This window comes from Carassius gibelio, chromosome A6 (assembly GCF_023724105.1).
Source record: "Carassius gibelio isolate Cgi1373 ecotype wild population from Czech Republic chromosome A6, carGib1.2-hapl.c, whole genome shotgun sequence".
NCBI classification, from domain to species: Eukaryota; Metazoa; Chordata; class Actinopteri; order Cypriniformes; family Cyprinidae; genus Carassius; species Carassius gibelio.
Window position 1 is genome coordinate 12,592,426 of NC_068376.1, and position 144,179 is coordinate 12,736,604.

Below are 144,179 nucleotides of genomic sequence, written 5' to 3' on the forward strand. Positions count from 1 at the left end.
TAATTTTTTTAGCGGGAAATATTACGGATGTGGATCCAATTTGTAATTGAGTGCAAAGATGCAAACGTGCTTAAATGGACAGTCCATCAAAGGCATTTAAAGTTCTACCTTGGCATCATAGTGTTTCTTTGAGTGCCCTCTAGCGTCTCAATTGGCTTGAATTCTATACCTGTTTTAGGTACTTGTGTTTTAATTTTTTTTGCGGGAAATATTACGGATGTGGATCCAATTTGTAATTGAGTGCAAAGATGCAAACGTGCTTAAATGGACAGTCCATCAAAGGCATTTAAAGTTCTACCTTGGCATCATAGTGTTTCTTTGAGTTCCCTATAAGGTCTCAAGTGGTTTGAATTCTAAATCTATTGCAACTTCTGGCATTTTTTAAAATGTTTTTAGGGGGAAATATTACATATTTGGATCCACTTTGTAACAGACAGTAAAGACACAAACTAGCAGTAGTTTTTATGGTCTGTGAAACAGCAAAAGTTAAGATTTTGAGTAATTTTGGTCTCCAAGAAATTGTATTAAAAGAAAAATTGTAATCAAGTTAACATAGATAGCTTGACAAGTGATTTGAATTCTAGGTATGTTGTATCTACTAGCGATTTCTGGGTTGCTTTTAGGCAGAAATATTACGGATGTGGATCCACTCTGTTATTGAGTGTAAAGACGAAAAGGTGCTTAAATGGACAGTCCATCAAAGGCATTTAAAGTTCTACCTTGGCATCATAGTGTTTCTTTGAGTTCCCTCTAAGGTCTCAAGTGGTTTGAATTCTAAATCTATTGCAACTTCTGGCATTTTTTAAATGTTTTTAGGGGGAAATATTACATATTTGGATCCACTTTGTAACAGACAGTAAAGACACAAACTAGCAGTAGTTTTTATGGTCTGCGAAACAATAAAAAATAAGATTTTGAGTAATTTTGGTCTCCAAGAAATTGTTTTAAAAGAAAAATCTTAATCAACTTAACATAGTATCACAAGTGGCTTGATTTCTAGGTCTGTTGAATCTACTAGCGATTTGTGGGTTGTTTTTAGGCGGAAATATTACAGATGTGGATCCACTTTGTAATTGTGTATGAAGATGCAAATGTGCCTAAATGGACAAAGTCCATCAAAGGCATTTAAAGTTCTACCTTGGCATCATAGTGTTTCTTTGAGTGCCCTCTAGGGTCTCAATTGGCTTGAATTCTATCCCTGTTTTAGGTACTGGCATTTTAATTTTTTTAGCGGGAAATATTACGGATGTGGATCCAATTTGTAATTGAGTGCAAAGATGCAAACGTGCTTAAATGGACAGTCCATCAAAGGCATTTAAAGTTCTACCTTGGCATCATAGTGTTTCTTTGAGTGCCCTCTAGCGTCTCAATTGGCTTGAATTCTATACCTGTTTTAGGTACTTGTGTTTTAATTTTTTTTGCGGGAAATATTACGGATGTGGATCCAATTTGTAATTGAGTGCAAAGATGCAAACGTGCTTAAATGGACAGTCCATCAAAGGCATTTAAAGTTCTACCTTGGCATCATAGTGTTTCTTTGAGTTCCCTATAAGGTCTCAAGTGGTTTGAATTCTAAATCTATTGCAACTTCTGGCATTTTTTAAAATGTTTTTAGGGGGAAATATTACATATTTGGATCCACTTTGTAACAGACAGTAAAGACACAAACTAGCAGTAGTTTTTATGGTCTGTGAAACAGCAAAAGTTAAGATTTTGAGTAATTTTGGTCTCCAAGAAATTGTATTAAAAGAAAAATTGTAATCAAGTTAACATAGATAGCTTGACAAGTGATTTGAATTCTAGGTATGTTGTATCTACTAGCGATTTCTGGGTTGCTTTTAGGCAGAAATATTACGGATGTGGATCCACTCTGTTATTGAGTGTAAAGACGAAAAGGTGCTTAAATGGACAGTCCATCAAAGGCATTTAAAGTTCTACCTTGGCATCATAGTGTTTCTTTGAGTTCCCTCTAAGGTCTCAAGTGGTTTGAATTCTAAATCTATTGCAACTTCTGGCATTTTTTAAATGTTTTTAGGGGGAAATATTACATATTTGGATCCACTTTGTAACAGACAGTAAAGACACAAACTAGCAGTAGTTTTTATGGTCTGCGAAACAATAAAAAATAAGATTTTGAGTAATTTTGGTCTCCAAGAAATTGTTTTAAAAGAAAAATCTTAATCAACTTAACATAGTATCACAAGTGGCTTGATTTCTAGGTCTGTTGAATCTACTAGCGATTTGTGGGTTGTTTTTAGGCGGAAATATTACAGATGTGGATCCACTTTGTAATTGTGTATGAAGATGCAAATGTGCCTAAATGGACAAAGTCCATCAAAGGCATTTAAAGTTCTACCTTGGCATCATAGTGTTTCTTTGAGTGCCCTCTAGGGTCTCAATTGGCTTGAATTCTATCCCTGTTTTAGGTACTGGCATTTTAATTTTTTTAGCGGGAAATATTACGGATGTGGATCCACTTTGTAACTGAGTGCAAAGATGCAAACGTGCTTAAATGGACAGTCCATCAAAGGTATTTAAAGTTCTACCTTGGCATCATAGTGTTTCTTTGAGTTCCCTCTAAGGTCTCAAGTGGTTTGAATTCTAAATCTGTTGCAAGTTCTGGCATTTTTTAAAAATATTTTTAGGGGGAATTATTACATTTGTGGATCCACTTTGTAACAGACAGTAAAGACACAATCTTGCAGTGTTTATTGTGATGTGTGAAGTGATATGAGTAAAAAATTTGAGTAGTTTTCCTCTCCAAGATATTTTATTAATATAAAAATTTAAATCAAGTTAACATAGCTAGGATCAGAAGTGTCTTTATTTCTAGGTGTATTGTATCTACTGGCGAATTGTGGATTGTTTTTAGGCGGAAATATTACAGATGTGGATCCACTTTGTAATTGTGTATAAAGACGCAAATGTGCTTAGATGGACAGTCCATCAAAGGCATTTAAAGTTCTACCTTGGCATCATAGTGTTTCCTTGAGTTCCCTCTAAGGTCTCAAGTGGTTTGAATTCTAAATCTATTGCAACTTCTGGCATTTTTTAAATGTTTTTAGCGGAAAAAATATTACATATGTGGATCCACTTTGTAACAGACAGTAAAGACACAAACTAGCAGTAGTTTTTATGGTCTGCGAAACAATAAAAAATAAGATTTTGAGTAATTTTGGTCTCCAAGAAATTGTTTTAAAAGAAAAATGTTAATCAAGTTAACATAGTGTCACAAGTGGCTTGATTTCTAGGTCTTTTGTATCTACTAGCGATTTGTGGGTTGTTTTTAGCTGGAAATATTACAGAAGTGGATCCACTTTGTAATTGTGTATAAAGACGCAAACGTGCTTGAATGGACAAAGTCCATCAAAGGCATTTAAAGGTCTACCTTGGCATCATAGTGTTTCTTTGAGTGCCCTCTAGGGTCTCAATTGTCTTGAATTTTAAATCTGTTTTAGTTGCTGGCCTTTTTATTTTTTTAGGCAGAAATATTACAGATGAGGATCCACTTTGTAATTGTGTATAAAGACGCAAACGTGCTTAAATAGACAGTCCATCAAAGGCATTTAAAGTTCTACCTTGGCATCATAGTGTTTCTTTGAGTGCCCTCTAGGGTCTCAATTGGCTTGAATTCTACACCTGTTTTAGGTACTGTCATTTTTATTTTTTTAGCGGGAAATATTACGGATGTGGATCCACTTTGTAACTGAGTGCAAAGATGCAAACGTGCTTAAATGGACAGTCCATCAAAGGCATTTAAAGTTCTACCTTGGCATCATAGTGTGTCTTTGAGTTCCCTCTAAGGTCTCAAGTGGTTTGAAATCTAAATCTATTGCAACTTCTGGCATTTTTTAAATGTTTTTAGGGGGAAATATTACATATTTGGATCCACTTTGTAACAGACAGTAAAGACACAAACTAGCAGTAGTTTTTATGGTCTGCGAAACAATAAAAAATAAGATTTTGAGTAATTTTGGTCTCCAAGAAATTGTTTTAAAAGAAAAATGTTAATCAAGTTAACATAGTGTCACAAGTGGCTTGATTTCTAGGTCTTTTGTATCTACTAGCGATTTGTGGGTTGTTTTTAGCTGGAAATATTACAGAAGTGGATCCACTTAGTAATTGTGTATGAAGACGCAAACGTGCTTGAATGGACAAAGTCCATCAAAGGCATTTAAAGGTCTACCTTGGCATCATAGTGTTTCTTTGAGTGCCCTCTAGGGTCTCAATTGTCTTGAATTTTAAATCTGTTTTAGTTGCTGGCCTTTTTATTTTTTTAGGCAGAAATATTACAGATGAGGATCCACTTTGTAATTGTGTATAAAGACGCAAACGTGCTTAAATAGACAGTCCATCAAAGGCATTTAAAGTTCTACCTTGGCATCATAGTGTTTCTTTGAGTGCCCTCTAGGGTCTCAATTGGCTTGAATTCTACACCTGTTTTAGGTACTGTCATTTTTATTTTTTTAGCGGGAAATATTACGGATGTGGATCCACTTTGTAATTGAGTGCAAAGATGCAAACGTGCTTAAATGGACAGTCCATCAAAGGCATTTAAAGTTCTACCTTGGCATCATAGTGTGTCTTTGAGTTCCCTCTAAGGTCTCAAGTGGTTTGAATTCTAAATCTATTGCAACTTCTGGCATTTTTTAAATGTTTTTAGGGGGAAATATTACATATTTGGATCCACTTTGTAACAGACAGTAAAGACACAATCTTGCAGTGTTTATTGTGATGTGTGAAGTGATATGAGTAAAAATTTTGAGTAGTTTTCCTCTCCAAGATATTTTATTAATATAAAAATTTAAATCAAGTTAACATAGCTAGGATCAGAAGTGTCTTTATTTCTAGGTGTATTGTATCTACTGGCGAATTGTGGATTGTTTTTAGGCGGAAATATTACAGATGTGGATCCACTTTGTAATTGTGTATAAAGACGCAAATGTGCTTAAATGGACAGTCCATCAAAGGCATTTAAAGTTCTACCTTGGCATCATAGTGTTTCCTTGAGTTCCCTCTAAGGTCTCAAGTGGTTTGAATTCTAAATCTATTGCAACTTCTGGCATTTTTTAAATGTTTTTAGCGGAAAAAATATTACATATGTGGATCCACTTTGTAACAGACAGTAAAGACACAAACTAGCAGTAGTTTTTATGGTCTGCGAAACAATAAAAAATAAGATTTTTAGTAATTTTGGTCTCCAAGAAATTGTTTTAAAAGAAAAATCTTAATCAACTTAACATAGTATCACAAGTGGCTTGATTTCTAGGTCTGTTGAATCTACTAGCGATTTGTGGGTTGTTTTTAGGCGGAAATATTACAGATGTGGATCCACTTTGTAATTGTGTATGAAGATGCAAATGTGCCTAAATGGACAAAGTCCATCAAAGGCATTTAAAGTTCTACCTTGGCATCATAGTGTTTCTTTGAGTGCCCTCTAGGGTCTCAATTGGCTTGAATTCTATCCCTGTTTTAGGTACTGGCATTTTAATTTTTTTAGCGGGAAATATTACGGATGTGGATCCAATTTGTAATTGAGTGCAAAGATGCAAACGTGCTTAAATGGACAGTCCATCAAAGGCATTTAAAGTTCTACCTTGGCATCATAGTGTTTCTTTGAGTGCCCTCTAGCGTCTCAATTGGCTTGAATTCTATACCTGTTTTAGGTACTTGTGTTTTAATTTTTTTTGCGGGAAATATTACGGATGTGGATCCAATTTGTAATTGAGTGCAAAGATGCAAACGTGCTTAAATGGACAGTCCATCAAAGGCATTTAAAGTTCTACCTTGGCATCATAGTGTTTCTTTGAGTTCCCTATAAGGTCTCAAGTGGTTTGAATTCTAAATCTATTGCAACTTCTGGCATTTTTTAAAATGTTTTTAGGGGGAAATATTACATATTTGGATCCACTTTGTAACAGACAGTAAAGACACGAACTAGCAGTAGTTTTTATGGTCTGTGAAACAGCAAAAGTTAAGATTTTGAGTAATTTTGGTCTCCAAGAAATTGTATTAAAAGAAAAATTGTAATCAAGTTAACATAGATAGCTTGACAAGTGATTTGAATTCTAGGTATGTTGTATCTACTAGCGATTTCTGGGTTGCTTTTAGGCAGAAATATTACGGATGTGGATCCACTCTGTTATTGAGTGTAAAGACGAAAAGGTGCTTAAATGGACAGTCCATCAAAGGCATTTAAAGTTCTACCTTGGCATCATAGTGTTTCCTTGAGTTCCCTCTAAGGTCTCAAGTGGTTTGAATTCTAAATCTATTGCAACTTCTGGCATTTTTTAAATGTTTTTAGCGGAAAAAATATTACATATGTGGATCCACTTTGTAACAGACAGTAAAGACACAAACTAGCAGTAGTTTTTATGGTCTGCGAAACAATAAAAAATAAGATTTTTAGTAATTTTGGTCTCCAAGAAATTGTTTTAAAAGAAAAATGTTAATCAAGTTAACATAGTGTCACAAGTGGCTTGATTTCTAGGTCTGTTGTATCTACTAGCGATTTGTGGGTTGTTTTTAGCTGGAAATATTACAGAAGTGGATCCACTTTGTAATTGTGTATAAAGACGCAAACGTGCTTGAATGGACAAAGTCCATCAAAGGCATTTAAAGGTCTACCTTGGCATCATAGTGTTTCTTTGAGTGCCCTCTAGGGTCTCAATTGTCTTGAATTTTAAATCTGTTTTAGTTGCTGGCCTTTTTATTTTTTTAGGCAGAAATATTACAGATGAGGATCCACTTTGTAATTGTGTATAAAGACGCAAACGTGCTTAAATAGACAGTCCATCAAAGGCATTTAAAGTTCTACCTTGGCATCATAGTGTTTCTTTGAGTGCCCTCTAGGGTCTCAATTGGCTTGAATTCTACACCTGTTTTAGGTACTGTCATTTTTATTTTTTTAGCGGGAAATATTACGGATGTGGATCCACTTTGTAATTGAGTGCAAAGATGCAAACGTGCTTAAATGGACAGTCCATCAAAGGCATTTAAAGTTCTACCTTGGCATCATAGTGTGTCTTTGTGTTCCCTCTAAGGTCTCAAGTGGTTTGAATTCTAAATCTATTGCAACTTCTGGCATTTTTTAAATGTTTTTAGGGGGAAATATTACATATTTGGATCCACTTTGTAACAGACAGTAAAGACACAAACTAGCAGTAGTTTTTATGGTCTGCGAAACAATAAAAAATAAGATTTTGAGTAATTTTGGTCTCCAAGAAATTGTTTTAAAAGAAAAATGTTAATCAAGTTAACATAGTGTCACAAGTGGCTTGATTTCTAGGTCTGTTGTATCTACTAGCGATTTGTGGGTTGTTTTTAGCTGGAAATATTACAGATGTCGATCCACTTTGTAATTGTGTATAAAGACGCAAACATGCTTAAATGGACAAAGTCCATCAAAGGCATTTAAAGGTTGGCATCATAGTGTTTCTTTGAGTGCCCTCTAGGGTCTCAATTGTCTTGAATTTTAAATCTGTTTTAGCTGCTGGCCTTTTTATTTTTTTAGGCAGAAATATTACAGATGTGGATCCACTTTGTAATTGTGTATAAAGACGCAAACGTGCTTAAATAGACAGTCCATCAAAGGCATTTAAAGTTCTACCTTGGCATCATAGTGTTTCTTTGAGTGCCCTCTAGGGTCTCAATTGGCTTGAATTCTACACCTGTTTTAGGTACTGTCATTTTTATTTTTTTAGCGGGAAATATTACGGATGTGGATCCACTTTGTAATTGAGTGCAAAGATGCAAACGTGCTTAAATGGACAGTCCATCAAAGGCATTAAAAGTTCTACCTTGGCATCATAGTGTGTCTTTGAGTTCCCTCTAAGGTCTCAAGTGGTTTGAATTCTAAATCTATTGCAACTTCTGGCATTTTTTAAATGTTTTTAGGGGGAAATATTACAGATGTGGATCCACTTTTTAAGAGACAGCAAAGACCCAAACTTGCAGTAGTTTTTATGGTCTGTGAAACAGTAAAAGTTAAGATTTTGAGTAACTTTGGTCTCCAAAATATTGTATTAAAAGAAAAATTGTAATCAAGTTAACATAGATAGCTCGAAAAGTGATTTGTTATTCTAGGTATGTTGTATCTACTAGCGATTTCTGGGTTGCTTTTAGGCGAAATATTACATATGTGGATCCACTTCACAGTAAAGACACAAACTAGCAGTAGTTTTTATGGTCTGCGAAACAATAAAAAATTTGATTTTGAGTAATATTGGTCTCCAAGAAATTGTTTTAAAAGAAAAATGTTAATCAAGTTAACATAGTGTCACAAGTGGCTTGATTTCTAGGTCTGTTGTATCTACTAGCGATTTGTGGGTTGTTTTTAGCTGGAAATATTACAGAAGTGGATCCACTTTGTAATTGTGTATAAAGACGCAAACGTGCTTGAATGGACAAAGTCCATCAAAGGCATTTAAAGGTCTACCTTGGCATCATAGTGTTTCTTTGAGTGCCCTCTAGGGTCTCAATTGTCTTGAATTTTAAATCTGTTTTAGCTGCTGGCCTTTTTATTTTTTTAGGCAGAAATATTACAGATGTGGATCCACTTTGTAATTGTGTATAAAAGACGCAAACGTGCTTAAATGGACAAAGTCCATCAAAGGCATTTAAAGTTCTACCTTGGCATCATAGTGGTTCTTTGAGTGCCCTCTAGGTTCTCAATTGGCTTGAATTCTATACCTGTTTTAGGTACTGGCGTTTTTATTTTTTTAGTGGGAAATATTACGCATGTTGATCCACTTTGTAATTGAGTGCAAAGATGCAAACGTGCTTAAATGGACAGTCCATCAAAGATATTTAAAGTTCTACCTTGGCATCATAGTGTTTCTTTGAGTTCCTTATAAGGTCTCAAGTGGTTTGAATTCTAAATCTATTGCAACTTCTGGCATTTTTTAAATGTTTTTAGGTGGAAATATTACGTATGTGGATCCACTCTGTTATTGAGTGAAAAGACGAAAATGTGCTTAAATGGACAGTCCATCAAAGGCATTTAAAGTTCTACCTTGGCATCATAGTGTTTCTTTGAGTGCCCTCTAGCGTCTCAATTGGCTTGAATTCTATACCTGTTTTAGGTACTGGTGTTTTAATTTTTTTAACAGGAAATATTATGGATGTGGATCCAATTTGTAATTGAGTGCAAATATGCAAACGTGCTTAAATGTACAGCGGCTTGTTGGGCCGAAAAAAAGCAGCCCTTCAGTTTGGCAAACACAGCCTCGGCTGTGTCTGACCACCTGAACGTAGTTCTGGGGGAGATCAAGGCAGTCAGAGGTGCGGCTTGTTGACTGAAGTTGCGAATAAAACGCCGGTAGAAGTTGGCAAACCCCAGAAACCTCTGTAGGGCCTTACGGGAATCTGGACTTGGCCACTCTACCACAGCCTTAACTTTCTCGGGATCCATGCGTATTCCCTCAGTCGACACGATATATCCAAGAAACGGAACAGACTATGCATGAAAAGGGCATTTCTCCGCCTTGACAAAAAGCCCATTCTCTAGCAACCTCTGAAGCACTCGTCAAACGTGCTGCAAGTGTTCCTGGAGAGAAGAGGAAAAAAATCAATATGTCGTCCAGATAGACATATATGAATTGATCGAGCATATCTCAAAGCACGTCGTTGACGAATGCCTGGAAGACTGCTGGGGAGTTGGACAGCCCAAAGGGCATGACCCCTAGGGGTGTTAAAAGCGGTCTTCCATACTTCCCCCTCCCTAATACGGACCAAATGATAAGCATTACGCAAGTCCAATTTCGTGAAGATTGACGCTCCCTGCAACCTCTCGAAGGCTTAAGACATCAAAGGCAAAGGGTATGTATTCTTTATTGTGATGTTGTTCAGTCCCCGGTAATCAATACAAGGTCACAGCGACCCCTCTTTCTTGCCCACAAAAAAGAACCCCGCCCCCGCTGGAGAAGAGGAAGGGCGGATGAACCCCGAAGCTAGAGAATCAGAAATATATTTCTCTTATAAACCTTTTTGCAGTAATAATGTATTCTAAATTCTTGTGGTCGGTCCATACTATAAAAGGAACCCTCGAGCCTTCTAACCAGTGGCGCCATTCTTCCAATGCCATCTTGATTTCCAACAATCCAAGAAACGGAACAGACTATGCATGAAAAGTGCATTTCTCCGCCTTGACAAAAAGCCCATTCTCTAGCAACCTCTGAAGCACTCGTCGAACGTGCTGCAAGTGTTCCTGGAGAGGAGGAAAAAATCAATATGTCGCCCAGATAGACATATATGAATTGATCGAGCATAACTCACAGCACATCGTTGACGGATGCCTGGAAGAGTGCTGGGGAGTTGGACAGCCGAAGGGCATGACCAAGTATTCAAAGTGCCTACTGGGGGTGTTAAAAGCGGTCTTCCCCCTCCCTAATACGGACCAAATGATAAGCATTACGTAAGTCCAATTTCGTGAAGATTGACGCTCCCTGCAACCTCTCGAAGGCTGAAGACATCAACGGCAAAGGGTATGTATTCTTTATCGTGATGTTGTTCAGTCCCCGGCAATCAATTCTGCAGACATTGTTCCTTCTGGTTTATGTGCATTGTAAATCACTGAATGTCTATAAAATGTTGTCTCCCAAAAACTATTTTTTTTGTCAAGTCGTAATGCATGAGTATTTCCCAGATTTAAAACAGCCTATACATCACGTTAATAAATGGATACTTTTCAGATGTCTGGACTCTGTTTGGGATTAAAAAAACAAACAAAGACATGTTTTTTTTTTTTTTTTTTTTGCGCTTTTTACAAAATAAATCGTTACAAAGCAACTTTACAGAAAATTATGTTTCTACAATATTTAGTAGTAGCTAGTAGTTTGTGCACATTTGACAGGATTTTAGAAAAAATACAAATAATAATAATAATACAAGACGTAGTCAGCTAGACGATGAACTATCAATATTATTAATTAAGTTATTATATGATTCAGTCACACATTTAGCAATAATTGTTAGTTCTGTTTGTTGATTCAAGGTAGCATCATCTGGGGTCCTCTGAGGGTCAGCATCATCTCTTCTCAGGTGTTCTGGATCCAGACTGGAGCTTGTTTAAATCCTAGTTACCACGGGATGTAAATCCCGTGGCGAAACATAGAAACAAAATACAGACATCATTAGCATAGCTGCTGATCCAACAAAGTAAAATTAGTTTAACCCAAGTTAATGAATAAAAATGCACCTTTGAACAGATGCAACTACACTCACAATTAAAAAGATACATTATTCGAATGCTTGGTGAAAGAGATGTGTTTTTAATCTAGATTTAAACAGAGAGAGTGTGTCTGAACCCCGAACATTATCAGGAAGGCTATTCCAGAGTTTTGGAGCCAAATGTGAGAAAGCTCTACCTCCTTTAGTGGACTTTGCTATCCTAGGAATGTCCAAAAGTCCAGCGTTTTGTGACCTTAGGGTGCGTGATGGGTTGTAACGTGGTAGAAGGCTAGTTAGGTACGCTGGAGCTAAACCATTTAGGGCCTTATAGGTAAGTAATGATAATTTGTAACTGATACGGAACTTAATAGGTAGCCAGTGCAGAGACTGTAAAATTGGGGTAATATGATCATATTTTCTTGACCTGGTAAGGACTCTAGCTGCTGCATTTTGGACTACCTGTAGCTTGTTTATTGACGAAGCAGGACAACCACCTAGAAGTGCATTACAATAGTCCAGTCTAGAGGTCATGAATGCATGAACTAGCTTTTCTGCATCAGAAACAGATAACATGTTTCGTAGCTTGGCAATGTTTCTAAGATGGAAGAATGCAGTTTTTGTAACATTGGAAATATGATTTTCAAAAGACAAATTGCTGTCTAATATAACACCCAGATTTCTGACTGTAGAGGAAGTAACAGTACATCCGTCTAGTTGCAGATTGTAATCTACAAGATTCTGTGTAGTGATTTTTGGTCCAATAATTAGTATCTCTGTCTTATCCGAATTTAATTGGAGAAAATTGTGTGTCATCCAATCTTTTACATTTTTAACACACTCTGTTAGCTTAGATAATTGGGAAGTTTCATCTGGTCTCGTTGAGATATATAGCTGAGTATCATCAGCATAACAGTGGAAGCTAATTCCGTATTTTCTAATAATATTACCAAGGGGCAACATATATATTGAAAATAGAAGGGGACCTAGGACGGATCCTTGTGGCACTCCATATTTTACTGATGATAAATGAGATGACTCCCCATTTAAGTAAACAAAATGGTAGCGATCGGACAGGTAGGATCTAAACCATCTTAGAGCCTGCCCTTGAATACCTGTATAGTTTTGTAATCGATCTATGAGTATGTCATGATCTATGGTGTCGAACGCAGCACTAAGATCAAGTAAGACTAGAAATGAGATGCAGCCTTGGTCTGACGCAAGGAGCAGGTCATTTGTAATTTTAACAAGTGCAGTTTCTGTGCTATGGTGGGGCCTAAAACCTGACTGAAATTCTTCATACATATCATTTTTATGCAGGAAGGTGCTCAATTGAGCAGACACAACTTTCTCTAAAATTTTAGACATAAATGGAAGATTTGAAATAGGCCTATAATTTGCCAGTACACTAGGATCTAGTTTTGGTTTCTTAATAAGAGGCTTGATAACCGCCAGCTTGAATGGTTTTGGGACGTGTCCTAAAGTTAACGACGAGTTTATGATATTGAGAAGCGGTTCTTCGGCTACAGGTAACAGCTCTTTCAGTAATTTAATGGGTACAGGATCTAATAAACATGTTGTTGGTTTAGATACAGTGATAAGTTTATTTAGCTCTTCCTGTCCTATGGTTGTAAAGCACTGCAGTTTATCTTTGGGTGCGATGGATGAAACTGAAGTGTTAGACGCTGTAGAATCTACATTCGCTATTGTATTTCTAATGTTATCTATTTTATCAGTGAAGAAATTCATGAAGTCATTACTGTTTAACATTGGTGGAATATTTGAATCAGGTGGCATCTGGTAATTTGTTAACTTAGCCACTGTGCTAAATAAAAACCTTGGATTGTTTTGGTTATTTTCAATGAGTTTGTGTATATGCTCTGCCCTAGCAGTTTTTAGAGCCTGTCTATAGCTGGACATACTGTTTTTCCATGCAGTTCTAAAAACTTCTAAGTTAGTTTTTCTCCATTTGCGTTCAAGACTACGAGTTAATTTCTTGAGAGAGTGAGTATTACTGTTATACCATGGTACAGTACGTTTTTCTCTAACTTTTTTCAATTTGATTGGGGCAACAGCTTCTAATGTATTAGAGAAAATAGTGCCCATGTTGTCAGTAATTTTGTCTAATTCGTGTGTATTTTTGGGTACAATTAGCAGTTGAGATAGATCAGGCAGGTTATTTGCGAATCTTTCTTTGGTGGCTGGAACAATAGTTCTGCCCAGACGGTAACGCTGCGACATATAGTTAATATCAGTTATACGCAGCATGCACGATACAAGGAAATGGTCTGTAATATCATCACTTTGAGGTACAATATCTATAGCAGTAAGATCGATTCCATGCGATATAATTAAATCTAGTGTATGATTAAAACGATGAGTGGGCCCGGTGACATTTTGCTTGACTCCAAAGGAGTTTATTAGGTCAGTAAACGCAAGTCCTAATGTATCATTTGCATTATCAACGTGAATATTAAAATCTCCCATGATTAGCGCCTTATCAACTGTAACTAGAAGGTCTGAGAGGAAATCCGCAAATTCTTTTAGGAATTCTGTATACGGCCCTGGTGGTCTATACACAGTAGCCAGAGCAAGAGATACATTAGATTTCTTTTGCATGTCTGACAGAGTAACATTTAGCAGAAGTATTTCAAAAGAGTTAAACCTGTATCCTGTTTTCTGGGTAACATTGAGAATATCACTATATATTGTTGCAACACCCCCGCCACGACCAGTCTGACGGGGCTCATGCTTATAACAGTAGTTTGGTGGAGTAGACTCATTTAGACCAAAATAATCATTTGGTTTTAGCCAGGTTTCAGTCAAGCAGAGTAAATCAATACTATTATCTGTGATCATTTCATTTACAATAACTGCTTTTGGTGCGAGTGATCTAATATTTATGAGCCCAAACTTTAAAAATTGTTTTTGTTCATTTACTTTACATTTTTCTGGTTTAATTACGATAAGATTTTTTCTAGATCCTACATTATATTTATATTTTGATCTCACTATTCGGGGAACAGACACAGTCTTAATGGTTCAATATATTGGTAATGATTTCTGTGATAATTTATATTTTACGTTTTAACAATGTCATGCCTAAATAATGTCTCAGGACAGTTACTTATTACTGCAATATATATTTATATTTGTATTGCCAAAACGACTGCAGCTTTACTGCATACAATTAAAACAGTGCAAAAATTAAATTATTACAAAAAAGCAGCATACATTAAGAACTAACGTTTTTATCTCTGGCAGACGCACGTCTCTTTTGGCCAGTTTCTTTGTTTTTCTCTCAGAAGATCCTCATGTCTCCTGAGAAAATAAACAATAGCATATTATATTGTATGTACTACTCTATACGCCATTGCAAAAATTGCGAAAGCCAAACCAAAGTAGGCATTTGTCCTAAAACAGACACTTTACCTAAACCTGCTCTGCAAGTTTGAAATGCTCATCAGACACTACATATGAAAGAGCAAGAGATTCACACCTTTATTTCAACCCCCACAAGCGATGCAGATCTACCCCCAAACCCCAACCCCCTCCAGCTGGACTGAATTCAGTCACACTACTGATTGCTTAGTGTAAAGTGGACATGCTCTATCTAAAAGAAGAAAAAAAAGGTGTAGTAACATAAACCAGTGAACCGCAGAACACACACATCTGTACTAATCATATATTATTTTATTATACATATATGGGTAGTTGACAAATGGCCAAGAGAATGTACTTTTTTTTGGAAAACAACTTTTTAAGAAAAAAAAAAAAAAAACATTTGTGGAGTATGAAAATAGCAGTGGTCACTCATTTTGTCAATGGCTTCACATATTTTGTTCACGTTTTCACTCAGCAGTACTGTAAATGTGTCCTATGGTGTGACATTTAAAAAGTACTAAGACATTATATTAAAAAACATTTTAAAAAACTTGAGACAGAATTGTTCACATTATTTTCTTAAAGTGATATTTATTTTACATGAAAGTACTAATTAGAATAATTTTCACCATGGATAGATGATGTTGATAAACTTTTCCCTACGAATGTCAATAAAACTTTTTCGCCAACCTTACAAAACTGTTTGAAATTGTACCTATCTAATAGGAGATATTATTGTAACTCCCCTAATGCCAAACTTTACTCCTTTTTTTTAAAGCTATTTTAAAATAAGTATATTTTACTGTTGTTTTATGTTTTTCACACCATAGGACAAAACGTCACACCAAAGGACAAAGATAGTAATTGAAGTGAAAGTGACGTGACATACAGCCAAGTATGGTGACCCATACTCAGAATTCATGCTCTGCATTTAACCCATCCAAAGTGCACACACACACAACATGAACACACCCGAAGCACCGGGCATCATTTATGCTGCGGCGCCCGGGGAGCAGTTTCGGGGGTTCAGTGCCTTGCCAAGGGCACCTAAGTCATGATATTGCCATGAAAATAAAATCCCTAAAAACATTGCATAACATTCATGAACAGGGCTGCCAACTCTCACGCATCTGGTGTTACACTCAGATTTGGCAACCCTGTTCATGAACACCGTTCCATCTAAAACATATTCTTTTTGTTTCATTAATACGTTTTTCTCTTTCTTCCTAGTGCTTTAATTTTGAATATATCCAATTCCCTGAGAACCTTCATTTCGTGATATCTGTTTGAAATAATGATAGAATATAGATGAATGGATCAACAGAGAAATTAATGTAATTATGTAATTAATTATGAACTCATGACCTACTGTGTTTTCCCTACAAATTTAACCACTTGTCAATTTCTTATAAAACACAATATAGATTATTATTCTGTAATAACAAGCTTATGTAACTATTGTTGAACCTGAACCTCACACAGGTCTATTCTGATACTGAATAATAAGCAGTAGATCACTGACAAGCTACACAATATCGCGTTCATTATACCAGATAAATCCCCTTCGAAAAAGAAAGCGATATTGCGTAGCTTGTCAACGATCTACGGCTCTGTCTATTAAATGTCTCTCCATTTGAAAGCAGGTGATGGTGATTTAGCGCTAATCACGGAACCAGACTAACTGACTAGATGCGCATGATCATATTGTTAGATATATCGCCCAGCTCTACACTAAGATGTATATGGAAACATTTCAGTTTGATTTACTTTCTCCGTCGTTCTCTTAGGATCACCTCCTTTCTCTTTGGATCCTTTTTAATTCACTCCCTATACTGTCTAATCCTTTCTTTTGCACTCATCTCTCCCTCAGTTCTTTCTGTTCTAAAAAAAGTTAAGTAGCATTATAAATAGTAGCACTGTATTTATGTACTTTATATTTGTTTATAGTTGTTACATCATACAGGAGTTATTTTAGTAACACTTCAGAACATTTTATGTAGTTTCCAAAAAACGGCAATGAACATTAAAATGTAACTCATTATTGAATTTAAAATCATCAAAACTGGTCAAAAAAGAATGAAAAGTATGTTAACAAACTTTATCTATTTGCTTTAATAGCTTCTTAAGGAGGTCTTGTCCTAATGTGTGACATCTGTGTCCTATGGTGTGACAGGCCAAAGTGTCACACCAAAGGACATTTGAGCTTTTGTGGCAGTTAATATCAATGCTAATACTAGCTGAATTGTCATTAGCAATTAGCATGATACATTTGCATAATATTACATAGTCATGCAGTTAAAAATACAAATTTGAATTAAAAACTGAAATTTAGGGGTGTCACACCAAAGGATGAAAAAACTTCAGTGGTCTGAAAACATTAATGTAAAAAACAAATGAATGTAAAACAAGAAAATGTTTAACCGTTTACAGTATTCTAAATGATGAAAATGTTAAATAAATGATTTTTTATCTACTGGGACGGTGAAAAAGCCACGTCACGTCAACTACCCATTATGAGTGTGTGTGTGTGTGTGTGTACGTGTATATATATATATATATACATATATATATATATATATATATACATACATACACACACACAAACACCCCGTCCCTTTGCCCCACCTGGCTGTAGTTTTGTGAAGGACTTTAACACTTGACGGTAATAAGCCTTTTGGTTGGCTACCTATTGTGTATACTGTATGTATATATATATATATATATATATATATATATATATATATATATATATATATATATATATATATATATGTGTGTGTGTGTGTGTGTGTGTGTGTGTGTGTGTGTGTGTGTAAAGGAATACATGAATACATTTCACATTTCAAACCATGAAAAAATAAGGGTATTTTTTACAAACTTTCCCAAATGTTGGAAATACAGTAGGTTAATTAGCATAGAAATAAATTAAATTTCAGGATGGTACTGCTTATGATACAGTTTTACATGAAATCTTTGCATACATATATACATTTATATATACATACAAACACATACATATATTTTTTTTTTCTCAAATTTATTAATTTTTTTATTTATTTTACAAATGGAATACAAATAGCATTTTATATAAGCAGAGTAACAATTTTGTAAGAGTTACATAATTTCTGACACAATTATCATATCACCACATTGCAATATGAGATTAAAATAATAAAAGTCAGAAATTCTCTGAGGCAGACATATATTTGAGGAGAAATAATTTGATTTCTGAGATGTGCATAGTCTCTCTGATGGTGGTGTCTCTGTTACGGACCAGCAGAAGGCCACCTTTTAGTGTGGTTTCACTAACCATCACTGTGAAAAGGACACCCATCTCATCATACCTGCAGAATAAATGCAATTTAATAAAATATATTTTTTAAAAGCTTTACTTAGTATTGCTCAGTAAGTGTGGACAGAGTTAGTTACTTTGCGTGTAAATTCTCCAGAGATAATGACATTGTGTCCATGTATCCAGGCCATGTGGAAATTCCAGCTTCAAGAAACTCTTGGAACAAACCATCACAAACCTTAAGAGAGACATTTGTCTTAGGGGGAATCCATCTCAAGTGGTACATTTATAGCAAAAATCACCAGATTACAGATTTTTACTTTAATTCAAAAGACTGCTAAAATGTTACATTTCATGGTCAATTTAAATGGAAAAGGTTCAAATGTCAGTCCTAAATTTTTTAAGGCTAAATTATGTTGTGACTGCAGAAACTAACATTTGAGACTTTTTTTTAGCTAATAAATGCAGTTCATTTTATTTGAAACATTATTATTTTAGATGTAATTATATTTTACAGTAGGAAATCATTTTTACAGCATAATTCTATTACAGAGGACTTATTAGTGTGAATTTAACTGTGTGAAAATCAACCCGAAAGGGGGAATAAAAAAAAAAAAAAAAGAGATATATGAATATTGTGTATTGTGCATCAGAATATTTTAGATCAGCCTTTCTTTTTCAATTTTCACTAATATTTGTATGCTAATAATTAGATTAACTGCCACGTTGAACTTGAAAATGTAGTACAGAATTTTTTTTTATAAACTATTGCATGCTTTCAGGTAAAACAATTCCTAAAATAACACAACAAAAACTTACTGAATACTGACTCTGAACTTTTGTATGGTTTTTATAACATTAAATAGAAATTTGAATAAAAATACTCTGTTCGTCCTTTGGTACCTGTCTAAGCTCAGAACTGGAGCCTCGTCCCATATCCAAGCCTACTTTCACAGGAGTTAAAGTGGGATGCAGCTTCAAAACCTGAACAAACATAGAAAACACTGGTCAGCAATATCTACTTCGACCCACCCTAGGTGGTTTGTGTTGTCAACATTGCCAAGACGATGCTGTTTTCTGTGGTGCAAAAGCAAATGCGCCTGGTTTACATCTAAAGGATGAGGATGTGAAGAGTGGTAAAAAAAAAAAAAAAAAAAATATATATATATATATATATATATATATATATATATATATATAAAAAAAACCTTTGAAACACCTTTATTTTTAAGAGTGTAGGTTGGATCCGTGGTATGGTTTCATTTTATTTATATATATATATTATATATATATTATATATATATATATATATATATATATATATATATATATATATATATATATATATATATATATATATATATATATATATAAATAAAATGAAACCATACCACGGATCCAACCTACACTCTTAAAAATAAAGGTGTTTCAAAGGTTTTTTCAAGCGATGCCATAAAAGAACAATTTTTGGTTCCACAAAGAACCATTAAGTCAAAGGTTCTTTAAAGAACCATCTCTTTCTTAACTTTTTCTAGACAATGAGCTGACAGACAAGACAGAGTAGGAAACGAAGAGTCTCAGCAATCGAAATCTTCATTCAAATTTTATTAAGAATTTGAAACGGCAAATACAGTTTTGAAGATTCTTAGTAGTGTGACGGATCATGCATGCTCCCATTTGCCTCAAGTTCAGGTGAAGAAGGAGTGAACATTGAATTAACATGAACATCCAATCCATGCTGAAAGATATACTACAACTTACTGAATCTTGTAATCACTAGATATCATCAGGAAACATGGTGATAGCTTTCACTGTTATGCTGATGATACTCAGCTCTATATTTCTTCGCGGCCTGGTGAAACGCCAATTTGAAAAACTAATGGAATGCATAGTTGATCTAAAAAACTGGATGATGAGTAATTTGTTACTGCTAAATTCTGAAAAAACAGGTGTTAATTATAGGACCTAAAAACTCTGCTTTTAATAACCTAGAACACTGTCTAAGACTTGATGGTTGCTCTGTCAATTCTTCGTCATCAGTTAGGAACCTAGGTGTGCTATTTGATCGCAATCTTTCCTTAGAAAGACACATTTCTAGCATTTGTAAAACTGCATTTTTCCATCTCAAAAATATATCTAAATTACGGCCTATGCTCTCAATGTCAAATGCAGAAATGTTAATCCATGCATTTATGACCTCAAGGTTAGATTATTGTAATGCTTTATTGGGTGGTTGTTCTGCACGCTTAGTAAACAAACTACAGCTAGTCCAAAATGCAGCAGCAAGAGTTCTTACTAGAACCAGACAGTATGACCAATTAGCCCGGTCCTGTCATTGCTGCACTGGCTCCCTATCAAACATCGTATAGATTTTAAAATATTGCTTATTACTTATAAAGCCCTGAATGGTTTAGCACCTCAATATTTGAATGAGCTCCTTTTAAATTATACTCCTCTACGTTCGCTACGTTCTCAAAACTCAGGCAATTACATAATACCTAGAATATCAAAATCTACTGCGGGCGGCAGATCCTTTTCCTATTTGGCGCCTAAACTCTGGAATAACCTACCTAACATTGTTCGGGAGGCAGACACACTCTTGCAGTTTAAATCTAGATTAAAGACCCATCTCTTTAACCTGTCATACACATAACATACTAATACGCTTTTAATATCCAAATCCGTTAAAGGATTTTTAGGCTGCATTAATTAGGTAAACCGGAACCGGAAACACTTCACATAACACCCTATGTACTTGCTACATCATTGGAAGAATGGCATCTACGCTAAAATTTGTCCGTTTCTCTCTTGTTCCGAGGTCACCGTGGCCACCAGATCCAGTCTGTGTCCAGATCAGAGGATCACTGCAGTCACCCGGATCCAGTACGTATCCAGACCAGATGGTGGATCAACACCTAGAAAGGACCTCTATTGCCCTGAAAGACAGTGGAGACCAGGACAACTAGACCCCCAGATACAGATCCCCTGTAAAGACCTTTTCCCAGAGGACCACCAGGACAAGACCACAGGAAACAGATGATTCTTCTGCACAATCTGACTTTGCTGCAACCTGGAATTGAACTACTGGTTTCGTCTGGTCAGAGGAGAACTGGCCCCCCAACTGAGCCTGGTTTCTCCCAAGGTTTTTTTCTCCATTCTGTCACCGATGGAGTTTCGGTTCCTTGCTGCTGTCGCCTCTGCCTTGCTTAGTTGGGGTCACTTCATCTACAGCGATATCGTTGACTTGATTGCAAATAAATGCACATACACTATTTAACTGAACAGAGATGACGTCACTGAATTCAATGATGAACTGCCTTTAACTATCATTTTGCAATATTGACACACTGTTTTCCTAATGAATGTTGTTCAGTTGCTTTGACGCAATGTATTTTGTTTAAAGCGCTATATAAATAAAGGTGACTTTGGCTAGGGATGCATCGATCCGATACTCAGGCATTTTCTGCGGATCGGGTATCAGTCAGACGAGACCGATCCAAATCCGATAATGTGCGTATACTATTCTGTGTTATTTTTGAGCTCCACGAAAGGCACAAAAACATTATAAAGCACCAAAACATTTTCATGGACATATTTCAAATGTTCTGAAGCTGATCCATAGTTCAATGTGAGGTACAGATTAATATTGAAGTCATTAAATTCAGTTCACATAAACTCGCATGTGTCGCATTCGGTTACTACAGTCAGGACCATGAAACTCTCTTCAAGAGCGCACAATAATCAAGGTTTAAAACTGTTAAAAGAAAAGGCTCATTAAACTAATGCACAGATTTAGTAGACTACGTATCAATATCTCTTGCCTTTGTAGTAGTGATGTCTGGCTCGCGAACAAATTTTTTATTTAACTGGTTCTTCTTAGTGAACCAATTGTACCAGTTCACCAAATAGGACTGAATCGCTTGAAACAGTTCGCGTATCCAGTAAGTAGTAATCCACAATTTATTTACTTTTAAGGTGGCCAACACTCCGAGTCGAAATAAACCAATATCACGGAGTAATTTATTTACTCAAACAGTAAACTGACTTAACTGTTGTGAAGAGAGAACTGAAGATAAACACGAGCCGAGCAGATTTCTCTGTGGACTCGGAGGGCTGCGCAGCCTGTGCATTTTGACTCTGTGTTGTTTCAAGCTCATCATTCTGTGCACAAGATGCGCATAAGAGCTCTGTTGCGCTCTATATTGGTGCTTTCAGTATTATATATTGTTTTGCGAAATCAAAGATTATTAATAGTCTTTCTTGTTCTGTCCTATCTATGATATGTTGCTGACTTTATTACTGTGCTATAGATTTAAAAGAAACGTCTTTTAGATTTCTATATAAATGTATTACTTGTTTTTTTTTTCAATAATGTATTTTACAACAATACAAAGAGCAATGAACATTACCAGATCTTAGACTTATTCACTTATATTTGTAAATAAAATATTTTAATAGATTTGTTAAAATTATTGTGCACCCATGATTTTTCAAGAATCCAGAGTATCTTTTGCAGCTGAATTATCTACCAACCTAGTTTGTAATGATATTTTTTTAATCATTTATGATTATATATTTTTTCATTTGTTATGTTTCATTAAAATGAAGTTGTATATATGCAGTAGATTGTGATTAACACAAAAGAATGATGATCAGGTCAACACAGAGAAGTACAGAAATTCTATATTGACACTATTTTCTCTAATACATTAGAAGCTGTTCCCCCGTCAAATTGAAAAAGGTTTGAGAAAAACGCACTGTGCCATGGTATAACATTAATACCCACTCTCTCAAGAAAGAAACTCGTAGTCTTGAGCGCAAATGGAGAAAAACTAACTTGGAAGTTTTTAGAATTGTGTAGAAAAACAGTATGTCCAGCTATAGACAGGCTCTAAAAACGGAAAATAACCAAAACAATTCAAGGTTTTTATTTAGCACAGTGGCTAGATTAAGAAATAACCAGACGCCACCCAATTTAAATATTCCATCAATTTTTAAAAGTAACGACTATGAATTTCTTTACTGATAAAATAGATAACATCAGAAATACAATAATAAAATTAAGATTATATAGTGTTTAATACTTCAGTTTCATCTATTGCACCCTGCATCTAAACCAACAAGTTTATCAGATCAGGTTTCAGGCCCCACCATAGCACAGAAACTGCACTTGTTAATATTACAAATGACTTGTTTCTTTCACAAAAGATCAAGGCTGCATCTCATTGCTAGTTTTACTTGATCTTAGTGGTGCATTTGACACCATAGATCATGACATACTCATAGATTGATTACAAAACTATACAGGTATTCAAGGCAGGCTATAATTTGGTTTAGATCCTGCCTGTCTGATTGCTAACACTTTGTTTATTTAAATGGAGGAGTCACCTCATTTATCACCAGTAAAATATGGAGTGCCACAAGACTCTTTTCAAGGTCATCTGCTACTTTCAATATATATGTTGATAGCGAAGTCCACTAAAAGGAGGTAGAGCTTTTTCATATTTGGCTTCCAAACTCTGGAATAGCCTTCCTGATAATGTTCGGGGTTCAGACACACTCTCTCTGTTTAAATCTAGATTAAAAACATCTATTTCGCCAAGAATTCAAATAATGCATCTCATAATTTGTGACTGCAGTTGTATCTGATCAAATGCTCATTATTATTCTTTACCTTGGGTTAAACTAATTAATTTAGTAACACTTTAGAATAGGTAACACCTATTAGTTTCTTATTAGTATGCATATTACTAGAATATTAGCCATGTATTAGTGCTAATTAAGAACATATTAATGCCTTATTTTACTTGACCTTATTCTACATTCCTAATCTTACCCAATACCTAAACCTAACAACTACCTTACTAACTTTTAATAAGAAGCAAATTAAGAACTTATTGAGAGAAATGTTGTAGTTAATAGTTAAGAAGTGTTAACTATTCTAAAGTGTTACCATTAATTTTACTTGGTTGGAACAGCAGCAACGCCAATTATGTCTCTATTTGTTTCTCTGTTTTGACACGGGTTACAAAAGCTTCAGTATGGATCCAGAACACCTGAGAAGAGATGATGCCAAACCCTCAGAGAACCTTAGATGACACTAACCCTGAAACAACACACAGAACTACCAAATATTGCTACAAGTGTGATTGCATCATATAATAATTGCGGTTAGAATATCTGAGGATTGAGAAAGCATCCAGTGCTCAATTAATAAGTTCTAATGGCTGCTTCGTTGCCAACAAGTGCGTAAGCGGTAGACCAATCACATCAGATTGCACCATCTGACCAATTGAGAACAGCGCAGGTTTGTGGTAAGGAAGGATTTAGAGGAACTAAATATTTCAAAAAAAAAAAAAAACAATAATAATAATAATCGTTTTGGACTGTTTGAGAAAAGAGGTGATTTATGTATTTTTTTTAAATATATTTAAGCATTTAACAGACACTTTTACTCAAAGCGACTTAGGCCGGGTTCACACCGCAATCTACAGCAGAGCAGAAGCAGCGCATATTTTTTTCGGTGCCTATGTTAACAGATGAGAGCGTTCACACCGCACACAGAGGCTGCGCGGCAGAGCGTTGCAGAAGCAGAGCAGAAGCAGCAGTGCCGCGATCGTTTCGCCGCTGGGCCTATTTTTGCTGCGCTGCTTACGCTCAGTTAAAGTGAAAGTACACATTTGATTGACAAAATAAATATGATTTCACACAAAAACTGCTCTAAATGCACAAAATAAGCAAATCTAGGGTGTTTTAACAAGAACTGGAGTATAATAGGAAGGAAAATTAATATAAAATAATATGTATAGAAGATAAAGTGACAATGATCATGGCAAAAATACACATGTACTGACACGAAAAAGTTATTTTGCCCAAAATTTGCATTAATGATATCTACTGTGTTTTTAGCAAATTACATTAAAAATGTATGATATTTAAATTCACATATTTTATATATATATATATATATATATATATATATATATACACAACACGTACTGCAAGGAAAACAAAGACAGCAAAACAAAGATGCAATGAAAGTTACAATTAACTTAATTAAAAAAGCTTCTTTTATTTAAATGTATTTTAAATGGAAACAAAGCAATGCGAACTTTCCCATTATAAAGTACTCTGTCCAAAATCCGCTGTTCAGTTGCGCGCTGCCTCCGCTGCCGGTGTGAAAGCAAAATAGGCGCGCGCTGCTTCAGCTCTGCCTACCTGCTGCTAACGCGCTGCTTTCGCTCTGCTGCAGCTTGCGGTGTGAACCCGGCCTTACAGTGCATTCAGGCAACAACACATTTTTATTTTCACTAGTATGTGTGTTCCCTGGGAATTGAACTCATGACCTTTTGCGCTGCTAACGCAATGCCACAGGGACACCATAGGCTATGCATATTATGTGAGAATGAAAGTGTTTTTTGACCTTGGATGCATGTAAACCTATTGCAGGAGACCTTCAAAACAAAGTTAGTAACCTTCAAAATGGCATAACAGGGGCACTTTAATACTAAAAATGGAAAGAAAAACATAAGCTTACCATCCTCTGATGAAGCTTTTGTTTGTTGTCGGGTTTCTTCAGCAATTGAAATGAGTTATATAGGTAAGCCAGCATCCCTCTATCCACATTTGCACTGATAGAGATGACATGAGGAACTACAGACTTTCTTCCATCTCTGCACTGAAAGTTACATGATCATAATGTTCTTCAACAGAGAGTTGTTAAATAATGATTTCTAGAAAAAAAGTGTATCTTGTGTACTACACTTTATGGCTTATATATATATTAGGGCTGGACAAGTGAAAGAATTATTATAGCTCACTGGCTCTGAATACACATACAGACAAATCATGGGACACAGGAAGGGATGCTACCAATCAAATTATTTAGGTTAAGCATCACTACCACCACCCAGATTTATTATGCCCTGTTAAGTGTTCTTTTTACTACCCCTAGGCATAGGGCGTAATAGCTACTATGAAAAAGGAATACTGCTGTAAAAAAGCACCTTATTTGTTTAAAGTGTTTGTAAACCAAAGTTATTGCACTTTTTTTCATAAAGCAGTACTTTTAAATTAGAAAAAAAATGCACAATACACTGCTTTTGAATGCCTTATTATTCTTCTGCATAACAATGTGATTAATCACAATCATGTGATTAAAAAAACTAATTATCGTTGCCCAGCACTAATGTATATATATATATTAGGGGTGTAACGATACGCATATTCGTATTGAACCGTTCGGTACGAGGCTTTCGGTTCGGTACGCGGTACGCATTATGTATACTGAACGGTTCGTTGACCTAATTAATTATATTTGAAAAAAAAAAAAAAAGAGAGAAATATAATGATATGCATTCAACATGGTAGCCCAATAACCCAAACGACGTAACAGGCAACGCCCCTGACACTCCCGAAGAAGAAAAAAACACCAACTTATATGTTTATGTTAGGCTACTCAGTCAGGCGCTCGCTCACTCAGTACGCGCTGAAGGCTCGTTGCAAAATGGCCAATGCGTTTAACAGACCAGAAATAGAAGATACTCCAATAACCAACAGGTCTGGTGTTTGGGTGCACTTTGGATTCCCAGTAAACTATAATGGTGATGGCAAGAGAGTGGTGGATAAAAAAAAAACAACGATGACGCATCTGCTACATGACAATAGGGTACACCAGCGAAAAAAAAAAAAAAACACCAGCGGGAATACTTGAAACATGTCAACTCATTTACGCCGACATCACCTTATTGTGTCAGTATCTGGGAAAAGACGAAAAAAAGGAGAAACATACACGCAACAAACTATCCCCACAGCATTTAGACCGACATTTCCAACTGATTCAAACAGGGCAAAAGACATCACCGTGGCGATCGGTAGGCTTCATTTACGTTATAGCCGCGGATATGAGACCTTACTATTTACCATTCATTCTGTCATCACAATTATAGCTTACAGGGAATCCAAAGTGCACTCAAATACCAGACCTGTTGGTTATTGGATGATCTTCTATTTCTGGTCTGTTAAATGCATTAGACATTTTGCAACGAACCTTCATCGCATACTGAGTGAGCGAGCGCCTTAGCGGCCGTTCACATTTCGTGCCTAAAAACGCGTGGAAAACGCTAGTCGCGCCGCTTTCTCCTCCTTTCCAAAGCGCTCAGGCAGAAGTGCTCATGAGGCGTCTGTCTTTGCTAAGCAACAAAGACGTGCTCTCTCCATGAGACGCGGAAATTTCAGCAAAGGATAAATGGATTTGCAGCTCTAAAAATCGCTTGTAGTAGCTCTGCTACTAAATTTATTTCAAAATTGCAATCCATATACAACTATGATCAGCTGTTCCTTCATCTTGGCTGAGCCTTTAACGTTGTTACAGAAAAGGAAGCTGATTGGTTAGTTCTTGTCACAAGATCCGCGGTGTGCTTGCGGCATTCTGAAAAGTTGAGATGTTTTACATTTTGCTGTATTTAAAACGTAACGAACCGTGACACCAGTGTATTGTATCGAACTGAACCGTGAATTTTGTGAACCGTTACACCCCTAATATATATATATATATATATATATATATATATATATATATATATATATATATATATATATATATATATACATATATATATACAGGTCCTTCTGAATAAATTAGCATATTGTGAAAAAGTTCATTATTTTCCATAATGTAATGATAAAATTTAAACTTTCATATATTTTAGATTCATTGCACACCAACTGAAATATTTCAGGTCTTTTATTGTTTTAATACTGATGATTTTGGCATACAGCTCATGAAAACCCAAAATTCCTATCTCAAAAAATTAGCATATTTCATCCAACCAATAAAAGAAAAGTGTTTTTCGTTATGCACTCAATACTTGGTCGGAAATCCTTTTGCAGAAATGACTGCTTCAATGCGGCGTGGCATGGAGGCAATCAGCCTGTGGCACTGCTGAGGTGTTATGGAGGCCCAGGATGCTTCGATTGCGCCCTTAAGCTCATCCAGAGTGTTGGGTCTTGCATCTCTCAACTTTCTCTTCATAATATCCCACAGATTCTCTATGGGGTTCAGGTCAGGAGAGTTGACAGGCCAATTGAGCACAGTAATACCATGGTTAGTAAACCATTTACCAGTGGTTTTGGCACTGTGAGCAGGTGCCAGGTCGTGCTGAAAAAAACGAAATCTTCATCTCCATAAAGCTTTTCAGCAGATGGAAGCATGAAGTGCTCCAAAATCTCCTGATAGCTAGCTGCATTGACCCTGCCCTTGATAAAACACAGAGGACCAACACCAGCAGCTGACATGGCACCTCAGACCATCACTGACTGTGGGTACTTGACACTGGACTTCAGGCATTTTGGCATTTCCTTCTCCCCAGTCTTCCTCCAGACTCTGGCACCTTGATTTCCGAATGATATGCAAAATTTGCTTTCATCCGAAAAAAGTACTTTGGACCACTGAGCAACAGTCCAGTGCTGCTTCTCTGTAGCCCATTTCCTGCACATGTCTGTGCACGGTGGCTCTGGATGTTTATACTCCAGACTCCAGTCCACTACTTCCGCAGGTCCCCCAAGGTCTGGAATCGGTCCTTCTCCACAATCTTCCTCAGGTTCCGGTCACCTCTTCTCGTTGTGCAGCGTTTTTTGCCTCACTTTTTCCTTCCCACAGACTTCCCACTGAGGTGACTTGATACAGCACTCTGGGAACAGCCTATTCGTTCAGAAATGTATTTCTGTGTCTTACCCTCTCGCTTGAGGGTGTCAATGATGGCCTTCTGGACAGCAGTCAGGTCGGCAGTCTTACCCATGATTGCGGTTTTGAGTAATGAACCAGGCTGGGAGTTTTTAAAAGCCTCAGGAATCTTTTGCAGGTGTTTAGAGTTAATTAGTTGATTCAGATGATTAGGTTAATAGCTTGTTTAGAGAACCTTTTCATGATAAGCTAATTTTTTTAGATATGAATTTTGGGTTTTCATGAGCTGTATGCCAAAATCATCAGTATTAAAACAATAAAAGACCTGAAATATTTCAGTTGGTGTGCAATGAATCTAAAATATATGAAAGTTTAATTTTTATCATTACATTATGGAAAATAATGAACCTTTTCACAATATGCTAATTTTTAGGGAAGGACCTGTATATATAACATTTTTGGGAGGGGAAGTTAGTAAAATTAATTTGAAAAACTAAATTACAACTTAAACACTGCTCTGACCTGTAGTTTTTTACAAGTTCCTTGGTGAGTCTTCAGCAGTAGGGTGTCCCCCAGGCTCCACAGTGTCTCCAGGGTCTCTGAGCCCCAGGGGAACTTATAGAGGACTTTAACACCATGAGATGTCCCTTCTTTCAGTTCCTCATCCCCCACATTGCACATTTCAAAGTCAGAAGGACCTAAAGCAAACTGCAAAAAGGTATTCATGAAAGTCCATCCTTGCACTAAAACCATGTTTCTTAAATATATTTTATGATTGTACAGTGGACGACCTATAAGGTTTTTAATCACCATTGATCTTAGGTATCCAGTTTATAAATCAGCTGTTCTAAAGTCCTATTACACATATACCCTCACTGCGGTTGATGTCGAGGGGCAGAAGGGCTATGAGAAATCCCTCCAGTGGACGAAGCCATGGCTGCACACCTGTGTTCACCTGCTGCCACTGGATGGAAGTCTAAAGCGACCCTCCCATCCATGCCATGCCATGCCAGATGACTTTGGCTCTCGCGGGACGAGCTTACGCCTCAGCTGTCCAGGCTAATTTAACACTACACTCCATGGCGGTGCTTCAAATGTACCAGAGCTAGCCAGTCATATCGGGTGCTGATGTGGAGATGAGTGTTTTTTTCGGTGAGCCTTTGATTCCTCTTAGAGAGGATCCTCTTCAGTGGTGGAAGACAAACCAGCAGCGATTTCCACTGCTGGTAAAAATCTACTTCTGTGCCCAGTGAAAGACTTTTCAGCACTGCTGGGGACATTAGTTCCCACACTCGCAACCGGCTGTCACCTGTTAATGCAGAGCGTCTTGTTTTTTTTTTGTTTTTTTTTATTAAACTCATTTCATGTGAAAGATTAGAGATTTTACGTTAATTTAATTATGATGCAGGAGATGTGTGTGATCTTCCGTAATATTTTGCATAATATTTGGCTACTGTTCTAATCGTAGCCTATCCTACTGTTAAAAACGAAAACCAAACAGCCTACTATCCATGTTTATTTGAGTTAATGTTCAATTACATTCATTTCAGTTAAGTCACCAAACATATTTTGATTTTTAAAAAGAATAGAAAAACACTTGTCTTTGCATTGCTGCACTTTTATTGAAAGGTTTTGGTTGTTTACTTGGGTAAGCATAAGCTAGGTAATTGTCAATAAAGTTTTTCTCACTTGTCATCCTGGCATAATGTTGCCTATCTTTTTTTTTTTTTTTTTTACAGTTAATGGGGTCATGAAATGAGAAACCAAATTTGCCTTGATCTTTTGGAATATAAGAGGTCTTTGTACCATTAAAACATCCTGCAAGTTTAATAGCTTAAGACGTCCTCCCCATTATAAACGAGCCATTTATTTAATCAAGCTCTAAATAGAGCTCGTTCTGGATCCATGGTTAGAAGTGACGTCACGGTGCGAAGTGACGTTCCAACCATTTGCATATGACTGCCTCCAGCACAAGACAACTACGCTCATTTTGGATCGTTGTCGCGCCGCGCGCCTCACAAGTGTTCAGTCGACAGACAACGAGTGGGTCTGTGTACAGGAAAATTACAATGCCACGCAGATGTGCTGTTCCTGGCTGTGGACAAACAACATCTTTGAATACCCTGCCGAAAGATCCTGACGTCAGGGAAAAATGGATGCAGTTTATTTTTTGCGGACGTCCCAGTCACGGCAGTGCTAATTTAAGTGTTTGTTCTATACATTTTAACGATGACCCAAGTGTCGTAGCAAAGGTATTATTTATGTAATCCTAACCTGTGTCATCATAATTGTATTTATAAGAAGCTTAAAAGCTTTATTGCCTAAAATGAAGCATTTATAGTCCATATTTTTTTATAATACTGCAATTACAATTGATAGAATAAAACTTTACATTGTATTTTCTAACGTTATAGAAACACAAACAGAGCAGTTCTCACCTATTTATGTAGAATTGTCATTTAAGGGTATTTACAATATTACTTTTAATCACTGGCTAATATAAACACATTTGTATAAGAGAATCTTGAAAATATGTCGCCTTTCTAGTAGGCCTACATGTAACAGACGATTAAAAATGTTGCCTTATCAATGCTGCATCTTCAAATATGGCCTGTGCATGCATTTTTGTCCGCGATACACCCTATCATTTCATTTAAATTAGGTAAATAATGTTAAGCTGTTAGCATATTAAGCTAAACAATAATTATGCAACAATAATCCGTTTTCAAGTGTCTCGGGTTACAATTTTTTTATTAATTCAAAATAGTTTCACTTTCCATGTGGACACGGGCTGATCCAGTCTTCATTGTTGTGGTGATGGTTCATTTTCCTCTGATTCCTCATCTGATTCCGGCTCAAACATATAAGGTTTTATCATTGCAAGAGCCATCGCTTCGAATGCATCACCCGCTACTAAACAGTTACGCTCAATCCACAAATTTTCCATCAAATGTCGTTAGCCAATCATAACAGTGGGCGTTAACACTGAACTCTTAAAGGGGAAACAACCCAAAAACAGACTGTTTGAATCAAAGGATGAGAAACGGTGGGAAAATGTCATAATTCACTACATTTTAAAAGTTTATTTTTTTTTACTATAGTAATACTATAATTGCACCTAGGGGACCATAATAATAAAATAAAAAAAACAGTGTCATGACCCCTTTAAAATAAAATAAAATGAAAAATACATTGCTGTGGACGTTGTTTACTTCATTAATGTGTTTTACTGTGTTAATGGAATAAGGATGCGAGTAGAATTTGTTATTCGGTTTCGGATTCGGCCGAATCTTAAACAGTGGATTCGGTATTCGGCCAAACCCCAAAAATCTGGATTCGGTGCATCCCTATTAATTACATCCTGACTGGTTTGGGATATCTTATGTATTTGTTACAAGCCCTTCTTAGTGCTCTGGGTGAATACCTTTTCATCCTTTGTGATAGGATGGCGTGATTGTACTGTCCCCGTAGCAGCTTAGCCTACGGCTTATGATGCAGTACAAGTTTCGTATTGAAAGGGAACGTACTCTGTTACTAATGTAACCTCAATTCCCTTAAATATGGAATGAGTACTGCGTACTTTGCCGTGCTATAGGCAAGGAACCTCATGTCGTAACTTCACTCTAATTAAATCAGTCTGCCTGGGTGAGACGGCCGCTTATATAGTCTGATGCCCCGCACGTTTTGGCGGGTTCGGGTGGGCTAGCTCACCATAGGCTTGCGCCGCTATTGGTTAGTTTACATCGAACTTCACAAACCAATGGTCATGTGATATTTCCTACTGACACATTACAGCAAAAGATATAAATAAATGGCTTAAAACCCTTTTTGGGGGTGAAAATACTAATGTGCCTAAGACTTTTGCACAGTACTGTATTTTAAAAACGACATTGTTGCTACTTTATAAAGAATGAGGATACAGTCATTCACAGAACTGATTAAAGACAGTGACAGACAGCACTTATTTTAACTAAATAACAGAGTGAGTGACAGAGATACAGTAGAAACATTATGTGTGGTTTTCTATTAAATAATGACCCAGATTGTGAAATACATTTATTAGCCTTAGATTAAGGGAAGCACAACTTGGGAAATGAGAGCATCCAAGGTGAAAGCTATGGATGTATTTTAAATATTTGTAATGTTCTTTAATATTATCCATATTTTTTTTTTTTTTTTTTTTTTGTGGTTCTTTTTTTTTTTTTAAAGTATCGGTTCAGTTACCGTTTAGGCGCCAGTACCGTTTTAAAAGTATTGAAAAGGCACTGGACACTACTTAAAAGTTATTATTTCTCACTCAATCATTTACCAATTGGGTGCTTTCTCTTCGTCCTCCACAAATTAAGCTATTGTAGGTAGTTCGGTAGCGAGACGTTTTAATAAATTATCGTTTGCGATTGACGACGCGATTGACAATTTTGTGATAAGTAGGCTTTACCAACTTTGTAACTCATTACACCCTGAACACTGAACATAGCAGACTTTTGTAGCGAATACAGGAAGCTATCAATCAAGAAGGTATCAGGATTAAGAGTTATTTTTCATTTTTAGTTTTTGATTAATCACTTGGATTAATCATTCATTTTGACAGCACTATAATGTTTATTGTAAATAGACAACCATACAAGGGCAATTGTTTCTAAGCCTGCCCTGGGTAAACCAATTTTCTTGTCCATTGCCCTCGCTGATTCCTGCAGCTAAGCTTGGATGTACATTACATTCCATTAAAGGTTATTGATGACATGCCTCTGAAATTTGACTTTTTGCACCATAACAATACTTTTAGGCAACTAGTCATCATATCTCTAGTCCTTTAATGTATTTGCATTGTACTATAGTGCGTTGATTTTTAATGGTCATATATGCGGCTGAAACAGGTAGCCTAGTGCATCCCAAATTTTTCACCATGAACATTTTAATATAACATTATATTCATGATGGCCTATAGCCTTTAGAAAAATGTTTTGGGGTGGGGTAGTGCACAGTAGGCCCCTGTGGCGCGGCCTAAGCTTTTGTTCTTAATGGCATTTTATTTCCTTACATTACTTTTACTTTTATAGTTTAAGTAATTTTTTAAACCAGTACTTTTACACTTTTACTTGATTAAAAAGCTTGAGCTGATACTTCAACTTCTAGAAAAGTCTTTTTAAACCCTAGTATATGTACTTCTACTTGAGTAATGAATGCCAATACTTTTGACACCACTGTTTATAATACAGTATAAGGGTATTCTTAAGGCATTATAATGAAAGCATAATGCATTATAAAAAAAAAATTGTATAATGTTATTTCAACTCATGAATAATCATAATTATAATACATCATAATAGTTACGTATTTGAATCTGGAAATAATAAATAATAAATCTGGAACTAATTTCAATTAATTGATTTGAGTTTAATACTCCACCTGAAAAAAAAATGCAATGTTTTATATGGTTACATTTTATTTTGATGGTTCCCTTAATCAATTGACTATAAGCAACTTTGCAACTACATGCCAACTAACTCTCAAGAGTATTAGTATGCTCAAGAATGGTAGAATCTAGTATGGTAGAATGTGTTTACACTTGCAAAGACAAGTTTATCTGTTGGTTGACCTTCAAAATAAAGTATAATTACATTAAATTACATAATTACAGTAGCAGACATACTAATACTCGATTGACCGATAGTTAACATGTAGTTGCAGACTTACTTATCAACAGCTGTCTAAAGGGTACCATCAAAATAATCAAACTGATATTACAATAAAATCAGTTCAAAGCAGATGTGTCATATTACACATTCATTTTATTTGTAATCAGATCTGTTTGAGGAAAAAAATTTGTTACTACTACTACTTATAAATGGTCTTTGACTGCTTTAAGGAGCATCAGAAAAATGGCAAGATATGAGACTTATAATACATTATAACTATGAGAAATATAATCCAATGTAAAAGTGGATGCATTGTGTTCATTGTGTTATAAATCATTATACTCTCAAAAACTACAACCACAAATAAGTAAATATTATAATATATTAAAACTGTTCTTATAAATATGCTCACGAGATGATAAAACATAATAGATTTTTTAAATAATGCATTATGCATTCATTATAATGTTTTAAGAATACCCTTATAATGTATTATAAATTGTAGCGTACCAGACAAATTAAAGGGTACATAACATACACAGTTTCACCTAAATCTCATGTTAATCTTGAGTACCTATAGAGTAGTACTGTATCCTTCATATATCCAAAAAGTCTTTAGTTTTATCATATTTATAAAAGAAAATAACAGCTTTTCGATTCTTTCCGGAAAAAGCAGAGTGTCACGGTTGGTAAACCGTGATCTCTGGGTTTTGCACTTTGTGGTGAAGTCTGTGTGTTTCACGTCTGCACTGATTAATTTGTGGGCGTCTCCGTTAATTGTCATCAGCAGCAGCTGTCACTCATTACTCTCTCCCTATATATTGGTTTGTCTCACGTCTTGTGTTTGTGAGAACGTTGTTTAATGTCGGTACCTCTGTCTTTTGCTTCTGTGTCGTTTGCGTTGGATGTCCGTGTCGTTCCCCGGAACCTCATCCATTCTCCACACTTTCACTCAGCATCAAGACTTACCTTCGGCTCTATTCCCCGCAGTTCCTGTGCCATCCTCTCCTGCAGCCTTCTCACCGTCACTGTCTTGTCTGGTTTCTGCTTGTCCTGTTGTCCCCGTTTCTGTCTTTCAGAAGGAGAACATGGTATTGCCAAACGTGCCTGCAGAGTATCTGGATCTGAAGGAGGTGTTCAGTAAGTCCCGTGCTGCTTCTCTTCCTCCGCATCGTCCCTACGACTGTGCCATAGATTTAGTGCCAGGTAAATCTCCGCCTAAAGGCAAGTTATACTCTCTTTCCATTGCTGAGAGGGAGGCCATGGAGAAATACATTTCTGATTCCTTAGGATCTGGGTTCATCCGTCCTTCCTCTTCTCCAGCAGGGGCGGGATTCATTTTTGTGGGTAAGAAGGATGTTTCTCTGCGACCTTGTATTGATTACCGAGAGCTGAACAACATTACGATAAAGAACACTTATCCATTACCACTCATGTCTTCAGCTTTTGAGAGGTTACAGGGCACATCCGTATTCACAAAATTGGATTTACGTAATGCTTATCATTTGGTCCGCATATGGAAGGGGGATGAATGGAAAACCGCCTTTAATACCCCCAGAGGGCACTTTGAATACTTGGTGATGCCGTTCAGGCTCTCCAACTCGCCAAGAGTTTTCCAAGCACTCGTGAATGACGTGGTGAGGGATATGGTAGATCAGTTTATATATGTCTACCTGGATGACACACTGATTTTTTCTTCATCTCTCCAGGAACACGTTCAAAACATCAGACGAGTGCTCCAGAGGTTACTTGAGAATGGGCTTTTTGTCAAGGCAGAGAAATGCATATTCCATGCACAGTCTGTCCCCTTCCTAGGGTTTATCGTCTCGTCCGAGGGAATACGTATGGACCCTGACAAGGTTAAGCCTGTGATAGATTGGCCATCTCCAGATTCCCGTAAGGCCCTACAGCGGTTTCTGGGGTTCACCAATTTCTATCGGCGTTTCATTCGCAATTTCAGCCAACTAGCCTCGTCTCTGACAGCTTTGACCTCTCCCAGTACTCCGTTCAGGTGGTCAGACGCAGCTGAGACTGCATTAACTAACCTCAAAAGCCGCTTCATTTCGGCTCCCATCCTTGTGGCCCCTGATCCCATACGGCAGTTCGTGGTGGAGGTCAACGCGTCAGAGGTGGGGGTAGGAGCAGTTTTGTCCCAGCGTGCTGTTTCAGACGATAAGGTACATCCTTGCGCGTTTTTTTTCCAATCAATTATCTCCTGCTGAACGCAATTATGACATTGGTAACAGAGAGTTGTTGGCCGTCAAATTAGCTTTAGAGGAGTGGCGTCACTGGCTGGAAGGCTCAGGGGTACCTTTCATTGTTTGGACCGATCATAAGAATTTAGAGTACATTAGAACTGCCAAAGGACTCAATTCCAGGCAGGCTCAGTGGGCACTTTTTTTTTCGGTCGCTTTGATTTTACTTTATCGTAACGCCCGGGTTCCAAAAATGTCAAACCCGATTCTTTATCACGTCTTTTTGATCCCTCCACCCACCCGGTGACTTCAGAGTGTATTTTACCTGAGCAATTAGTGGTCTCAGCACTCATATGGGAGGTCGAGTCAAAGGTCAAGACGGCCTTACAAGGGGTAACGCCTCCGCCCGGTTGTCCACCGAACCGTTTATTTGTGCCGGAGGAGTTAAGGTCCGAAGTCGTCCAGTGGGGTCATTGTTCTAGCGTGGCTAGTCACCCAGGGATAAGTCGAACTAATGGGTTGGTTAAACAATGATTCTGGTGGCCACGTATGGCTCGTGACATCCGCGATTTTGTTTTGGCGTGCTCAGTTTGCGCCAGTGGTAAGTCATCTAACCGACCTCCTGATGGGCTCTCCTTCAACCGCTGTCTGTCCCTTCGAAACCACCAGTCTTTCCCAGTCTGGAATCTGAAGTCGCGGTCCCCTCCGCTCACGCGTTTGTCCAAATGTGCCACCGCACCTGGACCAGAGCCCGCAAGACTCTGCTCCGGGTGAGGGAGTGCACTAAGGCCAAGGCCGATCGCCACCGGTCAACTCCCGTTTACGTCGTGGGTCAAAAAGTGTGGCTTTCTAGCAGTAACATTCCTCTGCGTTCCGTATCTAATAAATTAGCTCCCAAATTTATTGGCCCGTTTACTATCACCAAGATCATTATTCTGGTGACAGTCCACCTCAAACTACCTCCAGCGTACAGGAGGATACACCCCGCCTTTCATGTGTCCAAAATTAAACCCGTGTTTTATGCACGCATTAATTCGTCTACTCCGGTTCCCCCGCCGCCGCATCTCGTAGATGGTGAACCGACTTATTATGTTAATCATATTCTGGACTCGAGATGGAGGGGACGAGGATTCCAGTACCTGGTGGACTGGGAAGGTTACGGTCCGGAGGATAGGAGTTCTGGGTGGGGGGGGGGGTGGGGGGGTACTGTCACGGTTGGTAATCCATGATCTCTGGGTTTTGCACTTTGTGGTTTAGTCTATGTGTTTCGCGTCTGCAGATTAATTTGTGGGCGTCTCCGTTTATTGTCATCAGCAGCAGCAGCTGTCACTCATTACTCTCTCCTTATATATTGTCTCACGTCTTGTGTTTGTGAGAACGTTGTTTAATGTTGGTACCTCTGTATTTTGCTTCTGTGTTGTTTGCGTTGGATGTCCGTGTCTTTCCCCGGAACCTCATCCACTCTCCGCACTTTCACTCAGCATCAAGACTTACCTTCGGCTCTATTCCCCGCAGTTCCTGTGCCATCCTCTCCTGCTGCCTTCTCACCATCACCATAAATTGTTAACTTGCATTTGATTCCACTCCCTCCTTTACCCAGTCGTCACACCGAGCTCCTGGAGGCGTGCCGTGAGTGGAGCTATAATACTGATGTTTTATGTTGTTCCATTAACATATATTCACTTATGTGCTGATTTCCATCAAAATACAGAAATCTGATGCAGTTGTACTTACATGAATAGGGGCTTTTATCACAGGGACGGCTCAATGTTTTAATAGCAAACGATGTGCAAATCCAGCGTCGACTTGGGTCTTGTTTATAAAACATTCGTCACTCAAATGACCAGAACACACAAACGCACTTGATACACTCTGTTGCTGCCCTGGAAAAACAAACTGCCTCCACTGTTCATGTAACGCTGGGTTCTTGGGGAAGCTGAACACGGTAAACTTTTCCTCAAATCCCATGTAGCGCTGCCAACGATTTTGAAGCACATTGATGTGCGCGGTCACGCTCTCCTCTGGTCAATGTGTGAGCACGGGCATGATTTTCCGGGAGAAATGCTCATATAAGGACTTCCATTCTCGTCTACGTCTACATCATTAATAATAATAATAATAATAATAATACATTATATTTATAATGCACTTTTCATCAGAGATCTCAAAGTGCTACAGGGTTAAAACAAAAACAAAAAGATAAGCAGTTTTTTAATAATAATAATCTAAAAGGGACCAAAAGCTTTGCTAAAAAGAAATGTCTTGAGGCCTTTTTTAAAACAATCAGTAGATTGTGGAGCCCTCAAGGAGTCAGGGAGGCCATTCCACAGATGCGGGGCAGCAGTACAAAAGGCCCTGTCTCCCATTGTCCTCAGTCTGGTTCTGGGTATGTGGAGGAGGTTTGAGTGAGTGGAACGGAGGGAACGGGTTGTGGTTTGTGGGTTGATAAGTTCTTTTAGGTAGGAGGGGGCATGTCCATGGATGCATTGATGTGTGAGGAGTGAAACCTTGTACTCAATCCTGGTGGAGATGGGAAGCCAGTGGAGTGAGTGAAGAATGGGGGTAATGTGCTCATATTTCCGCACTCTCATCAGGATCCTAGCTGCAGAGTTTTGGATGTATTGAAGCCTCTGTAGACTCTTTCCAGGAATCCCAATGAGAAGTGCATTGCAGTAGTCCAGTCTGGAGGAGACAAAGGCATGAACCAGTTTTTCGGCATCTGAAAAGGTGAGAATGGGCCGGAGTTTGGAGATGTTACGGAGGTGGTAGAAAGAGGTCTTGCATAAGTGATTTATATGAGCTTCAAAAGTGAGTTGGGAGTCAATTTTTACACCAAGATTAGTTACTGTTGATGAGAGGGGAATGTTGGTGCCAGAAAAGGTGATACTGGTTATGGATGATGATTTGATTTGGTGAGGAGTGCCAATCAAGATGGCTTCGGTTTTGGAGCTATTTAGTTGAAGGAAGTTGTGCTCCATCCATACCTTTATCTCCTCCAGACAGGTGCTGAGTTTAGATGGGGGTGACTGTGAGGGTGTGGATTCAGCTGTGGCATGTACATAGAGCTGTATGTCATCGGCATAGCAGTGGAATGAGATTTTGTGACGGCTGATGATTTGGCCAAGGGGGGTGAGGTAGAGAATGAAGAGGATGGGGCCAAGGACTGACCCCTGAGGGACACCACAAGTAACTGTGTGTGGATATGATTTGGAGTGGCCCAGGGAGATGTATTCTGTCCGGTTTGTGAGGTATGATCTGAACCAACTGAGGGCAGTATCATTTAGTCCAGTAGTGAGGTGGAGCCGGTTTAAAAGAATACCATGGTCGACAGTATCAAATGCAGCAGAAAGGTCCAGGAGGATGAGGAGGGAAGGGGAGCCAGCATCAGATGATATGAGGAGGTCGTTTGTGACTCTAACGAGGGCAGTCTCTGTGCTGTGAGCAGAGCGGAAACCTGACTGGAATTTTTCAAAGAGGTTATTATATTTAAGGTGGTCCTGAAGGTGGCTGGCAACTGCTTTCTCAAGTACTTTTGATATGAAGGGGAGATTTGAGATGGGCCTATAGTTGGATAGGACTTCCGAATCAAGAGTGGGTTTTTTGAGCAGTGGTGTGATAATGGCATTTTTTAAGACAGGGGGAACGTGACCAGTTTTGAGGGAATGATTTATAACAGCAGTGATCAGGGGACTTAGGACGGTGATATGAGTTTTTACCAGGGAGGTTGGGAGAGGGTCCAGGGGACAGGTGGAGGATTTCATCTTCCTGATGATGTTCTGCACCTCTTCTGATGAAACCTCAGGAAAGCAGAGATCCAAGATCGAAAAAAAAAAAAAAACAGCCGAAACTTGTACTAACCTGGAAAGTAAGATTTTCGGCACAGAAATTCTCAGTCATTCTTCTAAATAATTTTTAAAACCTTTTACCATGTTTAGGGATTTTAAAATAATATAATAAAAAGAAAACCGATAGAATAAAAAAAAGAATAGAGCAAGCTAGTGTTAGAGATCTTTACACACAAACACACACACACACAATTGCTTAATAAATGAAAAGAAAATAGAATACAAAAAGAAAAGAAAGGTAGTTAGATTTTTTTTTAAAAGAATAGAATTAGAATAGTGAGTGTTAAAGTTAGAGGGTCAAATAAAGATTGAAGAGATGTGATTTAAGCCGATTCTTGAAGATGGCTAAGGACTCAGCTGCCCGGATTGAGTTGGGGAGGTCATTCCACCAGGAGGGAACATTTAATTTAAAAGTCTGTAAAGTGACTTTGTGCTTCTTTGGGATGGCACAATCAATGGGGGAGAGTCATTAGTAACCTAATGGGTTAGAGATTCTGACTCCCAATCGAAAGGTTGTGAGTCCGAGCCTCGGGCCAGCAGGAATTGTAGGTGGGGGGAGTGCATGTACAGTTCTCTTTCCACCTGCAATACCATGACTTTGGTGCCCTTGAGCAAGGCAATGAACCCCCAACTGCTCCCCGGGCGCCGCAGCATAAAAATGGCTGCCCACTGCTCCGGGTGTGTGTTCACAGTGTGTGTGTTATCACTGCTCTGTGTGTGTGCACTTCGGATGGGTTAAATGCAGAGCAAAAGTTCTGAGTATGGGTCACCATACTTGGCTGAATGTCACGTCACTTTCACTTTTCACTTTCAAGCAACGTTCACTTGCAGAACGCAAGCTTCTGGAGGGCACATAAGTCTGAAGTAACAAATTTAGGTAAATGGGTGCAGAGCCAATGGTAGTTTTGTAGGCAAACATCAATGCCTTGAATTTTATGCGAGCAGCTATTGGAAGCCAGTGCAAATTGATAAACAGAGGTGTGACGTGTATTTTTTTTGGCTTGTTAAAAATGAATCGTGCTGCCGCGTTCTGAATTCTGTCCAAATTGTAAAGGTTTGATAGAATTGGCTGGAAGACCGGCCAAGAGGGCATTGCAATAGTCCAGCCTGGACAGAACAAGAGCTTGAACAAGGAGTTGTGCAACATGTTCCGAAAGAAAGGGCTTGATCTTCTTGATGTTGAATAAAGCAAATCTGCAGGATCGGACAGTTTTAGCAATGTGGTCTGAGGAAGTCAGCTGATCATCAATCATAACTCCAAGGCTTCTAGCTGTTTTTGAAGGAGTTATGGTTGATGTGTCTAACTTGATGGTGAAATTGTGATGAAACGATGGGTTTGCTGGAATCACAAGCAGTTCTGTCTTGGCAAGGTTGAGTTGAAGGTGATGGTACATCATCCAGGAAGAAATGTCTGTTAGACAAGCTGAGATGCGAATAGCTACCGTTGTATCATCAGGATGGAATGAGAGGTAGAGTTGAGTGTCATCAGCGTATGAAAAGCCATGTTTCTGAATGACAGAACCTAATGATGCCATGTAGACAGAGAAGAGAACTGAGCCCTGAGGAGGTTGTTTTGTGTAAGAAATGTAGACACTTGGTTGAACACAGCTCGTTCAAGTGTTTTTGGAATGAAAGGAAGAAGGGAAGCTGGTCTGTAGTTCTCTAAAAGAGATGGGTTGAGGTTGGGTTTCTTAAGTAGTGGAGTTATACGTGCCTGTCTAAATGATGAGCAGAAAGTATCAGTAGCACTGTTAGCATCCAAAGATGCAAACAGTTTAAGGGAAGGAAGTGAAGATGAAACCACTGCATATAGCCGGGAGGGTGAAAGTGTGCGTAGGTTACGTCGAAAGATGACATTTGGAGGACCATGGTAGAAACCTGAGGAGCCAAATTCCTCAGAAAGGCAACATGATGTTGTAAATCAATTCCTAGTGCCACAAGTCAGAAGCAAGTCCACTTACCAACCAACTCTTTCCACAGAACAGCTTTCAACATTAACACCATTAGAACAATTATTGACAATTTAAATTCAGAGAAGAGATTGTCAAATTTGGGGCAAGTAATCAAGATTGATGGTCAAAGAGATCCACAGCCTGACCATAACATGTAAACCCATGAGAGTATACAAGATCTTTGGATTGACTTCCCCTGAAGTAGAAGAACCAGACTGAAATTCCTAAGGGGACCTTTTAACCTCTGGTCTCCACAGAACATCCTTATGTGAGTGAGTGAGTGAGTGAGTGAAGTGACATTCAGCCAAGTATGGTGACCCATACTCAGAATTTGTGCTCTGCATTTAACCCATCCGAAATGCACACACACAGAGCAGTGAACACACACACACACACTGTGAGCACACACCCGGAGCAGTGGGCAGCCATTTATGCTGCGGCTCCCGGGGAGCAGTTGGGGGTTCAATGCCTTGCTCAAGGGCACCTAAGTCGTGTTATTGAAGGTGGAGAGAGAGCTGTTTATGCACTACCCCCACCCACAATTCCGTCCGGCCCGAGACTAGAATTCACAACCCTTCGATTGGGAGTCCAACTCTCTAACCATTAGGCCACGACTTCCCCACTATGTCAGAGAATGGCACAGGAACTGTCTTTTATAGATGTAGATGCACCAAAATGAACTCAAAAAGACTTCTAAATGAATATCAGTCCAATGGTTAACTCCATATTCATTTATATGTAACCCACACATTTGACTATCATGTTTATAATCACTTATCGTGTATCAATCAATCACCTTTATTTATATAGTGCTTTAAACAAAATACATTGCGTCAAAGCACTGAACAATATTGGAAAAACAGTGTCTCAATAATGCAAAATGATAGTTAAAGGCAGTTCATCATTGAATTCAGTTATGTCATCTCTGTTGAGTTTAAATAGTGTCTGTGCATTTATTTGCAATCAAGTCAATGATATCGCTGTAGATGAAGTGACCCCAACTAAGCAAGCCAGAGGCGACAGCGGCAAGGAACCGAAACTCCATCGGTGACAGAATGGAGAAAAAAACCTTAGAAGAAACCAGGCTCAGTTGGGGGGCCAGTTCTCCTCTGACCAGGTGAAAACAGTAGTTCAATTCCAGGCTGCAGCAAAGTCAGATTGTGCAGAAGAATCATCTGTTTCCTGTGGTCTTGTCCTGGTGGTCCTCCGAGACAAGGTATTTACAGGGGATCTGTATCTGGGGCTCTAGTTGTCCTGGTCTCCTGTCTTTCTGGGCAGTAGAGGTCCTTTCTAGGTGCTGATCCACCATCTGGTCTGGATACGTACTGGATCCGGGCGACTGCAGTGACCCTCTGATCTTGATACAGACTGGATCTGGTGGCCACGGTGACCTCGGAACAAGAGAGAAACAGACAAATATTAGCGTAGATGCCATTCTTCTAATGATGTAGCAAGTACATAGGGTGTTATGTGAAGTGTTTCCGGTTCTGGTTTACCTAATTAATGCAGCCTAAAATTCCTTTAACTGATTTGGATATTAAAAGCATATTAGTATGTTATGTGTATGCCAGGTTAAAGAGATGGGTCTTTAATCTAGATTTAAACTGCAAGAGTGTGTCTGCCTCCCAAACAATGTTAGGTAGGTTATTCCAGAGTTTAGGCGCCAAATAGGAAAAGGATCTGCCGCCCGCAGTTGATTTTGATATTCTAGGTATTATCAAATTGCCTGAGTTTTGAGAACGTAGCGGACATAGAGGAGTATAATGTAAAAGGAGCTCATTCAAATTCTGAGGTGCTAAACCATTCAGGGCTTTATAAGTAATAAGCAATATTTTAAAATCTATACGATGTTTGATAGGGAGCCAGTGCAGTGTGGACAGGACCGGGCTAATATGGTCATACTTCCTGGTTCTAGTAAGAACTCTTGCTGCTGCATTTTGGACTAGCTGTAGTTTGTTTACTAAGCGTGCAGAACAACCACCCAATAAAGCATTACAATAATCTAACCTTGAAGTCATAAATGCATGGATTAACATTTCTGCATTTGACATTGAGAGCATAGGCCGTAATTTAGATATATTTTTGAGATGGAAAAATGCAGTTTTACAAATGCTAGAAACGTGGCTTTCTAAGGAAAGATTGCGATCAAGTAGCACACCTAGGTTCCTAACTGATGACGAAGAATTGACAGAGCAACCATCAAGTCTTAGACAGTGTTCTAGGTTATTACAAGCAGAGTTTTTAGGCCCTATAATTAACACCTCATTTTTTTCTGAATTTAGCAGTAAGAAATTACTTGTCATCCAATTTGTTATATCGACTATGCATTCCATTAGTGTGTATTCCCTGTGTGTTTCACCGGGCTGCGAGGAAATATATAGCTGAGTATCATCAGCATAACAGTGAAAGCTAGCACCATGTTTCCTGATGATATCTCCCAAGGGTAACATATAAAGCGTGAAGAGTAGCGGCCCTAGTACTGAGCCTTGAGGTACTCCATACTGCACTTGTGATCGATATGATACATCTTCATTCACTGCTACGAACTGATGGCGGTCATATAAGTATGATTTAAACCATGCTAATGCACTTCCACTGATGCCAACAAAGTGTTCAAGTCTATGCAAAAGAATGCTGTGGTCAATTGTGTCAAACGCAGCACTAAGATCCAATAAAACTAATATAGAGAGATACACCCACGATCAGATGATAAGAGCAGATCATTTGTAACTCTAAGGAGAGCAGTCTCAGTACTATGATAAGGTCTAAATCCTGACTGGAAATCCTCACATATACCATTTTTCTCTAAGAAGGAATATAATTGTGAGGATACCACCTTTTCTAGTATCTTGGACAGAAAAGGGAGATTCGAGATTGGTCTATAATTAACAAGTTCTTTGGGGTCAAGTTGTGGTTTTTTTATGAGAGGCTTAATAACAGCCAGTTTGAAGGTTTTGGGGACATATCCTAATGACAATGAGGAATTAATAATAGTCAGAAGAGGACCTATGACTTCTGGAAGCACCTCTTTTAGGAGCTTAGATGGTATAGGGTCTAACATACATGTTGTTGGTTTAGATGATTTAACAAGTTTATACAATTCTTCCTCTCCTATAGTAGAGAATGAGTGGAACTGTTCCTCAGGGGGTCTATAGTGCACTGTCTGATGTGATACTGTAGCTGACGGCTGAATGGTTGCAATTTTATCTCTAATAGTATTGATTTTAGAAGTAAAGTAGTTCATAAAGTCATTACTGTTGTGGTGTTGGGAAATGTCAACACTTGTTGAGGCTTTATTTTTCGTTTATTTAGTCACTGTATTGAATAAAAACCTGGGGTTATGTTTGTTTTCTTCTAAAAGAGAAGAAAAGTAATCAAATCTAGCAGTTTTTAATGCTTTTCTGTAGGATATGCTACTTTCCCGCCAAGCAATACGAAATACCTTTAGTTTTGTTTTCCTCCAGCTGCGCTCCATTTTTCGGGCTGCTCTCTTTAGAGTGCTAGTATGCTCATTATACCAAGTGTGTCAAACTGTTTTCCTTAACCTTCCTTAAGTGTAAAGGAGCAACTGTATTTAAAGTGCTAGAAAAGAGAGAGTCCATAGTTTCTGTTACATCATCAAGTTGTTCTGAGGTTTTGGATATGCTAAGGAATTTGGATACATCAGGAAGATAACTTAAAAAGCAGTCTTTTGTGGTAGAAGTAATGGTTCTGTGATACTTGTAACAAGAAGTAGAATTTACAATTTTTGCTATATGAAGTTTGCACAGAACATCATCACTTGGCTGAATAATTTCAACACTATCAACATCAATTCCATGTGACAGTATTAAATCTAGAGTATGATTTCGACAATGAGTAGGTCCTGAAACTTGTTGTCTAACACCAATAGAGTTCAGAATGTCTATAAATGCTGATCCCAATGCATCTTTTTCATTATCGACATGGATATTAAAATCACCAACTATTAAAACTTTATTAACTCGGATGTATATATATGAAAACTTTTGGAATTTGAAGATCAAGGTAAATTGTACTTAATTTGTGTACCGGGAAACATACAAGTATCTTCTGTTGCTTACGAAAGGCAGAACTAAATGGGAAAAAATTATATTTCAACAAAATAAGACAAATTTGGCCATCTTCATCGTGTTCAAAAGTTTTTACCCCCCCCCCCCCCCCCCCCCCCCAGCTCTTAATGCATCTTGTTTCCTTCTGGAGCATCAGTGAATGTTTGAATCTTTTTAAATGGTTATGTTTGAGTCCCTCAAATGCAGTGTTGTTTTTGGCAGCCCTTTTAGTTTTAGTCTTATGGACGAAAATGCTTTTTAGTTTTAGTCACATTTTAGTCACTTATAAACTTGATAGTTTTAGTCAAGTTTTAGTCGACGAAAATGCAAAAAGGTTTTAGTCAAGTTTTAGTCAATTTTAGTAAAAAACTAAAAAGTAGTCTTTAGCAAATTAATTTAGATTAAAAAGTATTGGAAATGGATTTAGGTTTGACAGGTTGTAACGAGTGTTGCAATTCATAAAACAACAGTTAACCTTAAAAGCTTTGCATAATAAACTAGACTTTCTCATTGATGGAGATGCAGTGCTGCCAAGCTGTACTTCAGGGTCACATTGGGCAGAAACCTATATTTCCAAGTAATTTTTCCATGAATTGATGCTCTTCTAAAATTTCAGCACATTGCCTATTTTCACCAGTAATCACAGTAATAAAAGAATGGTTTAAAGTTTAAACAGCAAAAAAAATTTGAGCTACTACAACATTACACACAGATAAAGTGGTAACAGTGGAATCACTGTTTTACTCCAAAAAAAAGCCAGGAATAAAAACATTCTTACTTTGGCAATTGTGGCTTTATTTGAGAAATTGCTAAAGTGCAATGAACAACGTGTCCAAAATATAAGCTATTGAGGAACACATACTTATGCTCTACAACTTGTGCTTCAACTTGTCTGCCAGTGCAACAACAAGATGCATATTATTTGTAAACACAAACATCATACAATCTTGTCTAATAAAAGTGACACAAACATTCAGGGATGCAAACACATGTATATGGTCAAAGAGAGAGTTATCGAAGCCCTCAACCCGCAGCAAATATCACAATTTTATATTTATATATGGATGTCAAGAGCTAAGAAGTGTATGTATTTATATAGCCTACACTACACACAAATAATATACAATTAAATTATGCTCATTTTAAATGTATTGTGTAGGCTAGGTATAAAAAATATAGGCTTTTAATAATCTTTCAGTGCGCAAAACCATGATAATATGAAACGCTTCAAAACAGAGCGCACAAAGCGCATATGCACATCGCGGGTGCAGAATGATGTGCTCAAAGCAACATGGAGTCACAGTGTGCTGCGCTGCTGAAGTGTGCATTTTAAAGTATGCCTTGATCTGCAGGCTGCAGCTGGGTGATTCTCCAAAACAGGCAGAAATTATATGCATTGTGAATGTCAGACTTATAATCATTTTCGTTTCGTCTCGTCAACGAAAACTCGGAAACGTCTCGTCATGTTTTAGTCACATTAGAGGCATTTTTAGCAAGTCATCGTCGCGTTATCATCATAAAAAAAAGGTGCGTCGACGAAATCATTTCGTTGTCGTCATCGTTGACGAAAACAACATTGCTCAAGTGTCCTCAGTGTGATAAGATGTATCTCAAAATCATAAAGTCACTGCTTGAAAGGGTTCAAATATGCAAAGATGCTGGAAAACTGAAGAATCTGCAGGACCTTAAAGATTTTTCTGAAGAACGCTGCTCAGTTTAACTGTTCAGAACAAACAAGGGACTCATGCACAAGCATCACAAAACAGAAAGCCGTAGATCGCTGACAAGCTACGCAATATCGCGTTCATTATTGAAGGCGATTCATCTGCGATAATGAACGCGATATTGCGTAGCTTGTCAGCGATCTACGGCTCTGTCTATTAAATGCCACTTCAAATATAAGCAGGTGATGGCGATTTTAGCGGTGATCACAAAAGCAGCTTTACTGATTAGATGCGGATGATCATATCATTAGATATATCACCCAGCCCTATTTTTAGGCTGCATTAATTAGGTAAACCAGAACCGGAAACACTTCCCATAACACCCTATTTACTTGCTACATCATTAGAAGAATGGACGCTAATATTTGTCTGTTTCTCTCTTATTCCGAGGTCACCGTAGCCACCAGATCCAGTCTGTATCCAGATCAGAGGGTCACTGCAGTCACCTGGATCCAGTATGTATCCAGACCAGATGGTGGATCAGCACCTAGAAAGGACCTCTACGGCCCTGAAAGACAGCGGAGATCAGGACAACTAGAGCCCCACATACAAATCCCCTGTAAAGACCTTGTCTCAGAGGACCACCAGGACAAGACCACAGATGAAACAGATGATTCTTCTGCACAATCTGACTTTGCTGCAGCCTGGAATTGAACTACTGGTTTCGCCTGGTCAGAGGAAAACTGGCCCCCCAACTGAGCCTGGTTTCTCCCAAGGTTTTTTTCTCCATTCTGTCACCGATGGAGTTTTGGTTCCTTGCCGCTGTCTCCTCTGGTTTGCTTAGTTGGGGTCACTTCATCTACAGCGATAACGTTGACTTGATTGCAAATAAATGCACAGACACTATTTAACTGAAGAGAGATGACATCACTGAATTCAATGATGAACTGCCTTTAACCATCATTTTGCATTATTGACACACTGTTTTCCTAATTGAATGTTGTTCAGTTGCTTTGACGCAATGTATTTTGTTTAAAGCGCTAAATAAATAAAGGTGACTTGACTTAAATCTGTTATTATTCTTGATTTTTCAAACTACAAACACTTTTTGCATTTTTGAATTATGCCTTGTGTGACCAGAAATTAAGTATTATTTGTTTCAGCTGTTTGATCGCCCTGTTGCCTCGCGCACATATTCACTGGAAACAGCAGTCGTTTACTAGACATTCAGCGTTAGCACTTTGACATATTGTTAATTATGATTTTTTTCCATCGATACTGAAACGCGTGAACTACACAGCCTATTTACCTCATGAATAATAGTTAAGCTTCAAATGGGCAACATCAAGAATATGGAAACGTTTGGATTTCTCCCGAATGAGAAAGCCCAACCTTACTGTGACAAGTGGGGCGGGGCTGAGAGATGGGGGAACGAGCGAGGCCGGTACAGTGATTGGGAAATCCGCGACACCTGCGCCCCACCGCCGGGTCTTGAGTCCCACAGTGGAGATGGAAGGATATAAAACTGTAGCGACGATAGTGAAGGATGAGAGAGGACCAGGCCTGGGTCTTATTTTATGTTTTGCTTTTTATTTTTGCGCACCAGTCGTCCGTGAGGGGCTGGTGCGCTGTTTTGTGTTTATTTTTGTCATTAAAGTTTCATTTTGATTGTGCGCCGGTTCCCGCCTCCTCCTTCCCGATGATTATGGAGTTCTATCATTACACTTACCTTATGCTTAGCTTTAAATTATTTATATATATATATATATATATATATATATATATATATATATATATATATATATATATATATATATATATATATATATATATATATTACTAAGCCTATATTATTATATACTGCAATTATATTTATCCATTAGTATTATATATTTTAAATTATTGTTTTGTTCTGATAAATCTGATAAATTTTAAGTATTTGTTGTATTTGTTATAACATTATTAGGCCAGCCATTATTATTTCAAAATGTAATATAATGCAACTTATACCTGACTTATATTTTTTCCTCTAACAAACTCTGATTTATTTTTTAGCGTGTTTAAAAAATAAAAATAAAGAAAACATCCAGCAAATGAAAATAGGCTATTAATCTGTTGAAATTTGTTACTCTGGGTTAACAGTAATTATAATTATTTTATACTTCAGAAAAGATCCTGGGCCTAATATTGGCTATCCAGTTTATTTTTTTCTTCATTGCATCTGAAAATGACTCAGTTCATCACATTCACTTCACGCGCTCTGGCGCAGATCAGCCTCTAAATGTTTGTTATAAAGGTTGCTGTCCCATTTTATACAGGAATTGTTCATTTAAAAAAAAATCCAATTATGTTGTTGGTTCTTATTATATTGTTAACAAGTTCATTTAGGCTATTTAACATGCACTGTGACATTTTACCATTTTTTACTTAACTCTTTGAGAATTTAAAAGTTAGTTTAATAGTATTTAAATTCAAGTTTAAAAAAGGTTTTTAATTGCTTAAATTATTTTATTAATAATATGTTATCTTGTTTATTATTGTAGAAAATACATGTTTATTCTTTAAACAAAATAAATTGCATCAAAGCAACTGAACAACATTCACTAGGAAAACAAGGTGTCAATAATGCAAAATGACAGTTAAAGGCAGTTCATCATTGAATTAAGTGATGTCATCTCTGTTCAGTTTAAATAGTGTCTGTACATTTATTTCCAATCAAGTCAATGATATCGCTGTAGATGAAGTGACCCCAACTAAGCAAGCCAAAGGTGACAGCAGCAATACCGATTGTACCGATTTTCATACATGAACGTGAAATGTAGCTCGAGGCGCACACCGTTGAACGTTTATAAGTGGCGCTGTTGAGCCATTTTGCCACACCCACTTCTGAAACCCATATCAGACGTAAATTCTCGCCAGTTCTGAGGTGTGTGCAAAGTTTCATGACTTCTTGAGCATGTTTAGGCCCTCAAAAATGCGATTAATTTTGGACAAGAAGTATAATAATAATTAAAGCTGCAAGCAGCGATGAACGGGCCCTCGCACCCGGGCTCACCGCCATCGTGTGGCTTTAGTAAAAAGGTGAATGGTGAGAAATATGCATTTCAAATCATAAATATCAGTGGAATATGTCAAAGTCATTTATATGTGCCAATTTTCCTGTTGCTAACAGGTGGCACTATCATTATAATGGAATTTTGGCCTTCAGATGTGTTCAGGCCAGGAGTCTTATCGAACATGTGAAATTTGGGGAATTTTGAACATTTTATGCCCGAGTTACAACAACTTCTCTTCCTATTGCGCAACATCAAATTTTGTCACGGCGCCATGGCCATGCCCTTTAACAAAATCTAAAGATCTCCACAATTTAACATTGCAAAGACCTTTAGATTAGACTGACCAAAATAAAATGTTGATGTCATAAAATTTCTTGGAGTAGTTCTGTGCAGTGTAAAACAAGACACTTCCTGTTGCCAGCAGGTGGCGCTATGACTATGACTGAATATGGGCATGTAGATCTGTTAAAGGCAGAAGTATTATCTGACATGTGAAGTTTGAGGCAGATTGGACATTGTATGTCCGAGTTACAGCAACTTCATTTTTCATGGCGAAACATCAAAATGTGTCAGGCCACCATGGACACGCCCTTTAACAAAACCTCAAGATCCTCGCAATTTAACATCGCAAAGGGCTTAAGATTACACTGACCAAGTTTGGTGTTGATCTAAATAAATCTCTAGGAAGAGTTCGTTAAAGTACAACCCCTGAAAATGGCAAAAACAACACCAATTTTGAAGGGAAAATTACAAATAACCGACTTCCTGTTGGGATTCGGATTTCGTACCAGGAGACTTTTTTGTAGCTATTGGTGTGTTACATATGTGTACCGATTTTCATACATGTATGTGACACGCAGCTCGAGGCACACTCCATTGAAAGTGTATAGGTGGCGCTATCGAGCCATTTTGCCAAAACCAATGGAATATTGGCCTCCAGATGTGTGCAAGTCAGTACTCTGATCAAGCATGTGAAGTTTGGGCAAGATCTGATATTTTATTTTATGAGTTATAACAACTTCTACTCCCATTGTGAGACATCAAACTTTGTCACGGCGCCATGGACACGCCCTTTACCGAAAACTCAAGATCTTCACAATTTAACATCGCACAGGCCTTTAGATTAGACTGACCACAAAAAAGACATTGATGTCATAAAATTTCTAGGAGTAGTCCTTCGCAGCATAAAATATGACACTTCCTGTTGCCAATAGGTGATGCTATGACTTTAACTGAATATGGGCATGTCAATCTATTCAGTTCCAGAGTCTTATCAACCATGTGAGGTTTGAGGCAGATTGGACATTGTATGTCTGAGTTATAGCAACTTCATTTTTCATGGCGAATCATCGAAATTCGCCAGGCCGCCACTGACACGCCCTTTGACGAAAACTCAAAATCTTTGCAATTTAACATCGCAAAGGCCTTTAGATTAGGCATACCAAATTTGGTGTTGATCTGAATAAGTCTCTAGGAGGAGTTCGTTAAAATACAACTCATGGAAATGGCAAAAATGACACAAAATTTGCTCATATTATTAAAAATAACCGACTTCCTGTTGGGTTTAGAATTCTGCTCCAAGATACTTTTTTGTAGGTATTGGAGAGGTACATGTGTGTACCGAATTTCATACATGTACGTGTAACAGAGCCCGAGGCGCACACCGTTGAAAGTGTATCGGTGGCGCTGTCGAGCCATTTTGCCAAACCCACTTCTGAAACCCATATCAGATGTAAATCTTTTAAGGGTAGAAATCTCATCTAACATGTGAAGTTTGGGGCAGATTGGACATTGTATGTCTGAGTTACAGCAACTTCCTTTTTCATGGCGAAACATCAAATTTTGTCAGGCCGCCATGGACAAGCCCTTTATCGAAACCTCAAGATCTTCGCAACTTAACATTGCAAATGCCTTTAGATTTAAATGTCCAAGTTTGGTGTTGATCTGAATAAATCTGTAGGAGGAGTTCGTTAAAGTACAAACGCCAATTTTGCAGAGAAAATTCTAAATAACTGACTTCCTGTTGGGATTCGGATTTTGTACCAAGATACTTTTTTGTAGGTATTGGTGTGTTACATGTGTGTACCGATTTTCGTACATGTACGTGAAACATAGCTCGAGGTGAACTCTGTTGAAAGTGTATAGGTGGCGCTATCGAGCCATTTTGCCACACCCGATGGAATATTGGCCTTCAGATGTGTTCAGGTCAGGACTCTGATCAAACATGTGAAGTTTGGGGAAGATCTGACATTTTATGCCTGAGTTACAACAACTTTTATTCCCTTTGCGAGACATCAAACTTTGTCACGGCGCCATGGACACGCCCCTTAACGAAAACTCAAGATCTTCACAATTTAACATTGCACAGGCCTTTAGATTAGACTGACAATAAAAAAGACATTGATGTCAAAAAATTTCTAGGAGTAGTCTGTCGAAGTGTAAAATATGTCACTTCCTGTTGCCAATAGGTGGCGCTATGGCTATAACTGAATATGGGCATGTAAATATGTTCAGGCCAGGAGTCTTATTAAACATGAAGTATTGGGCACATTGGACATTGTATGTCTGAGTTATAGCAACTTCATTTTTCATGGCGAATCAACGAAATTCGCCAGGGCGCCACGGACACGCCCATTAACGAAAACTCAAAATCTTCGCAATTTAACATCGCAAAGGCCTTTAGATTAGGCATACCAAATTTGGTGTTAATCTGAATAAATCTCTAGGAGGAGTTCGTTAAAATACAACGCATGGAAATGACAAAAATGACACAAAATTTGATCATAACATTAAAAATAACAGACTTCCTGTTGGGTTTAGAATTTTGCTCCAAGAGTCTTTTTTGTAGGTATTGGTGTGGTACATGTGTGTACGCATTTTCATACATGTAGGTAAAACATAGCTCGTGGCGCACACCGCTGAACGTGTATAGGTGGCGCTGTCGAGCCATTTTGCCACGCATACTTCTGAAACCCATATCAGACGTAAATTTTCGCCAGTTCGGAGGTGTTTGCAAAGTTTCGTGACTGAGTATATTTAGGCCTTCAAAAAGGCAATTCATTTTGGAGAAGAAGTATAATAATAATAATAAATGGAGCAATTCCAAGAGGGTCCTCGCACCATCGGTGCTCGGGCCCTAATTAAAGCTGCAAGCAGTGATGAACGGGCCCTCGCACCCGGGCTCACCGCCATCGTGTGGCTTTAGTAAACAGGTGAACGGTGAGAAATATGCATTTCAAATCGTTAATATAAGTGGAATATGTCAAAGTCATTTATATGTGCCAGTTTTCCTGTTGCCAACAGGTGGCGCTATCATTATAATGGAATATTGGCCTTCAGATGTGTTCAGGCCAGGAGTCTTATCGAACATGTGAAGTTTGGGGAATATCGAACATTTTATGCCTGAGTTAAAACAACTTCTCTTCCTATGATGATACATCAAATTTTGTCACGTCACCATGGACACGCCCTTTAACAAAATCTCAAGATCTCCACAATTTAAAATTGCAAAGACCTTTAGATTAGAGTGACTAAAATAAAATGTTGATGTCATTAAATTTCTTGAAGTAGTTCTTTGCAGTGTAAAACATGACACTTCCTGTTGCCAGCAGGTGGCGCTATGACTTTAACTGAATATGGGCATGTAGATCTGTTAAGGGTAGAAGTCTTATCTAACATGTGAAGTTTGGGGCAGATTGGACATTGTATGTGTGAGTTACAGCAACTTCCTTTTTCATGGCGAAACATCGAAATTTGTCAGGCCGCCATGGACACACCCTTTAACGAAACCTCAAGATCTTCGCAATTTAACATTGTAAAGGCCTTTAGATTTAACTGACCAAGTTTGCTGTTGATCTGAATAAATCTCTAGGAGGAGTTCATTAAAGTACAACCCCTGAAAATGGCAAAAACAGCGCCAATTTTGCAGAGAAAATTCTAAATAACCGACTTCCTGTTGGGATTCGAATTTCGTACCAAGAGACTTTTTTGTAGGTATTGGAGTGTTAAATATGTGTATCGATTTTTGTACATGTAAGTGGAACATAGCTCGAAGCACACTCCGTTGAATGTGTATAGGTGGCGCTATTGAGCCATTTTGCCACACCCGTTGGAATAATGGCCTTCAGATGTGTTCAGGCCAGGCCTCTTATCACACATATGAAGTTTGGGGAAGATCGGACATTTTATGTCTGAGTTATAACATTTTATTCCCATGGCAAGACATCGAACTTTGTCACGCCATCATGGACACGCCCTTTAAGGAAAACTCAAGATCTTCACAATTTAACATCACACAGGCCTTTAGATTAGACTGACCACAAAAAAGACACTGATGTGTCTTTGATGTCAAAACTTTCTAGGAGTAGTTTGTCGCAGCGTAAAATAAAAAAAAAAAAAAAAGTGAAGTGACATTCAGCCAAGTATGGTGACCCATACTCAGAATTTGTGCTCTGCATTTAACCCATCCGAAATGCACACACACAGAGCAGTGAACACACACACACACTGTGAGCACACACCCGGAGCAGTGGGCAGCCATTTATGCTGCGGCGCCCCGGGAGCAATTGGGGGTTCGATGCCTTGCTCAAGGGCACCTAAGTCGTGGTATTGAAGGTAGAGAGAGACTTGTTCATGCACTACCCCCACCCACAATTCCGTCCGGCCCGAGACTAGAACTCACAACCCTTCGATTGGGAGTCCAACCCTCTAACCATTAGGCCACGACTTCCCCACAGTGGTAAATGGACTGCAATTATATAGCGCTTTCAACAGACCACATGGCTATCCAAAGCGCTTTACAAGTTGAATTGCTCACATTCACCCATTCACACACCGACGGCGGTGTCTGCCATACAAGGCGCCATCCAGCTCGTCAGGAACAGCTGGGGTTAGGTGTCTTGCTCAAGGACACCTCGACACTTGGTCAGGTGGAGCCGGGGATCGAACCACCAACCTTCTGGTTTGTAGACAACCTACATGAACCACTGAGCCACTGCCGCCCCAAAATATGTCACTTCCTGTTGCCAATAGGTGGCGTTATGACTATAACTGAATATGGTCATGTCAAACTGTTCAGGTTAGGAGTCTCATCAAACATGTGAAGTTTGGGGCAGATTGGTCATTGTATGTCTGAGTTATAGCAACTTCCTGTTTCATGGCGAATCATCGAAATGCGCCAGGCCGCCACACACAGGCCCTTCAACGAAAACTCAAAAGCTTCGCAATTTAACATCGCAAAGGCCTTTAGATTAGGCATACCAAATTTGGTGTTGATCTGAATGAATCTCTAGGAGGAGTATGTTAAAATACAACGCATGTAAATGACAAAAATGACACAAAATTTGCTCATAATATAAAAAAAAAAACGACTTCCTGTTGGGTTTCGGATTTTGCTCCAAGAGACTTTTTTGTAGGTATTGGAGAGTTACATGTGTATACCGATTTTTCATACATGTACATGAAACGTAGCTCGAGGCGCACACCGTTGAACGTGTACAGGTGGCGCTGTTGAGCCATTTTGCCACACCCACTTCGGAAACCCATATCAGACGTAAATTTTCGCCAGTTCTGAGGTGTGTGCAAAGTTTCATGACTTTTCGAGCATGTTTAGGCCCTCAAAAATGCGATTCATTTTGGAGAATAATAATAATAATAATAAACGGAGCAATTCCAAGAGGGTCCTCGCACCATCGGTGCTCGGGCCCTAAATATAGCTGCAAGCAGCGATGGCGGGCTCAAGCCATCAGTGCAACGCCACCCCGGTGACAACGGGAAAACTGTGCCCAGCGGGCATAAGCATTTACAGTAACCCTCTGGCAATCAAGTTTTAAGGGATACAGCAGTTAAAGGGTTAAACCGATTCATCTAGACTTTGAAATCACATACACATAACAACATATTTAACTTTAGTAACACTATTTTAATATATATAAAAAATGTATAAGGTGGGCATCGTAGCTGACACTTAAATTAACATATTAAAATTGTTTTATGACTGCAAGTCTTTTTCCTCAAATGCTGTTGAGCTTCAAATTTCGTTTGAGCCCATGTGAAAAAGTAGCATAATTTACATATGACTTACAGTTTGTTTTAATAAATATCAAACATTCAATTTAATTGTGCATTATAGCTGTCACCTACTGTAGATGAACAATTACAGTTGTTTTTATGACTGTAAGTCATTCTCTTCAAATGCTACTGACGTTAGAAAAGTATATAACAATATCATATGTAACTTTAGAGACGGTCCCTAAATTTGAGACTCTCGAATGTCCAGTGTGAAGCCAACTTTATGCCTGTTTTTGTTTTTTTTCTTTATTTTTCTTTTCTCTGTGCCGGATTGCTGATGTCCTTTACCCGGGCATAGATGTCCATCCATCAATTACGAACATTCATCCGCAAACATGAGGTGCGAGCGGTCGCAAGAATCTCTCAAAACCTATATGTTCATACAGCCTATATTTAAAGTCTTAATATAGAATTCCACAATACGTTGTGCTATTCTAATATTACTGCTGTTTTTATTGACATAGTTATTTGCTGTTATTTTCTGTTTTAATATTGTTACTGTTGTTATTTGTTGTACGGTGACCTTGATTGGTTTGAAAGGCACCTTAAATGAAATGCATTATTATTATTATTATTATTATATTATTATTATTATTAGCTATACACTTGATAAAAAATTTATAAATATAAACGTATGCAATTGTGTATATATTGTGTATATATATATATATATATATATATATATATATAAATATATATATATATATATATATATATATATATATATATAAATATATATATATATATATATATATATATATAAAAATCAAGTGTTTTCTATTATTGCATCTTGAAATAAATATTTCTGAGGTCTGTGTTTATTTATTTTTTACTTTTTTAAAAAAAAATAAAGGAAGATTACAGCCTTTAATCTCCTCAAAATAAATGTGCATATAAACCATGGACAATTTAATTATAGCTGTATTTATAAAATGCTTACTAATGACTAGTAATGTTGGGAGAAGGCTATATAAAGCATGAACTGACTATTTACTAATGCTTAGCTAATGAGTGCAGCTATTATAAAGTGTTACCAATGTACTTGGTACTTTACTAATGTTAACACATTAGACATTATTTTACAGTGTTATCAAATCGTTAAATGATTTATAAGTGTTTTGTAATGATTTTATTGACCTATAAGCATTTGTGAAATAGTTCTCCTTGCATTACAGCATAGTCTTCATCTGTGAGCTGAACAGATTTACTGTTACATCCATGAGATTATGTAAATTCAAATAAATATCATGTCGCAGGATGTCATAGGTCAGTATCAAATGAGTTTGAAATTATTATTTGCAGCACAAATAAGGTTTTTTTAGGATTTTTAAAAATCCCTAAAACTGTCAGAAAAGGATGGCCTAAGATATTTCTATGTAAGTGGCTAAATGTATTTATGTTTTCATAATTATAATATATAAATTATGAAATTATACATATAAAAAAGTAAATAAATAAAAATAAATATGTACACACATTAAAAAAGCAGCCAAGACGAATGAGTTTCCATATAGATTAAAACTGAAGACAGAAGCAGCTGGTAAATGCGTCACTTAATATTCAAACCCAGTAGATCCACTTCAGATTTATTTCTCAACAGTTTATGTTCACGTGGCTGTTGTCGTTTATATTCGCTATTATGTATTTTGAAATAATCTTGTCCGTGATGTGTTCGTTCATACGACGAAAGGCAGAAACCTGCAGCTCGAGAGATATATGTCATTCTGCTTTCAAATAGTCTTTCACACTTAAACGGATCACAAACACCTGCATTTAGCTCTTGTTGTGTTATAATGGGTGTATTGTGTGAATTTGTGGTAATATTTTATTTGAAAAAGCTCTTAAACAAGAATAAATTCGTTAGTTTTGAGCTCAACACTGTACGAGCTGATCGGAGGTGGTGATTTCAGATAAGCAGCCGCAAATATTTCATTTTCACACAAACAGTTCAAAAACATCTGAATTTAACGGTTGGTGTTCTAATTGGTGAATTGTGTGATATCGCTGTAATGTTTTATTTTTAATAGCTATAAAACAAGAATAAACTCATTTTTTCTGAGCTCGTCATTCCACACGCTCATGCTCAGAGCGGTGATTCATCTCTCGTATTTCTCACGTATCACTGACCACACATCAATTATTAATGAGCCCTGACCCGATAATAATCATATATTTTGGTTTAGCTTGTCAGTGTGAATTAAATCTTAGTATTTATTTGTATTTTAACTGATTTAAAACTGAAACTAAAAGTCCGGGAATTGAACCTGTAGGGGCGCTATTTCTCTCAGACAATGGAAGTCTAAGCACACACACTCAAACAGAGGGACAGAGTGAGATGAGATTTCTGACAGTTATTTTAATTTTCTGTTATCCATACAGTGTTGTAAAGTCATGAAACTATGCATATTTCCTCATAATGACGACTGGCAATTTAAATTCCTCAATGTTTTGGCATCATGTAGACAAAGTTTGGTGTGTATAGTTTTACTCTCCTCTGAGCAGTATGCATTAATTCATAGCTAAATGTAAAAAAAATCCACATTCAAATCAAAATATCGGACTTCCTGTTGGTCGTAGTTGATGACTGTGAATTAGAAAGTTGTCCGTCTTGATAAGAACAATTTTTGTACTGAGTTTGGTGTCTGTAGCTAAAACTTACCCCCCCCCCACTTTTGACAAAAGGTGGCGCTATAGAGTGCCTCTTCCACACCCTCGTATGAACTTTTGCCATTGTGTAGTTATCATAAATACTGATATGTGTTCTGAGTTTGATGAAATTCTAAGCATGTTATATGCCTCAAAATCACTTGAGAAGTATTCCAGTTTGACATGTTGCCACGGCAACAATATTTTTAGATATCAATATCCCCCCAGCAGATTTATATCGGCTGTGTTTTAACATTATTCTGATGAAGTTTGAAGCAAATCGAGTGAAAATAAGATGCTAAATTCAAAGCATTTTGAAAATGACACACTTCCTGCTGCCAGTTGGTGGCGCTATAACTTTTACTCCTAATAGTCACATATATGTGATCGACATCATACAATGAATAATCTGATGAAGTTTGATTAAAATCAGGAAATGTATGTGGATGGTATTAGACACTTCCTGTTTCTCAATTCTCGCCATAATTTCAACGCCTCGCCACGAGCAAACCATTCGAGATATCAATTTCAGAATCAATTTTTCCTCCCCAATGTCTTGAGATCATGTTGACCGAGTTTGGTGGCAATCGAGTAAAAAACCTATGACAAGTATATAAAATTCCAGAGCATGCGCTTTTTACATAACTCTAAATAGCTGACTTCCTGTTGGGCGGAGCCTATGACATGCAATACGCAAGTTGTTTGGCACAATGAGATCTATATTTGTACTGAGTTTCATATTAATTCGTGCAAGTATGTGTGAGCTATACATCAAAATTTATGACTGTGTTCCTGGGGGCGCCGTAGGCTCCTTAAGGCCACAGATTCCAAAGTGTGCGCAAATTTTCAAGAGTTTTTGAGTATGTTAAGGACCCCAAAAGCCCCCACAACTTTGACGACAAATATGAATAATAAACCCCAAATAGCCAACTTCCTGTTGGGCGGAGCCTATGATATGCAATATGAAAGTTGTTTGTATTGATGAGTTCTATGTGTACAGAGTTTCGTACGTCTCTGTCCAAGTATGTATGATATATGGCCCTCCATATTCCAGGGGGCGCTGTAGAGCCCCTGTGCTACGCCCGTGTATCAGTCTCTGCCCGGCCCTAATGGCCGCAGGTTCCAATGTGTTTGCCAATTTTCAAGACTTTTTAAGCATGTTAAGGGCCCCAAAACCTTGGAAAAAAATTAGAAGAATAAATAATAATAATAATTAAAGCTGCAAGCAGCGATGAACGGGCCCTCGCACCCGGGCTCACCACCACCCGGTGCCCAAAGGAGGAACAGTGAACGTTGGGCCATATGCTTATAAAATAGTAAGTATTTGTGCCACATTTCCTGCTGCAAACAAGTGGCGCTATGATTACTACTGAATATCGGCATGTTAATCTCTTCAGGCCAGGACTCTTACCAAACATGCAAAGTTTCGGGCAGATCAGACATCTCATGTTTAAGTTAGTATAAAATAAGTAATTTCCTGTTGCCAGCAGGTGGCTCTATACTTATAGTTGAATATTTGCCTTTAGTTGTGTTCAGGCCTGGACTCTTATAAACATGAAGTTTGGGTCAGACTGGAAATGCTGGTATGCATGAGTTACAACAGCTTCATGTTTCATAGTATGAATAGCATCCTTTAGCACATAGCAAGTGTTGCTAGCATGTTTTAGAATATTTCTAGCATGATTAGCACACAATGGAATATTTTAATGTGTTACAAAGTGCATAAAAGTGTTAAACATGACACTTCCTGTTGTCAGCAGGTGGCGCTATGACTATAAACGAATACAGGCATGTTGATGTATATAGGACAGGACCCTTGTCAAACATTTCACTACATTAGTAGCATGCTTTAGCATTAAGCTAAGTGTTGCTAGCATGTATTAGTATGTATCTAGTATGTTGCCAGCCTATTTAACACTTGTTGATGCTTTTTAATATGTTCCTAGGAGTCCATAACAGTGTTAACCTTGTCACTTCCTGTTACCAGCAGGTGGTGCTATGACTATAACAGAATTTGGTCATGGGTGTTTGTTCAGGACAGAACACCTATCACATGTGTGAAGTTTGGGGAAGATCGGACATTGCATGCCTGAGTTACAGCAACTTCCTGTTTCACGGCGAAACATCAAATTTGTCAGGCCGCCAGGGACACACCCCTTGACGAAAACTCAAAACCTTCGCAATTTAACATCACAAAGGTCTTATGTTGACCCTCACCAAATTTTAAGATAATCCGATTAAAACTGTAGGAGGAGTTCGTCAAAGTACAAGGCATGGAAATGGAAAAAATCATACAGGAAATTCAAAATAACTTACTTCCTGTTGGGTTTTGGATTTTGTACCAATAGACTTTTTTGTATGTAATGGTGTGTTACATGTGTGTACCGATTTTCATGAATGTACGTGAAACACAGCTCGAGGCGCACTCCGTTGAAATTTAACAGGTGGCGCTATCGAGCCATTTTGCCACACCCACTTCTGAAACCTATATCAGATGTAAATTTTCGCCAGCCCTGATGCGTGTGCAAGTTTCGTGAGATTTGGAGCATGTTCAGGCCCTCAAAAATGCGCTTCATGATGGAGAAGAAAAAGAATAATAATAAATATAGCTGCAAGCAGCGATGGCGGGCTCAAGCCACCAATGCCATCACCACCCTGGTGGCATCAGGTAAACTGTGTCCAGCGGGCACATGCATTCACAATATCCCTCTGGCAGTGAGGTTTTAAAGGATATGGCGGTTAAAGGGTTAATCCGAATCATTTAGACTTTATAATCACATTCACAGAATATATATATATATATTTATTTATTTATTTATTTATTTATTTATTTATTTATTTATATATATATATATATATATATATATATATATATATATATATATATATATATATATATATTTATATTTATTTATATATGTATTTAGTAACACTTTACAATAAGATTTCATTTATAAACATTATGTTAACATGAACAATATTTATATAGCATTCATTCATGTCAGTTAATATTCCAAACTTAAACATTAAAACATTGTTTTATTGTGATTTTTTTCCAAGCACATTTTACAAATTCCAAACAATATCAATCTTAATAACTACCATTATTTTTTATTTAATCATTTATGAGTGCTATACAATAGTCCAGGAAAGCTGGAAGAGAAAAACTCCTTATATTCATGTGTGCAGAACTATTAGGCATGTTTTCTTTTACAGATGAAATGCGCTTAAAAAGAGTTTTAACTCAAACTGTTTTAACTCAAAGTCGAAAATTATGAAATACCCACGAGAAATATCAAACACAAATGCAATACAGAAATGGATAAGTTAAGACTTGACCATTGTACAAAAATGCTGACTGGGTCATGAGGTCAGAAAAGAAGAAAAAAACAGGTTAAGAAGAACTGACAAAAATAATTGCAAAATAATTAGGAATTAATGTGAAGATTAATTTTTAGTCAATTTTGCAAGACAGACTTTCAGGAAAGGAGGTGGAATAAAAATGAGCTCCTAAATCTTAATCCCGGATTCTGGAAGATACATTCCTCAAACCATCGGACAAGAGGAGGTGGTGCTGGTCCTTCACGAGTCACTCTAATCTATTCATAAAGCCTATATATAAAGTCTTAATATATAGTATTTCACAATACTTCATGGTATTCTAATTAAATCATTTTTTGGAATCTTAGATCTCTCAGAACCTGACACATTGTAATTCTGAGACTCCAGGAAAGTGGCAGTTCTGTAAAATGTTGGCGCTGGAGACTATATGCTCCCTGATAGTTTCACACCTAATTCACTTAACACACACACACACACACACACACACACATTACCCACAGTGACAGAGTGACATCAGATGTATGATAGTTTTTTAATTTTCTATCATCCATATAGTGTTGTATAGTCATGAAACTATGCATATTTCCTCAGAATGACTTGTCTTCTATGTGTACATTTTTTTGAAGTGTTTAGAAGCTGCACTTAAAAAAATAAAAGACATTTACTGGTTACTTTTTTACTGTTATTTCAAAAAATCACCACGACAAAACCATTCAAGCCATTCAAAATTCATCCCCACCTGTACTGTAAGATACATTCTTTAAACTGGTAAAAGAGGATGTGGTGCTGATCCTTGAAGAGTCACTCAAAACGTATCTGTCCATAAAGCCTATAAAGAATTATTCTTAATATACAGTTCACAATACTTCAGCTTGTTATTCTAATTAAGTGAGGGTCATTTTATCAGTAAAATACATAAAATTCATATTATTTTTCTTTGAAAGATTTCTATAAATGATTTAAATCATACTTGTTTCTACAATAATTATTTAAAAGTAATCCTATAGCTCCATCTGGTGGCCATTATTGGTACTAAGAATTGCAAGCTTGATTTATATGTTATGATAGTTTTAATTTTATGCTGGCTCTTGAAAATGATAAAGCTATGAAACTTACTGTGCTTCCTTCAAATGATGACTTCTACGTATATAAAAAATTATGAAGAGTTGGAATTAAACATTTTAAAGATATAGTAAAATAACTATTGTATTTGTTTATGTTACTTTAATAAATCGCTATGGCCACACCGTTTAAGGTATCCTAAACCCATTCGCAATTTAACATCTTCAGTATATGGCTTCATGTTAAAACAGTTTGGTGTGAACTACTTGTGTCTTCTTGGAGGAGAATGAATTCATTTACAGGCTGAGTTTATCATAAATCCACAATAAAATTTCTGAGTTCTGTATCAATCAGTGTTGTTGTTTGTTTATTTTTATTTTATTTTTCATAGGAGGATAACTGACCCTTTACTCTCCTTTTTAATAAATGTGCTTATAAACCAAGAACAAGCTATTTATAGCTGTATTTATAAACTGCTTACTACTGACTATTAATATTGGGACAAGGCTTTATGAAGCATGAACTGACTATTTACTAATGAGTGCAGTTATTATAAAGTGTTATCAATGCATTTGCTAATGTTAACAAATTAGACATTATTTTACAGTGTTATCAAATCCCTTAAATGATTTGTAAGTGTTTTGTAATGATTTTATTGACCTACAAGCATTTGTGAAAGTTCTGCTTGCATTACAGCTTAGTCTTGATCTGTGAGCTGAACAGATTTACCGTTACATCCATAAGATTATGTAAATTCAAATAAATATCATGTCACAGGATGTCAGAGGTCAGTATCAAATTAGTTTGAAATTATTATTTGCAGCACAAATAAGGTTTTTTAGGATTTTTAAAAATCCCTAAAACTGTCAGAAAAGGATAAGGCCTAAGATTTCTATGTGAATGGCTAAATATGTTTGTTTTTATAACTATAATGCATAAACTATGAAACTATACAAAATGTATAAAAAAGTACAAGTTATTCTTTTCCAATGTTTTTTATTTATTTAAATTGTTTTTTTTTGTTTTTTTTTTGGATTTACATTTTAAAAAATTAGCCTACGGCAATCATTCTAAACAGCTTGAATAAAACCTGTAAATATTTATTATAGACCACTTTAACAGTGTATAATCTAACAAACAAGTTTATTATGAAAATAAAAGCGTGTACACCAGATAAATTGGACGATAAAGAAAATAATATAATAGAGCATGTTTTAGGTTTTTAGGCGTTTAGATGCAGAAATGGACAAATCAAATGTACAATAAAATGTAATTGATTTAATTAAATATAGATTAAGTCTTGTTAGAGCAAAATAATGAATAAATATGTACACACATTAAAAAAGCAGCCAAGATGAATGAGTTTAATTTTTTATATAGATTAAAATTGAAGACAGAAGCAGCTGGTATATGCGGTCACTTAATGTTAAAATCCAGTAGATCCACTTCAGATTTATTTCTCAACAGTTTATGTTCACGTGGCTGTTTTCGTTTATATTAGCCAAGCTATTATGTATTTTGAAATAATCTTGTCCGTGATGTGTTCGTTCTTACGACGAAAGGCAGAATCCTGCAGCTCAAGAGATATTCTGCCAGTCGCGCTTTCAAATAGTCTTGTGCACTTAAACGGGTCACAAACACCTGCACTTAGCTCGTGTTGTGTTATAATGGATGTATTGTGTGCATTTATGGCAATAATTTATTTTAAAAAGCTCTTAAACAAGAATAAATTTGTTAGTTTTGAACTTGTGACACTGTGCGCGCTGATCGGAGCAGTGATTTCAGATAGGCAGCTGCGAATATTTCATTTTCACACAAACAGTTCAAAAACATCTTAATTTAGCTCTTGGTGTGCTCTAATTGGTTGATTGTGTGATATCGCTGTAATAATTTATTTTTAAAAGCTTTAAAACAGGAATAAATTCGTTTTTTCTGAGCTCTTTACTCCAGACGCTCGTGATCACAGCGGTGATTCATCTCTCCTATTTCTCACGTATCTCTGGCCAGAAATAATTTATCCATGAGCCCTGAACCGGTAATAATCAGATATGTTGGTTTAGCTTGTCAGTGTGAATTAAATCTAAGTATATATTTGTATTTTTAACCGATTTAAAAGTGAAAGTAAAAGTCCGGGAATTGAACCTGTAGGGGCGCAATTTCTCTCAGACAATGGAAGTCTGAAGCACATATACTCAAACAGAGGGACAGAGTGAGATGAGATGTCTGACAGTTTTTTAATTTTCTGTTATCCATACAGTGTTGTAAAGTCGTGAAACTATCCATATTTACTCAGAATGACTTTTTTTCTGTACGAAAAAAGGTTTTGAAGTGTTTGGAATTTAAAAATGCAGGAAAATTAATAATTCCATTTTTACTGTCATTTAAAAAAATCACCACGACAAAACCGTTTAAGCTATCCAAAATCCATTGGCAATTTAAGTTGTTTAAAATGTTTTGGCATCATGTAGACAAAGTTTGGTGTGTATAGTGTTACTCTCCTCTGAGCAGTATGCATTAATTCACAGCTAAATGTAAAAAAAATCCACATTCAAATCAAAATAGCTGACTTCCTGTTGATCGTAGCTGATGACTGTGAATTAGAAAGTTGTCCGTCTTGATAAGAAAAATTTTTGTACCGAGTTTGGTGTCTGTAGCTAAAACTAACCCCGCCACTTTTGACAAAAGGTGGCGCTATAGAGTGCCTCTTCCACGCCCTCTTATGAACTTTTGCCAGTGTCTAGTTATCATAAATACTGATATGTGTTCTGAGTTTGATGAAATTCTAAGCATGTTATATGCCTCAAAATCACCTGAGAAGTATTCCAGTTTAACATGTTGCCACGGCAACAATATTTTTAGATATCAATATCCCCCCAGCAGATTTATATCGGCTGTGTTTTAACATTATTCTGATGAAGTTTGAAGCAAATAGAGTAAAAATAAGATGCTGAATTCAAATCATTTTGAAAATGACACACTTCCTGCTGCCAGTTGGTGGCGCTATAACTTTGACTCCTAATAGTCACATATATGCGATCGACATCATACAACGAATAATCTGATGCAGTTTGATTGAAATCAGGAAATGTATGTGGATGGTATTAGACACTTCCTGTTTCTCATTTCTCGCCATAATTTCAACACCTCGCCACGAGCAAACCGTTCGAGATATCAAAAATCCCCTGGCAATTTTTCATCCCCAATGTCTTGAGATCATGTTGACCGAATTTGGTGGCAATCGGCAAAAAAACCTATGACAAGTATTTCAAATTCCAGAGCATGCGCTTTTTACATAACTCTAAATAGCTGACTTCCTGTTGGGCGGAGCCGAATGACATGCAGTACGAAAGTTGTTCAGCACGATGAGATCTATATGTGTACTGAGTTTCATATTAATACGAGCAAGTATGTGTGAGCTATACATCAACATTTATGACTGTGTTCCAGGGGGCGCCGTAGAGCCCCTGTGCCACGCCCGGGTCCCAGCCTCTGCAGGCTCCTAAAGGCCACAGATTCCAAAGTGTGCGCAAATTTTCAAGAGTTTTTGAGTATGTTAAGGACCCCAAAAGCCCCCACAACTTTGACGAAAAATATGAATACTAAACCCTAAATATCCAACTTCCTGTTGGGCGGAGCCTATGACATGCAGTACAAAAGTTGTTTGGTTTGATGAGATCTACATGTGTACCGAGTTTCGTGTGTCTACGTGCAAGTATGTATGATATATGGCCCTCAGTATTCCAGGGGGCGCTGTAGAGCCCCTGTGCCACGCCCGTGTATCAGTCTCTGCCCGGCCCTAATGGCCGCAGGTTCCAATGTGTGTGCCAATTTTCAAGACTTTTTAAGCATGTTAAGGGCCCCAAAAGCCCCCGAAACCTTGAAGAAAAATAATAATAATAACAAATAATCCTAAGGAAAACAATAGGGCTCTCGCCCTCCAGGCTTGAGCCCTAATAATAAACAAAGCAGATACAAGAGGGTCCTCGCACCTCGGTGCTCGGGCCCTAACAAAGCAGATACAAGAGGCCCTAAAAACAAAGCAGATACAAGAGGGTCCTCGCACCTCGGTGCTCGGGCCCTAATAATAAACAAAGCAGATACAAGAGGGTCCTCGCAGCTCGGTGCTCGGGCCCTAATAATAATAATAAACGGAGCAATTCCAAGAGGGTCCTCACACCATCGGTGCTCGGGCCCTAATAAACGACACAGAAACAAGAGGGTCCTCACACCATCGGTGCTCGGGCCCTAATAATAATAATAATAATAATAAACGGAGCAATTCCAAGAGGGTCCTCGCACCATCGGTGCTCGGGCCCTAATAATAAACAAAGCAGATACAAGAGGGTCCTCGCACCTCGGTGCTCGGGCCCTAATAAACGGAGCAATTCCAATAGGGTCCTCGCACTGCAGTGCTCGGGCCCTAATAACAAATAATCCTAAGGAAAACAATCTGGCTCTCGCCCTCCAGGCTTGAACCCTAATAATAATAATAATAATAAAGGGAGCAATTCCAAGAGTGCTCGGGCCCTAAACAAAGCTGCAAGCAGCGATGAACGGGCCCTCGCAACCGGTCTCACCACCACCCGGTGCCCATAGGAGGAACCGTGAACGTTGGGCCATATGCTTATAAAATAGCAGAGATGTATAAAGTACTAGAGACCCATACTTGAGTAAAAGTACAAGTGCTCTATCAAAAAAGTGACTTGAGTAGAAGTTGAAGTGCTCTTTAAGCACCACACTTAAGTAGAAGTACTAAAGTATTCAACATTTTTTGTACTTAAGTATTGCAAGTAGTCTATTTACTACTCAAGTACTGAAAGTAAAAGTAGAAGTATTGTGTTATGTAGCTATTAAAGAAAGTAGTCAAAAGTTTGAACATATTGTTTTTTACTATTTCAAATGATTAACCTAAAGGACAATCACAATTCCTTTGACTGTAACTTCTTGTAAACAAAAAACGGTTACTAGGGTTAGTTAGCCCAATTTGCAAAATTATGTCATCAATAACTTACCCTCATGTTGTTTCAAACCCGTAAGACATCAGAGGGTCAGTTAGAATATTTAGAAGCATCGAAAATACATTTTGGTAAAAAAATAGCAAAAACTATGACTTTATTCAGCATTGTCTTCTCTTCCGTGTCTGTTGTAAGACAGTTAAAAACAAAGCAGTTTGTGATATTCGGTTCGCGAACAAATCATTCGATGTAACCAGATCTTTTTGAAACAGTTCACCAAATCGAACTGAATCGTTTTAAACTGTTCGCGTCTCCAATAAGCATTAATCCACAGATGAATTAAGCTGTTAACTTGTTTAATGTGTCTGACACTCCCTCTGAGTTAAAACAAACCAATATCCCGGGGTAATTCATTGACTCAAACAGTACACTGACTGAACTGCTGTGAAGAGAGAACTGAAGATGAACACAGAGCCGAGCCAGATAATGACTCGTTCACGAGTCAAGAAACGTTTCTGTCAGACGTGTCCGATTCGTGAACCGAGGAGCTGATGATACTGCGCATGTGTGATTTAGCGTGAAGCAAACCGACACACATAGCGTCTGAACCGAACTGATTCTTTGTTAATGTTATGAGCCCAGGTGCCATTGCGTCGAGCGCAAAAGAATTGGTGAACTGTTTTCTTCAACTGGTTTATTGAATCGAACTGTCAGAAAGAACTAACGTTACTGGTCATCCGAAAACCGATGCAACCGGTTCTTGACTCGTGAACGAGTCATTATCTGGCTCGGCTCGGTGTTCATTTCTCTCTTCACAGCAGTTCAGTCAGCATGCGCAGTCTTCTTAATCGCTTGATTCGCTCAATGATGTGCCAGCTTCATCAAACCTCCCATCTACAGTTCTGGCAGTGGTTTGTAATGGAATGATTCGTAACATTTTTATAATTGTAACGAGTAACGATGCAGCACATAAAAAAAATATCAGAGTAAAAGTATTAAACTCAGCGAAAATATGTACTGAAGTAAAAGTGGATGTAGGAGAAAAAAAATAATACTCTAGTAAAGTACAGATACCGCCTTTTAGTACTTAAGTACAGTAGTGAAGTAGTTCTACTTCGTTACTATACATCTCTGTAAAATAGTAAATATTTTTGCCACATTTCCTGCTGCCAACAGGTGGCATTATGATTATAACTGAATATTGCCATGTAAATGTCTTTAGGCAAGGACTCTTACCAAACATGCAAAGTTTCAGGCAGATCAGACATCTTATGTTTAAGTTAGTATGAGTCATTCCTGTTGCCAGCAGGCGGCGATATACTTATAATTGTATACTTATAATTATAATATTCAATTATTGGTCTTTAGTTGTGTTCAGGCCAGGACTCTTATAAAACGTGAAGTTTGGGTCAGATTGGGAATTGTATGCATGAGTTACAACAACTTACTGTTTCATAGTATTAATATCATCCTTTAGCACATAGTAAGTTTTGTTAGAATGTTTGAAAATATTTCTAGCATGATTAGCACACAATGGCAAATTGTATTGTGTGGCAAATAGTGCATAACATTTTTAAACATGACACTTCCTGTTGCCAGCAGGTGGCGCTATGACTATAACTGAATCTGGGGATATTGATGTATTCAGGACAGGACCCTTGTCAAACGTGTGAAGTTTGGGGCAGATCGACGTTGCAAGCCTGAGTTACATAACTTCCTTATTCAATACATTAGTAGCATGACTAAGCTAAGTGTTTCTAGCATGTATTAATATGTATCTAGTATGTTGCCAGCCTATTTAACACTTGTTTACACTTTTTCTAGGAGTTCCTAGGAGTCTGTAACAGTGTTAACCATGCCACTTCCTGTTACCAGCAGGTGGCCGTATGACTATAACTGAATACGGGCATGCTGATGTATTCAGTACGGGGACTCTTGTCAAACATGTGAAATTTGGGGCAGATCGGACGTTGCTAGCTTGAGTTACAACAACTTCCTTATTCAATGCCATAGTTGCATGCTTTAACACTCGGCTAAGTGTTGCTAGCATGAATTATTATGTTTCTAGCATGTTGCCAGCTTATTTAACACTTTTTGACACTTTTTAATTTGTTCCTAGGAGTCCATAACATTGTTAACCTTGTCACTTCCTGTTACCAGCAGGTGGCACTATGACTATTACTGAATTTGGTCATGGGTGTTTGTTCATAGCAGAACACCTATCACACGTGTGCAGTTTGGGGAAGATCGGACATTGCTTGCCTGAGTTACAGCAACTTCCTTTTTCACTGCCTTAGTAGAATGCTTTAACACTTAGCTAAGTGTTGCTTGCATCTTTCGTTATGTTTCTAGCATGCTGCTAGCCTATTGAACACTTATTGACACTTTTTAATTTGTTCTTAGAAGTCCATAACAGTGTTAACCTTGTCACTTCCTGTTACCAGCAGGTGGCGCTATGACTATAACTGAATTTGGTCATGGGTGTTTGTTCAGAACAGAACACCTATCACACGTGTGAAGTTTGGGGAAGATCGGACATTGCTTGCCTGAGTTACAGCAACTTCCTTTTTCACTACATTAGTAGCGTGCTGTAGCACTTAGCTAAGTGTTGCTAGCATGTATTAGTATGTATCTAGTATGTTGCCAGCCTATTTAACACTTGTTTATGCTTTTTAATGTTCCTAGGAGTCCATAACAGTGTTAACCTTGTCACTTCCTGTTACCAGCAGGTGGCGCTATGACTATAACTCAATGCATATTACATGTGAAACCCCTCTCAAATATATATATATATATATTTTTTTTTTTTTTTTTTACTATTACAGCTGTCGAGATCGAACGAATCGTGGAAGTGTTGATTATATAATTATTTTTTTGATCTTTTCCCCATCACTTGAAAGGCTGCAGTGATGAGCATTGAGTAGACAGAGTCTGTTTATCGCGTGAATGCAATGATCTCGTCATTATTGCAACACGTTATCTCACAAAATGCTTTCACCACAGCTAACAGCAAACACATGAATATAGTAAGAGCTCCGTTGTGCAGCATACCAGCGTCATTCATTGTAACGGCAGTTTGGGCAAGTGTGCAGATATACTCGCGATGTGTAACAGCTCCGGAAAAAAGCAAGCGTTGTTTGATCGCTCTCTGTAGTTAAATCACAATTTAAATAACAGATTTGTTTCATGCTACTAAGAGAAACAACATGAAGTTGATCGTTTAGTCACTGGCTTGATTCACTGATGCATAAACAGTATTAAACGATTTAGAAAGAAAGTCTGTGTGAACTTGAATGATTAGCTACACATCAGAAATCACTGATCACAGATCAGGCATTAATGAACACTGTTACTCACTGTTTGTGCCGGTGCCGTCGAATCCATTTCATAAAGGTCTGTTTGAAACGCCTGTGCTGACATTGCGACTGAATTATATGTAAATATTTGGGCGGGCAAAGCAGAGAAAGGGGAGGTAACAATTCTCGTTACAACGTCACAACGAGGAGATTCAAGATCAGACCGTTTGAGCTTCCATTTTCTCAAAGGCAGAGAAAGATAGAAAAATCTCAATTTACACCGATTCAAATTTCTAGAAACTTGGGGACCATATACAGGCTAGGGGAACTCATATTAATGTTAAAAAACCTCAGAAATTGAAATTTTCATGTCATAGGACCTTTAAGATAATCCGATTAAAACTGTAGGAGGAGTTCGTCAAAGTACGAGGCATGGAAATGGTAAAAACTGCACAAAAATCATAGAGGAAATTCAAAATAACTTACTTCCTGTTGGGTTTTGGATTTTGTACCAAGAGACTTTTTTGAAGGTAATGGTGTTACATGTGTGTACCGATTTTCATGAATGTACGTGAAACGTAAAAGTGAAACTAAGAGAGACTCCTCCTTTTCAGTCCGGGAATTGCTCCTATATGGGTGCTATTTCTTTCAGACAATGGAAGTAATATGGGAATGTCGAGCTCCCCGCGACATTCACTTCATGAGAACATTCTCTCTCTTCTTATTCCTTTATTCGCAGCACTAAAGCGTCTCCTAACAAAGAGATTAAGACGGACCACGAAGTGAAAACAAAGAAAAGTACAGTCTTATAGAGTCTGTTAGCACACGTCTCACTGAGATCTTTTCGGATCCTCTGCACTTCATCGCGAATGTGCTTGATCCGCGTTATAAAGACCATTACTTGGATGCGGAAATAAGGCAACGCGCACGAGAAATGATCCAAGCCGCGCTGGATGCGGAGAAGCGCCAAGCGCAGGAGACAGATCAGATCGCAGAAAAAAAGACTTGTCTCTGCACCAGATGAGTGGCATACACCCTTGTTGTCCGATATGTTCAGTGAAATTCTGCAAGAAAGTGCCTCAAATAATAATAATACGTTGGCTATTTTGTTCTTAGGCTACTTTATATGTGACATATAATATATATATATATATATATATAATACACACACACACACACACACATATATGCATACATAATATCAGATTGTAGCCATATTTCTGCTAGATTTTCTGCTAGATTTCTGCTTTAATTTGATAAAAATGTTTATTTATGCCCTGGCCCTATTTAAATACACTCTCAAATATTTCTCAAATGTCAGGCAGATGACAAGCTCAACTGCTCAACAGCTAGATGGTTATATGTCTGAAGTCCCCATCCCCAGAAGTGATAACAGTCTTTCCTACTGGAGAAGTAATTCTTTTTCTAGTCCTACAGAGAAAATTTTCAAATGCACTTCAGCTAAATGCACTTTGTTTTTATGAGAGAACAGTTCATTTTAAAACCTTTCTTCAGGCCAGTAGGCCTGTACATTATTATTTAATATACACATGAGTGGGATACATTTTTAGTTTGAATTTTATTTTATACTGTGCATTGTTGCAGTGTGCTTAATAAATATTTGCATAATTTGTAATTATGTATTTTTATGTTTTTTTTTTTTTATAAGTTATGTAATTGTAATTATCTTTGAAACTTTAATATTAATTTATGCAATTGCAATGTCTTAATTTTAGTAAAGTTAGTACACGGTCATAGCAATAAATGCAATGGTACTAATAATTGGCATAATTTCTTTCGGTGTTTCGGTTTCGGTTTTCGGCCTTGGTTTTCTCGATTTCGGTTTTCGGTTTCAGCCAAGAATTTCAATTTCGGTGCATCCCTAGATGAAAGGGCCCTCGCATTCGGGCTCACCACTACCGGTGCCCATAGGAGGAACAGTGAACGTTGGGCCACATGCTTATAAAATAATAAATATTTGTGCCACATTTCCTGCTGCCAACAGGTGGCGCAATGATTATAAATGAAAATCGGCATGTAAATGTCTTCAGGCCAGGAATCTTACCAAACATGCAACGTTTCGGGCAGATCAGACATATCATGTTTAAGTTAGTATAAAATAAGTAGTTTCCTGTTGACAGCTGTTGTGTTTATGCCAGGATTCTTATAAAACATATGAAGTTTGGGTCAGATTGGGAATTGTATGCGTGAGTTACAACAACTTCCTTTTTCAAAGTATTAATAGCATCCTTTAGCACATAGTAAGTGTTGCTAGCATGTTTGAGGATATTTCTAGCATGATTAGAACACAATGGCATATTTTACTGTGTTGCAAATGGTGCATAAAAGTGTCAAACGTGTGAAGTTTGGGGCAGATCGGACATTGCTTGCCTGAATTACAGCAACTTCCTTTTTCACTGCATAAGTAGCATGTTTTAGCACTTGGCTAAGTGTTGCTAGCATGTTTTAGTATCCTTCTAGAATGTTGCCAGCCTATTTAATACTTGTTGATGCTTTTTATTATCCATAACCGTGTTAAGCATCCCACTTCCTGTTGCCATTAGGTGGTGCTATGACTATAATCAAATACGGGCATGTTGATGTGTTCAGGACAGGACTCTTATCAAACTTGTTCAATTTGGGGCAGATTGGACACTGTGTGCCTGAATTACAGTAACTTCCTAATTCACTGCAGTAATATGATGCTTTTACATTTAGCTAAGTGTTGCTAACATGTTTTAGTATGTTTCTAGCATGCTGCCAGTGTATGTGTCACTTACCGGCACTTTTTAATATGTTGCTAGGACTCCATAACATTGTTACACATGCTATGAGTCCATAACAGTGTTACACATGACACTTCCTGTTGCCAGTAGATGGCTCTATGACTATAAGCTATGATTATAACTGAATTTGGTCATGGGTGTTTGCTCAGGACAGAACACCTATCACACATGTGAAGTTTGGGTCAGATCAGACATTGCCTGCCTGAGTTAACACAACTTCCTTTTTCACAGCGAAACATCAAATTTTGTCAGGCCACCAGGGACACACCCCTTGACTAAAACTCAAAACCTTCACAATTTAACATCACAAAGGTCTTATGATGACCCTCACCAAATTTGAAGACAATCAGATTAAAACTGTAGGAGGAGTTCGTCAAAGTACGAGGCATGGAAATGGTAAAAACTGCACAAAAATCGTACAGGAAATTCAAAATAACTTACTTCCTGTTGGGTTTTTGATTTTGTACAAAGATACTTTTTTGTAGATAATGGTGTGTTACATATGTGTACCGATTTTCCTGCATGTACGTGAAATGTAAAAGTGAAACTAAGAGAGACTCCTCCTTTTCAGTCCGGGAAATGCTCCTATATGGGCGCTATTTCTTTCAGACAATGGAAGTAAGTGAGAGACAGAGTGAAATTAGATATTGGACAGTTTTTTTTTTTAAATTGTCTGTTATCCATACAGTGTTGCAAAGTAGTGAAACTATGCATATTTCCTCAGAATGACTTTTTTTCTGTATGAAAAAATGTTTTGAAGTGTTTGGAAGCTGCAATTTAAAGGTCCCGTTTTTCATGCTTTTTTGAAGCTTTGATTGTGTTAACAGTGTGCAATAGAACATGTGTTCATGTTTCGCGTGTAAAAAAACAGTATTTTTCACACAATTCACCTATCTGTATACCGCTGTTTTCACTGTCACAAAAACGGGCTGATGACTTCCTTGTTTTATAAAGTCCCTCCTTCAGAAATACGTAATGAGTTCTGATTGGGCCAGCGGTTCCTGTGTTGTGATTCGACACCAGCTTAGCTCACGCGGCCCTCCTGGTAACGCGATTGGACTAGTTTTGAGGAGCAAGTGGGCAGAAGCATGTGCTGGGGATGTACTTATAATCACAGGAGCGTTTTTAATGACGAGATGCGCATGAAAATAGCATTCGTTTTTTTGCACAGCCCTAACATTTAGTTAACAAAGCTAAACAACGTTGCCCTTTGTGTAGTAAGTTACAGAAATTGTTAAACGCATCAACTTAAATAATAAAATACACTTACCAGTTGTGGTCTATAAACAACGCCTTCTCCAAACAAAGAGGGAACTGCTCCATCTTTCAAGAATAATCTTTGTGCGAATCCGGCATTAAACTGATTGATTGAGAGAGCTGGCCTCAGCAAAATGTGCTGCACATAGTTTTTCATGTGGATTATAATTTTCGGGAACCGAGTTAAACATAAATTGTAACCATTAATCTCCAAGTACAGCGTCCCTGGGAAGCCCAAACAAAGATGATTGGACTCCGAGATGAAAATAACAGCGTTTCAACAACATGTCGAACACAAAGGCAGCTCTTTCTCTTCTCCGTCGGGGCGCAACAAGACCACGCCCCCCTTTTTGTGAATTAATGTGGGCGGGGGTTTGTCAACTGTTTTAGTGACGTCATTACTACAGGAACTAGAGGGCTGTAGTCCAAAAAGGTCGTTTTTTGTAGGCGAATTCTGTTAAATAAAATATCTCGCTTGGCATTGAACTTTGAGCTTTAGAATTTTACAGATATTATTTATACTCTAACAACAACATTATACACTAACTAATGTTTAAAACATGGGATCACGAAGAAGGGGACCTTTAACAATACAAGACAACTAATGATTCCCTTTTTACTGTCATTTCAAAAATTCACCACGACAAAACACTTCAAGCTATCCAAAATCCATTCTCAATGTTTTGGGACCATTTAGACCAATTTTGGTGTGTATAGTGTAACTCTCCTCTGAGCAGTATGCATTAATTCAAAGCTATAGCCGACTTCCTGTTGGTCGTAGCTGATGACTGTGAATTAGAAAGTTGTCCATCTTGATAAGAACAATTTATGTACAGAGAATTTGTCTGTAGCTAAAACTAACCCCCCCCCCACTTTTGACAAAAGGTGGCGCTATAGAATGCCTCCTCCACGCCTATTTATGAGCTTTTGCCAGTCTATATCTATCATAAATATTGATATGTGTTTCGAGTTTCATGAAATTCTAAGCATGTTATCGGTCTCAAAATCACTTGAAAATATTCCAGTTTGCCATGTTGCCACATCAGTGTGAATGCCACCCCTGTGGCATCTGGTAAACTGTGCCTAGCGGGCATTTTCATTTACAAAAACCCCTTGGCAGGGATGTGGCAGTTAAAGGGTTCATCTGAATCATCTAGACTTTGAAATCACATACACAGAACAATATATATAACTTTAGTAACACTTTACAATAATATTTCATTTATAAACATTAACTATGTTAACATGAACAATAATTATATAGCATTCATGTCAGTTAATATTTTTCAACAAAATTTATAACTGCAACGAGATGATTTAAAAAAACAGTACTGTTATACCTAAAAGCTGGAAAGACCTTTATTTTTAATAGACTACTAGCCCATCATGCATCGAACCATCCACTCAGCTTTAAGAGTTGTTCAGATTAAAACTGGCAGCTCAGCAGTGTCATGGACGGAGGACCTGTTAATATATTTTCTAGTTCATATTTTTTTTTAGAACTTGTTTGTAAATAGAGCAGAAACTTTCTGTGTGTCTACACTGGTCGCGAAAGTGGTCATCTGTGCCCTACAGCGAAAAGTGTGTCTAAACTTGACACTATAGTGTCACTATAGTGTCAAATCATCTGAACACAGTGTCAGAACATTTTGTCATAAACAGAACGAGCATCCGTTCACTGATGGGGATCGTGTCCAGTGTATCCATCACTGGGTACTGCTGTCTTTTGTTGGATCGTTCCACTTGTGTGCGGTGTAGACCTGGCGTGCATTTTTTTATTGTTTTATTTTACAGCCCTGCTTGTTTTAATGTTTTTATTAAATATCTGTATTGACTGCATGGTCATATTGTCAAATTATTTACTGCCATGTGACCTACAAAAGTAAAGCTTGGTGAGCCGATCAACGAGCATTTGCTGCAGGTTGATTTTTGGCGGATGTGCTGTGCTTGTGTTCGTGCGGTCGTCTTCGTTTCGTCGGGTGAAACGTCTCTCTCACTCGCAGCAGAGTCTATGAGCAGCAACAACTTCCCCTCCACGCGCACTGATACCAGAAACACGCTCCGCCTTCACTCCATGGATAAAGTATTTCAGTATGTTTGAAATGTTATGTTCATAACATAGCATATAAAATAATAATAATAATTTAAAAAAATAACAGGAGAGTTTCAAAGTGGCTTAAGCTATGTGTAAACTTTTTTCTCTATATGACATGCCAAACTAATAACATTGTAAGCATTACATCTTTAATTGCTGCTTTCTGCTGTGAAAATTTTGTTTGTGATGAAAATAACATCTTTGTCAGTTATTTTATCTAAACAGATCGATTAACTTCTTCTAGATTTCTAAATCAGATAGCATGCTGATAATGTAGTAGCAATGTAAGATTACATTTGTTTGAACGCATTATTGCAAAAGTGATTGAGTGTGAATCTGTTTAAATCATGCTTTAACCCGAAAATAATCAGTAAAAGAAACAGACAAACTCTTAACATCTCGCTCGACTCTTGCAGTCATTGTAACCTTCTGATCAAGCTAAATATGTTTAACATGAATTCTTATTGAATATGCAGTTATATGGCTGTTGGCATGAATTGTACTCGTGATGGAGCGCTCTTGGAGCGGGTGAAAACCAAGACACTCATATTAAAGTGTTTGTGCAAAAATTATTAATGTGCATTATATTGTTGTACGGTGCACCAATACTTCAAAAGTATCACGATTCTCAGATATTAAAAACGTCACGATTCCTAAATTTATTAGTATCGATACTTCAAAGAATGACCGCGTTCCAGATTTGTAAGAGACGTGTTTCATGTTGGTGTGTGCAGCTCATGCTTCCAGTTCCTCCCTATGGACGTGTTTTTTCTCCTCACGCACGCCAAGTATTCCTCGCAAAGAAGCTGCAGCTGTCATGTGACAAACACTACAGCGAGATCGCTGCATTAGTGATGCACGGGTCTTCTCATGACCATGTGACAAAATCTGATTTGGCTTTGCTAAAATGTGTGCATATTCACATTAACTAAATAGTCTAAATAAGTTGTTCAGATGAACAAAGCACAAGGTTTTCTTGCATAATTTAAATTTTAATTGTTTGTTCAGAGAGTACATATTATAATATATTCACATTGATAAATTAAACGTGGAGCTATGTTCTGTTTGCTAAATATTAAAACAAGCATATGTGCACAGTACCTATAACTGCGCTTTGTATCTGCTGATTGCTGATACTCTCAATCATTCATTCATGAACAAAGATGTATCAGTTCCTCTCATTCACGAATGAGAAGATCTCTCGATCTCGTTCAGTGAAGGGCGGATTCGTTCATTACATTCAACAAATCACGTGCTCCGTCACATCTTGAGTAACTCTTTGGCAGGATGATACAGTTCACAGAGCTGTTCACGAGCTGCGCACGCGCTGCTAATAGCTGATATTGCTGATAAATTTTATTTGCTTTTTTTTTTTTACCTTGAATGCCATTGCTTAAATTGATATTTATATTTTGATATTTATTCTCCAATGTTCAGAAACATTGTTTAATATAATCTCTGTTCATATTTTTATTCTAAGTTCAGAATCAAGATAAAGTTATTACTCTTGTTTGTTATGACTACTGAGATGATGCTGCTAAATTTATTCTTTTTTTTTTTACATTGAATGTCATTGCTCAAATTTTTTTTTAACATTTTGATATTTCATATTTGGTTCAAATGTTTAACATATATGCCGTTCATTTATTAGTGTGTTATGTGATTAGAATGTTGTCCCGGTTTTAAAATAAAGCACAGCAATGATATTTGAAAGTGTATTTTCCCCTTTCAGGAAAAGTATCGAAATCGCAATTCTTGACTTGGTATCGGTATCGAAACAATAATTTTGGTATCGTGACAACACTAGTGCATTAATGACAGGGAGGCGCCGTCTCATCACTTTAAAGAGCCAGTAAGATGAAAATTTTAAGCTTCCTATCACTGTTTATAAGTCCTGTACATTAGGTTTAAATCCATCCAAGGTTAAAAAACATTGTCATTTTGTCAAAATATCATTTTAAAATTACCTCAATTCTCAGAGATCCCCAAACGGTTCGCGCGAAGCTGTTCAAAAGATTCAGTTTCCTTAAACCCCACCTTTGGGTAGCATACTGTGTTCTGATTGGTCAACTAACATAGTCAGGTTTGATTGGTTGTTCCGCACACACCTCCACGGTAAACTATGCGTTAGCATCTGTTTGGGGTGAATTATGTCTTATTCCTCTCATCGCGAAACAAACAGTAAAATAAAAAACTTGAACAGTCTCGCTGCTTTTTCTTCTGTGTGGGTGTATTCAAGCCGTGCGCTTCAGTTTGAATCTGAATAGCGCGTTCAGCGCGGGGGCGTGGTCACGAAGGGAGACATGAAAAGCAGACATCGCGTTGTTTTCATATGGATTACTTTATCACAGAATATCTGTTTTCGGCAGCACTTGTTTAGTTTTAAATTAGACATGTCAAACTTTCTATAGATATCTCTCTCATGTCTCTTCGTTGAGTATTCACGGAGTTACACTTCATTTTAATGACGTGTTTGTAAAAGACGATCAGCGCAGACAGGCTGCAGACAGCACACATACTGATAAGACGCTCGGGAGATAATCATAATCATACTTTGCGTTGTGATTCGGAGATGCTCGTTGTTCTAAATAAAGTTGGTAATGAACCCTCTTTTATGGCCAAACGCTTTGAAAATCCCGCTGTACTCTCCAAGATTAGAAAAGCAGTCATCAGTGAAATGTTGTGGACACAACAAAAGGGATTTGTTGTACTGCTCTGGTATTGTGGTAAAAATGAATTTTAGCCATTGGTTCTTCTGATTTTCATTCTTTGGCAGTGAAAATAAAACAAACTTGCCTTTACAATTAAAAACACAGTCTCCTCGACATGATGCTATCACACCAACCAGAGCGTCTGTGCATGCGGGGTGGGGCAGGTCAGAGTTCTGTTTCTCCCAAGACGGTAGGCGGAGATTATTATGCAAAGTGTTCCTAGTGACGTACATAGAGATGGGCAAAAGATTTGAAATCTATAATGACTCGTTTCAGCGATTCAGAGTCGACTCCTTACTTTAGAAGCCAATAACTTTATAAATCATGTACTTTTTGGTTTAGTTACTTTCCACATTGTTTACACTGATGGACAGCTACATCATACACTGTAATAAAGGTCATTTTAGATTTCCCATCTGTGTGGCTCTTTAATTTTTACATGATAATGAATGTATAATTTTTTAATTAACATAATATCGTGGTGTCTCACATACATTAAAAATATATCTACAGAAAGCTTGAAATGTTTTTAAATGAAAACGAATTGTGTAATATGTGAATGTTGCATTTCTCTCGTCGGAGAGAGCCAGCACTGTGAATATAACCAAAACAACTGTCATGTTTTGTTTGAATACTTTGCAATTAGTTTGTTTCTTTCTCCCCCCAGTGGTCATCTAGGAGTAATTCATTGTGTTCATATATAATTCTTACATCGCTTTCATTGGTTGATTTTATCACATGATGCAGTCAGATCAGGAAATACCATGCGGTCCACTTGCAACTCTAGTCATCTAATCCTGTCTTCCTTTTGTGTTTGTGCCTTGAGAAAGCATCGCTTGTAAATTGTATTTGAGTTTATAGTTAATTACGTTGATACATATGTCATGTAAAACTTTCTGCAATGCTCTTGAATATTTATTTCTTTACACATGAAAACTGCTATTGTATAGGCTTTCAGTGAAGAGGTCATCAATAGTTTGTTAGTTTAGCTGTTGAGCTGCACATACTATATTTACTATAAGTTATAAGTTTTTACAGTTAACATATTAGCTGAATGTAATATATGTGTTACAACTTTGTAGCTTAAAGGTATATTATTTAATGTCTGTTAATGTATGACATGTTTGGATAGCATTCAGTGATTGGTGCTATCTTTCTGTATCATTTCAGTTTTACAAAGATTCCTTCATGAGAATTAAGAAAACAGTAAAGAGACTGAACTTTACTCCAGCCTCTAACTTTCTCTTGAAGCCTGTTAGCTATCTGTCGATTTGTGTACAGTCACACACACTGAGGACAGAATAGTAAAAAAGCGACTTCACGGCGGGCAAAACCGCAATAAGAAGATAAAGAACTGAGCCAGGACACCTCTCAAACATACTAAGGCCTCTTTATACTTCCCGTCTAATACATCTTGGAGGATCGTTAAACATAATGTCGCTTATCAGTGAGGCTGGAGTGGAAAAAGCATCCATCACTGATGGCAGTGTTAAAGATCAAGAGACGGCACGTGAAGCAAGATCACAACGTTCCACCTTATCAAGCACATCTAAAGTGTCCTCAGCTAGCAGGGCCGCTGCTAAGGCCCGTGCTAAAGTTGAAGCTGCACGTGCACGTGCCACCTTCGTTCAGAGAGAAGCTGAATTGAAGATAAAAGAGGCACATCTTGCAGCTGATTTGAAGGTCAAAGAGGCACGTATAGCCGTTGAGTTAGCAGCTTTGGAGCAAGAAAGGGAGATTGCAGTAGCTTTGGCTGAAGCTGAAGTTTTTGAGGCAGCAGCAGAGATCGAAGGTACTCAGGGCAGTCGGAGTCTTCATGAGTCAGTTCAAGCCGCCATTCAGCGCACCCGTGAATACGTCGAACAACACTCCCAGCTACGTCTCAGTGATGAAAAACCCCCAGTACTTGAACCATACACGCCATCACTGTTGCCGCTCATCAAACCCTAGTTCCAATCAGACAGAAAGGAGCGTTTCCCTGGTCCCAGCAGAGCTTCTCATTTCTTACCCAAGAATGAGGGTGCAATTCAGGCTGCAGCACAACAGCTAGAAAGAGCGACGTCCGTGGTTCATCAACTCACCACAAGGGATGATAGCCATAAAGCACAGCAGCCTGAAAGGCCAATGCCAGCAGTTCATCACCACTCCTTTGATCACCTCTTCTCTACTCGTCCAGACCCTTGCTCTGTCAGTAGAGCCTCATTACAGTCACATTTAGGCTATGCAGATGACAGGGCAGGTGTGAGTGATATTGGGAGGTACTTGGTACGTCGAGAGCTGGTGAATTCTGGCCTGTTCAAATTTAATGATCGTCCAGAAAATTACTGGGCTGGAAATCTTCATTCTGCAACGCTATTGGAGGACTGAACTTAAGTGCTAGCGAAGAGCTTGACCTCTTAACAAAATGGTTAGGAAATCAGTCTTCAGAACACGTCATACGGATTCGTTCTGTGCATGTTGCCAGGCCTGATATAGGTTTAAGAATGGCTTGGGATCGCCTATAGGAGTGCTATGGCTCCCCCGAGGTAATTGAAAGAGCTCTCTTTGAGAGGATAGAGAACTTTCCTAAAATCAGTCTAAAGGACCCCATAAAGCTCAGGGAGCTGGGAGACCTGCTAAGGGAGTTAGTGTCTGCAAAATCTGAGGGTTACCTTCCAGGGCTCTCATACTTGGACACCGCAAGGGGTGTCAACCCTATCATAGAGAAGTTGCCAATTGGTCTGCAAGAGAGGTGGTTAGCTCAAGGCTCACAATACAAGGAGCAACACAATGTATGTTTTCCTCCATTTGCATACTTTACAGAGTTCATATGCAGTGAAGCACGCCGAAGAAACGACCCAAGTTTCACTCTCTTGACGGCCCCTGTAACCCCGTTGAATAATTCCCACAGGTATACTACAGGACCATTAAAGATTGATTGGGTGGAAAAGAGATCAGCATATGGCAAAAGCTATGTTTCTGCTCACAAGACAGGAATCGTGTCACTACAAACAGCTTCTCAGGCGGATAGTTCAAGCAGCAGGCGAGGAGAAATAGACAAACAATGCCCGATTCACAAGAAGCCACATCCTCTGAAAAAGTGTAGAGGTTTTCGAAGTAAGTCACTAGAGGAACGCAAAGCTTTTCTTAAACAAAATGGGATCTGTTTCAGATGTTGCTCTTCTACCATTCACCAGGCTAAGAACTGTGAAGTAGCTTTGAAGTGCACAGAATGTGAGAGCGACAGCCATATTGCAGCACTGCATCCTGGACCCCCACCATGGGACAGGAAAAGTCCCTCCTCAGAGCATGGCGGGGAGGGTGAAAGAGAAACACTTCAGATGGCAGTCACCTCTAGGTGCACGGAGGTCTGTGATAAGAGTAAGGAACCTAGATCCTGTTCCAAGATTTGCCTAGTGAAAGTTTATCCTAAAGCACACCCTGACAAAGCTGTGAAAATGTATGTCATTCTGGACGATCAGAGCAACAGGTCCTTGCCCAGGTCTGAATTCTTTGACATCTTTCAAATTGAAGGGTCGAACTCACCATACATTCTACGCACATGTTCAGGGGTCACTGAAGCATTTGGGAGAAGAGCCACAGGGTTCATGGTGGAGTCACTGGATGAAACAACAAGCGTGATGCTTCCTACACTCATTGAATGCAATCATGTGCCGAATGACCACACAGAGATTCCAACTCCAGCAGCCGCACAGCACCACACACACCTGAAGTCCATAGCTCACAAGATACCACACCTAGATCAAGAGGCGCAGATACTCCTTCTTCTGGGACGCGACATCCTCCAGGTTCACAAAGTAAGAGAACAACGCAATGGGCCACCTAGAGCACCCTACGCTCAAAGACTAGACCTTGGCTGGGTTGCTATAGGTAACGTTTGCTTGGGCTCAGCCCAAAAGACGGAGTTTGTAAATTCTTTTTGGACTAACGTGCTTGAAAATGGACGTCCATCTCTCCTTACTCCATGTCCCAATCATATTCAAGTCAAGGAGAGGTTTGGCAATGAAGGACTACACTGCACATCCCTTAACGGCCTTTCAAACCACACCCCAGTCCTCCTTGACTGCAGCCTCAGCAGCACGATTTTTGAGAGAACCAAGGATGATGACAAAGTGGGTCTCTCCATCGAAGATGATCTTTTCCTGGAGCTTATGGATAAAGAAATGTTTATAGATGAGTCTAATAGCTGGGTGGCGCCTCTTCCATTTCGATCACCACGGCGACAGCTGCCAAACAATCGAGAACAAGCTCTTAGTCGCCTTGCCTCTTTGTGCCACACATTTAAAAGAAAGCCTGAGATGAAAACTCACTTTGTGAACTTCATGCAAAAGACCTTCGATCATGACCAGGCAGAGTTCCTGCTCCACCGCTGCAAGAGGGAAAGGAACGATAGTACTTACCCATCTTCGGTGTGTATCACCCTCAGAAGCCGAACCAGATTAGAGTCGTGTTTGATTCGAGTGCTCAGCATCATGGGATTTCTCTCAACGATGTGTTACTTAAAGGCCCAGATCTGAACAACAGCTTACTTGGAGTCTTACTACGCTTCCGCAGAGTCAATAGCAGTGGTAGCAGACATTGAGCAGATGTTTTACAGTTTCACTGTCAGAGAAGACCATCGAGACTTCCTTAGGTTCCTTTGGTTCAAGGACAACGAACCAGGAAAGGAGATTGTTGAGTACAGGATGAAAGTCCATGTGTTTGGCAATAGCCCGTCGCCAGCAGTAGCTATCTATGGTCTTCATCGCGCGGCACAATATGGAGCAAGTGAGTATGGCTCAGAGGCACAACAATTTGTGGAGCGCGACTTCTACGTCGACGATGGTCTCAAGTCTCTACCATCAGCTTCTAAAGCCATAGATCTGCTGAAAAAGGCGCAAGAGATGCTTGCAGACTCAAACTTACGCCTCCATAAGATAGCGTCGAACCACTCTGACGTTTTGGATGCCTTCCCACTAAAAGACCACACAAAGGGTTTGTAGAACCTGAACTTCAATGACAATTCTGCCCTTATTCAACGCAGCCTAGGGCTCAGCTGGGATCTTAAACATAACGTTTTCACCTTCAGAGTAGCATCTACCGAGAAGCCTTTTACCTGTAGAGGTGTTCTAGCCACCGTGAACAGTCCGTTTGATCCTCTCGGATTTGTGCCGCCAATCATTATACAAGGGAAGTTCCTGTTACGAGAGTTTACTAGCATTGAAGCCCTCAACTGGAATACACCTCTTCCACATGAGAAGGAAACTGAATGGAGGATGTGGAAAGACTCCTTGCAAGACTTGAGTGAGCTCAAGATTCCAAGAGCCTTGGAATTTTGAGGAGAAGCCTCTTCAGGAGAGGAGTCATATGAGCTCGTTCTCATGCCACCACTCTTTCTACTCAATCATGTAGTCTGGGATCTCATCACTTTGAACGGTTCTCATCTTGGAAGTCTCTGGTACGAGCCACAGCATTCCTGACACACATCATTCAGTCTCAAAGAAATGAAGTAAAAACCAAGAATGACAGCTGTAGTGGTTGGCATCTGTGCAGAAAACCTCACACGGCAAAAGAACTGTCTAAGGCAGAAACTCTTATTGTCAAGTGTGTGCAAAGGGAAACTTACAGCAAAGAGTTCGCCTGCTTGGTTGCTGGGAAAGATATCTCAAAAGATAGTTCCCTGAGAAAGTTAACCCCTATGTGGACGAAGAGGGTCTTCTGAGAATAGGAGGCAGGCTCAACCATGCGTTACTTGACACGAAAGAAAAGTTCCCTCTCATCATTCCAGGCCGCAGCCACTTTGCTTTGCGGGGACCTGCTAAGCAAATCCGTTCAGACTGTGGAACCAACTTTACAGGTGCCTGCAAGGAGCTGCACATACTCCTTACCGATCCCAAAGAGCCCAATGTGAGGAGGTACTTGGGTGAAGAGGGTTGCTCTTGGGTGTTTAACTCTCCGCATTCCTCCCACATGGGAGGAGCTTGGGAGCGAATGATTGGTTTCGCCAGACGGATACTCAACTCTATGCTTATGCAAACCAACCCTTCATGCCTAACTCATGAGGTGTTGTCTACTTTAATGGCAGAGATCACAGCAATTATTAATGCTAGGCCATTTGCACCTATTTCTTCAGACCCGGAGTCACCCTTTCTTCTTACTCCTGCAACACTTCTGACTCAGAAGATGTCTACTTACCCTCCTCCTCTGGGAACCTTTGACAGCACAGATCTTCATCGCCAGCAGTGGAGACGGGTGCAGCATCTGGCCAACACATTTTGGAGCAGATGGAGACGTGAGTACCTTCCTACGCTGCAAAGCCGAAGCAAGTGGCAGGATGTACGACCTAACATTGAGAAAGGTGACCTGGTTCTGCTTAAGGATAACCAGGAGAAAAGGAATGAATGGCCCATGGCTCTGGTTACAAGGACATTCCCTGATGAAGATGGGAAGGTCAGGAAGATTGAACTCAGGGTCACAAGATCTGGGTCAGCGAGGACCTTCTTGAGACCTGTTTCTGAGACGATCCTTCTCAAGAGTGCTGAGGAATTAAACTGATTTAGTTTTCCCTTTTTTATTCAGACTTAATAAGGTTATTCAGAGAGTGGTATGTAATTAATACCAGGCGGGGAGTGTCATGTTTCAAATTTTGGTGTGTTCTGTGTGAGATGACAATAACACACAAAAAGTTTGGTGTCAATATGCCTAAGCATTCCAGAGATACAGCCTCAAGTGTCATTTTGGCATTGTGCCTCAAATTCATCACTGTGGTATGCAAAAACGGTTTTGTCTATCGACACAAAATCCATAACTTTGTGTCAGCATAGTCTGAAGATCATCTGATTCAATTTTGGTGAGGAGGAGGACGGTTGAGGAGGAGTTCGAAAAAGTAGGTTTTCAACATAAATCAAAATGGCGGACCGGAAGTTCAGCTTAATCTGGCATATTTGGTATCTATGTTGTCAGCATAAGCCAGGGAATATTTTGAGACCAGTTTCGTTGCAATAGGCTAATGCATTAAAAAGTTATTAGCATTTTTATTAGTGTAATTATTCATGGTTAATGAATGGTTTATTACTCTTGACCAATAGGTGGCGCTGTTACCAAATTTATGTCGCATGGTCAGTGTGAGGTGGGGATGACACGTACAAAGTTTGGTGAAAATATGTCAAAGCTTTGCAGAGATACAGCCTCAAATGAATGTTGGCACCCTTTCAGCAAATTCGTTGATGCGCAAAATGAGAACCGTTTCGTATATCGACACGAAATCCATAACTTTTTGCCATCATTGTCTGAAGATGATCCACGGTCTAGGAGGAGTTCGAAAAAGTAGGTTTTCAATATTAATCAATATGGCGGACAGGAAGTATGGCTAATTTTTGCATAATTGGTATCGATGCTCTCGGCATTACCCAAAGAATATAGCGAGATCATTTTCATTTCAATAGTCTAATTTATTCAAACGTTATTAGCATTTTTGTGATATTTCATTATAACTCTTGACCACAAGGTGGCGCTGCCACCAAACTTTTTGAGTACCTTCAGGGCATGGAGCCGAATATTTTTGTAACTATTTCCTAATGATGCTGCATAAAAAAAATACAGCATTTTAAAACATAATTCAAAATGGCCGACGCCTAAAATGGCCCACACGGGAAAATTTTATACCATTCGACTCGACATGACACACTGAATCTAAAGAGACCAGTTGTGTGATTTTTGGCCAAACCATTCAGAAGTTATAAGCCAAAATATGCATTTTTCATATCTCCTGACCACTAGGTGGCGCTGTGTCGAAACACTGCAGGTAGTCTCAGGTCATGCTTATTATAACACACACCAAGTTTGGTCTCAATATGCCAAACCGTTGCCAAGATATAGCCTCACGTGTATTTTTGCGTGCTTATCGTCAAATTTGTTTACGTGTCATTCGACAACGGTTGGACGAATCAATATGAATTCCATAACTTTTTGCCAGCATGGTCTGAAGATGATATGAGCCAATTTTCGTAAAGATCGAACTAGCAGTCTAGGACGAGTTCGAAAAAGTAGGTTTTTCAAAAAAAATTTAAAATAGCGAAAAAACTAAACCTTGCCATTTTTTAATTTTGGGGTTGGGCCAAGAATTCAGAGGAAAAAAGAATTTCCATTTTCTGGCTTAAGGTTCAAAACTTATTAGCATACAAACATTGAAAGTTTGGACAAGTGGTGGCGCTAGAGAGTAGGAGATAGAGACTTCAAATTTGCTATAGTTAATGTTGGGACTGTCCTTTATCAGTGTTCCAAATTATACAACTTTCCCGCAATCGGTTCTATGGGCTGCCATAGACTCCGGAAAAAGGAAGAATAATAATAATAAGAACAGGAACAAATACAATAGGGTCCTACGCACCTTCGGTGCTTGGCCCCTAATTACTGTTAACCAAGAGTAACAAATTTTAACGGATTAATCGCCTATTTTCATTTGCTGAATGTTTTCTTTATTTTTTATTTTTTAAACACGCTAAAAAATAAATTAAGTTTGTAAGAGGAAAAAAACTATGAGTCGTGTATACGTTTCATTTTAAGGGATTAATCACCTATTTTCGTTTGCTGCATGTTTTTTTTTTAAACGCTAAAAAATAAATCAGACTTTGTGAGGGAAAAAATAGGAAAATATTTTACAACAAATCCTTTAAATTTAACAAATTTATCAGAAAAAAACAATAATTAAAAATATATAATTCTAATGGATAAATATAATTGCAGTATATAATAATATAGGCTTAGTAATAAAAAAAAATTAAAATAATAATTTAAAGTTAAGCATAAGGTAAGTTTGGGCTTTCTCAATCGGGAGAAATCCAAATGTTTCCATATTCGTGATGTTGCCCATTTGAAGCTTAACTATTATTCATGAGGTAAATAGGCTGTGTGCGTTTCAGTATCGATGGGAAAAAAAAAATCATAATTAACAATTTGTCAAAGTGCTAACGGCAAATGTCTGGTGAACGACTGCTGTTTCCAGTGAATATGTGCGCAAGGCATCAGCGATCAAACAGCTGAAACAAATAATACTTAATTTTTGGTCACACATAAGGCATAATTAAAAAATGCAAAGTGTTGGTAGTTTGAAAAATCAAGAATAATAACAGAGCTAATACTAATCATTGCTAAATGCTGGACCGTTCCCATTTCGCTCTGCATATGGAACCTGAAGATTTTTTTAAACCAAGAATGAACCAAAATGAAAATGAAATTAAAACACATATACATATACATATATACATTTACCTGAGCACTATATCAAACCATGCCATTTAACTAAAGGTAGTGTAAGGGTTTTAGGTGAACCAGTGGTTAAATATAGCCACATATATGAAATTATGCATAGAGAAACTCGAAAGAATGAACTCAGAAACACAAACATGCGCCCTCTGCACTCTGAGCACTCTTGTTTTTGGGAGGTGTTCATTTGTTCTGCCACAATACTTTAGGATCGATATTTTCACGTTCTGAAGGCTTCAAGTGCCAGTAAAACCAAGTAAAAAAGCATATGCTTTCCCAAACAGCTGTAATTTTCGCTGCATTGCATGTAGGCGTTCTGTGAAACAAAGGACGCTATAACAGGAAGAAGCGCCATCGTATCAACTACCAAAGTCGTCTCTGTTTATCGAGCTTGGCATGAATGTATTTTAGAGTAACTGGGGTAAAACCTTAAGCTTCTTCGGTGTTTTCGTCGCGGCGCTCGCCGCTGTCTTTTGCTATCTTGAGAATTCAGAGATCAACGAGACTCCTGACCTGAAAAATTTGTCACACTGCACATGCGTGAAATGCGTTAAAAAATTTGACGTAATTAACGACAAACAACTAATTAACGTCGTTAACGCGCTATTTTTGACAGCCCTAATATATATATATATATATATATATATATATATATATATATATATATATATATATATATATATTTACTGTTTAATAAAAATATATGATCCTTTGTGTAGGTCTTCTTTTAATTAGACTGTAGCCTAAGACTATCCTACATTTTAAAAATTATCAAATTGTAAACAATTTTATGTTCTTTTTTTTTTTTAAATGTTACAATGTTATATCAATGTTATTGTTGTTTTACTTACTGCTATCTCATTTTATAATTACTAGGGGTGTAACGATTCACTCGTTTTCTCGATGCATCGATTACAAACCCTGTCGATTCATATGCATCGATCTTGAAACATGATTTTTAAATCGTGAATCGCCGATCTTGGACAGTAATCGATTCAAAATGCTAAGAATCGAATGAACCGCGATTTCTATAGCGATTCAATGCTTTCAAAATGTATACACATTAAATTACTACACGCACAAATTAATGGAGACCTTGAAGAGTGTTCGTGAATCGTGCCTCTTATCTGTCCTTCACGCGCTCCACTGTTTACCTCCTGAGACTGTCACAGGATTGCGCTCGTGCTCCGTTAGTCTCTGACGCAGCTGACGTGTGATCTATAGGACTCGTGGCCAGTAATGCTAACGTGAAGTAGTTTTACTTTTCTGTCGTTTGTCAATGGCGCTCTGCATCTTACCGACGGAGTTACTGTAGCCATCGACAGCTGTATTTATTGCATGGACGGAGGAGAAATGTAAGAGAAATGTAAGTGTCTAAATCATGAAAGTGAAAGTGAAAGTGAAGTGACATTCAGCCAAGTATGGTGACCCATACTCAGAATTTGTGCTCTGCATTTAACCCATCCAAAATGCACACACACAGAGCAGTGAACACACACAGAGCAGTGAACACACACACACACACTGTGAGCACACACCCGGAGCAGTGGGCAGCCATTTATGCTGCGGCGCCCGGGGAGCAGTTGGGGGTTCGATGCCTTGCTCAAGGGCACCTAAGTCGTGGTATTGAAGGTGGAGAGAGAACTGTACATGCACTCCCCCCACCCACAATTCCGTCCGGCCCGAGACTAGAACTCACAACCCTTCGATTAGGAGTCCAACCCTCTAACCATTAGGCCACGACTTCCCCACCGCACAGATCCATTGAATGATAAATGTTTTTAAACAATGCGGATGAACCGAATATACGAAGGAAACTTTTACAATTAACCACAGCATTAACAACGAACTTGAAATAAGAGCGCAAGATTTATCTGATAATCAGATGCATGAAAGTAGTGTTTGTTTCATTAGCAAACAGACATCTGGCGCGTTTTCTCTCAGAATCATTCGCTGATGGAGAGGAAAAGTTAAATAGAGATGAAGACGTTTTCACACTGAAAGAGAAGCTATCTTGCTCTCATAGACGTGCCAGGCTATATCTGCAGCTAAACTGAATAAAAGCAGAATGAACTGATGAAACTAAAAAAAAAAAAAAAACAATATGAATGATGCAGTGCTAATTGACATTTATTACAGTACAGAAACTATAAAGTATATTTTCTACCTTATTCTGTGCAGAAAATTGAAATAATTGCTAATTAAATGTAGCCTAGTATATAAAACAATCATAAAATAGCCATTAGGAAAAAAATATCGATTACAAATGATTGATCATTGTCCAGCAGTGTATTTGATTACAGCTAATTAAAAGTATTTACAAAAGAAGATAATTCCTTGTCAAAAATAACAATAAAAAAAAAAATAATAATAATTATTATTATTATTATTATTATTATTATTATTATTATATAGGCTACATACATAAAATTATTGTATTTGACATTTCTGTCACTTCTGAAATTATGGCTATGCCCCTGGTGTGACAAAATGTTAGTTTATACATAATACTCTTTAAGCTCTTTTTTAAAAACTTGGCTTACATACATTTTTACGTATGCCATGTCGCATCATTAAACTAGCATTTAACAATGGACATTTTTTTTTTTTAACCTATGGTTCTCTAACCATAAATGCTACTGTAATTTGCCCCCTGACTAAGCATTTAAAGAATTTAGTAGAAGCATTTAAATAATCCCATGAATGCACTTAAAGAATGCAGGATCGAATCGTTATAATCGAATCAAATCAAATTTAATTGTGAATCGAATCGAATTGAATCTTTCTAAATTTGCAAAAATCGTTTTTAAATCGAATCGAAAACCTATGAATCGTAATCGAATCGAAGCCTTGCCAAAGATTCACAGCCCTAATAATTACATTCATTTCGCAATCCGTCCCTTTGCCCCACCTGGCGGTAGTTTCACGAATGATTTCAACACGAGACTGAATTACAGGCCCTGGCCACCTACTGTATGTGAGAGTGTGTTTATGTTGAATGTGAATGTATCTGTATGATTACCATCTGTTTGAGCACAAATCAGCTCGCTATTACTGTATGATCACGGCTCAGTGTTGTGGGTAACGCGTTACAAAGTACAAAGTACCGCGTTAGGGTACTCTAATTACTTTTTTCCTGAAATGTGTAACTTAACGCGTTAGCTTCGTGCGTAAGTAATCAGTAACTTCGTTATTTTTTTTTAAAAAGTAATCCGTTATTTTAAGGAAAGGAAAATCCCGACTGCAGCCTGCTTTTTGTCAGACAGTAGTCCTAGGTCTACTGTGCCACCTGCGGATGTATCAGCGGAGCTGAAGCTCTGTGATCGTAAAGTCAATGGCTGTGATGCGTCTGTGCCCTGCGCCTGACCCTGTGTGTGTGTGGGTTTTTTTTTTTTTTTTTTCGAACTCCCGGCAAGATAGCAGAGAGGACAGCGTTTGGTTTATGGAAGTACGCACATTATTTTCAATTTGTCAACGAAAAAGAAAAGAACATAACGGTAAAATGCACACACTGCTTTGTTGAAAAGCTTCTGTCGCCAAAAATTCTACCTCAAATTTAACGCTACGTTTTAATCACTACTTTGAAGAGTAAATGTAAGAGGACTGTGTTAAAGCGAATTTAGGCTTGTGACTGTGAGTGACACTTTAATAATAATTAGTTTGGCTATTAAGCGATTTGTCATTTGCCTGTGTGGCAGTGAAGGATTTAATTCGGTTTGTTATCATTTTTGTTTGACAGGCAGCTGTTAATTTCTGTTAGATCATTGGCTGGCTGGTTGTTCATCATTTTTAAATGGATTTAAATCTGCAAGCCTGTTTAAGGTTGTGTTTACAAGTAAGCATACTTGGTTACGTTAGGTGCGAATTTTGATTAATAATATGTTCTGTGATAAATAAATAAAACGCCATGTGGAATAGCCGATTGCTGACTGTCTTTCCTGTTATTGTTATCCTGCGGTGTTAATTTAGTCGGATGACTGACGTTATTCATTGTCAGGAGTCACGACTTCTAGGTGCATTTAAAGGGGCCGGGGGCTATGTCTCATGTGTGAGCCGCTGCAAACGGCTTTTAATTTTTGGTAACGCATGAGTACTCTAACGCGTTACTTTTATGAATAGGTAACGCTGTATCATAACTGATTACTTTTAATTGATGGTAACGTTGTAACCTAACTAACTACTTTCCAAAGTAACTATACCCAACACTGTCACGGCTATCAAAGTGAACGCGTCTATATGAAAAGAGAGAGTGGATTATTTACTTTACTTATTTACTATTTACTTTATGGCACATTTGTGTTATTTCCATCTGTTTAAGTGGCCATCAGCACATCAGCAATTATTTTCATTGTAATTCATTGTAAATGCTGCATTTCTAGCAATCTCAGGATTTTCTGTAATTGGCACACAAAGTTAAAAAAACAATTTAATTTTAATTATTCTTATTTTTCTTACTCAAATTATTCTCATTGCATTGTTCTAGTGCTCAAATAAATCACTTATATGATGTCTAAGTTTCTGTCTAGTGTTTTATAATAAAAAACTAAAAACTATGGAGGGGTATGTTTAATGACTAAATAGTTTGTAGAAGCCTTCAATACAGTTGGTAAATATTTTTTTTAGGGCTGGGATAAACGATTATTTAAAAAAAAAATTAATCTAGCGATTATTTTTTAGATGCATCGATTAATCTAACGATTAATTTTTTCAGACCGCTTCGATTTCGATTATCTCCCCATTAATTGACTACTAACAATTTATACAGGTTGATTTACATATCTGAATGAAAAAAAAACATGAATTTCTTAACATTGCAATATATGTTTATTGCTCTTAAAATTACAATATAAAAGACTGACTAAGAATGCATTACTTTGCACTTGTATAGAGATATCATTCAATAAAACCTTGAAGCCTTGAAAACACATAGCTTACTGAAACAAGCTTAATTAACACATAGGGCCTAGCTTACTGAAAAAAAGTTCTTCTTTCAGATGAAAATAACAACAACTTGATTTCTAGCATTCAATAAAAAGGTCACCCAAAATACTTGTTTGGAGCAATTGAAAGTATACAGTAACCAATGTAAATTTGAGGGCTCTAATACAGAGAGTGCATTTCCAAAAAAATAAATAAATAAAAATTAACAGTGGGAGCCAGCAGCCTGTCATGGAGAAAAAAAAAATCTCTGAATGCTCCACGTGAAACTTTGGCGTTCCGCCCTTTTTCTATCGTGTCTAATGATTTTGGTTAATATGCACGAGGGAGAGAGAGAAAGAGAGCAAGACAGCGCTTGTGCAGTTTGAAGACTGTGAGTGCACGAGCGCGTGAAACTTTAGTGTTTCGCCCTTTTTCTATCGTGTCTAATGATTTTGGTTAATATGCACGAGGGAGAGAGGAGAGAGAGAGAGAGAGAGAGAGAGAGAGAGAGAGAGAGAGAGAGAGAGCGAGCAAGACCGTTCTCATGTAGTTTGAAGACTGTGAGTGCACTTGAAACTTTGGTGTTTCGCCCTTTTTATATCGTGTTTAATGATTTTGATTAATATGCACAAGGGAGAGAGAGAGAGCAAGAAGCCCTCGTGTTGTTTGAAGACTGTGAGTGTGCGCGCGCAGCCGGGGCGCTCTCTCATACGCGCCCTGTCAGGCACAGCGATCAAATAAGGCTTTGACAGCGGCCAAAAAAAAAGATCAATGCAGAAAAACCCCTGGATTGGTTATATAACGTTGGACAGAATGTTGATCCGGCCATCGCGTATATTCAGCGCACATAAGGTAAACGTTTTGCAAACGCTTTTTAGAGAAATATAAACAGGTCGACGAATCGATGCGCATATTTTGCATCTACGTATTTTTTGCGTCGATGTCATCGATGACCTCGACGCGTTGTCCCAGCGTTTGGGAATCCAAAGTGCACCCAAACATCAGACCTGTTGGTTATTGGAGGATCTTCTATTTCTGTAGCCTAACATAAACATATAAGTTGGTGTTTTTGTTTTTTTCTTCGGGGGTGTCAGGAGCATTGCCTGTTACATCGTTTGGGTTTTTGCACTACATTGTTGAACGCATAACATTAATTAATTAGTCCAACGAGCTGTTCGGTACATAATGCGTACCGCGTACCGAACCGAAAGCCTCGTACCGAACAGTTCAATATGAATACGCATATCGTTTCACACCTACTATATATATATATTTATACACAGCTAAAAGTGCTCTACTTAACTTAAAATTGTAAGTTTCCTACTTCAGTGTGTTACAAACAGGTTCTCCCAACTCAGTGATGCACCCACTGAGAAACCTGATGAAAGTGCTCTAGTTATTGGTGATTTGATTGTACGGAACATGAACAGAGACACCAGCCACCATAGTCAAAAATTTACCAGGAGCCAGAGCGCCTGACATCTTGGCAAATTTAAAAGTGCTGGCTAATGCTAAAAGTAAATACAGTAAGATTGTAATTTATGCCGGCGCTACTGATGTTTGACTTTGCCAGTTAAAAATAACATTAAAGAGGTGTGTGAACTTGCAAGCACGATGTAAGATATGCTCTGGTCCCCTCCCTGCTTACCGTGGTGACGAGATGCATAGCAGATTATCATCACTCAGTGGCTGGAAGTCTAAGTGGTGCCCACAGAATAACAAAGGTTTCATAGACAATTGGACGAACATTTTGGGGCAGACTTGACCTGTTGAAAAGAGATGGTCTTCATCCCTCATGGGGTGGCACCACTCTTCTCTCTAGAAATATGGCAAATAGTCTTAGTGTTTATACTTGACTAACTGGGGCACAGGTCAGGAAGCAGACAGACTGGCTAAACCGAATGTGTGCTAGCTGCCTCACGTTACAGAGGTCAGCTAATTCTCAGCACATAGAGACTCATTCACCCAGATATCACACTATAGAGACTGTGTCTGTTCCCTGAAAATAGAAAATACAAAAAACGTCCAAACCAAGTTAAGATTAACAATTTAATTTAGGTTCAACAAATAAACAACAGATGCAATACGGATAAACAAATGATAAAGCTTGGCTTATTGAATATCAGAATCTCTTTCTACGAAAACACTTTTTGTAAATAATATGATCACTGATCATAATCTAGATGTCCTCTGTTTGACAGAAACCTGGCTAAAACCTGATGATTATATTATCTTAAATGAGTCCACCCCCCAAGACTACTGTTATAAACATGAGCAGCGTCTAAAAGGCAAAAGGGAGGTGTTCCTTTAATTTATAACAACATTTTCAGGATTTCTCAGAGGGCAGGCTTCAAGTATAACTCGTTTGAAGTAATGGTGCTTCATATAACATTATCCAGAGAAACAAATGTTAATGATAAATTCCCTGTTATGTTTGTACTGGCTACTGTATACAGGCCACCAGGGCACCATACAGACTTTATTAAAGAGTTCGGTGATTTTACATCCGAGTTAGTTCTGACTGCAGATAAAGTTTTAATAGTTGGTGATTTTAATATCCATGTTGATAATGAAAAAGATTAATTGGGATCAGCATTTATAGACATTCTGAACTCTATTGGGGTTAGACAACACATTTCAGGACCTACTCATTGTCGAAATCATACTCTAGATTTAATACTAGGGGTGTGACGGTTCGTATATAACCGTGAGACCGGCGGTTATAGTTGAACACCGTCATTAGAACTCTATAACCGCCAAAACAGTGTCATTAAAATATTTTTTACAAACATTTTTTAGATAGGATCATAAGATGCGCAATATAGCGGGAGACATGGTTTTTACCACTTAATGAAGTTTTGTAAATCGTCAGACATGATATTTACCACTTCATAAAATTTTGCTTTGTAGAAAACCTTTCTTAAAAACGAATTTCGTTTTGTACAAATTTTGTCTTAATTTTAATAAATGTTTCATCAACCAATTGCGTGTATTTTAATAAATAAAAAGCAAATATAGCAGACAATGATAACCGACATGGAAGCACCAGCGCGCCGCGTTCACTTGCACTGCACTAGAGCGCATCTCATCGCAAATGAAACTCAGCGTAGGCCTATGCCTCATACAATAGCATTAAATATCTTTGCTGCATCCTTTCTAGAACAGACAATGGCATTTTTTTTGCGACTCGCATCAGCAAAGCATTGCATGGCTATAGACCGCAAAACAATCAGCGGATGGCGGGCGGGTGCGGCTTTGAAATTTGCTCCAAAAACGTTGGCTCGGATGATGAGTTTTGTGACCGATCTCCTTAATAAATGGAGGTCTGAAATCTCTGCCCCTTTACCGATCAGAGCGCGCGCTGACACAGAGTTAACCCGCTATCTCCAAGAACAACCAATTGACTCTACGGTAGATCCACTAAATCCCCCCCCCCCCCCGACGGTTATGTTATGAACCGTCACATTTGACTCACGTCATAACCGTCATCACCAATTCTGAAACCGGCACACCCCTATTTAATACTGTCACATGGAATTGATGTTGATAGTGTTGAAATTATGCACCCCAGTGATGATATCTCAGATCATTATTTAGTTCTGTGCAAACTTCATATAGCCAAAATTGTAAATTCTATTGTTACAAGTATGGAAGAACCATCACTTCTACCACAAAAGACTGCTTTTTAAGTTATCTTCCTGATGTATCCGAATTCCTTGGCATATCCAAAACCTCAGAACAACTTGATGATTGTAACAGAAACGACGGACTCTCTCTTTTCTAGCATTTTAAATACAGTTGCTCCTTTACGCTTAAGGAAGGTTAAGGAAACCAGTATGACACCATGGTATAATGAGTATACTCGCACCCTAAAGAGAGCAACCCGAAAAATGGAGCGCAGCTGGAGGAAAACAACACTAGAGGTATTTCGTATTGCTTGGCGGGAAAGTAACCTATCCTACAGAAAAGCATTAAAAACTGCTAGATCCGATTACATTTCTTCTCTTTTAGAAGAAAACAAACATAACACCAGCTATTTAATCAATACAGTGGCTAAATTAATGAAAAATAAAGCCTCAAGTGTTGACATTTCCCAACATCACCGTAAGTAATGACTTTATGAACTACTTTACTTCTAAAATAGATACTATTACAGATAAAATTGTAACCATTCAGCCGTCAGCTACAGTATAGCATCAGACGGTGCACTATAGACCCCTTGAAGAACAGTTCCACTCAATCTCTACTATAGGAGAGGAAGAATTGTAAAAACTTGTTAAATCATCTAAACCAACAACATGAATGTTAGACCCTATACCATCTAAGCTCCTAAAAGAGGTGCTTCCAGAAGTCATAGATCCTCATCTGACTATTATTAATAGGGCTGGATGATTAATCGAAAAATAATCAAAACCGAAATTCATAACCTCTAACCGACGTAATTTTCCCATTTCGGTTATTGCGGTTTTTAAATCCTGTTAACACTCCCCCCTTAAAAGCATACTAGCGCGTGTGTAGCCACATGACTCTGCTTTTATGCCACTGACTGGAGAGCAAAGCGGTGTGAGCGGTGAGCCTTGCGTCTTCACTAAACTTTGTCAGTTGTATATGGTTTGGACATTCAAGCGATTAGATGAACGGATGTGTATTCTTATATCGAGCTACCATGTTCGCGCAGCTGCATTGTGGCACGAACACTCATATAAACAGGATCTATGAAGATCACGTGGACAGAGGAACACAGAAACTAGTTGTCAGGGCTGTCCTGTGATTTATCACTAAAGTAGCTTAGAATCTCAAAACTTAGAGCATGTTGTGCGCACATGAAGCAGAAGCGCGTGCACAGAGAGCAGCGGTCGCACTGCGGGTTCCCAATTTGTGTCCATTCTGGGTTCCCGGTTTGTGTCCGTTCTCTGACTGTTCTGTGTATTTTAACTGTAGAAACGGTTGTTCCGAGTCGAAACTACGATACAGAAAACTACATCAGTATATCATCATAAACGCAGCCGTTTCTGTTTTACGTGAACGTAAACAGATGAGAAAGAAAACACATGTACAGTATTTTTGCTTAAAGAGACAACAGCCTGATAAACACGCTGCCTGTCATTAATGTTAATCAAAGAACAAAAGAAAATCATTCACTGGTCTTGACTGAATATATTAATAACTTTACTTGATTAATATTTATTTTATTTATAAAAAGAAAACTCTGCAGTGTTTTTAAAGTTTTAATTATTTTCTGTACCTGAAATTTAGTTTAGTTGTACAGATTTATGATATTGCTAATTAATTTGTTTGATCTTATTACTGACTGTTTACTTGTCTTTAACACTTTAATATTTGAAATTTATATTAATGTAGTTGTTTTTGCTATGTTTTTTTTTTTTTTAATCACAGGCAAAATTCCTCTTGCAGTGTTTTGTAGAATGCTGATTTTTGCTCATGTTATTCAGCTGCAACAGAATGCTTTGTAAAAATGTTTGACATCTAAATGTTTGACTTAATTTTTTATATATATATTGGATTTTTTATCTTATTGGAATCGAAACTAGGAATCGATAAGAATCGATAAAATTCAAACGATACCCAACCCTAGTAAGAAATGTTACGAACATAGATAAAATAACTGCTGATAGTCAATCATATTTACAGTACAAACCTTGTCAGTGAACTATGAGGGCAAAATAAAAATAATAATAATAATAATAATAATAATAATAATCGTTCAATAATCGTAATCGAGGCAAAATGTTCAATTAATCGAGGTTTTGATTTTAGGCCATAATCGTCCAGCCCTAATAATTAATTCCTCATTGTCTTTAGGATATGTCCCCAAAACCTTCAAAATGGCTGTTATTAAGCCTCTCATCAAAAAAAACACAACTTGACCCCAAAGAACTAGTTAATTATAGACCGATCTCGAATCTACCTTTTCTCTCCAAGATACTAGAAAAGGTAGTATCCTCACAATTATATTCCTTCTTAGAGAAAAATGGTATCTGTGAGGATTTCCAGTCAGGATTTTAGACCGTATCATAGTACTGAGTCTGCTCTCCTTAGAGTTACAAATTACCTGCTCTTATCATCTGATCGTGGTTGTATCTCTCTATTAGTTCTATTGGATCTTAGTACTGCATTTGATACAATTGACCACAACATTCTTTTGCATAGACTTGAACACTTTTTTGGCATTAATGGTAGTGCATTAGCCTGGTTTAAATCGTACTTATATGACGCCATCAATTCGTAGCAGTGAATGAAGAGGTATCATATCGATCTCAAGCGCACTATGGAGTACCTCAAGGCTCACTCAGTACTAGGGCCGCTACTCTTTACGTTTTACATGTTACCCTTGGGAGATATCAACAGGAAACATGGTGTTAGCGTTCACTGTTATGCTGATGATATAAATTGAAACACCAATTTGAAAAACTAATGGAATGCATAGTCGATATAAAAAACTGGATAATGAGTCATTTCTTACTGCTAAATTCTGAAAAAACAGAGCTGTTAATTATAGGACCTAAAAACTCTGCATGTATTAACATAGAATACCGTCTAAGACATGACTGCTCTGTCAATTCTTTGTCATCAGTTAGGAACCTAGGTGTGCTATTTGATAGCAATCTTGTCCTTAGAATGCCACGTTTCTAGCATTTGAAAAACTGCATTTTACCATCTCAAAAATATATCTAAATTACGGCCTATGTTCTCAATGTCAAATGCAGAAATGTTAATCCATGCATTTATGAACTCAAGGTTAGATTATTGTAATGCTTTATTGGATGGTTGTTCTGCACGATTAGTAGACAAACTACAGCTAGACCAAAATACAGCAGCAAGAGTTCTTACTAGGCTGACCATATTAGCCCGGTCCTGTCAACACTGCACTGGCTCCCTATCAAACATTGTATAGATTTTAAAATATTGCTTATTACTTATAAAGCCCTGAATGGGTTAGCACCTCAGTATTTGAATGATCTCCTATTACATTATAATCCGCTGTGTTTCTCAACACTCAGGCAATTTGATAATACCTAGAATATCAAAATCAATTTGCGGGCGGCAGATCCTTTTCCTATTTTGGTGCCTAAACTCTGGAATAACCTACCTAACATTGTTCGGGAGGCAGACACACTCTTGCAGTTTAAATCTAGATTAAAGACCCATCTCTTTAACCTGGCTTACACATAGCATACTAATATGCTTCTAATATCCAAATCCGTTAAAGGATTTTTAGGCTGTATTAATTAGGTAAACCGGAACCAGGAACACCCGATGTACTTGCTACATCATTAGAAGAATGGCATCTACGCTAATATTAGTCTGTTTCTCTCTTATTTCGAGGTCACCATAGCCACCAGATCCAGTCTGTATCCAGATCAGAGGGGTCACTGCAGTCACCCGGATCTAGTATGTATCCAGACCAGATGGTGGATCGGCCCCTAGAAAGGACCTCTACAGCCTTGAAAGACAGCAGAGACCAGGACAACTAGAGTCCCAGATACACATCCCCTGTAAAGACCTTGTCTCAGACAACTACCAGGAAAAGACCACAGGAAACAGATGATTCTTCTGCACAATCTGACCTGGATGCAGCCTGGAATTGAACTGCTGGTTTTGTCTGGTCAGAGGAGAACTGGCCCCCCAACTGAGCCTGGTTTCTCCCAAGGTTTTTTCTCCATTCTGTCACCCATGGAGTTTTGTTTCCTTGTTGCCGTCGCCTCTGGCTTGCTTAGTTGGGGTCACTTCATCTACAGCGATATCGTTGACTTGATTGCAAATAAATGCACAGACACTATTTAAACTGAACAGAGATGACATCACTGAATTCAATGATGAACTGCCTTTAAATTAAATTTTGCATTATTGACACACTGTTTTCCCAATGAATGTTGTTCAGTTGCTTTGACGCTACGGTTGTAATGGTATGAGATTTTCACGGTATGATAATCGTCTCAGAAAATACCACGGTTTATTCCAATTTAATCAAAAACAAGAAAATTTTATCATTGATGAACCGTATGATTTCTGCGATGCAGAAAACGCGGAGAGAATCACAGAATCCAGTCATAAAAACTAAATTTACAGTTTAAGGCGGAATGGCACGGAATTTGACAAATTTTGAATGAATTAATCAAAAATAGGTCATTATACTTGCATCAAATCACGATATGGACTAATATCTGTAAATATTAAGCCGGAACAGTCTTTTTAAATATGAATCTTCAAGTTCTGTGTGTCTCTGTTAATGAATGGCGCAGAAGTCTGATTTCGGCGTCTGCTGTCTCACTAAATAAGGACGTGAACACATGAACAACATCTCCAGAACTGCTCTGCAGTCTCTTCATGAGCATCTGACCATTTGATTTGAGTAAAACTAGCGTCACATCACATACACAGAACTGTAAAGGTACGTCAACCTGTCAAAATAAAAGTCCGGACAATTATTTGTCATTTTTTTATCTTTAAACTTATTGTCATTGTTCACAGTACAACTACAGACAGAGAAACAATGGGTAATTAAATGTTTATTTTTGATGTATGCATTGCATTCATTTTAAAAAATAAAAAAAAAAAAATTTCTAAAAAAGGAAACTTAGTTTTTCATTTTAAGAGACCCAGGAGTCTTATTTTCTCTTGCATAATTAATATTGCACATTAATTACAAACACATTTTAATCCGATTACTCGATTAATCGATGGAATTTTTGGTAGAATACTCGATTACTAAAATATTCGATAGCTACAGCCCTACATTGATTATTTATTAGTTTAATAACATTTATCATTAATAATTCATACAAAGAGTAGCTAGCTACTGTAAATTCACTGTCATGACTGGATTCTGTGCTTCACATCACGGAAATCATAATGCATTAACCTTAAATTATAAATGGGACATAGCTGTATCTGCACAGGATGATGATATTCTGAATAGGTAAACATCTTAGATGCGTTTCCTTGTTTTGCATCTGCTTTCCGACCACAGTTTTTGCAAACTATGTCTACCTTCATGGACAAATAAGCATTTGTTTTTTATATACAAAAAGCAATATTTTTATCAACTTTGCCAACCGCAGAAACATTCCTTAAAAAAAATATTCTCAAGTAAAAGTACCAAACTACCAGAGTAAAGTAAAAGGCAGCACCTGTTTCTGAAAAGAAGACATACTTGACTTTCTTTAAAGGCAAGTAAAATATCAGAAAAATAATAAATTTAATTAAATGTGAATCGAATGAGCGGAGGACAAATGACCGAAAAAAAGACTCACTTTTTTGATCATCAGTTTTCATTGAAATATCAAAATCTAAAAAGAAACCTACACAGGATGAATTTATTGGGAAGCTGGTTATATGCTGAGCTTGGACCTTGGCATATTTTTTTGTAAATTTGGTATTGTCCAGATGATTTTGTTTTTTGTGATGGTTATCGATATTTTGTTCAAAGTTATATCTTAACTTGAAACAGATGGTTATTACATTGTAGCTGTAACATTTTGTTAGTTCTAAAATGTGTTATATTTTGCTGCATACATGTGGATATACAATTCTTACAGCATATATAACAGTCAATTTCACAAGTTATACACAAAAGTTTATCAGAGTGCACTATAAAAGGTCATCACAATTTTTTTAGCTTTTTTTTTTCCTACTTGCAACTTAAATGTTTTAGTTATCAGGCTTATTATTTAATTTAATATTAATTTCTTAATATAAAATCTTATATATATATATATATATATATATATATATATATATATATATATATATATATATATATATATATATATATATATAACAGTTCATGTACACGTCGCATAAAGTGTGTTTTATTTTGTTAGGGTACTGGGTTAGTGGCACAGCACTCAATGTTTGTCAGTGCCCATTTCACCCTTGTTTGTGCTGCCATACCTTCCTCCACCACTGCAGTCTTTGATGAGCCCAGTAGTCCATCCACTGTGAAGAAGTCCGAGGGGAACAGAACCAGACTAAAGATGACTTAGTAACCTCAAATGAGCTAATGAAGATTAATGAAAAAAAAAAGTTACATTTTCAGTCATATGAGAGGCAAAACAGTTAGGTAATTACTACATTATTTCATCTTGGACATTAGATTGGGTCCAGTAAAAAAGTCACTCATTAATATAACACAGCTGATAAAACAAAAGACTCACCAACCAGATGAATGTCCTAGCTGACTATCAGAATGATGGCACAGACCTGTCTCTGCCAATCCAAAGGGCAATGTCCTATTCACAAGCCCCAAAGCCTGAATATACTGCTTCAGAGCACCTTGAGGGACAAAAATAAATTTAAAATACCCAGATGGCCAGAGCCATCGCATGCTCATGGTATCCGTAATGTAGCTATAAACAAATAAAAATAGGTGAAGGGTCTGCACTCACCCTGCAGGAGACTCGTCCTAACAGACACACTGTCTTTCATAAGTGTTTCAATCTTTTGATGTGCTTCTTTTTTACTTAAACTTTCTTGGTTGAAGATTTCTTGAAAAGCCCCTATATTAACCATCCTGAGAGATTCCTCACACGTACTTTGCACGGAAGTAGTGATCCCAAACACAAATGCTCTTGAACGTACTGCTGAAGTCCACTGTTCAATAATGTTTTTCTTCAGTTCTGTTCCTAAAGGCCCATATGTACAGGTTCTAGTGTGGAAAGCTTCAGGAGAAATGTAATAACGGTCAGCACAAAGTTGCATTAGAAGGCTGGTTTTGTCATAGCTGTCATCACGAGTATTGTACCTAGATATATTCAGCCGAAACCGAGGAAGCTTTTCGCTTAAAAACCAGAGACGCCTTCTGATGCAGTTAAGGAACATTTTCATTAAGGGTTCAATTGCTAGCAGTTGGCATGTATAAATGAAAAGACAGCAACATAATATATTATAAAAATTAAACGTCGCATGAGATGAGTGGCAATGAACTCCGTAATAACTTGTATGCCTGTTCAGTGAGCGCGTTTAAATGATTCTTCTACAGCTGTTGGCATCAAGCTTCCTGGTCCACTGTCGAAACCTTTTATACTTTTGAGATTTCTGGTAGGCTAGACGCATCCAACGTTAAGATTACCGCCATTTACCATACTGGAGTGTGGAAAAGTGTAGATTCTTCTTATTTTTCTTATTCTTTGGTATTTATGGGCGTTTGGCAACATAACTTATTGGCGCATTACCGCCACCGACTGGACTGGAGTACGGATCAGGATATTTACTTTTCTTTTTCTTTCACCTTCTCTCTCTCTCTTTTATTTTATTTGTTATTTTATTTTTATTAACATTTTGTCAGTAACATTTGACATATGAAAACAGTGTTATATTCCAACGAAAGTTAGCCTTTAGCAATGATTAAGAATAAACAATCTGTTAGAGGGATTTACAATAACAGACTACAATAACACATATTTAGATAAAACAACAAATAAAATAATACAATGCAATAATGCAATACAAATACAATAACAATTATATCAAAGACTAGATAATAATAATACGTTGACAAATAATAAAAAATAAAAATTTTCTTTTTGACTCAAGTAAGGGGTAGGAAATCTCATCTAAAGAATATCTCAAATCACAGGTGATTGAAAACCTTTTTTTTAATCTGGTATGTTTTAACTGCTTTTTTGTTTTGTTTTAATTTACAGTGGGATTCGGCTAAACTTTTTAATTCAGAGCAAAATTCAATAAAATTTAGGTTTGAAGCTGTAAATGTACAAGCATAGGACTTTAATGGTATTATTTAAAAGAACAGAACCAGTGTTACATGACAAAAACAAGACCATTTCTTCGATGATGTCAATAAGGTTATTAGAGGATGCAAAGATCAACACTGAAATCTCATTCCAATATGGTACTGTAAAGGGACATTTAAAGAACAAATAAAGCACTGATTCATTTTTCAGATCCACAAAAAGAACATTCTGAGTGAATATCCATAAATTTAGATAAAAATTACTTGCATTGGTAAGAATTATGAAGGTGGATTTCTTAAACTTTGTTTGATATCACAATTTTTTTGTGAATAGACCATATGTTACATGAAGATAAAGAAGGATACATCCATTTCAATGAAGACACTGCTTTACTACTTAGATCTGATATGAATATTATTGCATTTTTTATGTAACAAGTCAATACCACCTATCGTTAATCAAGGAACGTCTTCATTTAAAGGAGAGTATTTTAAGATTGATTTGATAAACTGTAGAAGTTTAGCTAAAATACCATTAATTATTCTCAAAAATGATCTTTGAGTAATATTAATACTGTTTTCCTTACAAAAAAATTCATAACTAATCAGAGTCCCATCCGTGTTTATAGATTTTGAAATAGAAATTATATTCTTTTCTACACATTCTTTATTAAATATTGTCCTGTTTTTACATAGGATATTGATTATTCCACACAATGCATTTGTGAGGTGAAAAAATTGTGTTTAAAAGCCAGTTTCCAAGAATCAAGTGCTTACTTGTGAAAATCTGATAAATGGATAGGTAACTTATTACATGTAAAATTATAACTTGGAAAATATGTTAAACCACCACATTTAAATAATACATTTGGAATGAAAAACAAGGGAGCATTTCCTCCAAGCATACATTGTTTGACCCAGTTGATCTTAAACACCTGATTGAGAGTTGTGAAATCAATAGCAGCCTCCCTCAGCATGGTCCCTAATCATTGTTTTCCTTTTGATATATTCAGTCGTTTTACCTAGATAAACCTCTGTATGCTGATTTGCACACTCTGCTGGCCTCTCTTGATCTCAACCGAATGTCAACTGCTACTCACAAATCAGGCAACCAACTGGACCTTATTTATACGTGACACTGCTCTACTGATCATGTTCTGGTTACTCCACTGCACATGTCGGATCACTTCCTCCTCACTCTTAACTTCAACCTGGCACCTCACACATCACTTACCCCTCCACATGTCATCTTTCGACGTAAACTACGCACACTTTCACCCTCCCGGCTATCTGCAATGGTTTCATCTTCACTTTCTTCCCCTAAACTGTTTGCATCTTTGGATGCTAACAGTGCTACTGATACTTTCTGATCCAATTGTAAGGGTAACAGGTCAATTGAGCTCAAAGGGAATCATTTAAGATTTTAAAGGGAATTTGAACAGAATCACTGTTTCACGGCTGGTCACAGAGACGCCCTGCGGTTCAGTGAACGAGCCGTTCAACATCAAATCTGCGCTGGATACTAATATCCAAACTATAGTGAAACACTATCAATTAGCACAGTAACAAGATCGGCAGTTTAAGACATTAACTTTAAGCACAAAACACAAGATACTTCTCTTTTCAATATGAATAAGGCTTTATTAGATAAATCTAAGACATATAAACTAATCTAACACATGAACGCACGCACTCACACATTCACACAAGTTGCAGGAAGATCGAAAGTTAGGGAAAGATGAGTTTAAGAGAATGGAAATATGGAATCCCAAGTTTACAGCAATACGTTAAATTGCATAGACATGAACAACCATCAATCACGTAATTAGCCCTCGCATTGAGTTCCTCAATGGGGTTAAAATTATATTAGATACACCAGCACAACAAATATCTGGGGATACATTGCCTTTGTTTCCTGTGAAAGGGACTCCCGTTGAAAGGGGTATCCCGGAATCCTCGGGGGTATCATAAATCATTTGTTTATCTTACCAAGCATGTGGTCCGAATTTTCCTGCCTTGCAGGGTCTAATTTTGGACATGATTCCTATTACCAGGTTATGATATATTTTACAAATAAATGATTGTCAGGACAATATCAAGCAAGAAAATTCAATCACACACATACCAGACATGACTATGTATCCTTCAGCTATCCCATAGTTATAAAAAAAAGAACATACACAATAAGTGATTATAACATGATAGTCAAATGTGTGGGTGACACATAAATGAATATGGAGTGAAGCGATGGACTGATTCATTTATAAGTCTTTTTGAGTTCATTCTGGTCCATATATCTGTACAAAAGAAGTTTCTTTGCCATTCTCTGACAAAGGGATGTTCTGTGAAGACAGAGGTTTAAAGCCCTTCCCCCTTAGGAATTTCAGTCTGGTTCTGCTGGGTGGGGGAAGTCAATGGAGGTATTTAACTTGATCTCCTGGGTTTACATGTGATGTCCAGCGTTGCATTTCCATTACGAACAACACATTTGGCACCAAATTTCTCTTCTTTGAATTGAAATTGTAAATAATTGTTCTAGTGGTGTTAATGTTGAAGCTGTTGTGTGAACAAGTTGGTTGGTCATCTTGCTTGGTTCTTGTGGCACTAGAACTGATTTATGACTTCCTGAGGAATTTGGCTCTTGTGTTTCAAACATCGCTTTGATAGACTCTTTAATTTGTCTAGTTCGACTCGTTTCTGTTACACAATCTTACATCTTGTTTAGACACTTTTTGCCCCTTATCTTCCAGGCCAGCTCGTAACACCCCTTCTGCCCCTTGGTTATCTGATATTCTGTGCGAACTGTAGTGTATTTTCGTCTTCCATGGATCTGAGGAATCACACTATCTCAGGGTTTTGTTTCCATAAGAAAGATGTCTGCACCAAGGAGGTCTGTTCATTTATTGTGTCATATGTCCAAATAGAGTATACCATATACCATATACTATACCCCTGCACTTTCTGCACATTCCATTCTCACGCAGGCCTCTACATACAGTCAAATGAATGATTATAACAGTAGAATAACTTGATACATAAATGGCTTGATTCACATTGATTATGCCTGATTAGTTTACATATTGACTAATAAAAATCTTCCACATTCTCCCCTTTGAGACTTAGTAAGTTTCACATTTGATCATTTTTATCCAGAGTGCTACTCCATAATCCAGTCATATTAGTTACACTACCTACTGACTAAATAAATCACATTGTATTATCACCAGTGACTAGATTATGAAATTCCACTCCACTGGAAATTCCACTGGACCAAACATCTCTCTCCTAATTTGACGAGGAGGGAGTAAAAGATCCAGTCTCCCTAACCCCTCATTAAAGATAAAACAATGTTCAGCACTTCAGCACTTGCCTGTGGTTGTCACAGTTATGTAAAATCCAAGAGAAATAAACATCAGAACATAAAGAATGTAACATCACAAAAATGGCATAGTTGATCTTCAGTCCATATGTCTTGTGCACTGTACAGGCCATTTTGGTTACTCTCAAAAATCAATTTCCCATCATCTCGATATCTCTGAATTTAATTAACTTAGCTGTGGCTTTGACTAGTGACCTCAATATAGGAAGTACACAGTAAAATAGTAAATCTCCTGTCAATAATGCAATTCCTAAAAACTTTCCCAATTTAGTTATAAACTATGCTCCCCATGCTCCTAACTTTAAATCAAACTAGTCTTACATGTTATTATCTTTTCCAACATTTTCTTTATCTACCATTCTTAGCCTTTTCAATTTGATCATTACGTCATTAAATGCTCCTTCTGGAGCAGTATTGTCCCCCAAACATAACACATACTTTTCCTTCTTCAATTCTCAAATAATCTCGAGCTTTTCTACTTTGCTTTTTTCATTCTATTTGTTGCATTCAATTTCTCTATTCTCCCTTCAAATCTTCCTGCATCCATATTTCCCTTCTAATAACCTTCAAATTCTTCATCTGCCATTACTTGACATTATCTTTCTACTTTTTCTTTTCCATTTCTTGGCTCACATCTGCTCTCAAGTATTTTGATCTCAGTTAGCAGTCCCATCACTCTCTCATTCCGTCTTCACCAGGGAGACTCTTTGCGAGTCGTTGCAATGGTCTTTCCCTCGTTGGCAAGGGTGGGTCGTTACTAGCACGCCCTTCATCCCTCACTTCATGCTGTGTGGAGTTGTTGAAGCTGGTTGGTGTATTTTAAGGTTAGAGATGTGAACTCAGGGGTCACTCTGTAACAATTTTGCTGATTAATGCAAGGCTCTCTTGAGATCATAACTGCACCCTCACTGGTTCTCTTTGATGGAGCGAAGCATTACTTGGCCTTACTAGAACTGCTGTCACCTGTAAATGGAAAACTTCAGAGTTTTTTGTTAGTGATATCAAGCATGCTAATTTGCTCATCTTTCCAGTTGTCCTTCTTGGTGTGACCTGTGGAAATATAATGTGGGTTGAGGGCTGTCTTGGCCCTTACAATGAGAAAAGAGTGAATACCCATATTTTATAATATAATAAAGAATTTGGTTTTAATCAGTTTTTAGCATCCTTACTATTTTTCAATTAATTTCAATTTTATTCTCAACAATTTGCTTATTCAGTTATCTCTTTTTGTTTTATGAACTAAGTTCCACTATATTACTGGATAATTTATCTAGTCCTATCTTGCTCTGTAACATAGGCCTTTTGACCTGGAAAACAGTCAACCCACTTTATTTATTTTAACAGTCAGAAAGATAATATTTCATCCTTTTGACACAATCAGCTCCATCATGATATGCTGAAAAGAAAGTTAGATGTGAGGTGGACAGAGCAAGCTCGCTTTGCTCTGCCTTCCCATGTTACACGCTGCGCATGTGTGGCACTGTTTTTCTTTCTGCCACAACAAAGACCTAGGTACTAACCAGGAAACTTAACCAAATTCATCCATGGTCATTATGTTACTGGGCATAAGTTTGCCCTGTGGGTCCACATTCAAATTTGTATACAGCTGTTTTGGCAAATTGATTGAATTGCCTTTCATGCCATACAACACCATCATTCATACTTTTACACACACTTTCACACCCCTTTTTGGCCAAAAACTTATTTTTTATTTTATTTGATTTTTTTCCATTCCTTTTTTCAAAATCTAATAGATTAATTTGTTTAGAATATTAGGCCAAGGCATTGGGCATTTGAGAGAGCCAATTATAATTTCTCAAATGTCACTTGTTCGTCTAATTTAAAGTTTATTCAAATACTTTTTTTTTTATTGCTCATGAGCTACTCTGAGAACCGGATTGGAGATCTCTGCATAATCTAGGATCCATGACCATTAACATTTCCATCTCGTTATCCCCAGTGATTACAGCATATTTGATTTCATGATTTTGGATCTTTGGAATAATTTTTTATTCATTATTATTTTATTCAGTCTAGCCTTAGAAAATTACCTTTAAACAAAATGGAGTGACCAATATTTATATTTTCTCAACCCTATACATTTTTTCCTATAGTGCATTTAGATATCCTTTTTTCTTTTTCTCTTTCCCAAAGCGCTAAGCATTGTTTTCAAGTATTCAATTATGCATTTTCCCCTAGTTGTTTAATGAAATAGGTCTAACTATGCCAAATCCAGCTCTGTGTTTATCTGATTGGTGAGTCAAGTACTCACTTCTGTCTGTCAAAATATTTTTTTTTTCTTTAAGACATAACACTGTCTTGTGTTTAGAAATGCTTTTTGCAAGACAGAAAGACAATTTTTAATGTGTTAGAATTCCTATGCACATAAACTTATGTTAGAGCCTCAATGCTCAGGTTTGTCAGTTCACAGCATTCTGAGATCACTAATGCTGAAATAATGTTTCTGTTGAAATGAAGTGGAAACAATCCCAAATATGCTAAAAAAACATCTTTCTCAGTTAGAGAACGTTGCTTCATTCCATGTTAAATACAAATCTTGCCAAAATGAAAGATGCCTCTGTCTTGTGTATAGAAATGCTTTTTGCAAGACAGAAAGACAGTTTTTAATGTGTTAGAATTCCTATGCACATAAACTTATGTTAGAGCCTCAATGCTCAGGTTTGTCAGTTCACAGCATTCTGAGATCACTAATGCTGAAATAACGTTTCTTTTGAAATGAAGTGGAAACAAGCCCAAATATGCTAAAAACCATCTTTCTCAGTTAGAGAATGTTGCTTCATTCAATGTTAAATACAAATCTTACCAAAATGAAGGATGCCTCTGTCTTGTGTTTAGAAATGCTTTTTGCAAGACAGAAAGACAGTTTTTAATGTGTTAGAATTCCTATGCACATAAACTTTTGTTAGAGCCTCAATGCTCAGGTTTGTCAGTTCACAGCATTCTGAGATCACTAATGCTGAAATAACATTTCTGTTGAAATGAAGTGGAAACAAGCCCAAATATGCTAAAAACCATCTTTCTCAGTTAGAGAATGTTGCTTCATTCCATATTAAATATACATCTTGCCAAAATGAAAGATGCCTCTGTCTTGTGAATTGAAATGTTTTCTGCAATGAAGAGGGACAGTTTTTAATGTGTTAGAAGTTATATGCACAAAAACTTATGTTAGGACTTCAAATGATCAAGATTTTCAGTTTACAGGTTTCTGAGTCCAGTAATGTTGAAATAGTGCTTCTGTTCAAATGAAGTTAAATCTAGCCCAAATCTGCTCAAAAGCTTGTTTCTCTGTGAGTTAGAGCTGCTTCATTCAATGTTCAGTGCAAATCTCGCCAAATTGAAAGATGCTTATGTCTTTTGAAATAAAATGTTTTCTGCAATGCTGTAATACAGTTTTTAATGTGTTAGTAGTTATATGCACAAAAACTAATGTTAGAGCTTCTATGCTCAAGATTGTCAGTTTACAGGTTTCTGAGTCCAGTAATGTTGAAATAGTGCTTCTGTTAAAATGAAGTGAAATCTAGCCCAAATCTGCTCAAAAGCTTGTCTCTCTATTAGAGAAAGCGGCTTCATTCAATATTCAGTGCAAATCTTGACAAACTGAAAGATGCTTATGCCTCATGAAATACAATGTTTTTGCAATGCTGTAATACAGTTTTTAATGTGTTAGAAGTTATATGCACAAAAACTAATGTTAGAGCTTCAATGTTCAAGATTTTCAGTTTACAGGTTTTGTGAGTCCAGTAATGTTGAAATAGTGCTTCTGTTCAAATGAAGTGAAATCTAGCCCAAATCTGCTCAAAAGCTTGTCTCTATATTAGAGAAAGCTGCTTCATTCATTCAATGCACATCTTGCCAAACTGAAAGATGCTTATGTCTTATAAAAAATAAAATGTTTTCTGCAATGCTGTAAGACAGTTTTTAATGTGTTAGAAGTTATATGCACAAAAACTAATGTTAGAGTTTCAATGCTCAAGATTGTCAGTTTACAGGTTTCTGAGTCCAGTAATGTTGAAATAGTGCTTCTGTTCAAATGAAGTGAAATCTAGCCCAAATCTGCTCAAAAGCTTGTTTCTCTGTGAGTTAGAGCTGCTTCATTCAATGTTCAGTGCAAATCTTGCCAAACTGAAAGATGCTTATGTCTTATGAAATACAATGTTTTTGCAATGCTGTAATACAGTTTTTAATGTGTTAGAAGTTATATGCACAAAAACTAATGTTAGAGCTTCTATGCTCAAGATTGTCAGTTTACAGGTTTCTGAGTCCAGTAATGTTGAAATAGTGCTTCTGTTCAAATGAAGTGAAATCTAGCCCAAATCTGCTCAAAAGCTTGTCTCTCTATTAGAGAAAGCGGCTTCATTCAATATTCAGTGCAAATCTTGCCAAACTGAAAGATGCTTATGCCTTATGAAATACAATGTTTTTGCAATGCTGTAAGACAGTTTTTAATGTGTTAGAAGTTATATGCACAAAAACTAATGTTAGAGCTTCAATGTTCAAGATTTTCAGTTTACAGGTTTTGTGAGTCCAGTAATGTTGAAATAGTGCTTCTGTTCAAATGAAGTGAAATCTAGCCCAAATCTGCTCAAAAGCTTGTCTCTATATTAGAGAAAGCTGCTTCATTCATTCAATTCACATCTTGCCAAACTGAAAGATGCTTATGTCTTATAAAAAATAAAATGTTTTCTGCAATGCTGTAAGACAGTTTTTAATGTGTTGGAAGTTATATGCACAAAAACTAATGTTAGAGTTTCAATGCTCAAGATTGTCAGTTTACAGGTTTCTGAGTCCAGTAATGTTGAAATAGTGCTTCTGTTCAAATGAAGTGAAATCTAGCCCAAATCTGCTCAAAAGTTTGTTTCTCTGTGAGTTAGAGCTGCTTCATTCAATATTCAGTGCAAATCTTGCCAAACTGAGAGATGCTTATGCCTTATGAAATACAATGTTTTTGCAATGCTGTAAGACAGTTTTTTATGTGTTAGAAGTTATATGCACAAAAACTTATGTTAGGACTTCAAATGCTCAAGATTGTCAGTTTACAGGTTTCTGAGTCCAGTAATGTTGAAATAGTGCTTCTGTTCAAATGAAATGAAATCTAGCCCAAATCTGCTCAAAAGCTCGTCTCTCTATTAGAGAAAGCTGCTTCATTCAATATTCAGTGCAAATCTTGCCAAACTGAAAGATGCTTATGTTTCATGAAATGAAATGTTTTCTGCAATGCTGTAAGATAGTTTTTAATGTTGTAACAACGAGTTTTACAACATACAACGTAATTAACTCAAATGATATATAGGGAATTTGAATAATTAATCAGGAATATGATTAATATATATCTCAGATGACAGTCACATTTAATTTTATTGATTTTGAAAAATAGCTCAATTGTCTATACCAATAAATAATTACAGGGCACTGTAACTTACTCATTAATATGTCAATATTCCATTCTTCATATCAATTATTGTGATATCTCTTACTGTATTACTGTAAATCAAACAGTGGTTTGTCCAGCAAACCAGATTGACCTATCAATTTTCAATAAAGTTATCACTCCTTATAATTCAAGGAAAAAAATTCTCTGGCCATGAAAACATTATGCTATCCTTATGATAAATTTAGTTTCTAAATTTAAAGCTAAATAAAGATCAGACCTTTCAGTGACTCGTAATGTGAGTGGGGTGGAATCCAAGCCAATCAAGAATATAGGGTTTTTAATAATTCAACTAGTGATACATGGAAACTACAAATCACACAGAGTAAATATGCGTACGACAATACAGACAGTAACCTTTATACAAGACATAACGGAATCCAAATAAAAGAGAGAGAGAGAGAGAGAGAGAGAGAAAGAGAGCGAGCGAGCGAGAGAGAGAGAGAGAAAATGGAGAAATGGAGATGTTCCAGAATTCGTCTTCCTTGTGTGGAGAGGCGAATAGTTGAATAAACTTAGTAAAGAAAAGGAAAGAAAACAACGAAAACGAAAGCTTCCGAAGGAGCTGGATAATGGCTTCCCCCTCTCAGTCCCTGTGCTGAGGGGGGACGGCGTTATGAGCGCGGCCCAAGGCCGCGCCGAGGGTCGCACAGGAGAGCAGCGTGTCCGAGAACCAAGAACGAGAAGAAGAGAAGAGAAGGCGGATCTTGTTCGGTCGGTTCTCATGGCTTGGGATGGTTCACGCCTCTTTTTGTGTGAACAGCCAATGAACGTCCGCGATCTGAAGTGGACGGAAAAGTTCCTTTGTCTCTGTGGAGACAACCCCCTGATGATTTAGGGCTTGTCCGATATCATCAGGGATATTCTAGCAAGTTCGTAATTCCAGATTAAATATATTTTTCATTACTTTGCTCTAGATGAATGGGTCTGTCAAAGCATGACGATTTCACAGATACCAAAAATAATATATATAAATGATCAAAACATGAAGTTACATTCAAATGCAGAATTACACACATTTAAAGATTTGATTAACACATGATAACACTGCAGATAGTCCCGATTTATATGGGAAACCTCTAATGTACCGCAAAAACAATACTATAAAAAGCTTGTCTCTCTATTAGAGAAAGCTGCTTCATTCAATATTCAGTGCAAATCTTGCCAAACTGAAAGATGCTTATGTTTCATGAAATGAAATGTTTTCTGCAATGCTGTAAGACAGTTTTTAATGTTGTAACAACAATGAGTTTTACATAGTTATTAACTCAAATGATATATAGGGAATTTTAATAATTAATCAGGAATATGATTAATATATATCTCAGATGACAGTTACATTTAATTTTATTGATTATGAAAAATAGCTCAATTGTCTATACCAATAACTAATTACAGGGCACTGTAACTTACTCATTAATATGTCAATATTCTATTCTTCATATCAATTATTGTGATATCTCTTACTGTAAATTACTGTAAATCAAACAGTGGTTTGTCCAGCAAACCAGATTGACCTATCAATTTTCAATAAAGTTATCACTCCTTATAATTCAAGGAAAAGTATTCTCTGGCCATGAAAACATTATCCTATCCTTATGATAAATTTAGTTTCTAAATTTAAAGCTTGTAGCTAAAGATCAGGCCTTTCAGTGACTCGTAATGTGAGTGGGGTGGAGTCCAAGCCAATCATGAATATAGGGTTTTTAATAATTCAACTAGTGATACATGGAAACTACAAATCACACAGAGTAAATATGCGTACGGCAATACAGACAGTAACCTTTATACAAGACATAACGGAATCCAAATAAGAGAGAGAGAGAAAGAGAGCGAGCGAGCGAGAGAGAGAGAGAGAAAATGGAGAAATGGAGATGTTCCAGAATTCGTCTTCCTTGTGTGGAGAGGCGAATAGTTGAATAAACTTAGTAAAGAAAACAAAACAAAACAACGAAAACGAAAGCTTCCGAAGGAGCCGTGATAATGGCTTCCCCCTCTCAGTCCCTGTGCTGAGGGGGGACGGCGTTATGAGCGCGGCCCAAGGCCGCGCCGAGGGTCGCACAGGACAGCAGCGTGTCCGAGAACCAAGAACGAGAAGAAGAGAAGATAAGGCAGATCTTGTTCGGCCGGTTCTTATGTCTTGGGATGGTTCACGCCTCTTTTCGCGTGAACAGCCAATGAACGTCCGCGATCTGAAGCGGAGGGAAAAGTTCCTTTGTCTCTGTGGAGACAACCCCCTGATGATTTAGGGCTTGTCCGATTTCATCAGGGATATTCTAGCAAATTCGTAATTCTAGATTAAATACATTATTCATTACTTTGCTCTAGATAAATGGGTCTGTCAAAGCATGACGATTTCACAGATACCAAAAATAATATATATAAATGATCAAAACATGAAGTTACATTCAAATGCAGAATTACACACATTTAAAGATTTGATTAACACATGATAACACTGCAGATAGTCCCGATTAATATGGGAAACCTCTAATGTCCTGCAAAAACAATACTATATCCATTAAGACTACATTTGAGTACATTTTACCATTCTTTTGTAAGGATTAGATTTCCTGTCCTGTGGTCCTGTGTGGTCGTAAAATTTTAGGAGCTGCCAAGGAGTGTGGGGTTTGCAGAACATGGCTCTCTTTGAGAAAGTTAAAATGATTCTTCTGAGAAACAATTCCAATTTATACGCTAGAAAAATTATAATCCTCGCATAACAAGAATTAACCATGGTACACACAAAACATATTCAAAATACATATTATTAATAAAATGATGAAAATAAGGAACTTCTACGAAAGGTTTCCTTTGTGTTCAGGAATTTGGTTGGGGGTTTTCATTTCTCCTTTGAGGCTCGCACGGGTATCGTAAAATAATTTAAGTCCAGCCAGGCCGGCGCCAGGCTGAATTTATCCCATGAATCGATGACCTGCATATGTGTTACATCTCCCCCTTTACGTCAGATGAAGTCCCTGTGTGGACATCATCGGACGACAATCATCAGGATGAGCAGATGACAGGTGAATCGTGATGGTCATGTAGCAGGTGGGTCCTGAAGCTGAGGATTCAGCTTGATGAGGTTCGGTGTTGTCTTTGACTTGGCACCCCCTTTCCGGGGATTCCATCGGAGACCTCCAGCCACAGTTGTCGTGAGTTTGGCTGTAGAATTTTGCATCTCGTTGAGTATCCTGTATAGGATGAAGGTCACGCCAAGAGTCAGGGTGGGACCAATGATGGTGGAGATGCACCGTGCAGTGTCGGAAGCAGTCCAGGCTCGGACCGCAGATGACGGGTTCAGAACGGGCTGTCGAGGCCGTGCTTGGAGGGCTGTGTCGACAGGAGTAATGTCAATGTGTTGGGTGGTACCTTTCAGTACTTGGTCAAGCAGGTTGGCACGGGTGGCGGTGTCATGCTGGTCGTAGGTCAGCGTAGCTGAGTGCACAGGAGTGTTGACGAGCCATCTGTTACCCACAATCTCTGCTTGTGTTTCTGTGACTTGTGTACGAGGCTTGGCTTTGGCAGGGCAGCGCGTATCACTGACCCAGGGTTGCAACTCGCAGATTCCTTCAGAGTTGTGTCTGAGGAAGGGTTTGCTAAGGCAGAGATAATGAATGTCTTTGGACAAAGCACACATGTGCATGTTTGGGGCCAGGTACAGCTGTGTATCGCTGTCGTGGTAGGCCACCACATTTGGAATGTGTGTTTTGGTGTGGGTGTTGCTTTTCCACATCCTGACACTGACAATGTCTTTAGGTCTGTAGACTTGGCTTGACTCGCTGATGGGTTGGTTCAGGAGCACGTTCACTTCTCTCTGTTTGGGGTTGACGTGCCGTAGGAAGGCGCTATCCAGGGAGTTGGCTAGGTGTATTTGTAGCAGGTCACCTGGCATGGTGATGGCGTAAGACAGCACAGTTATCACAAGGCTTAAGGGTGTCATGTATGGTGGGGTTTTACTCGTGGTTAGGTTGTCATTGGAGGAGCTAACCTCCCACAGCATGTCTGTTGTTAACGCTGTAAACAGCTGAGTCTGGGTAAAGTCCTTCTGGAAGACAGTAAACAGTGGTTTCAAGGAGTTTACGGTCTGGTTCGCTGCATTGACACTGGACATAACAATATTAAACATTCTGGCGGCAGCAGCGGCTCTAAGCAAAGCTCCCGGGAACTGTTTGGAGCGGTGGTGGTGTCCACTTAACTCCATTTGTGTAACAGTCACTTTCTCATGTTGGCTGAACATGTGTTTGACATCGGCCTCAGTGTGAGTGAGGGAGTCCTCTCTCCATCGGAACCTTGTACAGCTGTATTCGGTTACAGTGTTGGGGTAGTGTGCCCTGTCATCGGTGGTCAGGAGTCTCAGCGGTTTTCTCGGTGGCAGCTGTCCTCTCTTTGGCTGACAGCACGGCACGCCAAACCACAGCAGCATCCTGGTACAGATAATAGGGAGAGAGAGAAAGGGGAGAAAGAAACAAACGAGGGCTGTCTTTGGTTGGACAGGGACGCCTCTTTGCTTAGTGGGCGGCGACTGGGTTTAGCTCGCCCTCGCCCATGTTTTGCCACATCTTGCTGCTGGCATGACGCTTGCCTCAGTGTTTTATCAGTGGCTCTGGTGCTGTGTGGTGCAGCACATGCTGCGTCATGGAAATATATTGGCATTATCCCCCTTTTGCTCCGTGGCATTACAAGCCCTGGCATTGTGATGTCAGACGGTGCACAACCCACAATATTGTTCTGTGCAAGCAGCATGATTTGTGTATCATGCAGTGGTCTGGGGCTTTGGTTGTCAGTGACTGTAGACTGGTTGCCAGGGTGGATGGAGGGGTCTGAGAGGTGGTAAAGCAAAGTCATTATCAAGGTTTCAGAAGCACGCATGTCCGCTATGTTGGTCTGTGTAGACAACGGAGCCAGCGTAAGCGATTCTGAGGTAGGCAGTTTAGCTAGTAAAGTTCTTATGCTGTGTGTAATCACTTCAACCTTGAATGTGGGTGGGTGGGTTGGGAGTTACCACAGAATGTTGTTTAGTGTGCCAGTTTTGGCAAGGGTGTCAGTGTGATCTTTAAAGTCCTTGTCTAGACTTGGTAACTTCGAGTGTCCTTTTACCTTCTTCCAGTACACGATCACATTGTGTGTTTTTGTGATGTTATCACATTGCTGGAACAGGTGTTTGTGTTTGACATGCTTGTTGTTTGCAAATGTGAGTCCGAGTTCCACACATTCAGGTGAGGATTGGAAGAAACCCAGCGTGTGGTGTAAGGTTTGACCACATTGCAGGTTGAGCCGAACAGTGACCCCTTTGGTGTAAGCTGGTACCACCGTACCCTGTTTGTTGACTAAGGTACAGAGGCTTGAACTTGGGCCTGTCGTTAGGGCGTTGTACTCATGGCTGGCTGCTGGGGTTCCCGTGACCTCTGTGACCTGACCGTCTGGCTCTGTGGGAGTTCCCGTGACCTCTGTGACCTGACAGTCTGGCTCTAGCAACCTGTGTGGCTGGAGAGAAAGAGGTTCTCACACTTGAGCAAAGTCTTTTAGCTGTTTGAAGTTCAGAAAAGGGTCAAAGTGTTCTAGCAGGTCTTTGTCGATGAGAGATGTATGAGTGTTCATTGGTGAGACAAACATGGGATGTACTAGACCCATCAGAACGAATTTCAGGTGAATGGAAACAACCTGTTCAAACCGGATGTCATTCTGTCTGTACGCCTGTACATTCAGTTCATAAGTTTGAGGTGTAAGAGTTCGATCTTGTCTCTTAGCTTCAAATTGGAGTCTTTTGAAAAGGTGAGATGAGATTCCCGTCAGGTTTAATCCTGTGTCGATCAGGTCTTCCCTGCTGACTCCTTTTCGGCCCACCCCCTTTTTGACAAGGCTGCCCAGGAATGTTGGCATCAGGGCAGGTGTGACGATCGGTGGGTGGTGAGGACCGGTCTTGTGTAGCTCGCTGCGAAGGCAGGTAGTCAAAACAGCATTTTCTGGTACCTTGTGTTTGTGGTACCTGGTGTGAGGACCTGTGCTGTCTCGTTCAGGGTGTGCAGCTGTTGACTGTGGAGCTTGGGTGTTGTTGTCACTTTGTGCTGTGACAGTTAGCTCTGTGGTCTGTAGATGACGGGCAGTGTTCTGGGTGCTTGGCTCATCTTCCTTGCGAGTTTTCATGTGAAGAAGATCTTTCAGCACCCTCAGGATCTCTGCTGTCTCAGACGTGGCTGCACTGTGTTTTCCTGATGTGGGCTCAGGATTGAGCTTACCAGTGTCATGTCGAGAGTGGTTCCACTGCCGGATGTTGGGGCTTTGTGTCCTGGACGGTAGGAATCGCTCGCTCTGGTGCGTTGGATGAGCACCACCACGATTGTGTTGCCCTCTGCTGGCTTGGAACGGTATTGACTCTCTGTAAAAATGTCTGTGACTGTGGCGTTGTAGGGCGCCATCTAGGGTTAACTCCAAGCAGTGCTCAGAGACGGAGACTTTGGGGTTTTTCACAGTCTTTTCACAAATAGTCTTTTGCTTGGTGCAAGCTTTGTGGGCTAAGTTCCGTAACTCTTGTGTAGTCCTATTACGTGGACACGCTGGGACTCTGAGATGAAAACTCCAACTGGCATGTAGGTTTAGGAGGAACAGAGTTTTTAAGTTGACATCCTGTTCCATACCTGGTTCGTTGCATGCTCCGACATAGGCTTTTCGTAGCTGACTACAGAAAGTCTGTGGGTTTTCAAATCGGCCCTGTTTGAGGTCCATAGCAATAAGGAGCCCATGGTCTGAGTTTGGATTAGAGAATTCAAGAATCAAAGTCTGTAGCAGTTGCTGGTAGTACGCTTTGACAGTCTCTGGTTGACGATCCAGAAAGCAATGCACATCACGGCTGGACGTGATTTTTAACAGGTACAATGTGTTCACATCTGTCACGTTGGCGACAGTTTGCAAATGAAAGTTAATGGCTTGTAAAGAAGCATGAACGTCATGTCCTCCTGCAGGATCTGAAATGAATGTAGAGATGCTTCTGGCTAGCTTGTGAAGTTCTCTGTGAGCAGTGCAGGGTTTAGTGACATGCGTTCTCTGGAAGGGTTCTCTCTCCTCCGTTGTTGACAGGTGTTCTTGTAAGCTGGCTGGTGATTTCTTTAGTCGGTTGGAGTGGCGGGCCTGGAGCAGCTTTGTGGTGTGCGTTTCTCCGATCCAGCCACTCTGTAATCTGTGAGATTGTCTCAGTTCTGTGTGAACAGTGTCAAGTTCATCTTGGAGCTTGTCTCTCTGCAGAATAAGCTTGTTGAATTTAGCTCGGGCCGCTTGCAAGTGTGTTTTGCAGGCCCAGGTTTTGTAGTCTCTTTCTTTCAGTTCAGTCTCTGCTCCTTTTAGGAAAGCGTCACCTTGCTGGAGTTTTTTGTTGAGTTCTTTTCTGGCTTCTCTCTCCAGCTGTTCTTTTTGATCTGTGTCGAGGCGAAGATCTTGCAGGGCATTGTGAAGTCTTTCAACTCCTTTCCGTAGCTCTGGATCTGTGTCGTCCTCTTTCTCGCGCTGGTTCTGGGTCTCGAGGAGGAGCGGATCAAGATGACTCTGGGTTGGGGCCTGGTCCTTCCAGGCCTCCTCCGCGATGTTCCTTCGTTCACTGAGCCGTGCCTGGGCGACGAGAATGTGAACTAGGCTTCCGAAGATCCTGGCGAGTTCTCTGTAGTAGTCGCTTTGGTTTGGATCGCGTGCCATCAGTTCATCTAGCTCGGTGTCTAGTTGCTCTGGGTGCTGCAGGTCACTGGTGTCCTTGGGCAGGAAGGGGGTCGTCACTGCTTTCAACCATGTCGAGAGGTGGCCCCCGTGGACTGCTGGACTGGATGCCTGGAACATCCTGATTCTCTGTCGGTGAGAGAAGCACAGCACACACACACACAAAAAGACCAATCGGGTCGTGTGATGACACCGGCTGCTGGTTGGCTCTACGATTTACTTCGTGTCTCTATGTGAAAGGAAAGAAACAAATCACAACGGAACAGAGGGTAGAAAAAGATCAAAGTGAAACAACACTTGAAATGAGATAAAAAACAATAGAAACACAATGTGTTAGTGAGAATAAGGAGGCCTAAGCCTACTGCTAGGTTTTAAGATAGGGCCAACAGGTGAGTGGGCTATCTGGGTAGGAAACCTAGAAATATGGTGTGGCTTAAAGAAGCAAAAGGGTCAAACACTTAAAATATATCCGGGGGAATATCTAATATTCTGTGGCTTATAATAAGTGGATAGGTTTTATCACTTTTGGTTCACCTGGTGGAATCCAGCGGCACGGTCAGCCTCCCTGGCGCTCCCAAACATTTAAACGCAGTGTCCCTGGCCCTCTGTTACTCTGACGCTGCGCCCTCTCAAACAGCTTGTGACTTTTAACACAACCGGCAACACCAAGATGTCAACCGCCAGACAGCACTTCAAAATTGGGATGTTCCCCAGAACCCTCTCTTAGAAAAGAAAGTGGGCCCCGATTTAGCCGTTTAGGTACTGGTCCCAGAGATTGCGTCGTGTGTCGGCTGGACTGATTGATCACCGTTGGAGTGCCAAATTGCTGATGTCTCCACTGCGTGCCGCAAACGGACAGAGATAAGAGGGACCGAGTTTCACTCACGGCCAGTGTTGGTAACGCCGGTCGGCCCCCTTGCTCACTGGAAACCTGAGATGACTGTCCAATCACCAAGGGAGTTCTACAATCAAATACACAAAGGATGAACAAAGGAAACTTAAAGTGAATTAAGGTTTGGTTTGTTTAATCATCAATTGAGTAAATACATATGTAGAAATGAGAGGTAACAGCTTTACCTAATAATGATAAAACAAAAACAAAAGCTTATGATAATGATGGTAATTATCAAAATAATCTAAGTCAAAAGAGAGAAGAAAAATAATAAAAATCAAAATAAAAGACAGGAATGAAACAAGGGAGAAGGATTAGCTGGTTTTCACCACGGGGGGGGGGGGGGGGGGGGGGGGGGGAGTACTGCTTCTCTGTCTTTAACCTGCTGAGCAGAAAACTTAATTCAAATTAAAAATTCAAAACTGGTTTAAATCAAAATTTAAAATAAGCATGTAAGAATTAAAAGGAACGTCTGAATAATATCCTTTAATAACCCATGATAGCTTGTAAGTTATCATTAATAATTATGAAATTAATCAAACAGGGTGAGATTAATCAAAAAGGGTAAAAGTGGACATGCAATTCAAAACAGAATGGAAAAGACAGAGGTCTGTTAGTCGATTTAACAGGAGACTGCCACTAGATGGCTTACCTTCTAAGTGGGTCAATCAGTAGTTGACCTGAAACACCTAGATTTCCACTATTAAACAATTACATTTTAATTCAAATCATGTTTGAACCAAACTCAAAGTAAATGTAAACAGTCAAAGGCAGGGAAAATTATTTTGTTTCCCTGTAATAATATTCGCACGAGCAAAGCTGTAAATGCAAATAATTATCGATAATTTAAACAGCTAATTAATTACCTCAAGGGGAAAGATTAGCAATTAGAGCGCATTATCTGAAACGGCCACGGGGTGGCGAATTTGCACTCATGCAAGCTGGAATCAGAAAGCAGGGCGTAACCTGAAATTTCTAAACCACGCGTTCCCTCTGGTGTTTAGATAGCGGAATTACAATTTCAATATGACTTTTGTCAGGCTGATTTTCTGCATCAAAAATCACAAGTAACAAACAGAAAGTTTTGATTCTGTGGTGCTATATTAAACATAGGGTGAAGGAAGGATCCGTTCACTTCCAAAACACAAATGTAACAAAACAGGAATTTTCCATCTGTTGACTCCAATAGACATTTATCAAAATAGCACTTATGATTTAAATGTTTTAGGTTTAAAAATCGGGTAGCTAAGCAAATTTTAGACCAGGAGTTTTTACCGTTTTATTTTTGAATATCACTGTGGTTCACCACAAATTCAATAACGATATTTAATAAGCAAGGCCTTTTTAACTGAATCAGAGGAACATCGCTCATGTTCAGATTTACATGTTGCAACTAATAAAAGATTTCTTCATCTTTTAATTATTCATATTATATATTATTATATTCATATTCATAAATGTTCTCACTGTAAAAATATTTTGGTCTTTCTTAACAGGAGACTTTTTAACATTATACTGCAGTTTACTTTCATTAAAAATAACAGTGACTACACAGTTAAGTTTCTATAAATACCTAACATGCTGACTGACAAGCTTTTTGCCTAATCAGTTTTTTAGTCAGGTATGAGTGAGTTCGCGTCTTGCGACTTATCTCACAAGTAACGTTACATAATTTCATAATGCACGTGCAGAAATTATTAAAAACCATATACACAGATTGATTGCTCACAAAACGACGTTTGAAATGCCCGCATTCTCCACCAAATGTAACAACAATGAGTTTTACATAGTAATTAACTCAAATGATATATAGGGAATTTGAATAATTAATCAGGAATATGATTAATATATATCTCAGATGACAGTTACATTTAATTTTATTGATTATGAAAAATAGCTCAATTGTCTATACCAATAACTAATTACAGGGCACTGTAACTTACTCATTAATATGTCAATATTCCATTCTTCATATCAATTATTGTGATATCTCTTACTGTAAATTACTGTAAATCAAACAGTGGTTTGTCCAGCAATTTTCAATAAAGTTATCACTCCTTATAATTCAAGGAAAAGTATTCTCTGGCCATGAAAACATTATCCTATCCTTATGATAAATTTAGTTTCTAAATTTAAAGCTTGTAGCTAAAGATCAGGCCTTTCAGTGACTCATAATGTGAGTGGGGTGGAGTCCAAGCCAATCATGAATATAGGGTTTTTAATAATTCAACTAGTGATACATGGAAACTACAAATCACACAGAGTAAATATGCGTACGACAATACAGACAGTAACCTTTATACAAGACATAACGGAATCCAAATAAAAGAGAGAGAGAGAGAGAGAGAGAGAGAGAGAGAGAAAGAGAGCGAGCGAGCGAGAGAGAGAGAGAGAAAATGGAGAAAGCGAGAGAGATCACAGAATGAGTTCAGGTATGAAAATCAGTCAGTAACCTTTTTGGAAGCCAACAACAATCAGATCATAGCAACACTTTAAAGCAGCATTTAAATCTCCATAGAAAAGTGATACTTGCATGGCCCATCGTGCTTGAGCGTGGTCTTTTTGTGACGCTTTGTGCGCTGGTCCTTTTGAAAACTGCGCGCGTGTGCCGGAGGCCGTGTGACGTGCGTGCAAGCTGCGCTGGATCTTGGCGTGAGCGTGGAGTCACGTGGTCCTTTGTTCTGTCTTCGCGCGGTATTTGAAAGGTTCAACAAACAATGTTCCAGAATTCGTCTTCCTTGTGTGGAGAGGCGAATAGTTGAATAAACTTAGTAAAGAAAACAAAACAAAACAACGAAAACGAAAGCTTCCGAAGGAGCCGTGATAATGGCTTCCCCCTCTCAGTCCCTGTGCTGAGGGGGGACGGCGTTATGAGTGCGACCCAAGGCCGCGCCGAGGGTCGCACAGGAGAGCAGCGTGTCCGAGAACCAAGAACGAGAAGAAGAGAAGAGAAGGCGGATCTTGTTCGGTCGGTTCTCATGGCTTGGGATGGTTCACGCCTCTTTTCGCGTGAACAGCCAATGAACGTCCGCGATCTGAAGCGGAGGGAAAAGTTCCTTTGTCTCTGTGGAGACAACCCCCTGATGATTTAGGGCTTGTCCGATTTCATCAGGGATATTCTACCAAGTTCGTAATTCCAGATTAAATACATTTTTCATTACTTTGCTCTAGATGAATGGGTCTGTCAAAGCATGACGATTTCACAGATATCAAAAATAATATATATAAATGATCAAAACATGAAGTTACATTCAAATGCAGAATTACACACATTTAAAGATTTGATTAACACATGATAACACTGCAGATAGTCCCGATTTATATGGGAAACCTCTAATGTACTGCAAAAACAATACTATATCCATTAAGACTACATTTGAGTACATTTTACCATTCTTTTGTAAGGATTAGATTTCCTGTCCTGTGGTCCTGTGTGGTCGTAAAATTTTAGGAGCTGCCAAGGAGTGTGGGGGTGCAGAACATGGCTCTCTTTGAGAAAGTTAAAATGATTCTTCTGAGAAAAAATTCCAATTTATACGCTAGAAAAATTATAATCCTCGCATAACAAGGATTAACCATGGTACACACAAAACATATTCAAAATACATATTATTAATAAAATGATGAAAATAAGGAACTTCTACGGAAGGTTTCCTTTGTGTTCAGGAATTTGGTTGGGGGTTTTCATTTCTCCTTTGAGGCTCGCACGGGTATCGTAAAATAATTTAAGTCAAGCCAGGCTGGCGCCAGGCTGAATTTAACCCATGAATCGATGATCTGCATATGTGTTACAATGTGTTAGAAGTTATATGCACAAAAACTTATGTTAGGACTTCAAATGCTCAAGATTTTCAGTTTACAGGTTTCTGAGTCCAGTAATGTTGAAATAGTGCTTCTGTTCAAATGAAGTGAAATCTAGCCCAAATCTGCTCAAAAGCTTGTTTCTCTGTGAGTTAGAGCTGCTTCATTCAATGTTCAGTGCAAATCTTGCCAAACTGAAAGATGCTTATGTCTTATGAAATAAAATGTTTTTGCAATGCTGTAAGACAGTTTTTAATGTGTTAGAAGTTATATGCACAAAAACTTATGTTAGAGCTTCTATGCTCAAGATTGTCAGTTTACAGGTTCCTGAGTCCAGTAATTTTGAAATAGTGCTTCTGTTCAAATGAAGTAAAATCTAGCCCAAATCTGCTCAAAAGCCTGTCTCTCTATTAGAGAAAGCTGCTTCATTCAATATTCAGTGCAAATCTTGCCAAACTGAGGGATGCTTATGCCTTATGAAATACAATGTTTTTGCAATGCTGTAAGACAGTTTTTAATGTGTTAGAAGTTATATGCACAAAAACTTATGTTAGGACTTCAAATGCTCAAGATTGTCAGTTTACAGGTTTCTGAGTCCAGTAATGTTGAAATAGTGCTTCTGTTCAAATGAAATGAAATCTAGCCCAAATCTGCTCAAAAGCTTGTTTCTCTGTGAGTTAGAGCTGCTTCATTCAATGTTCAGTGCAAATCTTGCCAAACTGAAAGATGCTTATGTCTTTTGAAATAAAATGTTTTCTGCAATGCTGTAATACAGTTTTTAATATGTTAGAAGTTATATGCACAAAAACTAATGTTAGAGCTTCTATGCTCAAGATTGCCAGTTTACAGGTTTCTGAGTCCAGTAATGTTGAAATAGTGCTTCTGTTCAAATGAAGTGAAATCTAGCCCAAATCTGCTCAAAAGCTTGTTTCTCTGTGAGTTAGAGCTGCTTCATTCAATGTTCATTGCAAATCTTGCCAAACTGAAAGATGCTTATGTCTTATGAAATAAAATGTTTTCTGCAATGCTGTAATACAGTTTTTAATGTGTTAGAAGTTAAATGCACAAAAACTAATGTTAGAGCTTCTATGCTCAAGATTGTCAGTTTACAGGTTTCTGAGTCCACTAATGTTGAATTAGTGCTTCTGTTCAAATGAAGTGAAATCTAGCCCAAATCTGCTCAAAAGCTTGTTTCTCTGTGAGTTAGAGCTGCTTCATTCAATGTTCAGTGCAAATCTTGCCAGACTGAAAGATGCTCATGTCTTATGAAATAAAATGTTTTATTTGAACATGCATTTGAGATACGTGGTTTGCTGCTTATACACGCACAGTTTGCAGCTTTAATCGCCTTTTCTGTGATTTCATGACTTAGATGTAGACATCTTCAAGACTAAAAGACTTTAAACAGACCTTTAATCACAGAGCAAATAAATAAGTCAAAGCTTGTTCTTGTGTTATAGTTACTTAAATCTAGGCTGTCACACTATATTTCACACACTGGTTGGCCAAAAATATAACATCCCTTACGAAAATGAACCATGGTTTTACTACAAATAAAACCAAAAAACCATGGTTACTGTAGTTAAACCATGGTAACCACAAATTAACCATGGTTTTGCTATATTAACCATAGTTTAACCATGGTATTTGTAGTAAATCTGTGGTTTTACAAATGGCAGTCAATACGCCAAAAAACCATGGGTTACTACAGTTTTACTATAATAAAACCATGGTTATTTTTCATAAGGGATTAGCTCTACTGAACACACACATCTGCAAAAAACACCCTAAGTCTTCAGTCCAGAAAATAGCTTTTCATATTTCATGGTGCAGCAGTTGATTCTGTTCCCCTCTGGAATTCTTGTTTCCCCTCGGGTTGCAAGGTCTGTGTAATAAACCCAACCAAATAGTTTATCAAACATTGCCCCAAAGTAGCCTAAATTGTGCCGCATGCAAATACACCAAAGCCAACTGGATGTAAGGAAAGCAAAAAGGGACACATCTCTTGCTACACTGCAGCATAGTAAAATGATTCTCACACTCCAGTTAATGTTCTATTATTATTTTTCTTCATCTTGCAGTTGTTCCTTTGTTTTTGTCTTATGTCCGAGTTTTTGCAGTTTAATTTTTCCATTGCAAATTAGTGTAATCTGTCCATGCTGACGTTTCCATATAGAGCAACAATACATTTTAACTAATATTCTATGATTAATCTGTTTACCTTCTTACTGATACAGTGGAATATAGTTCATATAGATCAAACCTATATGAGGAAATTCTAAATTACAAAACTCAAGGTATTTATCCATGTCTTAAAAAAAAAAGAGCAGAAATATTTAACTTGCATATGTCCTCCAATTTCCAAGTTAATGGTAAGCAACTTCTCTACACTAACACATTTTTTCATAGTAAAGTGAGTATAATGATACACCAACACTTTATAATAACAAAAAGTCAGTGCTTGTCAAGAAACTATACTTAACTGACTTAAAGCAACTAGCACATGGAAAATGACCTGTTTTCTAATTTCGGTTTATATAGGTATATTCCTTCAATTGGGCCTTTAGAACCTCATTGCAGGTTATTTGTTTAGATTTTAACAATAAAGCTATTTCAATAGATGGCAAACTTAATCACATCTCCTCAGAAAACAATGTAAAGTTTAGAAGAAAAGTGGCTGCTGGACAACAAAATGCCAGCCAACTTTTATTTTAGAATTAGACAAAAGCAAGGCATTGATAAATGGTTAAAAAGGCTATTAAATATTTTACTTTTCAATACTGATTTGAGACATATAAACTGATTATGTTATGTTAACAGCTAGGATTAATTTAGTGGGGAAAGTCACAAATGCATGTTCAGGACCAAAAATTTAAATGAGTACATTTATTGACCATTACACAAAATAGCCTATGCTATTCTGACTAAATATGAAGCACTTGTGTACTGCATTAATTTATTTCACAGGTTTGGGGCAACAAAGATTATTCTTTCTGACCAAGGCACAGAGTCTGTTTACCAGGTTTATAGTTTATTGAATAAAGGGGGGGGGGGGGGGGTCACTATGAATTAAAGTTGTCATGTGTGCATATGGTTCTGATTTATACACAACTTTTATGGTTCATTGTATACTTATTCTAGTGTATGTTTTGCATACACACCACACACAAAGATTTTTTTAAGCTTTCAGTGCATACATAAATACAACAACAGCAAGGCATATAATACAAAAATACAAATAAATGAGCATAAATGAATAAGTATACAGTCCCTGACAAAAGTCTTGTCGCTTGTTTACAAATTGACCTGAAGTGCCACTGAAATATATTTCTAATCAAGATTTAAAAAAAAGAAATGGCTCATTTTAATCCCAACAGCTTTTGTAATAATGTTTCAGTGTAAAACGAAACTTTCAAAAAGTATTCTAATATTCACAGCTTGGTAAAGCCCATTGAGTCAATTTTTGCAAAGACATAAGTGTTGTCGCCTTGTCATATCAGCTTCCCCTTTGACTAATAGTGGATCAATTAGGTCTCAGGTGTGTATAAAAACAACCCCAGTACACTAGACCTTCACATCAACTGCAACTAGACCCCTGCAAACATGCCTAAGATTCACCCTGAGACTAAAGTTTTGATTATCAAGAGGCTGAAGACCAGTTCCACTGCTGATGTGGCAGACACCTTTAATGTGTCTCAGCATCCAATACAGAGGATAAAAAAAAAAACATTTGAAGACACTGGAGACATTTTTGACAAGCCCAGGTCAGGCAGAACCCGCAAGACAACTGCTCGAGAGGACCATTTGTTGGCTTGAAAATCCAAGGCCAGCCCATTTTCCACTGCAGCAGAGCTCCACAAGACCTGGTCACCTGAAGTCCCTGTGTCAACCAGAACAGTTTGTCGGATTCTGTCTCGAAATGGCCCCCATGGTTGAATCAGTGCTCAGAAGCCAGCACTAAACAAAAGACAATTGAAAAACCGAGTGGCATTTGCCAAGGCCCACAGCCTTCTAAAAGGATGGACACTGGAAAAGTAGCAGTGGATTTTTCAGATGAATCTTCTGTTGAATTACACCACAGTCGCCGCAAATATTGCAGGAGACCTACTGGAGCCCACATGGATCCGAGATTCACCCAGAAAACAGTGAAGTTTGGTGGCGGCAAAATCATGGTCTGGGGTTATGTCCAGTATGGGGGTGTGCGAGAGATCTGCAGGGTGGAAGGCAACATCAATAGTCTACAATACCAAGAAATCTTAGCTACCTCTTATATTTCCAACTATAAAAGAAGCCAAATTCTGCAGCAGGATGGTGCTCCATCGCATACTTCCATCTCCACATCAAAGTTCCTCAAGGCGAAGAATATCAAAAAGCTTCAGGATTGGCCAGCCCAGTCACCAGACATAAACATCATTGAGCATATGTGGGGTAGGATGAAAGAGTAAGCATGGAAGACGAAACCGAAGAATATTGATGAACTCTGGGAGGCATGAAAGACTGCTTTCTTTGCTATTCCTGATAACTTCATCAATAAATTGTATGAATCCTTGCCAAACCGCATGGATGCAGTCCTTCAAGCTCATGGAAGTCATACAAAATGTAAAATTTAGATCTCACAGCACCACTACTTAATTTGCTGACATATTTTTGTATTTGCAGTAAATTTGTTCAATTTCTGTAAAGTCGACAAAACTTTTGTCTTGCCAAAATTTGACCTTTCTGTCTTGATTAAATGATAAATCTTTTTCAGTGAAACTAATTTATTTCAGTGCATTAAACATCATTTGGGAGGGTTTTAGCTTTTCATATAAGCTATTTCTAACACCAGTTGATTAATTAAAAGTTAGGTTAATAGCAGGTGTTTCTACAAAATAGATAAGCGACAAGACTTTTGTCAGGGACTGTAAGTCAGTATAAAAAAAATAGACAAAGCCTCAAACATCAAACTGAAATCGTTAATAAATCTGATTTAAAAAAAAAAAAAAAAAAGGAAATAATTTTCGAGTTGTAAAACCCCTTGTCTTAAAACTATTTTCAAGTTTAGGATTTAGGACAGTATTTTGAACCATTTGACTTGCCGTACATGCAGTCTCGCTTCTTGTGCACGCTAGTTCTAATCGTACTCGGCAACTGAATTGAGATCATAGACATATATATATGATGTCTATGACTGAGATGATGACATCAATGAATTGAAAGATGAACTGCCTTTAACTGTCATTTTGCATTATTGACACACTGTTTTCCTAATTAATTTTGTTCAGTTGCTTTGACGCAATCCTTTTTGTTAAAAGCGCAATATAAATAAAGATGACTTGACTATGTTTGCGTAAAGGGAAACGGACATTTCGAGGGGAACAGATAGACTGCTGCTGCACCGGCGGTATTCTAACCTTCAATGCTTAACTTACTGTAGTTTGCAGGTTACTAAGCTAGCCAGTGCAGTTTAGTTCGACTTTAAGCTGCTTCTTAGTGCTAGATACATTTTTCCTACACATTCAGAGAGAACTACGATATAACTAAACATTGATTTACCATACATCTCAATCGACTGATTCCAGCGTTTTTGTCGTTGCTACTCTGTGTGACCGTCCTCCTGTGTTTCACGGACCAGCAGCAGTAGGTGCAGCGCGCTCTCATCTCATGGGTCACCTGACCTGCATGGCCAAACGTCCGCTGAGCAGAAATCAGCTCTCAGTCTCCGTACGACCGTTACTCTGTTACTTAAAAATGTAAAACTGGCCCTTAATCAGTTGATCAGCTGTCATCATTGATTGACAGCATTTCTCCTTTCTTGTGTTGACGAACTTGACCAACTAGCAATCAGATCTGGGGTGGCCACAGGGGTGGCCAATGAGCTTTCAGGGGTGGCCCCGGCCACCCCAGGCCACCCCCTAGAATCGCCATTGACTGAAAGATGCTTATGTCTTATGAAATAAAATGTTTTCTGCCATGCTGTAGGACAGTTTTTAATGTGTTAAAAGTTATATGCACAAAAACTAATGTTAGAGCTTCAGTACTCAAGATTGTCAGTTTACAGGTTTCTGAGTCCAGTAAAGTTGAAAAATTGCTTCTGTTCAAATTAAGTGAAATCTAGCCCAAATCTGCTCAAAAGCTTGTCTCTCTATTAGAGAAAGCTGCTTCATTCAATATTCAGTGCAAATCTTGCCAAACTGAAAGATGCTTATGTTTCATGAAATGAAATGTTTTCTGCAATGCTGTAAGACAGTTTTTAATGTGTTAGAAGTTATATGCACAAAAACTTATGTTAGGACTTCAAATGCTCAAGATTGTCAGTTTACAGGTTTCTGAGTCCAGTAATGTTGAAATAGTGCTTCTGTTCAAATGAAGTGAAATCTAGCCCAAATCTGCTCAAAAGCTTGTTTCTCTGTGAGTTAGAGCTGCTTCATTCAATGTTCAGTGCAAATCTTGCCAAACTGAAAGATGCTTATGTCTTATGAAATGAAATGTTTTCTGCAATGCTGTTAGACAGTTTTTAATGTGTTAGAAGTTATATGCACAAAAACTAATATTAGGACTTCAAATGCTCAAGATTGTCAGTTTACAGGTTTCTGAGTCCAGTAATGTTGAAATAGTGCTTCTGTTCAAATGAAGTGAAATCTAGCCCAAATCTGCTCAAAAGCTTGTTTCTCTGTGAGTTAGAGCTGCTTCATTCAATGTTCAGTGCAAATCTTGCCAAACTGAAAGATGCTTATGTCTTATGAAATAAAATGTTTTCTGCAATGCTGTTAGACAGTTTTTAATGTGTTAGAAGTTATATGCACAAAACCTTATGTTAGAGCTTCAATGCTCAAGATTGTCAGTTTACAGGTTTCTGAGTCCAGTAATGTTGAAATAGTGCTTCTGTTCAAATGAAGTTAAATCTAGCCCAAATCTGCTCAAAACCTTGTCTCTCTATTAGTGAAAGCTTTTTCATTCAATATTCAGTGCAAATCTTGCCAAACTGAAAGATGCTTATGTCTTATGAAATAAAATGTTTTCTGCCATGCTGTAAGACAGTTTTTAATGTGTTAGAAGTTATATGCACACAAACTTATGCCGCGTTTTCACCGAAATTACCCGGAACATTTTTACCAGGAACTTTTTTTCCCAGGAACTTTTTTCCCCCCAGACCTGTTGCTTTCTGCGTTTCCACCGCGCTGTAAAGTACCGGGAAGATTAGGCAAATGACTGGTGACGTAGGTCCGCGCGCGTTTCTCAATACAAAGTACCGCTGATAAAAAAAAAAAAAAAAAGGTATGCTGATTTTGGACGTGCTTCATCGGTAGTTAGTTCAGACTTTGTGCATTCGACTGGGAAGTGTGATGTCTGCAACTACGCAAGTCTGGTAAATCTATAAACAGCAGCGTAACTATATATATATATATATATATATATATATATATATATATATATATATTATACTTGATAACTTCAGTCAGCTCGTCTTGGCTACTGCAATTTTCCCTACTGTATATTTACAATAAAACGAAATAGGATATCAAATACCACTGCCTCCTTTGGTTTTCATTTAAGCATAATAACAGCTGCAGAAATGTACTTAGCTCAGAGATATGTGTATATGCAGCCTTTACAATGAAACGAAATATTATATACATTTGCCTTTTTTATTTTCATTTTAACATATAGATAAATTGAATACAGACCAAAGAAAACCTGTTAGATTTACCCCGCAGCTGAATTATATTTTATGTTTAACCACTAAAGACACATCAGAGCCAGCGGCACATATCAGAAGGTCTATCCCAGGAGAGGCTGCTCTCTGTGGATACATGAGGACTGAGCTCCCGCTGATCGAGTGGAGCTCTCCGTCGCAGAGATCGGCTAAACACATTTTTTTAAATAGGCGCTGTCTTTATAAATAAACCACAGATTTGAGTTTTAAACAACTACATTCTCGCCTGAAATACTTTTAAAATTACATTTCATGACACAATAACAGTAATATTTGAAAATCATCCAAATAAATGGTGCTTGAACTCAACCAAAGCTGCGTGAACTCAGATGGCTATGGCTAAAGCAATTTTCCCCTCAGTATATATACAATAACACGAAATAGGATATTAAATACCACTGCCTCCTTTCGTTTTCATTTTAACATAATAACAGCTGCAGAAATGTACTTACTTCAGGGATATGTGTAACGTATATACAGCCATTACAATGAAACGAAATATTATATAAATTTGCCTTTTTTATTTTCATTTTAACATATAGATAAATTGAATACAGACCAGAGAAAACCTGTTAGATTTACCCCGCAGCTGAATTATATTTTATGTTTAACCAATAAAGAGACATCAGAGCCAGCGGCACATATCAGAAGGTCTATCAAAGCTGAGGCTGCTTCTCGGCGGATACATGAGGAATGAGCTCCCGCTGATTGCGTGGAGCTCACCGTCTCAGAGATCGGTGAAACACATTTTTAAATAGGCGCTGTCTATATGAATAAACATCAGATTTGAATTTTAAACAACTACATTCTCGCCTGAAATACTTTTAAAATTACATTTCATGACACAATAATAGTAATATTTTGAAAATGTTGATCCGAATAAATGGTGGTTGAACTCAACCAATGCTGCGTGAACTCAACCAATCAGAATGTTTAGCGATAAAGTCCCGCCCCCGAAAGTTCCTGAACTTTAAAAAAGTACTACCTCGCCAGCAGGGACTTTCTGAGGGGCACTTTTTTACCCGGAACTTTATTTAGTTCCTGGTTCCTGCGGTGGAAACACACCAAGTACCAGGCCAAAGTCCCTAGTTCCTGGGTAAAGTTCCTGCGGTGGAAACGCGGCTTTATGTTAGGACTTCAAATGCTCAAGATTGTCAGTTTACAGGTTTCTGAGTCCAGTAATGTTGAAATAGTGCTTCTGTTCAAATGAAGTGAAATCTAGCCCAAATCTTCTCAAAAGCTTGTCTCTCTGTGAGATAGAGCTGTTTCATTCAATGTTCAGTGCAAATCTTGCCAAACTGAAAGATGCTTATGTCTTATGAAATAAAATGTTTTCTGCAATGCTGTTAGACAGTTTTTAATGTGTTAGAAGTTATATGCACAAAAACTAATGTTAGAGCTTCAATGCTCAAGATTGTCAGTTTACAGGTTTCTGAGTCCAGTAATGTTGAAAAAGTGCTTCTGTTCAAATGAAGTGAAATCTAGCCCAAATCTGCTCAAAAGCCTGTCTCTCTATTAGAGAAAGCGGCTTCATTCAATATCCAGTGCAAATCTTGCCAAACTGAAAGATGTTTATGCCTTATGAAATACAATGTTTTTGCAATGCTGTAAGACAGTTTTTAATGTGTTAGAAGTTACTTATGTTAGGACTTCAAATGCTCAAAATTGTCAGTTTATAGGTTTCTGAGTCCAGTAATGTTGAAAAATTGCTTCTGTTCAAATGAAGTGAAATCTAGCCCAAATCTGCTCAAAAGCTTGTCTCTCTATTAGAGAAAGCTGCTTCATTCAATATTCAGTGCAAATCTTGCCAAACTGAAAGATGCTTATGTTTCATAAAATGAAATATTTTCTGCAATGCTGTAAGACAGTTTTTAATGTGTTAGAAGTTATATGCACAAAGACTTATGTTAGGATTTCAAATGCTCAAGATTTTCAGTTTACAGGTTTCTGAGTCCAGTAATGTTGAAATAGTACTTCTGTTCAAATGAAGTGAAATCTAGCCCAAATCTGCTCAAAAGCTTGTTTCTCTGTGAGTTAGAGCTGCTTCATTCAATGTTCAGTGCAAATCTTGCCAAACTGAAAGATGCTTATGTCTTATGAAATACAATGTTTTCTGCAATGCTGTTAGACAGTTTTTAATGTGATAGAAGTTATATGCACAAAAACTTATGTTAGGACTTCAAATGCTCAAGATTGTCAGTTTACAGGTTTCTGAGTCCAGTAATGTTGAAAAAGTGCTTCTGTTCAAATGAAGTGAAATCTAGCCCAAATCTGCTCAAAAGCTTGTCTCTCTATTAGAGAAAGCGGCTTCATTCAATATCCAGTGCAAATCTTGCCAAACTGAAAGATGCTTATGCCTTATGAAATACAATGTTTTTGCAATGCTGTAAGACAGTTTTTAATGTGTTAGAGGTTATATGCACAAAAACTCATGTTAGGACTTCAAATGCTCAAGATTGTCAGTTTACAGGTTTCTGAGTCCAGTAATGTTGAAATAGTGCTTCTGTTCAAATGAAGTGAAATCTAGCCCAAATCTGCTCAAAAGCTTGTTTCTCTGTGAGTTAGAGCTGCTTCATTCAATGTTCAGTGCAAATCTTGCCAAACTGAAAGATGCTTATGTCTTATGAAATAAAATGTTTTCTGCAATGCTGTAAGACAGTTCCTCTTCAGGAACTCGAGCTGCGTCGAAACGCTTTGGGGAACGCGTTTAGCGTGAGCGACTCTGAATATGATATCTAATCTGTCTTATAGAAGAGTGTGACGTCACGGGCGAGGTGACGTAAGCGACCAGGAAGCTATAAAGCTGACAGCTGGCTTCAGCTTCTGCGTTTTCAGCAAGCGCTCTGTGTGTGCATGTCATTCGGTCTTGTCAGTCTTATTTATTGTTGTTTGTCACTATTAGCTCCTCGAAAAGTAAGCAATAGTCAAAGAGCAAAGCTAAGACGAGACATCTGAAAGGCGAATCCAGATCGCGTTTCAGATTGTGTGTTTATCACGAGTGAGAATACACGGTCTGTGCACGGTCTGCCTGGGATTGAGGCACGCTGTTTCGGCTCTTGAGGGAGCCGACTGCCTGCACTGGTACAAGCCAGTGTGGACGCTTCGATCCCGGAGGACTCTCTCGAGGGGGAGTCTTCGCCAGCGTTCCTCGCGGTGTCGGTCCTGCTTTCGCCGAGGCGGAGCAGCGCCTGCACTCGCTGGGTTCGCAGATAAGATCTGCTGGAGGGTAGGGAGACGGGCGCGTCCCTATCTCCTACCTCACCCGCCAGATCTGCCCGATCTCCGGGTGCGGAAGCCCGAGTGCTCGGTCCTTCCCCCCGAGTGACGGCCGTGACGCACCACCTTTTTTTCTCCGAGGAGCTCGCAGTTGCACAAACATAAGCTGCATAAACATCAGCTGCACAGACAAACAGTTACACAAGCATCAGTTTCACAAACATATTATGCCTAACTGTATAACGAGCAGCATTAATGAGGAGCGCAGCTCACGAAGCCAGCTCTCGAAATAAAAATAAAAATAAGGGGGCTGACTGTGCCACTCGCCTATCTAGGACGGATCGAAGACGGCTCTGCCTATCTCCACCCGTATTCCCTAGATTTAGAATTCATCGAGGTTCGGAAGCACGCGAAGTGGTTCCTTCCCCCTCTGTGAACTCGCAGCTGCAGCTACTTATCTCTGAGGAGATTTATATTGTTTGTGTGACTAAGTGGCTCGCGTGTTGCCGAGGCAGTGCGTGTACTACATCATTTTCAGTTTTGGGAATTAAATTCAGTATCTATCTGACTATGAGAAGTTAGATATGAATTATATTAACAATGCAGACCGTGTTTACTCGTCTGATTGTTTGTTTGCATTAAATTCTGAGGAATATAATGAAACTTATCTCACTCTGAGAAATTATATATACTGGAGGGGCTGTTGGGCGAGAGCAGCCCTCCCAGTCTGTAGTCAGAGCGTTGCCACCCGCGCTTCCCATGCGTCGGGACCGGAGGCTGAAGCAACGCTCTGAACCAGGGTTTTTTTCCAGCCGAAGGCGGATCTGAGGGCCGTACTTCAGGCTGTGAGGCCCTCGGTTAAGAAGTCCTGACACGACTGCAGAGGGCGGCCCCTACTGGGGTGGAGTGGCGTACACCGCATTACACGGTTCCCGTCCCGCCTGCGGGGGCCTATTACACCAGAGGTCAGTCTCGAGAGACTGATTCCCTTAGTAGATTATTTAGCAGTGTGAAAACTACTGCCAAATGTATCTCAATGGGTCCTGCACACAGTAGAAAAAGCTACCGTATTCAGTTCGGCTCTGTACCGCCGATATTTAACGGGGTCATTCCGACGATGGTCGGCCCCGGGCAGGGTCTGGTTATGGGACAGGGAGTCCAGGTTCTACAGCTGGTATTTCACAGTTCCAAAGAAGGATGGGGGGTTTTGTCCGATTATAGACTTGAGGGTCTTAAATCGTTCAGTTATGAGATTGAAGTTCAAAATGCTCACAATCAAGCATGTTGTAGATCAGATCAGGTCCGAGGACTGGTCTGTCACAATATATCTCAAAGATGCATACTTCCCACAACATGGGAATTTTCTGAGGTTCGCTTTCGGGGGCAAAGCTTACCAATATCGAGTACTTCCCTTCGGCCTTACACTCTCACCCCGCATTTCCACAAGATGTGAAGACGCGGCTCTGGTCCCCCTGCACATGCAGGGCATCCGCATTCTCAACCACATCGACGACTGGTTGAGTTAAGCTCAGTCAAGAGCAGGTTGCGGCTCGGCATCGTTCTCGCACATATGGGGGAGCTGGGTTTGAGACTGAACGCCAAGAAGAGTGTGGTTTCTCCAGTTCAGAGACCCACCTATCTAGGCGTAGTATGGGATTCGACCACGATGCAGGCACGATTGTCCCCTGCTCGTATCGAGTCGATCCCATCTCAGTCGAGAGAGTCAAAGAAGGCCAGTCACTCACTGTCAAACAATCTCAGAGATTGTTGGGTCTGATGGCAGCTGCGTCCAATGTGATACCTCTTGGCCTGCTGTACATGAGACCCCTACAGTGGTGGCTCAAGACCAAGGGATTTTCCCCGAGGGGCAATCTACTTTGCACTATCAAGGTCACGCGGCGCTGCCTACGTGCCTTAGACATGTGAAAGAAACCTTGGTTCTTGAAACAGGGCCCGGTGCTGGGAGCTCCTTGTCGCCGTGTAACACTAGCGACGGACGCATCCCTCACCGGCTGGGGTGCAGTCATGAGTGGCCACCCTGACCGTGGTCTGCGGAGCGATCGCCATCTAACATGGCATATCAATTGTCTAGAAATGCTAGCAGTTTATCGTGCACTGAAGCACTTCCTCCCAGACCTAAGGGGTCACCATGTGTTGGTGCGCACCGACAACACATCGGTGGTCTCTTATATCAACCACCAGGGAGGTCTGCGTTCGTGCCCTTTGTACAAGCTGGCGCACCAGATCCTGGTGTGGTCCCAGAAGCAAACTCCTCTCATTAAGAGCAGTATATATTCCTGGGAAACAAAATATGGGAGCAGACATACTGTCGATGCAGGGGCTGAGGCCCGGGGAATGGAGACTTCACCCAGAAGTAGTGAAGCAGATATGGAGAGTATTTGGCAGGGCTCAAGTAGAACAATGCCCCCTTTGTTCTCTCTGGTTCATCCAGCTCCTCTGGGACTGGACGCCATGGTACAGACTTGGTCTGTATCGCTCTGCTCCCGGGAGTTCTGGCGAGAGTACGCCGGGACAGGGTCCGTCTGTTGTTAGTAGCCCTGTTCTGGCCGGGCCGAGTATGGTTCTCAGATCTAGTCTCGCTCCTCGACTGCTCTCCGCCAGTTAGACCCAGCAAACTGCCAGGTTGGTACAGTTCTGGAGTTTCTACAGGCTAGGCTCTCTGCAGGGTTGACCCACTCCACGTTGAAGGTCTACGTGGTGGCTATTGCGGCCTACCACGCCCTTCTCGATGGCCAGTCTTTGGGAAGACACCCCCTAGTTACACGTTTCCTCCGCGGTGCGCTGAGGCTGAAACCTCCAGTACAGTCCCGTATTCCCCCGTGGGACTTGGGTGTGGTGTTAGAGGCTCTTTACAAATCTCCATTCAACCGATTCAAGATATCTCAGATAGACATCTGACTCTTAAAACTGCCTTTCTGTTGGCTATTACCTCTCTGAGGAGAGTAGGAGATTTACAGGCCCTCTCAGTGGCCCCTACCTATTTTGATTTTGCACCTGGCATGACCAAAGTGTTCATATACCCTCGAGCGGGATATGTTCCTAAGGTGCCCTCTATCACACCACAACCTGTAGGCCTTCTGTCCTCCTCCCTTTCGGGAGCCCGACCAAGAGAAGCTAAATTGTGTGTGTCCAGCTCGAGCGCTGGATGCATACGCCCACAGAGCTGCCCTGTGGAGAAAAATGGACCAATTGCTTGCATGCTGCGGTCCCCCCAAGAGGGGTTTCCCTGCTTCTAAGCAGACTACTAGTCGTTGGATAGTTGAGACTATCAACGCCACTCTGAGCCCTCTGGTCATCCCCCGCTGTCGGGAGCCAAGGTTCAATCTACATGGGGTATGGCGGCCTCCAAGGCCTTTTCTAGCAGGTGCGTCCATGCTGGACATCTGCAATGCTATGGGGTTTCCACGCCTTCTACTTTTGAAAGATTCTATGGCTTAGACATGCCAGTCACTCCAGGCACTTCATTCCCCTCGTCCTAAGCTGTGCTCTTCGGATACACAGGCAGACCTAGGCAGGGGTTTGGTAGTCTGGCAGCGTTGGTACTCGTTCCCCAAAGCGTTTCGACGCAGCTCGAGTTCCTGAAGAGGAACGTCTCCAGGTTACGTATGTAACCCTAGTTCCTTGAAGGAACGAGACGCTGCGTCAAAGCGCTTTGGGGAACGTCCCTGACGAGACCGACTCTGAATATCGTGTGCAATCTTGTCCAATGGACGGGCGTGACATCACGGGCAGGGTGACGTAGCGACCAGGAAACTATAAAAGCACGTACCGTGCAGCTGGCTTCAGCTTTCGAGTAGGGAAGCAAGCGCCGGCAGGGGTGCCGGGAGTGTGGCTCTGCGACGCAGCGTCTCGTTCCTTCAAGGAACTAGGGTTACATATGTAACCTTGAGGCGTTCCTTTTCAGGAACTCGAGCTGCGTCAAAGCCCTTTGGGGAACGATGTGCCCACGCTGCCAGACTACCAAATCCCTGCCTAGTGTGTATCCGTAGAGCACAGCTAAGGCGAGAGAACAGAAGAGCCCGGAGCGGCTCGCATATCAAGATCGTAGAATCTGACAAATGTAGAGGGCGTGGACCACCCCGCAGCATTGCAGATGTCCAAGAGGGACACACCTGCTAAGAAGGCCTTGGAGGCCACCATACCCCGAGTAGAGTGAGCCTTGGCCCCCAAAGGAGGGGGAAGACCAGAGGGCTCATAGGACTCGTTGATAGCCTCGACCAGTGATGGAGTACTCGAGTCCTGGACTCGGACTCGAGTCCGACTCGAGTCACTATTCTTTGGACTCGAGTCCGACTCGAGACTCCATTCTCTGGACTCGTGACTCGACTTGGACTCGTGGACTGATGACTCGTACTTGGACTCGGACTCGGATTTGAGCATTCATCACGTTGTTTTTGACAAAAAATATTATAAAAAATGTTTCGTGCCCAAGACCGGCCGGGATCAGACACTGCTACCGCTAGCTCTCTTTGCTTGACAACACACTCACTGAACGTCACTCACTTTACTTTTTTTCCAAAGCGCTCGGGCACTTGCGGGAAAGGATGAAGCTGATTGGTTAGTTCTTGTCACATGACCCGCGGTGCGCTTGTGGCATTCTGAAAAGTTGAGATGTTTTGAACTCGTTGCGAGTTGCGGACGCGCCTGGATGCTTCCATTATGAGCGCGCATATGCTTCCATTATGAGCGAGCGTGCATACCGCGCGCCTACATTGGAAATAACGAACATGAGCGTTACACACACACACACATTCACTTGAACACATACAAACGCACTCACGCTAAATCACTCGTCGATGAGCGTGAGAGCGTTTGTGTGTGAGTGATCACTCACACACAAACGCGCTCTCTCTTTCTCTCTCTCACACACACACAAACACACACACACACACAATCATTGTAATATGCACGTTTCTTTTTTTCGCCCAATGTATTTCTGTAATACAGTATTAAAGGATTAGTTCACACAAAAAATGAAA

General features: G+C 38.4%; 1 protein-coding gene across 2 annotated transcripts; it reads right to left on the minus strand.

Moving 5' to 3' along the window:
• Positions 1–17,568: 17,568 nt before the first annotated feature.
• Positions 17,569–106,489, minus strand: polg2 (polymerase (DNA directed), gamma 2, accessory subunit). 2 transcript variants are annotated; one of them, XM_052600762.1, is made up of 9 exons: positions 106,095–106,488; positions 105,739–106,011; positions 105,508–105,625; positions 105,245–105,350; positions 29,049–29,234; positions 25,380–25,520; positions 18,746–18,826; positions 17,980–18,080; positions 17,569–17,894 (listed from the first exon to the last, which is right to left on the minus strand). In XM_052600762.1, exons 2-9 carry the CDS (start codon positions 105,860–105,862, stop codon positions 17,729–17,731), a joined length of 1,023 nt encoding a protein of 340 aa, XP_052456722.1. In that variant the 5' UTR covers positions 105,863–106,011; positions 106,095–106,488; the 3' UTR covers positions 17,569–17,728. The 2 variants fall into 2 exon arrangements, with proteins under 2 accessions (XP_052456722.1, XP_052456721.1); XM_052600761.1 differs by having other exon boundaries at positions 105,739–106,489.
• Between the last annotated feature and the right edge of the window lie 37,690 nt (positions 106,490–144,179).

Excerpts from the sequence above, each read along its gene's own strand:
- polg2 (XM_052600761.1), bottom strand. The coding sequence starts at position 106,177 with ATGAAAATGTTCCTTAACTGCATCAGAAGGCGTCTCTGGTTTTTAAGC. Across the intron at positions 105,626-105,738 it reads TAGGACGAGTCTCCTGCAGG|GTGCTCTGAAGCAGTATATT; the intron begins GTGAGTGCAGAC and ends TTGTCCCTCAAG. Across the intron at positions 18,827-25,379 it reads AAAAGCTTCATCAGAGGATG|GTTTTGAAGCTGCATCCCAC; the intron begins GTAAGCTTATGT and ends ATGTTTGTTCAG.